The 144,179-nt window shown below is 37.5% G+C and overlaps 1 protein-coding gene across 3 annotated transcripts; it reads right to left on the reverse strand.

Moving 5' to 3' along the window:
- Positions 1 to 2,009: 2,009 nt before the first annotated feature.
- DDHD1 (DDHD domain containing 1) lies at positions 2,010 to 83,510 on the reverse strand. 3 transcript variants are annotated; one of them, XM_069464927.1, is made up of 13 exons: positions 82,670 to 83,510; positions 55,259 to 55,432; positions 45,651 to 45,779; positions 44,430 to 44,577; positions 35,557 to 35,663; positions 30,349 to 30,455; positions 20,397 to 20,659; positions 18,860 to 18,935; positions 14,352 to 14,501; positions 11,546 to 11,798; positions 10,338 to 10,529; positions 7,762 to 7,845; positions 2,010 to 2,279 (listed from the first exon to the last, which is right to left on the reverse strand). In XM_069464927.1, exons 1-13 carry the CDS (start codon positions 83,508 to 83,510, stop codon positions 2,098 to 2,100), a joined length of 2,706 nt encoding a protein of 901 aa, XP_069321028.1. In that variant the 3' UTR covers positions 2,010 to 2,097. The 3 variants fall into 3 exon arrangements, with proteins under 3 accessions (XP_069321028.1, XP_069321030.1, XP_069321029.1); XM_069464929.1 differs by lacking the exon at positions 7,762 to 7,845 and adding an exon at positions 54,603 to 54,623; XM_069464928.1 differs by lacking the exon at positions 7,762 to 7,845.
- Positions 83,511 to 144,179: the final 60,669 nt, after the last annotated feature.

Here is a 144,179-nt window from a genome sequence, read left to right on the forward strand (position 1 = left end):
AAAAGTTTGACGTGAATTTCACTCTTCTCAGGTAAAAAGGGCTCTTCACAATCCGGTGGTTAAGAATGAATCCCTTAAAGTTCTTACGTTATTTGAGCGTCACACCACCTACAGCAACATGTGCTCAAGTACCTTTAATGATATAGTCATATAACATGAGTTTAAATTTCCTGAGAACCAAATCAGACCTACAAAATAAACAGGCTATGAAAATGACCTGAGTTCATAGGAATCTCTAAATTCAAGAGATTGCTTCAGCTTTGCTGAGATTGCATCAAAAGCCTTTTATAGCAAGGGTTTCTTAGTGAGTCATATACTTGGTCATGGAGTCTTGGGATTTTTTTTAAACACTAAAAAGAAGTACTTTATGTTGTGCAAATTCAATGAGGCCAAAATAGCCAACAGTACTAATGGTGCTCAGTAAAACCTACAAGTAAGCCACTGACCCCACTATCTTACAAAGAAAGGAGTAGGTGAGATACACAACTGGCCAATTTTGCTCCCAGTTTGACAGTAATTACTGGGAAGCTAAGAAATTCCTTGCAGGATAAGCAAAGAACAGCACCTTAAGTGGAGCCTAGTGGAAACCACTCAGAAGTGAGGGCTGGGTGTGGCAGAGATGGCTACTGATCACCTCTATGTAACTCTTCTTTTGTGTGTGCAAATCCAAGAATGTAGAAGTCAAGCAGGGTAACAAACTGGTTTCACGGTCATTTTTCCAAATTATGAATTGCAACTTCTGTTATTATTGTTTGCAAAGTACTAGGAGGTCATATGTGAATAAATTCACTGAATAGCATATAAAAGAGTAGTTTGGATTCAATCCAAACTTTTCTGATTTGCGATGTAATCTAATGCAAGGCACTTTAAATGCTTTGGTGCCTTGTGCATTAACATGTAACATGAGAATAACACTAATTTACTTACTACCTCAAGGAGCTACTACATAGATTATTGAATGTACCCCTCTTATACTTTGAGCCCCTCAGATGAAAAGCACTGTGGAAACAATTCCAGTTAAAGAAAACCTTTCCAGTGCCTCAGAATCTGGACTTATTGTGCCTTGTATCTCAATGGTTTTTCAAGCACTTTAAAAATAAAATTTGTTAGTGGCATTCCATCCCTTCATATATGTTAATTGTTTGGCACACAAATGTTCATACATTTAAAATAGTTGTCATACTCCCTAAAGATATTTAGTAATTTTCTAATAAAGTTAATGAAATGTACCCATTATGGAAGTACTCTGTTGTCAAGTTTAGGAAAACTTTAGCTTTCTCTGAGGTACATGTGACAATAAAAACTTCATTAAAAAAATTGAACTAGCGTTATTTGTGTGAAACCTCAAGTTTTTAATGAAAAAAAAAATACTGTAAGTATGCCACAGTGTCTATATATTCATCTGAAGAGTACAAAGATGGAGTTCTGAGAAAAAAGGGTTGTAACAGTATAGAAAATAAATGTGGTTCTTAAATTATAATATTAAAAATGTAATGTTTCATACACTGAAATAAAGTAATTAGTCAGAGGCAATAAATTATAAATACAGTAGTTCAAATATTCTTTCTTCTTCAGCATTAGTTTTTCTAAACAAGTTAAATTCAAAACATTTTAAATCTGTTCTAGTCTTCTTTCAAAAGGATGTGGATATGGAAGCTTTTATAGAAATCTAAAACAATGATACCACCTTGTGATCTTTACATAGAATATACTGGACCTTGACCATTTTCAATTTATAACGTATTTTGGTTAATACATTAGATTCAACTCATTAACATGTTTTTATATTTGGGAGAAATTAGATTGTGATTTATAGCCTTTACATGCAGTTCACCTAAACCTTCCTTACTTCCAGGTTTGCTTGATTCTCTGCAGGGGGCTGTCAGACTCATAATCAAAATGATGGAAACTATAAATAACTTCTTTAGGATTGAAAACATGTTTTTTTAAAAAAATAAAATAAAGTGCTTTTAAATTCAAAATATTTCTTGCCCCAAACAAAACTGAAACATACTTAACCCCGAAATCTCTGTAACTTGACACAAATATTTTAACAGAAAAAAAATCAGTTTTGCGCCATTAATGTCTGTCATGAGTTCAGATTGGATCTAAATTGGGTTTTGCATCGTTATCGTGCTCATGTTTGTACATGAAGGTTAAAAGAAAGAGGGCAACATCCAAGGATGACCAGTAGGCAGTGTGCGACGTGACAGCTGACCAATAGCGGCTCTCCACGAGGCCTTCTCTGAGTTCAAAATCAATCCTGTGATCCAACTCCACTAAAAAGAAAAGAAGTTAAACAAATGAATACAGATTACAATAAGACATGTTCTATATAGACTCACTAGCGTTGAGAGTAAAAATTTAGCTAGTAGAAGTGATTCTCTAATTGTCTTTTTTTAAAAGTAACTTTCCACTATCTTAAGGGAAAAACACTCAAAAGAGCCTCAGTAGCTCAGGATTCTATTTGGTTCCTTTCCTTTGTATGGTGAAGTCAATATGGAATAATAAAGGAAGAAAACAAAAGTTCATTTGGTATCATAGAGTATTTTTGGAGTAAAACAAACTGGGCTCAAAACCTGGAATTATCACATAATCTTTGTGTCCAATCTGTAAAATAAGGAAAACATCCCTCTCTGAAGAATTACAGGCAAGGCTTGCATGCAATAATGCCTGTGGGAGTGCAACGGATCACTCAGTGGCTCCGAGACTACAGAGGCGCCATATATCAACTGGTCCTTTGGGGGACATTTCAGAAGATAACCATCTTTTTACAGTCCTACAATGTTTTCTTCCTCACTAGGTTGAATTCCTCAAAGGCAACCCCCACAAACCCTAATCTCCTTCCAGTCAGCAGGGTCTAACATGCACCTGGGACACACAAGTGCTCATTAAAGTGTTTGTTCAACAAAAGAAGAACCTACTGGGTGGCTGGGAAAGTTAAACTGGGAGGAAGAGTGGTGATTCTTGGGAGGAAAGACTTTGCTTACAATAGTGCTGTCCTCAAACAATTTTGTGAATTCAATCAAGTCTTTTCTAAAACCCACAGAAAGTCTTGTAATAGCTATTAGAGAAAAATCACCTTAAGAAATCAAGGCTCTAAGAGAATTTCAATGGACTCATTTAAAAAATCCTTAGAGATAAACACTTAAAGAATGACATTTTGATCTTCAGGAACTCCTTTAAAACCCGTCAATGAACTCTACAGTACTTTGAAAGTTTTATATTACAAACAAAACAAAGCCACCCAAATCACTACCACTCAGACACTTAAAGTCTGCTTTTTGTTCAGAGTACCAAAGGATGTTAATAGTAAAGTTGGCAAAAATTAAGGAGGTTAGAGAAAAAGTTGGCTTTTGCTTTACACTGGGAATTGGTAATCACACATAGGAAATCATAACACTCTAGGGAGAGATTTCATATAAATGCTTAGTTAATGCTTATTTTAAATAGGTATTTTGTGACAATATCATTTGGTAATTTAAAAATGCTTATACAGTTGTTATTTTTCTATTCAATCATGCTTTTCTAACAAGGAATGTTTAGAAATCTCTACATTTTCAGAGAAGGTCTATACTTAAGAGGTATAAATACCAATTAGGATAAAAAATACTTGCAAAATACACTGACACAGGCTTTTTAGTAAGTTTTTTGTAGTTGCTTTTTTTTTTCATTTAAATTACAATAGGCTAATCCATAACAAATCAGAAATAGGTGAAATCCATGGGTGGACCTGTGAGGTAGTAATGTCCTGATCTTTCATCTTTTGTATTCGATGAGGCATTTGTGTTAGATTTATAGGTACATTACATTCTGGCACAACAGGTGGGAAGATGAAAAAAGAAGAGGAAACTGGAATTCCCAAGCACAATGAAGAGAGGTCAAGGTGAAGTTAATTACAAAGAAAAAAGAAGATGAAAAATAGAAGAGATGGGAAACATACGTGTTAACATTGGTGAAGACCACAAAGTTGTAATTTTTAAGAACTTAATTTCAAATGCTACAGCATAATGTCTTCCTAGTCCAACAATCTTCAGCTATAATTGTTTTAAAGTCAAAGAAAGGGAGATTTTTTTCCTGTTATAACAGGTGTTATTTGGCTCCCCTTTGATTTTATGTCCCTGAAATTATTCTTAATATGCTGTTACTATCTTACAATGCCATCTTTCAGGTAGTAGACACTCAAATGTTAAATTTAATTACTGTCCTATCACGTTATGTGCCCCTGTTCTCAACTGCAGGGACTTTAATCAGTGCCACTAACTAGACTGGCGCCCCCTATCCTTTTCTATTTATCTTCAGGTTGTCTCCATCAAAATGGGAATTAAGTAGTCAGCTTACACTCCTGTTTTAGTCTCTCATCCTCCTCAGATGGTTTATCCCAGCGTGGCTGTTGGTGCAGCTGATCTCACATTTATGTTGATTATGTAGGTAGATGGATGGGACTAGGTGGGCCTGTGTCCCATCTTTTCTATCCCTTTCAAGTAGATCACGGAACTTCCAAGGGAGTGAAGTTCTACATGGCAGCACTATTCTGTATGTGCTGTGAGATCTGCTCTTGGCCAAAGTAGGCTCAAATCTACGTGGAGTTGCCTTGGACGTACTCTCTCATTATTACTGTATCAAGAATGGGTGGTACCACAGAGGATGGTAGTTTTTTCCTAGTTTCTTTAGCTGAGTTAAGTCAAAGAAAAAGAAGAACATAAAATCATCACTTTTTCTTCCTTCCCTCTCTTGAATGACACAGTGCTAGAATTCCTCTATCCACAAAGAAAAGAAATCAGGTTCCTGAACAGTTGAAGAGAAGTAAAAATGAGAAAAGAAACTGTGGTTTTAAATATTAATAATCACCAGCTCTTTGCCTACACTGTTTAAAAACATGGATTATCTTCTTTCTGGGGAGTCACATATGGGCATATTTCCTTCCCAATTCCCCAAAGTAGAATGTCTGCTATGCTACATTTCATGCAGTTAAGTGTCTGACATTCAAGGAACCTCCACAGTATAAAGGTACAGTGTCAAGGTACAGTGTCATCAGTACTATGCTTTCATCGAAGAATTCTTTTGTGCACAAGGCTTGTCAACATGGATATAATATTGAAAAAAATATATGAATAGAAAGTAAGCATCTTTGAATTACAATGTGTACCAATTGGACAGATTTCTTTCTCTATCTCTCTCTTTTTTTTTTTTTTTTGAAACAGAGTCTCACTCTGTTGCCCGGGCTAGAGTGCTGTGGCGTCAGCTTAGCTCACAGCAACCTCAAACTTCTGGGCTTAAGCGATCCTCCTGCCTTAGCCTCCCGAGTAGCTGGGATTATAGGCATGTGCCACCATGCCCGGCTAATTTTTTCTATACATTTTTAATTGTTCAGCTAATTTCTTTCTATTTTTAGTAGAGATGGGGTCTTGCTTTTGCTCAGACTGGTCTCGAACTCCTGAGCTCAAACGATCCATCCACCTCGGCCTCCCAGAGTGCTAGGATTACAGGCGTGAAGACAGATTTCTCTTATTTAATGGAAATATTTCAACTTCCCTGGAGAGGAATTTTCAAAAATTTAATAAATGCTATCTTATTTGTAAATAATAAACTGTGGTCATAATTGCATGTTTGGCTCCAGGTGGACAACAAGAAAAATACTTAAAGTACTAGCAAAGATACCATGCTTCCAAATGACTGGTGAAAGATTCACTCACAATAAGAAAGATTATGTTTAAAGTTCTTGTTGGCAGGTTATATCTTGCTGCCTCAGAGCACTGTACATTTCATGTCGGTGTTTGACATTCAAGGAATATTTACATTTTGTGAATTATCATAGTTTCAAATATATTTGAGAATATTCTCAAACCATCCTTTATGTTTAAAAAGTAACAACAAAAATTCTAAAACAAGTTTTATAATCAGTTGTCATATTTGCTAAAAACATTTTCCCAACTAACTTATCCTGAAAGACATTCAAATACCTAACATTTGACAACAAACAGGCTATATGAGTAACTCTTGAATACCAAAAACTCCAAGAAATGAATGGCCAGATTTGTTGATTTGCTGGACCATTTATAATCTGGTTTAACAAATTTTTCCAATTATATTCAGAACTTCTCCCTTCTAATCATCCTTGGTTCTTCTCAAGAAAACTAAACTATGGTTCTCTACATACCCCATGCTTCCCACCTCTGTGCTTTTGCTCATGCTGTCTCTTCTCCCTGCAATGTCCTAATCCTGCATGCCCTACTTCTTCAACAAAGTCTTTTATGATTTATCCAGGTGAAAGCAATTTCTCATTCCTTAAAACTGACAGAGCCCTTTACCGTACTTCTGTTAAGTAGCTCATCACGTTCTACCATATATTATTATAATTATTTATGCAGTTATCTACCTTCCCTACTAGAATGTAAGCTCTCTAGAAAATACTTAATTTTCATACTAACATCTTTATAGGCAGTACTGAAGTCTGTTTCATCTTGGTATCTTTTCTAGTGACTACCATGGCTCATGATAAACATTTAATAAATAATTGCTGAATGAATGCAAACAGGAGAAGAGAAAATAAAAGCCATATAGATATTACCGTCTAAATCAGTTTGGTGTGGTTATGATCAGTGGTCTAACTGATTCAATGTTAGGATGGTTCTAAGATAGGGGTTATACGTGCTACTTGATTGCATGACAAATATATGAGCAAATTAATTTTCCTTCCTCCAACTAAAAATGAAAAAAACATAAATCAAATTATTTCTTTATGAAAGTAATTTGCTATTAACATGGGCAGGGACCAGAAAGAGAACTTACATAATTTCTTAAGCAGAATTCACTGAGTTAAATCAACACAAACTGTTGCTATGGACCAAAGAAAAAAAACAAAAAAACCCCAAAACAAAACAAAACAAAACAAAAAAATGCCCAGCTTGTTATACTAAAACATTGTTTTGGAACGTGTATCAAGTAATGTAAGAGTTTTTTTTTTTTTTTAATTGAAAAAGTTTATGAAAATTGGTAATCAAATAAAGAAACTGTAAAATTAAATGTGGTTATAATATTCAAAGAAAATCGTAACATGTTTTTTGTCAAAGGCAAAAATTTAGTGTGTGTACATATACACACGTATATATGTTAAAAAAAAAAGAAAACAGAAGCTGTGGAAAAGGGAATGAGTAGTTATAAAAATAATATTAAACTGATAAAATTAATCCTTAGTGATACATTTAAAATATGCTAAAAGAGACTGAAAATATCTCTTGCAACCAATAATACTATTTTTTAAAAAAGTGAATCTACCTTCTCCAAAGTAAATTAAATATATGTGTTGAAACTAGATATCCATTATGGCATATCTAGTGGTGAAGTTACTGATACCTGAAATAACTGAGAATGATTAAGTTCTTTGTACTATGAAACCCTTTTATATCTAAGTGTGTTACATGAAAAGAACAGTGAAAGTCTTTGAAGCCTTTACGACAATAAAGAAAAAAGAAAATAGCCTAATGCTTTTCTCTTCTCTCTAAAAGGTTCCTTCTTTATAGGAATGTGCAGGAATATCATATATTTTAGCACAGTAAGTAGCTAATCAATACTAAGGTTTCAGGACCACTAACATTTAAGATTACAAAATAAGGGAAGAAAATACATATAAAATAGTCTGTAATAGTAACACTGAAGCTGATCTCATAGCAGAACTGATCCAATTTTTCAATGAGCAGAAGAACTCTAAGCAGATCATTTTCATCGTATTCTGAGTGCTATTCCTGACATATACCATACCGAGGACATTATCTTTATTCTGCATTACATTTTCCGGAAAAAGAAGTTGTGGGAGATTAAAGAACGATTCCTGAAGTCTGAAATCTGTGGAAAAAAAAACACAAGATGCTGTAAAGAACTGGCTGATGGTTAAAAATGGCCTTCAATGATGTAGTGGCCAAAAGTTAGAACAATATTCCCAAGTAAGCTGTTAGCATACATGAAGTACACACCTTGTTTTTTGCGAGGAGCTCTTTCTCATAATGTTAACACCCAGATAGCCCCAAATTTATAGCTAATTTAGGTGCTAACCTAGGGGCAAAAAAATGCTAAAAGAAACAGATCTTTTCATAATATGTTACAAATATGGGGGGAGGAGACAGAAATGAAACAGTAAGACCACAGAAAAGAAGCCTAGGCTTTTCAAAAGAAATGAAGAATAGCTATATAAGATGCTTCAACTTGATGAAAATAAAGATTTCAACTGACAACACTTATTTGTCAAAGAAAGAAACCCTGACTGATTGATCATGATTTCAAAGTCTGTGTCCCATTTAACCCTCAAATAGCAAGAGAATCCAAGTTGGTAGCTTTAGAGAAAAGGTTATCCAGAAGGACTGAGGCAATTAGCGTGAGTAGAAGGAAGGAAGGAAGCCAGAATCACCGAATCACAACGACCAGATTCCACAACAAAGGTTTAATGAAGAAAAGTTTTATGATCTGCAAGATATAGGCAAGAGAGCAATTATGACATAAGAAATTTGTCTAAATCAGGATTACACAGAAGAGTATATTATTGAAGTAAGTCAAATAATTAGTAAAGCAAATCTTGGAGATCAGATTTAAAAGGCAGAATCCTATTGTAGTAATAGTCCAATTTTAATAGTTACATCTATACCTACAGATGAATATGTGTAACTAAGACTCATGATAACCTCAAATTTAGTTGAGCCTAGTTGATAAGAAATTTATTTGGACCATCAAAGAATTTATATGCAAGAATGATATTATATGTATTTTGTTAAGCTATCAAAATATAATGATTCAATATAGCCATATCCTCTACTAACTGCTGTTCTCGAAGAAGAAATTGGAAATTTTTCTATTATTATTTTGAAATTACTGTGTTAAGTAGTATAATAAACGTTTTCTTCTCTCTGATCCTATAGAATTATTTGTGTCTTCTTTATCCTTTTTCTGAGGCTTCAATCCCACCCATTTCTTCCTGCTCCCTTATTCACTCTAATGTTTACTAACATCACTGTTGTGCATGAACAACATTACAATGAACAGTGACTTTTTACTTGCCACCTTACGAAACTCTTTTGAAATTAATTTTCCTCAGAAGTTAGTTTTCTTCTGAAATCTGCATGTCACGACAGAATTTTGTATTTTCACAATCACAGTTTTGATATTAAGTAGAAAGGAAAATTTAGGTCAAAAAAAGTATAGGAACTAGTAATGTAGTAACTCATAGGAAAACTAAAGTATGAGTTTTACACAAATATCAAAGTCTAGTGTTCAAAAGACTTGCAATTATAAAATTTTCAGTACTCAAAGAGTCTGGCACAATTAAATTAAAAATGCTGTTGGCCCAAATAGGAACGTTCCCTACTGACACTCATCCTGAAGTGGAGTTGACTGCGGGGGAAACAACCAGCCTCTAGGAGTGTCATATCTGAACTTACCTCATTTTTTACTTTTATGGATGACAATGAATGCCAGACATTTTAAAATTTAGAGTAGCACAGTTAATAACACAATGCTACAAGTAACAAAATCTGCTTAAAAATTTTCAGAGAAACAAAGCAAAATTTTCCTCCTGTAGTTACAGAAAGGAAGAAGCTAGTTTCAGAATCTTTATTTCCTTATAGGACTTATTAGTTTTATTTTACTGGACACTTAAAAATAATGTTCAAGTTCAGACCCTTGGAAGGTGTCATAATGTTTCACAACTATTCAAGATTTTAAACTTTATAAATCCACTGGAAAAAGTTAAACAAAGGTCTGTTATAATGTTAAGTACAACATAACTATCCATTCAGTTACTCATTTCTTGAATACCTGCTTTACACTAGGTAGCTGCAATAGGATTGGAAGCCATACAGCAGATCCAATAACATTTCTAAGCTTTGAAGGTCTCATAATTAGGCTGGGTGAAGGCAACTGTGGAATCAGAAGTAGGAAGGCTTTGGCACAGCAGTTTTTAAAAAGTCTCAAGACCACACACAGCATAGATTTGAAGCAATTACACGAATTTTTAAGACGAGAAGACTGTATTAATAAAAATCTACTTTATAAAAATCAGGGGGTACTTACCCCAAAGAGATTTGTTTTATGCTTGATGTTTAAGACCCCTGTGCCACAATGCTTTGATTATTAATGTTCTAACTATTAATTCACCAATTCAGAGAATAAAACTGCATTTACCTGGAAATTATTCTTAAAAATGTAAACAGAAGTATTTTTTCTTTAAAAGCTAAGCATACTTTAGATCTTGGAGTTAACTGCTAGTGTTAGTATCTTAGATCTCCCTGCCCTCCCCAAGTTTTAAAAAGGCACAATATAAAATTAAGGAAAGAACTGTAAGCACTAACATGCAGAATCGAGAAAGCCGGAACTGCTATGTGGAAGGGTCTGTGCTGCTATGGTGGTAGTAGGAGGTGAGGCGACTAGCTTCTTCTCCTCTTCCATCGAATCTTTGGATGTCTCAGATGGCTGTGACGTAGATGAACGTCCAAATCTTGAGAACAACATTCCTCCAAGTCCCTTTCCAATGCTAGCAGCCCCTGTATTTCACAAAACAGGGTAGTCATTCTGTTGAATTACACCACACGTCAAGCTAAGGAGCACCACCCATAATTACAGCCAATTGGCAGAGGGACCATGCCATAGCCGTGTTTTTCCAGGGTGGGAACATAAGAAAATTACAATTTATATTGTAGGTTTCTGAATAAAAATGGTGAATAGAAGAATATAACTTATAGGAATATACAAAGGAATAAAGACTCTATTTTACTCAAGTGATCATTGTTTATTAAAATATTTGGTAAGATTAAAATCTTTAATAAAAGAACCATTCCATTGACATGGGTATATATTTACTATTAATATACTTACTACTGAAGTTAAGTGGGTATGTTATAAAAAACCATCAATAAACAATTCGTGAGTATGACCAAGAAGAAAAATATAATAGCAACTGAGTCCAGCAGATAAAGCCTATTTATAGTGCCATCTTGTGGCATTTCATATTAAGGCAACTTGTAACCAAAAGCAATGGACAAATTCAAGTGGCACATAATTTCTAGTGATACACCAAACGTGCTAGTGCTGGAGACCATTCAAAGAGAAATTAAATATCCATTTTGCCCTCAGGAAACACACAGTTTGAGAGACTTTTAGAACAGACTGGAGAACTGGTTGGGGGAGAGGGCACACTCAGAACACAAGTACTTTCTCATTTGACAGATGAGCAAGTAGAGCATTAAAATCTAAGTGATTTGCTCGAGATCTCTAGGTAAGTGGTAGGACCAAGATTAAAATGAGGGACTTTATTCTCAGAATAATGCCTTTTTCTGGTTCATCTAGCTATCTCATACTTTAAAACTATATGATCTGATCTAATCAGAGAACTTTAGCACTTTTTGGTCCTTGAGTATAAACAGTGAGAGAGTAAATTCTAAATACAGGGATTAACTGCTGGAAGTTTTGTAATACATAGAATATTTCCAAGTCTCCCAAACGTAATGTCTATACAAAGAGTACTTATATTCATAGATAAGGAATACTTAAGAGACATTACCTAATATGCTTGCTTTGCCTATATTCGTTATAGATTCTCCATAGTGTCGGCGGGACAAGACTGGTGAGGTCAAGGGGCTTGGTATGGTTGAAATGCCTTCATTCTCTGAAACTGAGGTAGGTTCTTTTGCTGGGTTGAGAAAGCTTGGTTTCATATGTTCATAAGGTAGAGGATTTGAAGTATTGTACCAGTGGATCTGGACAGGTGAAATGTTGCTGTAGTGTTTAAGTATTAACGGTTCTAATCTATAAGCCTTGATTAAAAAAAAAATTCAAAGAAACACAACATTAAGGCACAATGCATAGATTTTAGTAAACTGTTCTTGTTCTGTTGCATGTTAAGTAGGCCTTAGAGAAGAAATTTAATAAATAACAACAGATAATTCAACCATGTATTTCTGTTTGTTCACCGTTAACAATATGTGGTTGATGAGATGATGAAAAAAGAGTCTAGGCTAATACTGTCTATTAATTAGGTTTTCAGAGAAATAGATTAATTTTTATTATGTTCTGATATCATGTAACAATTAGATTTATGTTGGTCTCACAAGCAAAGCTGAAGTATTAATAATAGATGGTAATCTAGAAAACAGCAAATAAGGTCAATTTTTAATATTTTAGGAGTTCATATTAAAAACTCTATTTTCAAATAGATTCATATAGTAACAGCGTAAATTAGATGCCAACATTACGACCATTTGTCTAATGTGAAGTAGGGATGATATAGCAGAAAAGGCAATGAATGCGGTGTGAGAATTCTCCAAATTCATATTATGGCTTCTGTCACTTATTAACCATATGATGCTTGTCAGGTCACACGGTCAGGTCTTAAAGCCTGTTTCCTGAGCTGTAGAAAGGAGGTAACACTTTCTCCCATACAAACATGTGAGGAAGAACAGATAACATTTGTAAAAATTGTTTTGCAGAGTTCTGACATAAACCATTAAAAAAAAAAATCACAGAAAAACTATGAAATGAATAATAAAAATTTTTGAGTTTAGAATCTTCCTTTACAACAAAGTTGAACATGTACAAAGGACACGGCTCAGAGTTCACCTATGAACTCAAATTTACTTTCAAGTTATGAGAGAACAAATACCATGAGTGTATATTAATTAAATGCTAATTGTCTTGCTGGGTGTTTTCACACATATTATACTTAATCCTAACAACCCTAGGATGTAAAATTTTATCGACACCATACAGACAAGAGTCAGTCTCAGAAGTGTTTTGGCCAGGATTGTGCAGTCTGTATTTGAATCCAATATTAGACTTCCAGTTCAGTGGTTTATTTCTTTTTTTTTTCTTTTTTTTGAGACAGACTCTTGCTCTGTTTCCCGGGCTGGAGTGAGTGCCATGGCATCAGCCTAGCTCACAGCAACCTCAAACTCCTGGGCTTAAGTGATCCTCCTGCCTCAGCCTCCCGAGTAGCTGGGACTACAGACATGCGCCACCATGCCCGGCTAATTTTTTCTATATATATTTTTAGTTGGCCAGATAATTTCTTTCTATTTTTTTTTTTTTTTTTTTAGTAGAGACAAGGTCTCACTCTTGCTCAGGCTGGTCTCGAACTCCTGACCTCGAGCAATCCACCTGCCTCGGCCTCCCAGAGTGCTAGGATTACAGGTGTGAGCCACCTCGCCCGGCCTGGTTTATTTCTTAAATATAGCAGTTGTGAGTCTTTAACATGTGGGAGATTTCCTAAAATTGTAATCGTTAGTAAATGTTGTATTTATTTGGTATTAGCTAAAATCCTTCAAAAGACTTTACACAATTATATAAAGCTATTTTTTCAGAACTATTTACAATAGTTCATCTTAATATTTAGTTCAACCTAGCCTTGTCCCAAAAAGAATTTAAGGGAGCATTTTTCTTTTTTTTTTTTTTTTTTTTTTGAGACAGAGTCTCACTCTGTTGCCCAGGCTAGAGTGAGTGCCGTGGCGTCAGCCTAGCTCACAGCAACCTCAAACTCCTGAGCTCAAGCGATCCTCCTGTCTCAGCCTCCCGAGTAGCTGGGACTACAGGCATGCGCCACCATGCCCGGCTAATTTTTTCTATATATATTTTTAGCTGTCCATATAATTTCTTTGTATTTTTAGTAGAGGTGGGGTCTCGCTCTTGCTCAGGCTGGTCTCGAACTCCTGAGCTCAAACAATCCGCCCACCTCGGCCTCCCAGAGTGCTAGGATTACAGGCGTGAGCCACCGCGCCCGGCCTCGGGAGCATTTTTCTTATCTAAAAATCTTACTTGGTATTGCACTATTTGTCTGGATGCAAAATCCTTGGAGTGCTTACATTAAAAAAGTATTTACAGCACAAACATGATAGACTATGGAAAAATCCAACATTTTACAATTCTACTAGGCTAAAATAAACAGTTTTACCCTTTCTATTATGTTTAATATATATTTGAGTATTTTCATTTTTAAGAGGATCTATAAAACATATTTCAATATTATAGCAGCTTTAGAGAAAAATATATTTAAAGTGGGATTTTTAAGATTTATGGTTGCTAGGTTATTGGTACTATAAATGGTTAAGGTTTGAAAGTCCAATAGACTCCTGTCTCTTGTATTAATTGTCCAGGGATAATACATTTACATTATGTTCTTATATTTATTACAAGTAACATAAACAGATCCTCTCTAAGGTATTTTATTTTATGAGCCTTTAAATTAACCAAAACATAAGTGTTCTAATAATCAGATAAATGAATTCTTTCTCATTAATTCAATGGCACCTTGCAAGGTTTCTTACAGATTCTTTTATGAACAATATTGAGAAAATAAAGTTTATATTGCAACTCACCACTGGATCTGTAGGGTGAAAAATATTTAGTAACCGGTTACAAATCTCTCTAGGCAAAATATGGTCTTGACTTCCAGTGTTTCCAGGGCGGATGCCACGCAATGCCAAAAAAACTGCTAGTGGGGATCCCATACAGAAGAAATTCTCAACCTAAAATGATAACAAAGTCATCCTAAATTTTAAAAATGGTGAAGTGTTAATTTTTCAACTGAATTTGGGCATAACATAATAGTGACATACAAATAATAAAATTATTTTTAAGTATATTTGTCTTTTTTAAATGAGCTTTGTCCAGATGGTATCTGCATTATTTGTTAATTATTTGCTCAACCATTAACCATTCTAGAATAATCTATTTCCAGGAATAATTTCATTATCTTTATATCTAATGGAAGTTGAAGAATGACAAGAGGAGGAGGATAAGGATCATTTCATTGTGTGTTTCCATACACTAACCAAAGATTTACTGAGCTACTCTCCTGTGTGAAGTAACATGCTGGGTGCTGTGACGGACACACAGACCGAGAAGGCAGAGCTTCTTTCTGCTCGCAGTTCACAATCCTGTGGGGAGGCAGAATGAAATGAGTACACAACAGAGGGAAAGAGTGCTAGAAGAGAGTGAAGACAAGAATAACTAATTCCAACTCTGAGGGCTTTACAGAGGAGGTAGTATTTGCATTGGCCAGTAAAAAAAGAAAAAGATTTTCACAGTTGAGGTTAGGACACTGAGGCTAGAAAGAATGACATGCCAGACTGACAGAACCACGTGAATTAAAGTCAAGGCAGAAAAGAAGCTGGTTTATTTTTGAGAATAGAAATAGTCTGATATGGCTGAAAAACTGGATGTGGAGAAAAGGTAGCTTAGAATGATAATATTCAGAACCTTTATTGTTTGACTAAGAAAGCTGGACTTACCTCACAGGCAGTGAAGGAGGACAGGATTTGCCCCATAGTTTAGAAGTTAAACCTGGTAATAGTGTGTGGATGAACTAGAAAATTAACAGACTGGTAACGTGGAGACAAGTTAGGAATCTACTGAAAGAATTTAGGCAAGAAATAATCTGAACTATGCAGGACAAACAAATTCAGAAATGGAAATGTGAGAGGATAGGGTGGAATCAACGTGACTGGATGGAGATGGGGATGAGGAATGTGTCAGAGACAATTCACAGGATTAGTCTGGCTGACTAGGAGGGTAGTTGGTGGTTCCATTAATTATAACACTCTGTTTTTTGTTCATCGTAAGTGTGAGGTATCTGTAACATGTAATATGTAGCTGAGAATTTAGGGCAAGAGATACAGAATTGGATATGTCAACATCTAAATCTATATGTTACCATCATAGAAGTGACATGTAAAACCAAGAGAGTAAGTAAGTTTGCCTAGGAAGTGCACAGAATAAAAGGAGGGGTTTATATAGAATTATGAGGAAGGTCTACATTTAATTAGCAGGTAAAACAGGCAAGGCTACAGAAAGGAGAGTGAAAGGAGAAACAAAACCCAGATAAAGGAATATCATGGAAATCAAGGGAGGAGGAGGGCTTCAAAATGGAAAAATAGGGTGGTCAACAGCATTGGATTATATACAGAACACCCTGTCCTCCTAAATCTACCCTACCTCTCATATGTCCCATCTTGATGAGTGAGATCCCAAATTCATCTTCCCCCCTATCCCCAACATCCAATAAGTCAATCTAACAAATGCTAACATTTCATCACCTGTCCCCTGGACTATATTGTACGAGTGTCCCTGCCTCCAATTTTATATACCTTTAATCCCTTCCCCACGGTGCCTCTAGAATGATTTCTCTTTCTTTTTCAAAATGAAAAAATATATGTGAATGAACATACATTTTGAAAGGGTACCTTTATGTTAAAGAAGGTTTGAAAAAAAATTTTTTAAAAGGTTGGGTGACTTACATGCATGAAGGCTGAGGAAAATGAACTTGTATCAATAAAAATTAAAAATAAAAGAAAGCATCTTAAATAATAAAGAGGGACACATGAAAATACTGATTTCTGAAAGGAGTAAGGTCATTTCTTCTGTAAAGTGAGAAAAGAAAACGGAATAGAGGAAGATACAAAAATAACTGAGATAGAGGAGAAATCTATGTAAATTCTTTCTGCTTGAAACACAAGCATGTGTGCGTGCAGGTGTGCACACACACCCTACTGAGAATAATGCTTTCTGCATTTGTCAGGCACTCTATAAACGTTTGCTAAATCGTCATGTTCATGGAATAAACAACTTTTTCTTATGATGAAATTGTAGTTTGATAGAAAAACACACAAAGGAATTATTCTGTTTCAGAAAAGGGTAATGACTACTTTAATGATATCTATATCTATCAAAGAATTTTATTTATTACTTTTTTGTTTTAGAGATGGGGTCTTGCTCTGTTGCCCAGGCCCAACATTGGTCACTGTAACCTTGAAATCCTGGGCTCAAGCCACCCTCCTGCCACCTCAGCCTCTGAGTAGCATAGCTGGGACTACAGGAGTGCACCACCAGGCCTGGTTAATCTTTTAAAAAATTTTTTGTGGTGACAGGGGCTTTCTATATTACCCATGCTTCCATTAAAGAACTTTAAAGGTTAAAAAGAGTATTTTAGATATTTAGGCTAATCTTCTTGTCCACAGATGAGTAAACAGATGAATTCAGATATGTTAAATGACTTGGCAAATGTTACATCATAAGTAGTTACTGGCAAAGCCTCACAATCAGGACAAAAATTTCCCATACTCCACACCAATATTTGTCAATATTCTTCTTTTTCTTAAGTTTAATGGCCAACTGTGATAGATCTAACCCCTATATTCTGAAAAGATACATAATTATAGTGTAAGAAGTTCTAGTAATGTAATATTAAATTTTGAGATCCTAATATACTTAGTTGATCATACCCAACTCTCCAATAAAAAACCCAGAATGTGAACTAGAAGAGTTTATTTTTTTCTACCAGATCAATTCTGTACATTTAGCATTAATTATATGATAATGATGGTAGCAATGGAACTCAAATTCCAGGGTGGGATGACTCCAAAGACCATGCTCTTATGGATTTTAAATGTTGTTATAGCTTACCATATGGTTATTAATGTATAAGTTTTTTGGAAAAAACTTTGTAAGTCATATAGATTCAATTAAAAAAAAAACTTCCTGTTTTAAAAAAATTTCTGCATCATTCCACATCTTAACCTGTGTGTTAAGTTCTTATGATAAAAGAAACACATTTCAAGAAGAGGTTATATAGTAGACATGAACATATATATATTCAACAGGAAATGGGTATTAGGAAACTTATGACACCCCCAATTTAACACTGCAAACACGTCAATTGTTATTCAGCTAAAGGGTGTGTCTTTCCACAGTCTAGTCAACACTGACATCTCTCTGCCACCTTACATTTTCCTAAACCAGTACTTCAACAGGTCATTCTGATACTCAAAAACACTGGAAAGTTTCCTATTGCCCGTATCAAATATATTCCAGCTATTCCTACTCTCCCATGGCCCCCTTGCCCTGAGTCCATTTAGCCAAACTGGTTTGTTCTCCCCACTCCAAACCAATGCTGTGTACCCCTGTCTTGTGTTCTTGTCATACACTTTTCATTGAAATGCCAGCTTTCCATCCCTGGAATCATTGCTGATATATACTTCCTCTTATTTTTTCTCACCACTAACCAACTAGGTGATCAGGAAGGTTTGTTAATTCCAAATAGTAACTATTTCCCAGATCTGTTTCTATTTTTCTTTTCTACTACTCCAGATTATTTGGTGTTTTTTGAGGGCCTAAGAAGTTACACCCCTCCATGACTTTGTTTATGTTGTGCCTTTTACACAGAATAGCATTTCCCCTTTCTTCCACTTGGCAATATCTAATTTACTGAGATCAAGTACAAATACCATTCCTTCATAACCTTTAACAGGCAAAAGTAAAACCTCCTTCTCTTGTGCATATGTCATCTATATACTGCTATAGCACCAATAATACTGTGTATTCCTGAGGGCTGGGGAACTGTCATTTTCATTCTTTTCTTTGTAGAATCCAGACTAGCAGTGTCCAACACATAGTATATGTTAAATAAATACTCATTTGAAAGAACAATAAACTTTATTTCAATCCTAAAGGCATGTTTCAAATGATGTTTAAAAAGAATACTGAGATAAATAATGAAAAACTCATTGCTCTTTTCTTACCTTAAATTTTTTTTTTTTTAGACGGAGTCTTGCTCTGTCACCCTGGCTATAGTGCAGTGGCATCATTACAGCTCACTGAAGCCTCAAATTCCTAGGCTTAAGCCTAGGATTCTTCTGCTTCAGCCTCTCGAGTAGCTGGGACTACAGGTGCGCACCACCACACCTGGATAATTTTTCTATTTTTAATAGAGATAGGGTCTTGTTCTTGCTCAGGCTGGTCTTGAACTCCTGGCCTCAAGCAATCTTCCCGCTTTGGCCTCCCAGGGTGCTAGGATTACAGGCCTGAGCCACTGCGCCTGGCCTCTTACCTTAAATTTTAAGGCAGGTGCTTGTGTCATTGATGATGCTTTCAATCCCTGTAGCCGTTCTTCTATTTCCTTCAACCTAAGAAGGGATATGAGATTATAGACACGTATTTATAACATCATAGATATTAGCTGCTTATTAGTTTACTGAAGCGTCAAGAAACAGTGAGCCATTATCCATCCCTCACATTAATCTCTGTTGACACTATTTAAACAAATGCATTTGCTATAGTACAGAAAGTCTATAAAAATTTATAAAACAATTAGTAAAAGTATCCCTATTCCTCATGATACCTGCTATTAATAGCTTTTTTTAGAAGTAAAAGGTGAGGTATATACAAGCATATATACACCTTTAAAAAATTTACACCAAATAATTAATACCATATACATTATTCTATGTCTCTTTCTATAGTTAGTAAAGAATCTTAGAGATCTTTTCATTTCATTGCCTCCTGACCTACTTCAATTTTTGTAACAACTGTATAACTGACTATCATACAAACGAACCACAGTTTAACCCTTCTCTGCTGATGAATATTTGGGTTATTTCATCTTTTTCCATTACAATGTTCCATATGTACTTACATTTTAATAAACTATTCAGTTATGTTTTTTAAAAAAGTTACAGTTCATTTTCTAAGACTACTTTTAAAAAAGTTTTACTAGATTTATTCATCTAAAATGCTTCTCCAAGGCTTGCCAAACATGACATTTTCTTTCAAAACCATCAATTATTTTGACACTATAATATTTAGTTAACTAGTCTATGGTACTTAGTAAAATTCTAAATGAAATCCTTAGACGAGTTCTATTAGATTAAAACAAAACCAAGGCTTCCTGAGTAAAAATTTTAATCAATTAACTTGTTTATCTTTATATAATGCTAAACTATCAAAATGAGTGATTTTTCACTGTTCTATCGGAATGGATCAGATGAACAAGTATCATTAAAGAGGACAACGAAGAGAAAGCATGTAACTATAGATGAAGATAGGAAGGTAGCAAAGAATTAAGAGATGGTATCAGGAAGTCCATAAATAATCAAGTGATTATAAAATCTGTTTATAATTATATAACACATAATTATTTTCATATATAACATGTAAAAAATACATTTGCCAAGAAAAACAAAGAAAGTTTTAAAATTATTTTCAGAATAATAAGAAAGGTAGAGACCCAGTTTTAAAGATCAGTAAAACCAGAAAGGATTATAAACTGGTAAACATTTTGAATAAGAATTCTATACACTGACTCAGCTTGGAATACATTTTAGATTTCAATCCTAACAAATTGTGAAGAGAAGACAGAATAAAAAAATGAGAATACAAAACAATTTATTTAATACAGGAAAAATGCATGTAATTAGCATGAAAATTAACAAATAGTCTCTAGCTTCATTAGGCATTGCTATCTAGTAACTTTCTACCCCAAACAATGTATTTTTTCTTTATCATGAAAATCTTAAGATCTTTTTTCCTAAAAGATCCAATAATTCCATATAGACATTAAAATTCTCTCAAAAGATTAGATATTTTACCGTCGTTTTGTTATGTAGAGTTCATCCAGAAGATGTCGTTCTTCATAGCTCATCCACCGTTCATCAGGCAACTCTTCTTCCTTCTGCAGCAACTGTTCATAGAGTCGAACTGGATTCCAGCCAGTCATTATGTCATAAGTAATTACACATCCCAAGGAATGTGACACTATTGAGACTTTACCCCCATTTTCTTCAAAGTTTGGATTCCGAGAACAGAAAAGGGAATATAATCGATTCAGCTCTTGCTGAAGGCCTTTAACTAGCTGTTTGAAATAAGAAAATGTTATCATATTAGAGTTATCATTGACTGCTATAAACTTCATTTCTAAACTCCAATATATTAAGGAAAAAAACATACACTATTGACCAAATATACCTGTTATTAAAATTAACTCAAGTACTTCAAAACCTTGCAAGAATGAAGTGTATATATTTTAATGCATATCATCACTAAAGAATACAGGCAGATATTACCCACATAGATCCTTACCTAGTCCTTAAACCAACTGTATGAGCTAGCAGTTCCACAGTTTAAAAAAAAAAAGTTCCATGCTGATTCCAGTAAGATATCCAAAGACCCCTGGAATTTCTTCACTGTAACTTAGCCATATGCAATTCTAAATTTTTGTTCCTTGTGGTTTTTAGTCATAGTAAATTTTAAAAAAAGGATATCAGAGTTTATAATAGGTATACTAACATATTATATATTATTATGCATTTAGATAGAGTAATAAAATGAAAGGCTATTTATTGTATGACTGAGGAAAAAGCTAATGTTGATCTACTTGATATTTCTAAATTCCCATTAAGTTAGTGATATAGATATGAGTAAAAAGTTATTTTCTATGACTGGAAAGCAGGGCCTTTTTAAGTTTAGAGGTTAATATGTAGGAAGTGTCTTGGTAATTTTTCTTTATAAAGCTGCTTTCTTTGAAATTAAGCTTTAGCAAATATTACTGAAATATCCCACAATGTCAGAAGTATAAGGTTCTTTTGTTACTCAAAGCCATACTAGTCCCTCACCGGAGTTCTAAGGCAGTCCTCTCTTGTTCCTACCATTGCCTATTTGATTATAAGTTTCCCCCTTGATCAATTTCTCATTTCAGTACTTCTTAATATGCCAGCTGCTAATGTGACATACAAATATTAGTTATTTGCTGCTTCAGTTTTCAATCTTGTTATATATCAAGAGAAAAACTAGCTTCCATCAACTTTTATTAAACATTCTTTACCTGCTGACATAAACTGAAAATCATTTGAGCACTTTATGATTGGCAGGGTCAGTAGTAACATAAAAGAGGGCATAAGATTCTCTTTGTTGACATCTCAGAGCTCTATAATGCAACACTGAGGTCTAGTTAAAGCTTTGAAACTGTGTATCATGTCCGATGAAATACATTCAGCCAAGGAAGGAAGGAAAGGAAGACCAGCTCATAACAGGAAAGATAATAAACTGCCTTTTCTCTGCGGTGGAATACAAAAGTTTTATTTTAATTAGACATTTTATTTTTTTCCCCCAGAAAATAAAAAAAATTCCATGTATTAGTGCAATAGTGCTCCAACTTTCAACATGCACCAGAATCACCTGGAGGGCTTGTTAAATACAGACTGCTAGGCACCACCTCAGAGTTTCTGATTCAGAAATTCTGACGGGGCCTGTGAATTTGCATTTCTAATAAGTGCCTAGAAGATGCTAATGCTGCTGGCCTGGGGACCACACCTTAGGAACTACTGATTTAGTGGCAAATGTACATAAAAACCTTCCAAGAAATGAGTTATAGGTAAAACTCTAGTTAATATAGTTTAAAGAATATGCAATGTGATATGGTATTCCAAGGCTTTGTTCAAAGGGAACTATAATGTAATGTTTTGAATTTGGCTTTGATAAGAATATCAACTAATCTTTAAAACTTATAATTTTCCTGGTTTATTTACATGAAGAGTTGCAGGAAAAGTTAATACTTAGATAAATTAAATTCCTTTAAGAACAACACTTCTTAACAGTTTTTACTTTTGAAGGCCTTGATTTTAAGACTCATACCATGTAAATCTAGCACTAAAAGGTATACTTCAGTACTCTGACAGAAAGTACCCAATCTTTTTGTTTTAAAAAATACCAGCCCATCCCCCAAATTAAAATTAAAAAAAGGAAAGCACACTACCCGTGATTAACCTATTTCATATTCAATATTTTTCTTTCTTTTTTGAGACAGAGTCTCACTCTGCTACCCAGGCTAGAGTGCAGCGGCAATCATCATAGCTCACAGCAACCTCAAACTCCTGGGCTCAAGCCATTCTCCTGCCTCAGCCTCCTGAGTGGCTGGGACTATAGGTGTGTAACACCATGCCCAGATAATTTTTCTATTTTTAGTAGAGGTGGGGTCCTGCTCTTGCTCAGGCTGGTCTCAAACTTCAGAGCTCAAGCAATCCTTCCACCTCAGCCTCCCAGAGTGCTAGGATTATAGGCATGAGCCACAGCACCCAACCATATTCAAAAATTTAAAGCATTTCTCACTATACCAAATACTTCATTAGTCTGGCAATCATACATGTGTAACAAAACAAGGGTAAATGTCCAAGGCAAGAAAGTCGACTTGATTCTAAAATATTTCACCATGGAATGGAGCATAGCGTTGATAGTTTCTGAACACGTGATGATTTTGTCTGTTTTAATAATTATACACGTAACTAGAAATGGCCTTTGTATTTCCTTATTAGAACATATCTACATATGGCAGCATTTTCTATCTTTGCCTATTTCTTATACATATATACAGGAACATTTGGCATAGGACATTATGAGTTTTGAAAGCCAACTTTTTAAATAGCTTTGCACTACCTTTAAATGCTTCTATAACTCACTCAGCAGGAAAAGGACAAATTCACCTCTATGTTATATCCAAAAAGTTTACCCTAATTAGGATTTTTCTTCCCCTTTTCCTTCTCCTTTCTGATCCAGTTATATTCTCCCAGCTAGGATCTCTTTGTGACCAAGGATATTCATTTGGGACATCTGAGCCAAGATTAATAACACATGCTATGATATTAACTTTATTAGCTCTATGATATTATCTAATCAAGTCAGTAAACCTCTTACAGAGTAAGCATTGGATGGCTTTCAAGAGCTTAAAATAGTTTCTAATTCTCATAACCACTGCTCAAGAGTTAAAATTTATGACAAAAATGAACTCAAGGAGAAAAATCTCAGCAATTTCAAGAGTGAATCCAAACACACAAAATATGGCTGAGGAATATAATTAGACCTTTGTCCTTCCTGCTTCAAGAAATTTTAATGAGAAAAAATAATTTCAGAGAGTTTTAGCCATATACGTCAATTAAATAATTTTCAAACAGCAATGACAAGACACGGCCATGACAGCTCTCTTTATAATTCATTTTTCAAAAGCCATTGAAAAGAGAGTTCAGATGTATACAAGATGCACAGGTCTCTCTGGATTTCCTGTTACTTTATTTAGGGTTGGAGTAAGAGCAAAAGGCTCTCTAATGATCTCTTGATACTCTGGAATTAATTTTTTCTGGTTGATTTTTTTTAATTGGTCCTCAGGAAGTATGACCTGGGAAGTACTGACTGATGCACACAACTTTTTCCTTAACCATGGTTTTTCAGTGATTATTATCAAATCACTAATTAGTGTCCTCCCATGAGCATGTCAGAATCTCAGAGTTAAAAGGGACCTCAGAGACGATCTAATCAACTGCGGTGAAGCTGGCAGTCCCTTCAGCAGCATTCCCATAAGTGGTCACTCAGCGTCTACTTCAGTGAGTATCTCCATTTTGAAGTGTTCACTTCTATTTTTTTAAGACAACTTTGTTATTACAAAGTTCTTCATTATAGTAAATATACATGTTCCCTCCCATATTTTCTATTCACTGATATTTACTTTCTAGAGTTAACAAAGTCAGTCTGTTTTTTTAAAAACATGGAAGCACTTGAAATACATAAAAACAAATATATACATAATCACAACTTGAATGTCTAAGCACCACAAATTGTACTGGGAACTTTATACACATTACATCTTTAACCCTCATGACAACCTTTATTAGGTATTTTATCATCATTTTATAAGAGAAAAAGCTAAGAAAGTGAGAAATTTGATCTATGGTCACATAGCTGGTTAAGCAGCAGGTTTTGAAACTGCATATGTGACTCCAAAGGCTCAGAGGGGAAGAGAAAAAAAGGGTCTTTCAAATACCTGTCAAATAAACCAAACGAAGTTCATTCACCAGGCAAGACTTACACCTAATCACTACTTATCCAAGGAAAGATATACTTTTAAATAATTTATTCTAGAATATTGCCTAATACCAAACTCATGTTATATGGATTTTAATTTGCAGAATCAACTTTCTTTTTTAAAAAATAAGAAAAATTTTTGTCCACCTCTCACTTAGGAAGCACCCCTTTTGTTCTTCACAAGCAGTGTTTCCCAAAATTCCCCAATGGTGTGGCCTGGGAGAACTGTTAAAAATACAAACTCACAGGCTCCATCTCAGACCCACTGAATCAGAATCTCCAGGAGGACAGACCTGGGAAACTTATTTTTCTCATTTCCTTTTCTTAACTTTCTATTTGAAAAAAAATTTCAAATTTATAAAATGTTGTAAAATAAAAATAGTACAAAGATCAACCATATATCCTTCATTCAGATCCACCTATTGTTAGCATTTTATCCCATTTGCTTTATTATTTGTTCTCTCTGCTCCTGTATAACACACACACACACACACACACACACACACACGCATGCGCACTCCCCCCCCATGAACCTTTTGGGGAATCATTTAAGGATTTATTACATATACCATGGTCTTTTATTCCTAAATACCTCGTTGTATCTTTTCTAAAACTAGGAATATTCTCTTCTATAATCATAGTTATCAACTTCATAAATTTACTTTGATACAGTATTTCATCTAATATACCATCCATGTTCCCACTCATGTCAGCTGACTCAATAATGTCCTTTTTACTGTAGTTTCTTCCATTCAGTACAGGACACAGTCTAGGATGAGATACATTTAGCTATCAGGTCTCTTTAGCTTCCTTTAATCTGGAACATTTTCCACAGCCATTCTTATTTTTAAAGAATATGGTCCCATTCCTACTTTTTTATTACAGTGTTTTCATTTTGTGTCTCACGTTTCCTTATAATTAGAATACTGCATAAGCGATTCTGTGTCCTCCTCTGGGTGTCCCATCTGGAAGCACCTAATGCCCATCTGTCTCTCAGGAACACCCAGTTTAGGTATTGCCTGATTTCTCCAGTGTACAATTACTGTTTCTCCTTTTAAAACTAATACGCAGTCTGCGGGGATATACTTTAAGACTATGCTAATATCCTGCTCAACAAAACATTGCCTTCAACTTCGTATCCATTGATGATTGGTGCCCAGTCTTCTCTCATCTGATCCTACCATGACAGCTGCAAAATGATGATTTTCCAACTCCAGCATTCCTTCTACCATTCAGCCTTCAGCATTCCACTACAAGCAAGGGACCTCCCTTCTCCCACATGTATTTATTTGTATATTTATAATGAATGTGGGCTTATGATTTTTTAATGATTTATTTCCTTGTTAATATCCTTAATATAATTCCATATTAAAAGTACTAATAATTCCTTACAATAAGTGGTAATAATTACTTATTTTGATGCCCAAATTGTTCCAGATTTGGCCAGTGGAAGCTGCTTCATTAATTTGGCTCCTGTGTTGTGACCTGCCCCATGATTCTTTTGAACATTTTCCTACCTTCTATCATAATAACTTGTCTAACCCCAGAGTCAGCCATTTCCCTAAGGAACCCTAGTTTTTCTTAGTGGGAAATAATAACACTAGAGGCAAAGATATGGGTGCTAGGCGTGCTCCCTGTGACTGGGGTGTCTTTGCTTCTTGGCCATTTCAGTGGACAAAGTCAGGGAATGTACGCATGTTTGGGCACACCGTGCTTCACTATGTTGAGCTTCACAGATAATGCGAATTATCATTATTTTTTTTACAAATTAAAGGTTGTGGTAACCCTGTGTTGAACAAGTCTATTGGCATCATTTTTCCAACAGCATGTGTTTACTTTGTATCTCCGTGTCAGCATTTTTTAGCAATAAAGTACTTTTTAATTAAAGTATATACTTTTTTTTAGACATGATGCTATTGCACACTTAATAGTCTACAGTATAGTGTAAACACAACTTTTACATGCACTGAGAAACCAAAAAATTTGCATGACTTGCTTATTGTGGTACTTTATTGTGATGATCTGGAACCAAACCCAAAGTACACCTATGTATACACATATTCACCTACATATATACATAATACCCACACACACACATTTTAGAAATTCTGAGTTCACAATGGTATTCTCAATTCCCGTCCTCCCCATAGGGTTCCTTTTTGCCTGTATTTTTAATGAGTACTCCAAGTCATCATTCTAACAAGGGATGCCTGGGAAACACTGCTAAAATCTACTGATAAATCTCAGTCACAAGTCTCAGTGCTTTCCAGACAAACTAATTCAAAGGGCTGCGTGTTCTCTTTGCATCTCATTTGTCCTAGCCACGGATTCCCTCTTCCTATTGAGTATCTGTTTTATTCAACTGCATTTTTAGGATAATTATCTTTACAGATATATAGAGCAAAACAGAAAGTGACTCCTCTCTGACTCATCGATGACCAGAGCTTTGAGTTATGCTCTTAGGGATACCACTGACCATATATGAGAGAGAGAGAGAGAGAGAGTGTGCGTGTGTGTGTGTGTGTGCGCACATGTGTGTGCGCATGTATGGTAACATGCTCTCAGCCATCCTCCCTCCACTGGTTTCACTGCCAATATTATTGTATACTCTGTGCTATACAACTCTAGAAGGAAATCTTAGACATGCCTAAAATTTAGTAAGTGTAATTCATTATTTTTTTATGTTCTATTGTCCTTCCTCACAAGATATTCTGGTTCCACTTCCTCCATTTCTAGTTATTATTGGAACCGTCTACAAGTTGCCTAAGCTAGAAACAGTAAGAGTCATCTTTGTCTCTTCCCTTACTGTATCACTCATAAAAAATCACTTTAAGGCCTTTTAATTTGACCCCATACTTATGTTTTGAATCCATTCCTTCCCTTCATTCTTATAGACACTATTTTGGGTTAGACCATTGTTATCTCTTGCCTGAATTTATGAAGATAGAAATGGGGTGTGTGATAAAGCTATTTTTTCCTATTTCTCTCCCTTTAGGAAAATTAAAAATATTTGGGAAGAATACTATCTGCCTTTGGTAAATCCAAGTCAATTTATTAGCTTATAAAAATGAAAATTTGTCAAAAAGTGCTCAGAAAATATTTAGCAAATTAAACTTAAAAGTTAATTTAGGCCGGACGCGGTGGCTCACGCCTGAAATCCTAGCACTCTGGGAGGCCGAGGTGGGCGGATCGTTGGAGCTCAGGAGTTCGAGACCAGCCTGAGCAAGAGCGAGACCCCATCTCTACTAAAAATAGAAAGAAATTATATGGACAGCTAAAAATATATATAGAAAAAATTAGCCGGGCATGGTGGTGCATGCCTGTAGTCCCAGCTACTTGGGAGGCTGAGACAGGAGGATCGCTTGAGCTCAGGAGTTTGAGGTTGCTGTGAGCTAGGCTGACGCCACGGCACTCACTCTAGCCTGGGCAACAGAGTGAGACTCTGTCTCAAAAAAAAAAAAAAAAAAAAAAGTTAATTTAATACATATAAAAACAATAAACTTGCTAACTTTGAAATGTTTTACATATTTATTATAAAGATAGCTATAGGTTATTGAACCTCAAGAAATCTATGATCTTTACTTAGAAAGCATATACTTTAAAGCCTATTGCTAGGCTCTATTCCATACTTAGTTTTCAAAGCTTAGTCAGCAATATTTTTAGATTTAAAAAAATTGATGAAAGAAAGCTCCCACAGAAAACATCAAATCCTTCCTCCTCTTATGAAAGCAGAGGTGTCTACAGGCAGCAATGCACCTGCTTCATCATTGGAGAATTTTACTCAGGATTCAGAAACTAAAATGATTGGCTATTATGGTACCTGTAATAACAGTTAATAATTCTTGACTGCTATGTGCCACATGTTAGTATGAGCATTATCTCAACTCATCTTTCAAGAACCCTACAAAGTAGCTACTGTCAGAATACACACTTTGCAGATGGAGAAGCCATATAAAAATTAAGTGTCACAGTGGGATTGGAATTAGGCTGTCTGTCTCTAAAGCCCATATACAATTTGCAAAAAACAACTTCGGAATGATTTTTAGAAAAAAAAATTGGGGCCATATATGATTATGGAGAAATGTAAAAATATAATTTATTTAAATATTTTAGTAATAAGCCTAAACACTTTTTTTTCCAGGGGAAAAAATAATTTCAAAAATTTCCATGGACTTCTTTTCCTTAGACACCACATTTCACAAATGTGTGCCTATGCACTGTAATGTTTTAAACTTTCTGGAAGGCAGGGACTCATATCCTTGTACAGTATCTTATACATAGTAAGTTCTCAATAAACAAATTTTCAATAAACATGTAGATAATCTCCTTAGTTCAAAACACCCTTAACCAGCTGATTCAGGATACACATATTATCAAATCTTACCTGGCATTCCTGATAAAGAAATTTTACCAAAGCAACTGATTTTACTTTCAAACACCTGTACTGATTTTCCCTGTCCTCCTACTAACAAGGGGGTAACAGTTTACAGCAAACTGACCCCATGTTAGCCAGTGTTTGGTGCAGAGTAGGCAGGTGCTCACTAAATGTTTACTGATTAAATTAAAAGCCCGGGAAAGTAAAAATACTCAGCCAATAAATAAAAGACAGACTGATTATACTGTGAACACGGAAGAAAGGAGTGGTAAACAGTGCAAGCTATGAAGCTATAACAGTTGGGTTCAAATCCTGGCTCTGCCACTTACTTGGGTGGGATATTTTGGGCAAGTCCCTTAATCTCTCTACATCAGTTTCCTCATCCTTCAAAGGAGGATACTAATCATATCTACTTCATAGGGTTTTTATAAATATTAAACAAGTTAATACATGTTAGGCAATTAACAAATGTTAGTTATTCCTATGAAACAGAATTCCTTTCCCTCTTACCAATAAAGTGACAAAATGCATTTGGTGGAGATTCTCTCATTCCACTGAATAAACCTTCACCTCTCACCCCTTCAGTGTTATCTTTGTGATGCATCAGCAACACTACCATTTGAGAACTATATGACTCCATTATAGAAGTGAGGCAATAAAAGTAAGTCTACTATATACAAAAAATGTAAAGGAAATTTTGTGTCTAAAACTCTTTTGTGAGGGCAACAATCAAAGGTGTATTTAATCAGATTTATGAAAACTGATGTTTCTTAAAGAGCTATTTTCTAACCAATCCCCCATCCCTGAGACCGTCCATTTTATTAAGGGTCCCACCATCTAGTTTGAAGACTATCAAATTCACTATTAAATGCAGGCTATTTACAGATTAATGAATTCTTGTCATTTCTCATTTGCTTTTATTTTATTTTATTGAGACAGGGTCTTGCAGTCACCCTAGGCTGGAGTGCAGTGGCAAGATCATAGTTCACTGCAGCCTCAAACTTCTGGGCCCAAGATCCTCCTGCCTCAGCCTCCTGAGTAGCTGGAACTAGAGATGCATGCCACCATGCCCAGCTAATTTTTTAAAAAAATTATTTTATAGAGACAAGGTCTCACTATGTTGCCCAGGATAGCCTTGAACTGGCCTCAAGTGATCCTCCTGTCTTGGCCTCCCAAAGTGCTGGGATTACAGGGTGAGTAACCACGCCTGGCTTTCATTTGCTTTTTAGAAAAGAGCATAAAATGTTAAAATTCAGGACATTTATATTGTTATCACTGTAAAAAATACCCAACAGCAATAAGATAATCAAGAAACTTACTTCATCTCTATAAAGTGGGCTAGTATAATACATTATGTCCATTGCACTGCTGTTCAACATATCCCTTAAACCTCGTACTTTGTCAGGAGTAATGGAATCAACAGTGTCTACAAAACAAAAAAAGCAAAACAACAACAAAATTAAAATCATAATAAAAGATCTGTTTTAGGGAAAAAATAAATGTGAAAAAAATTACATTGCCTGAAATAACAGCTCTTTAACTTAACATTTAAATATTCAAGACCAGGTTTGGCTCTTATGGCCCTTCCCTTCTTGCAAAATATTGCAAGAAGAAAACAGTACAAAAGGGGACATGAAAAGAAAAGAACACTAAAGGAAGAAAGCCATTACCGAATCCATAAAGCCTCATCCTTTTTTATATGTACTAGCTTTTGCATGACATTCAGGGATACCCAGAACAAAACTAGGCCATATACTGGAACAAGTTATCAAAGGACACAATTGAACTCTTTCTGTACCTCCTTTTCTGTTTCCTTTCAATTCTTTTTTTTTTTTTTTTAAATCTATGAAGCTTGGGCTTGGCAATACCCATGTGGAATGCCTGGAGCCACTGGTGGCAAACCAGCAACAATAACAAAAAAGTTCCCCACACTTTACACGTATGTATCTTTAGTGCACCAAGATTCTATGGGTAAGAACTGTCAATCAGAAATATGCACAAAGGCAAATAAATTTGCAATGGACCTCGTCACTAAACAAGATAAAGTTGTTGTAATTTATTGCACTGAAAGAAAACTTACATAAACTGTGCTACAAACCTGTACAGTCTTTGATGAGTTGTACCTAACCTATGGAATTTCTACCTTGGAAAGATTATTCTATTAGATACTGAATAAAATTATTAGAGATGCAAAAAATTTTGCATTTCTTATAGAAGCACAAAGAAATACTATATTTGGAGGAATATTATTTGCAATTACAAGGTGGGCTAGAGAAAGCTTATGATTTTAGTTAAGCACAATTTCTATTACCCTCTAGTTTTTCGCTGTACTGGGGCTCTAGGTTATTGTATTTTTATTTATTCCCTACTTTAATATGATGTAGCAATAACTGGAAGGCAATGACAAACAAAGGCTAAAAGTCTTTTCAAAGATGTAAAGGGAAATATTGTGGCTTTTCATGGATGCACAATATATTTATACCCTATGTCTATTTTTAAGTTGTAAAAGTGAAAAGTGTGACTTACATGTCAATTTAATGTATTTGGAAAAAAAGGTTTTACTGTGAAATACATGGACATATAGAAGAGGGTATATAATATATATAGGCAGTTGAAAAATAATTTATATAAAAAAAAATGTTCCTACCAGTTAGCATAAGAATACTGCCAGTATCTTATATCTCTAAGTAATCAGAGACCTCTCCCTCTCTGCTGGAAGTAACCAGCAATAAGAGTGTTTTTATTAATCGTGCTTTCCTTTTCTTTATTGATTTTATTATGTGTTCAATAGTATTAATAATTGCCAATTACTTCTACAACATTTATTATGTGCCAGAGCCAAAATATTTTATTTCATTTTGTCTGATTCTGAACATTGTGTGAATTGAGGTACTGTCTATGGTTTGCATCCCCCTCCAAATATGCTTCTGAGATTCGTCCATGTTGACGCATATAGCTGTAATTCACTCATTTTTCACTCCTGTATAGTATTTCACTCTATACATATATTATAATTTATCCATTCTCCTTTGAGGGACATTGGGTTGTTTCTAGTTTTTTGCTATTATAAACTGTGATCCTGACATTGTTTTACATGTGTCCTTGCTGCACATGTGTAAGAATTTCTTTAGAGTATATCTGTAGGAGTGCAATTGCTGTCATAGGGCACATGCACATTCAGCTTTACAAGATTATGTCAAATCATCTTCCAAAGTGATTGTACCAATTTACATCCCCATCAATAGGGACTAAAAATCCTCACTGCTATATACCCTCAAGAACACTTGGTATTGTCACTTTCTTAATCATCTGCCTGAAGGGTGTGAATGGTATTTCACTGTGGTTTTAATTTACATCTCCTTGACTACTAGGGTGGTGCATATATGTGTGTGTGTGTGTATATATATATATATATATATATTTTTTTTCCTTTTTCCTTCCCATTTAAATTTCCTGCTCTTTATCCTGGATATTAAAGCTTTCGTGGTTATACCTGATGCTCTGTTATAACATCTTTTCCCAGTGTGTGGCTTATCTTTTATTCTTTATGGTTTATGGTCTATTGATAAATAGAAGTTCTTAATTTTAATCTACTCAAATTTATCCCTGTTACTTTAGAATTATGTTTTTGTGTATAAAGATTCCTTCCCTACCTTGAGGTTATAAAGATAAGATACTCTCTTGTACTTTTTTCTAAAAAAATTTCTTTTTTGAAACAGAGTCTCACTCTGTTGCCCAGGCTAGAGTGCCGTGGTGTCAGCCTCGCTCACAGCAACCTCAAACTCCTGGGCTCAAGCAATCCTCCTGCCTGAGCCTCCCAAGTAGCTGGGGCTATAGGCATGTGCCACCATGCCCGGCTAATTTTTTCCATATATATTTTTAGTTATCCATATAATTTCTTTCTATTTTTAGTAGAGATGGGGTCTCGTTCTTGCTCAGGTTGGTCTTGAACTCCTGAGCTCAAACGATCCACCTGCCTCGGCCTCCCAGAGTGCTAGGATTATAGGCGTGAGCCACCGTGCCTGGCCTTTTTCTAAAATTTTTAAAGTTCTTGGCTTTCATATATAAATTATGCCTTTGATTCATTTGAAATGTGAAGCAGGGATCATTTTTCACTCCCCCTGCCCCAGGACAACCAGCTTACCAAGCACCACTTATGGAATAGGCCATCCTTTCAGCAATGATCTGTAATGCCAGCTCTGACATATACCAGATTTCCAAATTAAGCGCAGGTCTGCTTAGGGAATCTCTAATCTAGGGCATGGGTCTATTCGCCGATCCTTGTGCTAATACCAGTAAACAGTCTTAATTACAAAAGTTAAATAGAGTAATAAGTCTAGTTATCCAGTAGGACATGATACCCTCCTCCACTCTCTTGTTCTGTGTCTTGGTTATTTTTGTCATTTTGTCCTTTTATAATCATTTTAGAATCAGCTTGTCAAGTTTCATGAAAAACTATCAGATTTAGATTGGAACTGCAAAGACTCTATAGATCAGTATGGTTCCATGAAGTGGGAAGTGTGAAAAAAATATATAAAAATATAGATCAGTTTGGGAGAATCAACATCTCTGGGATAATGAATGATCCAATCTAAGAAAATTATCTATCTTTGTATTTAAGTCGTATTTATTGCCTTAATAGTTTTAAGATTAAATATATATCTTTTGTTAGATTTCTTGGAACTCTGTATTTTTGATACGATTTCTGCTTGTTGCTGGTATACAAAAATGCAATTATTTTATATATGGACCATCTCTTTCACAGCCTTGATAAACTATCTTATTAATTCTAATAATTTTTCTGTATATTCTGAGTATACAACTATATGACCTGTAAATCAAAACAGATGTTTGACTCCTCATAACTATTACTGCCTTTTTTTATCTTATTATACTGCTCAGACTTCAAGTATAACGTTTAAGTTATAGGAGAAAAAATCCTTAGCTTATTCCTCATTTAAACAAAATGTTTTTAGCCTTTCACTACCAATGAGCACAATAATGTTTGCTATAGGCAGATACACTTTTATTATTATTTTTAAATTTATACACAGTAAGATTGACTGTGAGTTTTAATGCATGTATAGTTTTACATAACCACCACCATCATCAGGATATAGAACTGTTCCATCACCCTAAAAAACTTCCACATGCTGCTCCAATAAATTCAAACCCTCCCCTCAACTCCCCTCAACCCTGGCAACTAATGATTTGTTCTCTGTCCCTGAAGTTTTGCCTTTTCCAGAATGTCATATAAATGGAAGTATAAAGTATGTAATCTTGCAAGACTGCCTTCGAAAACTCATCATAATGCCTTTGCAACTACCACAGTTTAAAGCTAACAAAAATTACAAAACCAGGGGTTTTACTAAAGCTAATTCATCCATATTGTGTACATTCCCAAGCAGCCTAAGAAATTTACCTGCATGAATGGGAAAAGCCCAAAGAATAGCATTGTTATTACGCTAGAACTTTACATATGAACTGTTGCTGCTGAGATCTCTTCTTCGGTCACTTTTTTTTTTGTTTTACTCATCACTATTTTTGATGGCATTTTGGTTTGATAAGCTATACCTGACATTCCTAACTGTCCATGGGACAGAATTATAAACCTGGAAGAATCCTCAGAAATCATCCAGGGAGGCAGTTTAGCACTGTGATGAACATGGGCTCTGGCTGGCATCATACACACCTGGATTCTGCCTGACATTCTTAAATTTACTTTTTACTAAGTTTCAGTTTCCTTATCAGTAAAATGGAGAAAATAAAGTAGGTATTTCATAGATTTTTGAGAAAATTAAATGATACTCCATGTAAAATGCACAGCACAGTGCCAGGCACATAGTAAAGGCTCCATGAGGGCAACTGCTATTATGTCTAATATAACTCTCTCAATTTTCAGATTATATAAATAATTAACCTTAACATTGTTTTAGTGGTTTTAATATTTAGAGGACATGTAAAGAAAGATATACATTTTGGCTGATAACAGCTCTTTAAGGAAAAAAATCTAAAATGATTTTATTCAAACAAATGTACAAATTCTGTGTCAGATTATAATTCACCAGCTCAGGGAATGCATGAATAACAACAATGAAAACAAACAAACAAAAAACAAAACAAAACAACCCTGAGATTTTTATCTTCCAAGTATAGGGGAGGAAAAGTATTAGGTAGAAAATGTAAGCTCATATGGAATTATAGACAACAAATGATTTAAAAGTACTGACAAATCATGTTAGTGTTAAAAACTTTAGAAAACATTTTGCTCCCTCCACATCGCACCTTCCCTCCCAATACACAGAGGACATGCATGGAAACAGTGCTAGCTATGAAATTTATTATATATGGTGGTCCAAATAATATAATTATTTTACAAATCAATGGATTTGTAAACAGAACAGAGAGTAACTAAACTGAAGATACTTTGTTCCCAATGAGCAAAAAGTGTTTTCTAAAATTTTCTATTATATATTTGGTAAAAGTTTGCCATTGGATAAACTATTCAATTTTTAAACAAAATATACCTCCATCAAGAGTAAGCTTTGACCGCCACTCAACAGGGAGAAATTCAACATGTGTTGCATGGTTAGAAAAATGCCTTTCTTCTATTTTTCTTGCAGCTTCTCTCATCCTAAAAAAAATAAAATAAAATAAATGCAAACAAACTTTATGAGAATAACTTCACATATGTATTTATATAAAATGTCTTTAATCATAACACTTCCATTTGCTTATAACTTCATGCAATTATACAGGGTGTCCCAAAAGTTGCCATACATAGGGAAAAATAGGAAATTGTAGCTAAATATACCTTTATTTACAAAATATTCATTACAAAATTTTTGCTACAATCCCACTAGCAACATGTGAGGGTTCCAATTTTTCTGCATGATTGTTAACACTTGTTAATTTCCTTCTTTTTGATGAGAGTCATCCTAGTGGGTGTAAAGTGGTATCTCTTTGCTGTTCTGAATTGCAACTCTCCAATAACTAACGATGCTGAGCATCTTTTCATATGCTTATTGGCTATTTGTATATGCTATTTCACAAATGTCTACTCAAATCCTTTACATTTTAAAAATTGGGTTATTTCTTTTTCTCAACTTTTGAGTTCTAAGAATATTTTATATATCCTGGATACTAGACCTTTAACAGATACATGGTTTCTCCCATGCTGAATGAAGATTATCTTCATTTTCTTCGTAGTGGCCTCTGAAGAACAAAAGTTTTCAAATTTTGACAAAATCCACTTTCTATTTTTTTCTTTTGTGCCTTCTACTTTTGATATCTTATCTACAAAACAATTGCCTAATCCAAGGTCATGAAGATTTACTCCTGTGTTTTCTCTTAAGAGTTTTATAGTTTTAGGTCTTACATTTAGGTCTTTGAATCATCTTGAATTAACGAATTAATTCATTAATTTTTGTATACAGTATGAGATAGGGGGTCAACTTCATTCTTTTGCATGTGGATATCCAGTTGTTGCAGCTCCATTTGTTGGAAAGACTATTCTTTCCACAATGAATTGCCTTGGCATTGTTGTCAAAGATCACTGAACTCTGAATTCTATCCCATTGATCTATGTCTATCCCTATGCCAGCCAGAACCACAATGTCTTGATTACTAGAGTTTTGTAGCAAGTTACAAAATCAGGAAGTGTCAGTCCTCCACATTTTCGTTCTTTTACAAGATTGTTTTGGCTATTCTGGGTCTCTTCTATTTCCATGTAAAATTTTAGGATCAGCCTATCAATTTCTGCAAAAAAGACAGGTGAGATTTTTTGGGGGGACAGGTGATATTTTAATAGGGATTGTGCTCAATGTGTACATCAATTGGGGAAATATTGCCACATTAACAACATTAAGTTTTCTAACCCACAAATACAGGATGTCTTTTCAATTTATTTAGGTCTTCAATTTCTTTCAATGGTGTACTGTATTTTTCAGTGCACAAATCTTGCTCTTTTTTTGTTAAACTTACTCCTAAGTCTTTTATTATTTTTGATGCTAAAGTAAAATAAATAGCTTTCTTAATTTCATTTTCAGATTATTCACTGCTAGTATGTAAATACAACTGTTTTTTGTATATTAACTCTGTAACCTGAAACTCTGCTGAGTTCATTTATCAGCCTTCATGTTTTCTGTGTGTGTGTGTGTGTGTGTGTGTGTGTGTTCCCCAGGATCTTATATATATATAATATGTCATCTGCAAACAGAGATAGTTTTACTTTTCCTTACTAATCTGGATGGCTTTTGTTTCTTTTTCTTAATTGTTCTGGCTGATATGTACAGTACAATGCTGAATAGAAGTAGGAGGGGAAACCATTAAAGTATAATTTTAGCCATGGGCTTTTTGTAGCTGTCCTTTACCAGGTTGAGAAAGTTCCCTTCTGTTTCTAATTGCCTGAGTGTTTTTATTATGAAAGGGTGTTGGATTTTTTCAAATGCCATTTCTGCATCCAAAATCCATATGAGGTGTTTTTTTCCCCTTTCATTCTACTTGTGTGGTGTATAACCTTGATTGATTTTTTTAAATGTTGAACCAACCTTGCATTCCTCGGATGTATCCCACTTAATCGTCATGTATGACCCATTTATAAATATTGCTGGATTCACTTTGCTGGTATTTTGTTGAGAATTTTTGTGGTCTGTATTCACAAGGAATATTGGTCTATAGTTTTCTTTTCCTTAAATGCTTTTATCTGTTTGGGGGATCAGGGTCAGACTCATAGAATGAGTTGAAAAATCTTCCTCTTCTATTTTTTGGAGTTTGAGAAGAATTGGTACTAATTCTTCCTCTTTTTCTGTTTTTGTAAGAGATGGTCTACGTTGTCAGACTAGAGTGCAGTGGCTGTCCACAGGTGCAATAATTACACACGATAGCCTCTAACTGATGAGCTCAAGCAATCTTCCTCCCTTACTCTCCTGAGTGGTTGGGACTACAGGTACATGCCACTGCTCCTGGCTTAATTCTTTTAATGTTTGGTAGAATTCACCAGTGAGGCCTCTGGTCTAGGGCTTTTCTTTTTTGTTTTGGTGTGAAGTTGTTTTTGTTTTTAAATTTGAGATAGTGTTTCACTCTGTCATCCAGGTTAGAGTGTATCAGTGTCATCATTAGCTCACCTCAACCTCCAACTCCTAGGCTCAAGCGATCCTCTCCATCAACCTCTCGAGTAGCTGGGACTACAGGCATGTACCCAATGCCTGGATAACGTTAACATTTTTTTTTTTTTTTTAGAGAGGGGGCGTCTTGCTTTGTTGCTCAGGTTGGTCTCAAACTCCTGGCCTCAAGTGATCCTCCTGCCTCGGCCTCCCAAAGTCCTAGGATTACAGGCATGAGCCATTGTGCTTGGCCTGTTGGGAAGTTTTTTGATTATTAATTCAAATGCTTTACTTGTTACAGGTTTATTCAGATATTCTATTTCTTCTTACTCATTACCCAATCAGTTTTGGTAGTTTGTGTCTTTCTGGGAAACTGATTACTGAAACAGTTTCCATAGTTTGGGTCTTTCTAGGGATTTATCCATTTTATCTAGGTTATATAGTTTGTTGGCACAGAATCATGAACAGTATTTCCTTATAATCCTTTTTATTTCTATAAGACTGGTAGTAATGTCCCCTCTTTTATTCTTGATTTTAGTAAGTCTTCTTTTTTTCCCTTGGTCAGTAAAAGAGTTCTTAATTTTGTACATCTTTTCAAACAATAATGGTAATACATAGAGATCCTCCTCATTTTATTTTATAATTACATACCACTCCATCATATAAATAATAGCTGTAGTTTATCAGCCAGTCTCTTATTGGTGAACATTCAAGTATTTAATAGTTTGCATACAAGTAATGATGCAATGAATACCCTTGTGCATGTCTCCTTTTGTATTTTTGCTGACATTGTCTTCAGGATAGAGTCCTAGAAGTAGGTTTGCTGGGTTAAAGGATAAATACATATGTAATTATGATGGATATTGCCACATTCTGTCTTCTTCACTGCATTCCAATAGTGCTTTGAGAATATCTATTGCCTATACCCTGGCCAAAAGAGCATGTTTCAAATTCTGGACTTTTGGTAATCTAATAGTCAAGAAATGACATCTTAGTGAAGTTTACATTTTATGAGCAAGGTTAAGCACCTTTTTATATGTTTAAGAGCCATTTGCATTTCCTTTTTTGGGAACTGGCTGTTCTTATCTTTAGCCCATTTTTCTATAAGGTAGTTGGACATATTTTTGGAACTTTTTTATATATTAGGGATCCTTTGTCTGTGATATAAGTTGCAAATGTTTTCTCAGTTTGTCTTATTTATTTTTGCCACATGGTTTTTTGGATGATATACTATTTATAAGTATTTTTCTTTATTGCTTCTGGATCAAGTCAGTTAGGATAGTTTTCTCTATTCTTAAGTTCTAGAAGAATTCAAACTCCTTTTAAAAAATCCCTAGTACTTTTATGTTTCCATTTCTTTTTTTCTTCTTCTTCTTTTTCGTTTTTTAGAGACAGGGTCCCACTATGTTGCCCAGGCTGATTGTCCTACCTTAGTCTCCCAAGTAGCCAGGACTATAGGCACATGCCACTGTGCCCTGGTTTCATTTCTTCCATTTAAATGTGATCCAATTGAAATTTATCCTAATGTGAGAAATGGATCCGATTTATTAATGATTTTTTTCATATGCTGATCTAGTTAACCCACAATACTTGTTAAAAAGTCTTTCTTTGTTTCCAGCATATTTCAAAAGGCATTATTTACAATATAATAATATTTTATTGCTTGCATATCCCCAAAGTTGCCATTTGAAGAAGTCTAAATTGATTTTAGGTTGCAAAAATAAAAATCTTCCTCCCTTATCATCACTGAAAATAAAGATGTTAGCCAAAACTTCAGACTTGAAGGCAGGATCTCTTTATTATCCAGAGTCTAAAAGTTCCCTTTTTATAGCAGACACTCAAGTAATGGTCACAGAAATATTTTTAAATCTTCTTTGCCATCCATTCAAATGTTCAGCTTTAACAAATATGAGCGTATGCAAGAAAGAACATATTTTAAGATTTCCAATATTTTTCTACCCATTCATTCATTTTTGATGGTTGCGTAGTTCTTATGTATTTCATTATGATATAATAATTAGGAAGTAGTATGTGTGTTGCTGTCTGAATTCACAGAAGAAAAAAGTTCATTTAGACTACTAGTTCTCAAACATGGGCAATTTTGTACCCCAGGGGACGCTTGGCAATGTCTGGAGACATTTTGGGCTGTCATAACTAAGGGTTCTATTTACATCAAGTGAGAGGAGGCCAGAGATATTGCTATACATCTTACAATACACTAGCCAGGTTCCCCATAACAAAGAATTATCTGGTCAAAAATCTCAATAGTAATGAGTAATGAGGCTGAGAAACCTTAATTTTGAGTTACAAACTCAGAAACACTACATTTGCTTAAAATGCTGTTCTCTTTTGCAAGGAAATTTACACAATCCTCCACTCCACAGGATCACTGTTGTAATTCTTAAATGATCACATACTGATTAGTCAAGCATGTGTGTCTACTGAATCACTTGAAGTAACTAACTGAAGTGACTCTTAAAAAAAGGGAAAGAATGGCAAAAAAGTGAAAGAAAGATGAAAGAAGTAGGGAGGGGGAAGGGAAAAGATAAAAAGAGAAGGAGCGAGAAGAAGAGGAGAAGGGAGAAGGGAGAAGGGAGAAGTTTAATTCATATTTTGAAAAGGGAAGAAAGATTAATAGTATTTAAGAACTACTGTCCAATTAAGGATCATAAAATAGCTCTGAAAAAATAAATCTTATAATTCCTCTCAATTAAAATAAAACAATCGATAAATGAACTGGCTTTAAGAAAATATGTGATATATATATGTGTGTGTGTGTGTGTATGTGTGTGTGAAAGGAGGGAAATATAAATTCATAATGATCTCCAAAGAAACTTTTTTTTTTTTTTTTAAGGAAGGCGATCTTGCCATGTTGCCCAGGCTGGAGTGCACTGGTAAAGGAAAAATGCAGGTTCCCCATCACAAAACAGAAACACTGTGCTAGCCTGGAGTACTCAGCAAAATTGTTACAAAGAGACTAAACTAACTGCTAGGCCTAGGAAAAGTGTCCTGTGCTTTCTTGGGTGCCTCAGCACTTTGTTGCCCTGAAACGGCCAGCTCAAACTGGCCCTTACTGCTTTAGAGCTGCCTTGGTTGTCCTGTAGTGTCCTTTAGCTAACTGTAATGCTAAACTCCCCACCTAGTGGGAAACTGTAGTATCATTAACATAACATAGGTTACATGACAGCATATGATGGTGGCACTGTGCCTATGTGATATGTTTCACTTTGAACAAGCAAAGATAAGATGTAAAAACTTTGCATTACTCATTGGGAAGAGACTTAAGGCCAGGACACAGGGTGGGCAGATTAGGATTTTACAGGCAAGAAAGCTCCTGTGCCACCCAGGAGTAAGTGCCCTAGTAAGTAACCTCTAAATAAACACATCTAACTCATCAAGCTGGTCTTGTCTGAGTTATTCTTTGGTCTCTCATTTCCCTCTCAGTTTGGGGGTGGGGGGATGTTTTTTTCTATTCTGTCTCAGGATTTTCATTAAAAAAGTGGCTATTCAAAGGTGCAATCATAATGCTCTACAGCCTTGAACTTCTGGGCTCAAGTGATCCAAGATACATTTTAATATTTTGATTTGTGAGCCATGTGAATGTATTTCCCATTCAAAAGCATAAGTTTTGTTGACATTCTTGTCTGCTATTGTTTCTGCTCCCCTTTTTTCTATACTTATGTCTTTTTTCTTTTTCAAATTCCTTTGCTATCATTGTTCGTGAGGCTTCAGGAGGGAATTAAGATAAGTATGTGTTCAACCTATTGTGTTTAACTGAAAATCTCCTTATATTCTAAAAAATTATAGCTTTACAATTACTAATTTAGGTATTAGATATGTAACTTCAATGAAGATTTCCCTTGTAGTAAAACTCCACAAAGAATAAATCCAATTGTATTTAAAATACTGTACATTCATTCCTTTTATTAATAGTAAACCAATTCTGACATTCTCAGACATTGTCTATAAACTTTTTCTCAACCTATGTAAATAACAGACAAAGTCTGCTGAATAAAAGTGATTAAAACCAGTTTGAATTCATTAGCAAGTTCATTAAAATAAGGTAAAAGGTAAAAAACCTCTATTTCCAGGCATCTAGACATAATTTCAAGAGATCCTTAAAGAACAAAGGAATGGCGTGTGGTAACCCCTTAGTTTAACCTTGTTCATTTCCACTGTAGTCTCACAAATCAAATCCTAAGTACAAACCAGCTTCAGAATGGCACTGATACAGAGGAAGTTAATTTTACTTTCTTTCTAGGCCTGGACAACCAGCTTAGGAATAGTAGAAAGCAGGGAAAGGGTAAGAAATCCTGTGGATTTTCCCATCCATTACTAAGCAGAATTCCCTTTTGTGTGAATATTTTCTATCAATTACTAAGTTACGTGGAGACCTTCCCATTAAACTAACCTGTCTCTGAAAGGATGGCAATCCTTACCGTAGTAGTGGACACTTGTTTTTTGGAGCTACCTTGGATTCATTCATTTTACTTCCACTGGTATCCTCTTGGTTTTTTATCTGTGGCTCTACCTCTCCCTATAGTTAAGATGAAGTCAACTTCTATCTGATTCTCGGGTGGAAATATTACAAGTTTGGCCAATCAGACCCTGCATGGCCACACGTATGGGTTCAGGTAGTTGGATGCAACACCATTAGTTACTGAAATGCATAGAGTAGCTGGGACTTCTGGAAAAAAAGACTTATTCTTTTTTGGAGTCAGAGTCTTACTCTGTTGCTGAGGCTAGAATGCAGTGGTGGCATCATAACTCACTGTAACCTCAAATTCCTGGGCTCAAGTGATCCTCTTGCCTCAGCCTATCGACTACCTGGGACTATAGGCATTCATCACCATGTTTGGCTAATTTTTCTATTCTTTGCAGAGACAAGGTCTTGCTGTGTTGCTCAGGCTGGTTATTCTTTTTTCTTGAATTTGAATGCAAGATGATATAAACTACATTGGGAACCACAGAAGATGTTCGAGAATAGCTCCAAAATGAAGGAGGTAGTGCAGATAGAATCTGAATTTTGATGACTTGTTTGACAATATCACTCCCTAGACTCTTCACTTTTAAGAGTTACTAAATTCTCCTTTGGGCTTAAGCCTTTTGGGGTTAGGATTTCTCTCACTCTTACCAAAGAAATCAAACTAATAACCTTCTCATTTATCAATGGCTCCAGAGAGAATATTCCAGTAAACCTAGTTCTCAGGTTTCTAGATCTCCAAGCAAAATATCTACACACTGACTAAACATCATGGGAAGTAATGGACAACTCATCAGAAAATAAAAGCAGGGATCAGAGGAGAGAGATTTCTATAATACGCACTATGGAGACTGAAAAGGGTAAGGGGGGCCTGGCACTATCTGACAAGGTTTTTATTTTTAGGTTGAATTGTACTTTTGTTTTAATCCATCAGCTGGCATTAAGAGATGTTATGATAAAAAGTATTAATAAAACAAAACTCAACACTGCATTATTATAGAGATGTTGCTCTAGGACATAGTTTCTGGTATCACACATTATTCGCTTTATAAGGACTCAAGAAACACATTTACTTGAAGCCTCAGAATCAGATAAAATGTGCTTCTCAATAGCAACTGATTTGTTCTCATTGTAAATGTGTAACTGATCAGAGTTTTCTTTAGTTGTTCGTTCAGACTCAAATTTGTGGTGGAACCCCTGACCCTAACATTTTCTTTAACACAGTCCTGAACATTTTTTAAACATACACATATATACACATTCCCCATTAGTGTCTTAAAGAGTTTCTAGAATAAAGCTGAGAATAAACAAATTTATGACGTAAATAGCCTGCCTGGTGTATTGGTAAAGCATCCACTGTTTTCTGTGTAAAATTTAGTTTGGTTTCCTCTGGTAGCAATTAATTGGATAGGTAAAGCTGCTAACTTAGCCTTTTCAGAGTTGTGCAACTTTGTAGTATTCTCAGTTTCTGAAGTTCAGAGAGTAAGATATAAACTTAAAGCCTAGATCTTTTTCTTGCTTTCAACCTTAGATTAATGTAAATTTAACTTAATATAATAGGTTAAAAAAGGCTTTCTTATCCCTTCTCTTCTCCATACTGGGGTGGTGGTGGTGGTTGTGGTGGGAATCAAACATCTAAGTAGACGCACCCTCAAAATTTGGTCTGGACACTTGATCTATAACTTTAGAGATATCAGAATAGTTGGCACTCAAGACACGTGTAGTGAAATGAGTAAACTCTGTTAATATCTCTTATACCTTGGACAAAAGTTTGCATTACAGACTGGATATAGAATGTATTCAAAGAACTTACATGGCTGTATTTTTGATAATTCTTCCTTGGTCCATTTTCTGCCCGATGCCATGCACAACAAATACAATATGGGTAGTCTGTGATGGCTTGTCTTCTAATGTGGCTTCTTCTACATAACCTCTATGAAGTCTTGTTCCACTACTTGATGCTGTAGAAAAATTATGATCCTAAGCTTACTATTTACTCTGAGAAATAGTATTTTCACAATATGTTTAAAGAAAAAAAAGAAGTAAAAGGAATATTAAGAAAAAATTTCACTGGGTAGGAGGAGGAAATAAAATTTGTAAGATGATATATATTGATCAGCTCTGATATAAAGTAAATTGGATAGGACACCAAAGCAAGAAACTATAGGAAAAAGAAAAGGAAGGATAAACTGAATACCTAAAAATTTAAAACTTCTATATTAAAAAAATACCAGGAAGCAAAGACAAAAGAAGAATGACAAACTGGAAAAAATTATGCAAAATATGATACATTATGAGTTAATTACCTAAGCATACAAAGAGAGCTTACTAATCAGGAAGTAAAAAGACAACCATTCAAATAGCAAAATGGGCTAGAGATAAGACAAGGTAATTCATGAATTAAATATAATTAGCTAACAAACATATAAAAAGACATTCAAGCACATTCATTATCAAAGAAATTAAAATAAAAAATAGGACAGTAAAATTTTATTAGACTTAAAATTTTTTTTTTAATTTATTTTTTGATAATGCCCTCACATCATCCCCGGGTTGTTCCCTGTTGTTTTTTTCCTTTTAGTTAAACTCCTTTAAAGAATTCTCTATTTTCACTGCCTCCATTTCCTTACCTTCTATTTCAGCTTCAGCCCACACCAACCTGGCTTCTGCTCCATCAATCTATCTAAGTCACCAATGCCCTCCATGTCACTAGATCCAATGAAAAAATTTTCAGTCCTCATCTACCTTGACACCATATTTCAATTGTAATGTGTTATTTTCACTGCCTCAGGTTTGACTGCTTTTGTGCTTTTATAAGCATAAAATATATTAATCTTATTGGATCACTCTAAATATATAATTATTCATTGATGAATACATGTCAATCCAACCACCTTAAAAGTTTCATTTCAACAAGGAACCCATCACTAAATTTAATACACTAAAAATAGAATATGAATTGTCTATTTTGGATATAAGAGAAAAGGTCAGATTCCCAAAATTTTGACAGCCTACAGTAAAACTGAACAATTACCTTTCGAAAATCCCAGTTTCTGGGTAACCGTTCTTGCAATTTTAGATGTTGTTGCATCACTATAGAGATATACTTCATCCACACTGTGCCAGTCCACGTGGTTTCGACTCAACTTGAAACTATGAATAGCTGTTGCAAAAAGGAAAAACTTCTTTGAAGGTCTCCAAGGCAAACTTCATTTGTGTGAAAAATTGTAATACTCATATTTTGGAATCAATATTATCTAATAACACAGATATATAACTCAGTTCAATAAAAAATATTGTATTAAAAAGTTTTATGTGAAGCAAGTAATAGGTAGGGACTTTATTTTATAAATGGTTAACCAGGCTACAGGGAATGACAACTTATTAAAAGAACACGGAGTAACTGTTTTAACTGCCATAATTTTAACCTCTAATATGTAGTTAATATGTGTTTTCATGATTGAAGAATTGCTTTCTGAGGTGATGTGACTGACTTTTCCTCCTACTTGAAGAAAGACCTCAACAGCTTTGACACAGAAACTTAAGTTCCATTTCTTCTGTTGATTTTATTAATACTAAAAATATCAAAAGATCTGTAAAATTTCACTCAGTGCAAGACAAAAGTAGACTCAGAGGCAGAAAATTTACTTTTAAACTGGCAAGAGAATAATCTATTAGAATATAAGGAATTTTTGGAAGGGATAGTAAAGCCAATTATCACTAGATATTACTCATCATAGCAAAAATCCAAAGTTGAAACATATTTTATTATAATAAAAAATTAAGGAAATATTTTTCTATTATGTTCAAATCAGTATGGTCATTGCATTTCTGTATCTGGGGGTATGCTTGGTGAAAATGAGGTCTTAAAAAAAAAAATCCAAACCTATATCTTCAGGAATTCATAAGCTCTGTGAGCCGGGGACTGCTATCTTGATCATTTTTGTAACCTAGCACCAAATATAGTGTCCTGGCACAGTGCCTGGCACATATCACAAATTCAGTAATGTTTGTGGAAGCAATGAATTGAAAAAATTTATATAACATATTCACCATTTCATAAGTTAATAATTTTATATTCTGAAGGCCTTAAATTTTCCTCTATATCTCTAGTATATAAATAGAAAAAATTCACATACCCATCCTCAGAAAACCAGGCACCTTCAAATCACTATGCCTGATTTTTTCCTTAAAATCCTTTTAAGGCAAAATATTATCCCCCATTTTATGTATAAAGACACAGAGGTACAAAGAGATTAAGTGACTTTGCGACAAAGCCTGTTTTGGCAGAGTCTAACTCTTTTGAGGATGGGTTGAAAATAACTTCAAGTTAAATATAAAAAGATATATGCCCTGGTCAAGATCTAAGATCATAAGACATTTTTATGAAAACGTATTCCCTACTAGAATACAAAGTACATTATGAGAAAATGTACTTCTTAGTTATGTTACAAATGTAATTTCAAAAATGTATGAAAAACTAATTTAGATTTTACTTACCTGCCAGGACACATTACTTAACATTATATACAAGACCAAGATTCAATTAATATAATAAACATGTATAATATCTTCAGTTCCAAACAAAATAATGTACAAGGTTAGCTTTTTAAATAAAAGAACTTTTCATAAATTAAAAAAAAAATCTTTTGCAAAGAATTAACAATTACTTACTTTTCTATTAATAATTTCATATCTGATCCAAGTCACTACTTCAATCTTTTTAATCTAACGTTTCTAAATTACATTTTTGTTAAAACAGTTTCGAGCAACATTTGCTTAAAACATTGAAACTACAAGACTGAGATATTTAGAGAATAGCATTAAGCCAGCAAAATTTTGTTTCTCCTTAAATCATCCACATGTTGTCTTAAAGTAAAATACTGGTGAACATCCCAGTAGTACTGGAGTATACACATATTCTACAAACATTTACACACATTTATAATAAAGGAACACTAAGCAAAACAGCACAATGGACACAGTTTTTATAAAACTAATGATTTCTATGTTTTAAACACAACTGAATGCTATAAGCCAGAAATATAACTACATGGAGAAATAAAACTACAATTACTGTACCTTGGGAACGCTTTCGTTTAAGACCTGCCGCATCTGTACTCTCCTTATTTCCTCTCCATTTGAACAGAGAAGGGAGGGAGAAGGGAGGGAGGTGGTAGACAACTAAGAAAGCAAAAACACTGAGCTTCAAAGTAAATTTTAAATGAGGTTTGCCATTTTGCCTTTTTGTTGTATTAACTTTAAAACATGAGTTGTATTTGACAAACATTATTCTAAATGCTTTATTTATATAATTTCTAATTGAAAGTCAGTAAAGCAAAACATTAGCTTAATGTTTACCAAATACATGCTCTACTTTTACTGAATGAAAAAAGGCAAATGATATCTAAATTTATTAAAGACAACTGTGTGATTATCACATTTAACGCCTTTGTATAAATAGAATCAAAAATAGAACACAGCATATTTGAATGCTCAAGAGATTTATAAATTCCATCTTTACAATACTAAGGTTATTTACTCTCACCAAATTTGTGACTCTGACATAGCCAACAGCTGATATACAAATTGAGAAAGCAATAAATAAACATTTTAAATATCTAAGGCAGCTTTCCTAAGATATCACGGTATACATTCCACTAGATACTTTTCATTACTGAAGTATAAGGGAGCCTTCCCTCTGAAACGAAATAATCTTTTCACAACTCTGTTCAAGTTGTTAAAAGACTTTAAAGAATAAAACTTTTAGGAACAAAAAAATTAAAAATTTTAAAAAGAATTAAACTTGTACTGAAAAAAATCAAATTCAAAGGTCTACTTTTATTTATCCTTTGGGAAAGATTTATTGGTGATGAAATAATAACAAAAAAAATCATTAGTAAGAATGTATGCTGTGATATCTTGTAAGCATGAAACAGACTACAGAGCAAAGCCAGGCACAGACTTGATATTTGGCAAATCAGTAGATAACCTTAAAGTCAACATTTTCCCTATCCAATCTTGCTAGTTATATATCAATAAATTTCTTTTCATTTTAAGGAAGCAATTATTTAAAAGTCCACTTGAACCTTACAAATCAGTTTCTTAACAGTTTTGTTAATAAATTACAGAACCTTTATGATTTAGTTCAAATTTATGTTCTGAAACATTTGATTTTCATCCTCACTCCCTTCTACATTAATGTGACATTCAAAGGTTAAATACTGCTCAAATATAAAAATATTTAATTCCTGTTGTATAGTACTAAAAATATAACAAATCTGTTGTATATACAGATGAAGTATATGCAAAGATTTGTACAATAAAAATAGCTGAGAAGTGCTTACAACGCACTTAATACCTATACCTACATGTAACTAGATGGCTATAAAAACTATAGACTAGGACTAAAAGCTGGGTTGTTACATCCAGATTATAACAACATTTCATTGTCACAGAGAGACGGAAAACGACAACAGAAGCAATTTTCTTCACTGAAAATGTTTCTTCTTTCATGTGCCTCTGGTCAGTTACTGAGGAATAGATATACCTCTTAGACAAGGGAACAGTTTTAAACAAAAAATTCATTAGAAAAAACTGCTAACATGTCAAAGTGGATCAAAGATTTTGTAACTCTAGTAGTAAAATTAACATGAACCAATTCCATATTTGCTAAATGGGAAATGTATGGACTATACGACCACATTTTAAAATTATACAAACACTTTCAGAAGCTAGTCAAGATACACAAATGAAGGCTTTCTTTTCTAAAAGAATGGTACAATTTAAGGATTAAAAAAAACACCCCAACATATAGATAAACAACAAAAAACATTTTCTCACCCCCTAAACAGAGAAACATATTCACATTTTCACAAAAATTAAATAGACATAAATGGTTCTTTAGTTTCTTCTCAAACTTAATTTTAATTTTCACTTGAGAGTCATTTTATTTGTTACACATCCTATAGCACAGTTAGAGAGCTTAATTTTTTCAGCCCAAAGCATAGAGTTAGGGTTACTACCATAAATATAGCAGAGGAAAAAAGAATTTACTATCAATTCAAATAGAGATCACTGTTAAAGGAAATTCATGTGCTGGAAAGCACTATTTAACTTTTTCTTTTTTTAAAAATAAAGTTTTAGTTAGAAATTATTATGTAGTATTAGCAAAAGTATGCATAAACTCAACATACAACTGCAAATGTTAATTTATTAAATGCTAACATTATTAATAAAAATGTTCTTTTATATATTAAAGTCTTATACAGCAATGAAAAAGATCTAAAATACTATTTTCAATAAATTTTCTTACTAGTTCACCTCTTAAGGAAATTTTCTTCATTATATAATTATGAAAGCAAGAGAGTATCACAAAAGGGGGTTGCAGATGACAATGACATACTATTCTCTAGAATAGAAAAACTTAATAACCTTTCCTTTTATAAAAGCTGGCAACTTGAAAAATTCCAACCACAGGGAAGCAGCCTTGTATGTCTCAAACCTGCCAACTATAATGAGAAAATTCCAGGCAATCTTCCTTGGACCTCAAAGAAATAAAGTTAGATAAATTTATAAAAATTAAATAGTAACTAAAAGCTAGAAGCTGGGAATCTTCTTAGTTACCAAAGAGAGAAGAAAAGAAAAGCTGGTTAGAAAGGTTATTAGCAAACCCTTTCCCCTGTAATTGCCCCATCTTTTTAATTGACTTTTGAAATGCTATATTCACAGTATGGGATTTTTCTTATTCAGCAACAGTGACAGGAATACATACTTTACCCACCAAATTGTTAAGTGTCATAAATCCTTACAGTGCCACCAACACCTGTGCTACCACCCCAAATTAGCTTGAACAGTAAAAAATTCCATTCTTTTACTTTCAACCTATCTATGACTTTATACTGACAGTGTGACTCTTACAGACAGTATATAGTCAGGTTTTGCATTCTTATCAAATCTGACAATCTCTGCCTTTTAATCAGAGTATTAATTGACTTATACTTACAAATATATTTGTAGTTATTGATACAGGTCAATTTAGGTCTACCATGTTTCTATTTGTTTTTCTCTTTGTCCCATCTGTTTTTTGTTTCTCCATTTCTTTTCCTGGTTTCTTTTAGTTAGGTTAATTATTTTTTAGTATTTCATTTTAATCCCTCTATTGGCCTTTTTTAAAAAAAAATCTTTTTATCTTGGAATAATTTTAAACTCAACAGAAAGTAGCAAAAATAGTACACGGAGTATACTATAGGTACAAGTATCAAACAGCAGTAAGGGCAGTGTTGATATTATGAACACCAGACTGCCCAGGCCCTCAAAGTCACTGTGATTTGTTCATAATTCCAAAGAAAGGGGCCTGTGGGCAGCAACAAGATAGATGGGACTGGGAAAGGGGAAGATGGATCAGGCTGAGCCTCCCCTAATGTTAGCATCTTGCACAGGTATACTTATCAAAATTAAGAAATTAATGTTGGTATAATACTATCAACTAATATATAGGCTTTATTCATATTTCTCTAGTTTTTCCACTCATAACTTTTTCTGTTCTGGGGTCCAATTCAGGATACCATATTCCATTTTGTTGTCATGTCTTCTTAGTTCCCACTAATCTTTGGCAAATTCCTCAGTCTTTTCTTGTCTTTCATGACCTTGACGTTTTGAAGACTACTGGTAACTTATTTTGTAGAATGGCCCTCAATATGAGTTTGTTTTTTCACAATTGAATTGAGGTTATACATGTTTTGACCAGAGTGACGCGCAGCACTAATCCATTCAGTTCAACCTTTTTTTTACTGATTATTGCATGTGCTTGGATAAATTGTAAAATGAGTGAAATAGCGATCTAGTACTGGATTTAAGTATTTACCAAATCACTTATTTGAAGGCCTGATTTTATTTGTATCATTCATCCCAAATTAAACAATAGGCTTTCATTTGTTAAACTGCTAGATAAACATTTCCTGGCCTAGTGGGTGAGGTGAATAGAGAATCAATTTTCATTTTAACTCTGAGAGAGAACTAAATTTAGATTAAAGTATATAAGTCACAAGAAATAATTATCTTTTGGTGGGTCATCTTTATTTGCATGCTAAAGAGTTGTACAGTGTCCTAAACTTCCTTTAGTCTCTTTAACTCAATGCTCACTCTGAGATTAATAGGAAAATTGATGAGGAAAATACTGAATACAGTCAGCACTCCTTATTTGTGGATTCAACTAACCATGAATCAAAAATATTCAGGCAAAAAACTAACAAAAAACAATAAAAAATAATACAAATTAAAAAAATACAGTATACAACTATTTGCATAGTATTTACATCAAATTAGGTATTACAAGTAATCTAGAGATGATTTAAAGTATATGGGAGGATGTGCATAAGTTATATGTAAATATTACACCATATATAAAAGGAATTTGAGCATCCTCAGATTTTGGGATCCATGGGGCATCCTGGAACCAATTCCACATTGGATACCAAAGGATGACTATACATCCAATCTATTTGTGTCAACAGCTATCCTAACCAAACAAGGTCAGAAGAAAAAAGGAATTATTATTCATTTTAATGTGCCTGAAGGCAAGAACTCTTTAATTTCTTTGAAATCCCCCAGAGAACTTAATAAGTCTTTGAATATAGTATTTTAAAATGTTTTTAGTCACTAAATGGGATTTTTCTGGAAAGCCATATTTGAATAACTCCACTGTACTGTGATCACCTACTCTCTCCAAATATCCAAAGGATATTCCAAATATCTTTTCAAAATGTATAATATTCACTGTCTACTATGTTGTGCTGTACTTATCATTCCAAATCTCCTGACAATATAAAGCAAGGCTTTATCATATATACATGAGAAAATTTAGGTGAAAAAGGTATTTTCCCTCCTTCAAACTAAAGAAATATAAAATTTCACAAACTTAGAAGAGCAAAATTAATCAAAATATTATATTTTTAAATCTTTGAGGATATAAGTTTGAGGTTATTTTCCCAATAATGGTAGCTTTTTGAATGTAAATATTCTTTCCTTAAAACTAGTTATAATTTTCAAATGTACCACAAAATTTCTCATAATCTTCAAGGTCAAATGTCACATCTTGACATATAAATGTATTTTGATATAATACTAAATAACAAATAAAATGATTGCAAATTGTGACAAAAGTATATATGCTCAATTGAATTTATCTTTGTCAATAACAAACATGCTAAATATTTACCTATGCCACAATACATTATAAAAAATCAATTTTTTCTTCTAATGAACCTCAAAGAATCATTTTTGACAGAATACAGCATAAAAGTATTTTAACAGTTGAACAATTTTCCATTATTACAAATTAAAATTTTACCAGTGTATTTCCTTAAAGATAACAAAATATATCACCATAATATCCCAGTTTGATACTCTAGAATTGACATACACACATACTCACAGACATTCTAAAAAAATCTACCACACAAACCATGTTCTTATATCAGTCTTAGTTAAATTTGGGCACTGAGATTGGGACAACGAAGGAGAAAAAATGCGTTGTCTAGGGGGTTTCCACTGAGAAATAGATGGCACTAAGAGATGCTCTGTCTGCAAGAGAAGGAACAAATTGACCAGAAGGGTGGCTTCCAAGAAAGAACCGATGACATGTCAAGGGGGCTTCCAAGGACTGAACAGATGCTTGGTCTGTGATACGAGAGCTCCAAGGACTGACCAACCAAAAAGAGGTAGAAAGGCCACAAAGTGGAGATATGACCAAGGCCACAAAAGAGGCTCTTTGGAACATGTGTACAAATAGGGTGACAGTATCCTCAAGTGACCTACCCTCATTAACATAGTAAAAATCACATCCACCCACGCCATGACAGTTTACAAATACCATGGTAACCCCCAGAAATTGCCTTACAAGGTTAAAAATGGGGAGTGTTCCCAGTTCCAGGAATTCTCCAATCCATTCCAAGAAAAGTCATGAATATTGCACCCTCCACTTAACATTAAATTAGGGAATCAGCATAAAAGGGGAAATCTTGTTAAACTCAGGGTCTCTTCCACTCACGGCGGTTGACCCATTCCTTCTTCTGAATGTACAGTGCTTTAATAAACTTTGGCACTTTGCTTGCTTCCATCTGCTTGGTCTGTTCATTTGCTCTGTTGACTTGGTATCAGCAACTGTTCTTTAGTATTGGGAACCAAGAACTAGAGAACATGGACCTGACAGCTGGTCCCCACACCTGACAAGCACTTTGAGGAAAACTGAAATATCCTGATTCTATGGCAATCTGTAGGAATGTAGCTACAGCTCTTATACTGAACTGCTCTTCATACATTGACATATAAGAACTTTGATCCTGAACTTCTCAGTGAAATAAGGACATACTTGACTCTACATGAGATAGTATTTTTAAAACTCCTAGAGTATGGTATTTAGCACATAACAGACAACTATTATTATATAAATTTCTTAGATTTAACTGCCAATTTATTCAGAAGTCCCAAGTCTCTTCAGTTATATAGACTTTTAAACAACCAGATACAAAAGATATTTTAATTTGATATAAGCTAACCTATACAGTTTCCTTGCTTGTGATAAATGGGTATATACATATGTTGAGAGAGAGATTAAGAGAGCAAAAAGTAGACGAGAGGAAAAAATGTGGGATGTTACTGAGAAGACAAAATCCCCTATTTAAAGCTTACTGTTTTGCCATTAATTATGTTATAACAATTACTTATAAACATGTAATTCATTTTTTTTTCCAGCTGCATTCTGTGAATTACCTGCTCAATACTGAGGTTTTTCTGCTTTAGAGCTGTTTTATGAGGGGAAGGGGAAAAAAATTACTTCATTCTTATTTTAATTCTCTGGATTCGGTAGGGCTTGCCAAGAAACCTCCCAAATAAAGGCAAGCATGGATGAAGAAACGCTTTTATTAATAGAAAAAAACTGTAGAGAAATCTACAAATTCTAATCTGCCTATACAGTTATACTCACAAGAATAGTTGATCCCACTGCCTGCAGTAAATGGAACAATAGAAGTATTTTTAACTTCACTGCATTATTTTGAAGTTTACTCAAGATTCAGACACGTAATGAAAACATGGCAATCTTGGCTATTATACAATATTTTTAACTATTGCAAGCATATCCAAATGCTGAATAAGGAAATCTAAGGAGTAGATTATTTCAAATTAAAAATTGATATGGTTATCAATAGGGAGACAGCTAAGAGATATACATAGGTAATTAAAGTTTTTTGTTTTTTGACTTCAGGAAAAGAACCAACATTAAAATATTACAAAACTGTCCTTTTGATATAATGACAAGGAACTTTTTGGTAAGTTCAACTTTCTTTGATAACTAAAAAACTACCAAAAAGGACTAATTCAGGGAACACATTACAACAATGTGTACATTTATAGTAAATTGTGTTAGTGTCATGCCATTGAACATACATATTAAGTAAAATAAAAATTGAGATAGTTCAGAAATTCATAGCAGTTTTTAATTCTAGAACAGTATTTTTTAAAAAGCAAATTTTATAAATTCTAACCCTCCTGAATTATTATGTCAAACTTATGAATTACTCTAAATTTTATCGATAATTTATTTGGTTTATAGAATATATTAAATATGTTGATTGGTCTTACCATCTTTTCCATCTATGGATTTTGACACTTCAATATCAAAATTTTCCTGCATCTGCTGACCCCTAAAACAACTGAGATGTTCTTGCTCAATTAAATTACTTTCTTCTTCTTCTAGAGGCTGCCAAGTACCATCAATAAACCACTGTCCGCGCATTACTGGTATTTTATCAGCTTCTGAAAAGAGAAATCACAGAGTCACACATTTTAGGATTCAACCTCCTAAAAAGACATAGTACCTACAATTTCGTATTAGGTTAATAAGTATGAAATGTCCAATTTCCTTAAGTACTAAATTTGACAGTTGATATCTCTGACATTTCATTTTCACTTGGATACTTATTGTTTTATTTTTATTGTGAAGGTACATCCTCAGTCTTTCAAATGCATGTTTTGGCTTGTTATTATCTTTCAAATTTTTTTTAGAGCAATTTTTGTGAAACCATGGATAAGTCAAAAATTCGTGTTATTTTCAAATATGAGTTTCTTTGTGGAACCAGTACAGCACAGACAGCTCGAAATATCAATGAAGGGTTTGGGAAGGACGTGGCTAACGAACGCATGGTATGTCGATGGTTTGAGAAGTTCCGTTCTAGTGATTTTAATTTTGAAAATGAGCCACGTGGGCAACCTGAAACCACGGTGGATAATGATGAGATGAAAGCTGTAGTGGAAGCAAATCCATCTCAACCTATGGGTCAATTAGCAGTAGGTCTGACATTACTATTCCAACAATATTGGACCATTTCAAACAAATTGGTGAGGTAAAGAAGCTGGATAGATGGGTTCCACATAAACAATCGTCAGAAGAGGAATCGTCTCAAAGCTTGCCTTTCTTTGCTGTCACGACATAAAGGCAAACCATTTCGACACCCTATTGTTATGTGATGAAAAACGGATTTTTTTGACAATCACAAGCATTTGGCACAATGCTTGGATAAAGATGAAGTGCTGAAACACAGTCCAAAACCAAATATTCATCCAAAAAAGTTAATGGTGTCTGTTTGGTGGTCCACTGCTGGTATTATCCACTACAGCTTCATGAAATCTGTTCTATCGATTACAGTGGATGTCTACTGCAACCAATTGGATGAAATGAGGATGCTTATGATTAAGCAGCTGAGATTGGTCAATAGAGACAGGCTAATACTCTTGTAAGACAGCGCTTGACCACATGGCGCACAATCAACGTTGCTCAAACTAAAGAAGCTGCACTTGGAAACTCTCTGTCATCCACCACATTCACCAGAAGAAGTGACTACCACTTCTTCCAGGCTTTGGATCACTTCTTGCCAGGAAAAATATTCAATTCTCAACAAGCTGTGGAAAATGCCTTTTGCAATTTCATCACCACTGGCTCTCCAGGGTTCTTCACTGTTGGCATAAACAAGCTACCATTATGATGGCAAAACTGTGTCGATAGTTTAGGCACATACTTTAATTGTACTGCTTCTTCGAGATATAATAAACTATACTTTTGATTTGAAATCAGACATTTCACATTTAATGACCTAATATTTAGCTGTTGCAAAAACAGATTTTCATGACCTAATACAATCATTTAAAGTTTTAAAATCCAAATTTCAAGGCAGAGTACATCATTTTCTACAGCATATAATTTTACTTATATTAAATATTATGCCTAAATTTACTTTAGCATTAGAAAGGTAGATGAGTAGCTATCTATAAAATTGAGATCCTGAGTAACCAAAATTAGTAGGCTAAGGCGTTAAGACAAGTTTCATGCAAGGTTCTGGTGATTTCCAATGTCTTAGAAAATACTGATATAATATCCCAAAAATAGTATTTAAAAACACTGAGTGTGGTAGTGGTGTGTTGTACTTTTTATGGCTGCCTTGGAGGTTATGGGCTACTAGTTAGTATACAGGAATAAATGAAACTGTTAATTATGGTAATATTATAATATTAATATTTTCACATATTTTAGAAAAAATTCAAGAAAAATTTTCTTGAATAACTTAACATTTCTCTAATAATGTTCCTAGAAACAGACTTTTAGTTGTTATTTATTTAAAATAAACCACAATGGTTAGCTATCTTAAATCCTTTAAAATTTTTTTTTAAATAAAGCAAAAATAAATAAAAATAAAAATAACAAAACCCTAAAAGTAAAAAACAAAATGAAATAAGTGAATCTAATTATGTAGCGTGCTGGTGGTTTAACCACATAAAGAGAAATTATTTCAAATGAATTTATAACAGTCATTTGTACATACATATTAGGAAATATCCTATGGATAAAAAGAACCGCAAACATATCTTAAACCTTTTGCAATAAGCACAGTGTTAATAATATTTTATTAATTTGAAACTGTGGGTTAAGATGAATGTATTAATTTTGTTAATATCATTAGGAAACCAGATTTTTAGCAAAAGACAGAAGAGATACAAATACAAAAATCAAAGATATAAAATCCTTATGATTGTAAATTTTAATTAGAAATGTCAGCATGAATTAATGATGTATTTCCTCTTTTAAAAATGTCCTAGCTAGAAAAGGCCTAAAAACAGAGACCAACCCAAGTATAAGTGAGGATTCCTAATATGAAGATTGTGATTTTTAAATATCATTTCCCACTAGAAGAAAACATCATTTCCCACTTTGAAAAAATGGCTAACTCCAGGTTTAGGACAGAAAATGTACTAGATGATCTTGAAACATCTTGTCATATCAGATTTATACTGTGATGTATTAAGAATTTCCTATTCTGTGTTTCTATTGCTTCTTGCATTCTCCTATATTCTGCTATAGCAATTCTGATATATTTAGATGAATAGCTATCTAAATAATTGAGATCCTAACCAAAATTAGTAGGCTAGGAGTTAAGGTAAGTTTGATGCAAGGCTCTGGTTACTTCCAATGTCATACAAAATACTGATATAAAATCCCAGAAATAGTGTATTTCTGGTAAATTTAGGTGCTGTTATTTGGTACACAGACACAAAAAAATATTATAACATCACTGTGAATTACAGCTTTTAACATTGTAAGTGTACTCTATCATGTTTAATGGTTTTTTGCCTGGATTCTACTTTGTCTAGCAAGATTGCAACCCTGATTTCATATTATTTCTATTTGCCTGTGTTATCTTTGCACAATCCTTTATTTTTAACCTTTTGAACCACTGTATTTTAGATATTTCTGTTGTATTAATGCAGGTAATAACTACCATAAAGTGTTATTTCAATAAATATGTGTTGAATGATGCCGAACAAGGCATACCTTATTCAGCATTACCCCCCTGGTTGGTAAGTTTGGTTTCCTGAGTACTTTTCATTAGTGCTCCAAACAGGGTCCTTCCTCAGTTTGAGTGGTGCTTGCCAATCTGCTTAGTTGGTTTATGCTACAGCAGTCTCTCCAGCCACTAACAGTCTATTTTCTGATAATTATCCTTTGATTCAGAAGAAAGAGCTTGACTATTTTCTAGAGATGAAACAACAGGGGATTTTTTGAGGGGTCAACTTTTTCACTGAATAACACAGGTTCAGAGAAACACACAAATCATAAGCAGCCAGCCAAATGGCTTTTACAAGCGTAACTACAGCCAGACCAATAAAGCACCACAGAATCCCCACTTTGCCTCTCCCTTCCAGACACAACCCTTCCCTCCTTACTAAGGGTAAACACAATCCTAACCTCTAGCACTACAGGTAAGTTTTACTTTTTAAAAGTTTATGTAATGGAATCACAATGTAGTATGATTTTATTTGGTTTCTTTGGCTCAACATTATGTTTGTTAGAGCCACTTAGAAACACAGGATTATTTTAATGGTTAAAGTACTTTCCAGGTGTTAGCAGGTTAAACATCAGAAACCTGTGAGCTATGTTCTTGGTCTACATACTTCTACCATTAATAAAATGATTCTAAATAATGTAGAGCCATCAGCCAATAAATTCCTAATTCCTATGCTGTAATAGATATTAAATCATCAAGTTGGGACTGGATCTCCATCTCTAATGCTGGGAAACCACCCTAAATGGTACTTTAGTCATATACATGTAGAACCTGCTTTTTTGGACTGGATCATCCTCACCTCTCCAACATGGATATCTTCTTTTGCCTAGCTCAAGCTTAGAACACCCCAAGCCAGGCTGCCCCCATATCTGGATACTCTCCTATGACCAGCCTAGGCTCTGATACTTCACACTAAGCCATCAACCCACTTGGCCTCCAATATCCCATGCTCGGCTCTCCTTGTGAGAACACGTTGCCTTCACCCAACTTGGGCTCTCCCACCCCAGGACAGGCTGGTCCTGCCTGCCAGGCAGGGTAGGAGGAAAAGAGAGAAGGGCTAGTGTGGTGGTTCTCAACTAAATGATTTTGGTCCCTAAGGGACATTTGGCCAGTTTGAAGACATTTTTGATTGTCACAACTGGTATTTAGCGGGTAGAGGCCAAAAATGCTGCTAAACATCCTACAATACACAAGATAGCTCCTCCCTCCCCCCATTCTCCCCAACAAAGACCTACAAGGCCCCAAGTGTCAACAATGTTGATGTTGAGAAACCCTGAGCTACCTTTAAAACCTAAAACACTGATACCTTTTTACAGAGCAATTGCACTTCCAGAATGTATTTTATAGAAACTCTTACTAAAATGTTCAGAGACAGTATAAAGATGTTTACTCCAGCACTGTTATAATAGAAACAAAAGAATAGCAAAATATGGGCTAAATTTCTATCAACAGAGGAATGTTGCTTGTTACATAGGTCATAAAAAATATTCATCATATAAATAAAAATATCAATAAATGGACAAAACATCCATAGTGGAGTAACATTAAGAAGTCAGTCTATTTTTATTGACATAGATCATCTAGAATAAAAATGAAAAAATAAATTACAGTACTACATGTATATGTGTGTATATGTACATATAGTGTAATTCTATTTTTGTGCAAAACATACATTGACATATGTATTAAAAAGTGAAGGAATGTATGCTAAGCTGTTACTAAGTTATCTATGAGAGACAGGAATACAAGGAACTTTCAGTTTCTATACTATAAATTTCTATAGTACTTGACATTTTTATAATACATATGTATTAGTTTTATATTCAGGAAAAAGAAATATCACATATTTTAGAAGAACTGCTAGATGACCATCCTTTATCATTCTCCCCTATTCCTTCTAACAGAATACTAATTCAAATAGCTAAAAGACTATTTCTAATCTCCTAATCTCCTTTACAGCTAGGTTTGGCCATGTGATTGGGTTTGGGTAATAGAATAAACCAGAAATTCCTGGGTCACACAGCTTTTTGACCTTTTCATCTTTCTTCCCTGCCACCTATATGTCTTGAGCTCTTGAAGCTCTTTTGGACCAAGTCACTTACAAAGGATGGTTATTCCTTCTGTGAATAACATAGATTATTACAGTGGAGCTGCTACATAGCTCTTGCATACTTTCTTCAATGTGGAGAGAAATATACCCATTTGTGGTTAAGCCACTGTCACTTTGGCTTTTTTTATTATGTATAAAAGTATCTAATACTATCTGATATACACCTGTATGTATACAGTTTTTAAATACATCTCACTTTGTAGTTATAGAATGACAAGATCTGGACGCATCTGCATAGTTCTTTAACTATGTAGAATGGGACCAGAGGAAAACTTTTCACAGGGTTAATATAAAGAATATGTTGGAACTAAATTAACAAAATATTGTTTTTAATTTATAACAATATTCATTAAAGTCAATTTAAACTTAATGTAAAGACTAGCACTTATCATTGCTAACTGCCTATCAGAAAATAACTAAGTCATTACCCTAATTATAACTATTAGGCAAACCATGAACAAAGAATGGCCTTCATTAGAATCAAAAGGAGAGCATGGGTTCTTCTTGACTGGAAAATAATTCCAAGGTCCATTTTCCACTATGAACATTTCACTTCTGCAAATGCTTGAACAGATCTCTTAGGTGTGGGTAGGGAAAAATTTACAATACAGATATTTATGCATAAAAAGTTACACTTACAGGAGGCAAAGGGAGCAACTATGTATAAGATTTCTAAAGGTCTGTTTTTGAGAACTATTTATATCCACATTATACTTTGCAACATATATACATACAGAGGAAGCCTTAAGGGCCTTTTCCCTCCAGCTTAGCCATGCCCCTACAGCCTTACCTACTTAGCGTCCAAGGCATGCCTACACTTCACTGCTGTGGAAACTTACAGGGCAAACCAGACCATACTTGACTTAAAGAGGAAGGAAGTCACAGAGCAAGGGAAAATAGGAATGGTGGGGTATTGGTATTTAAGAGAAGAAATCAGACCTGGCGTGGTGGCTCATGCCTGTAATCCTAACACTCTGGGAGGCCGAGGTGGGCGGATCGTTTGAGCTCAGGATTCGAGACCAGCCTGAGCAAGAGTAAGACCCCATCTCTACTAAAAATACAGAAAGAAATTAGCCAGACAACTACAAATATACAGAAAAAATTTGCCAGGCATGGTGGCACATGCCTGTAGTCCCAGCTACTACTCGGGAGGCTGAGGCAGGAGGATCGCTTGAGCCCAGGAGTTTGAGGTTGCTGTGAGCTAGGCTGATGCCACGGCACTCTAATCAGGGCAAAAAGAGCAAGACTCTGTTTCAAGGAAAAAAAAAAAAAAAAAAAGAGAGAAGAAATCAGCAAGGATTAGAAATAAGGAAAGTAGAAGACACAAGAAAAGGGGAAGGAGGTATGAGAGACAAAGAGGATAGAAAAGAAAGAGGTGGAAAATTAAGGAAATGCTGTTGTTCATTCTTAAGGTTTGTTGTAAACTTAACTATCTGGGAACTCTGAATATATTTCTCATGGAATTAATGCTATAAATGGTGGCTAAGGTCTGAGCGCCATTTAAACTATTAAATACCTAACATATTAATGTGCTATTTCCACCAAACCATACTTCATAATGTTTTCTTATAGAAAAACACATTCTAAGTTATAATTCAGGCCAACAGCCGTGTATTTCTCCAACAGGGCAAAAACTATATCCCATAAATATGTGTATCTTTTTAACAGTAGCTAGGCTTGGGTAGGTAATGGTGATAATGACTCTCCTTTCTTCCTCATAGTTAGGTGCTGCAGCAAAGGCATCCGGGCTCTTTCTGAATTAGAAAGCCAAGAAGCAGCTGATTCTCTTGGGACTTGTGCACTACGGACTTTGACTTTCCCATATAGGTCATGCAAAAGCTGTTAAGCATTACCAAGGAGAGACTAGGGATCTTGGTATTTTGGTAATTATTTTTAAATATATTACCAAAAAAAAGCACATTAGACAGCCAATCTAAGAATTTTTCACTTTGATGCTTAATATACACTGAATGAAAATCCATTTTATAGTAAAACAAAGTTTCAGTTATTCAGATATAATTTCTTGACACCCTAATTAAAATTAATCTAACGCAATAATACCTTAGTTATTGAAATGTAGTATTGTGATAATTAAGCTAACTCTACAACCTAAAAACACAGAAAACTTTCTAAAGCATTTAACATTTTCCTTAGTAAGCTGAATGGGCTAAATATAATTTTACTTTTCTAGTTGACACTTTAATTTATTACGAAAGGGAGCTTTGTTGGGGAAGCTACAGATGTCCCAGTGGGAGCACAGGACTGAATGGGTTTTGACCACAGAGGATATACTAAACATTGTCTATGTCTCTACTGTTAACTTTGTTTACTGGTAATCTGTATCACTCTCAGATGAGAAGTTATACAGGTTAGTACAACACAGAGCTATGTAAAATTCATTGCTATGTCAAAATCTGTTAAAACATCTCTTTTCTCAAGTGATTTCTTTACCATAAATAAAACCATCATCTATGGTGACTATGCTTTTCAATGTCTATGATATTCAATACATTTATCTTTTATTTTATATTACTAATAATTTACCTATCAATCTGCTTATCAAAACATCTACCTCATCTACTATTAAGGTTTTCTATTCTCATTTGTATAAGTAACATGTGAAATAGTCTTTACAGTATCTGTCATCTGTACTAGTATAATTTGTGGAACCTTCAAATTTTTTATTATTTTAAGATGATAGCAGACCTTCTTTATGCCTATCACTAAGCCCTGCTTGACTTTAACAGAATGGTTTGTATGCTATTCGTGATACTGAAAATCCTGAATAGTGCCTGAATATAAAAATGATAGGCCAGGTGAGGTGGCTCATGCTTGTAGTCCCAGCTACTCAGGAGGCTGAGGCAGGAGGATTGCTTGTGGCCAGGAGTTTGAGACCAGCCTGGCCAACATTAGTGAGACCTGTCTCCAAAAAAATTAAAAAAGAAAATAGTTGGGTGTGGTGACACGCACCTATAGTCCCAACTACTCGGGAGACTGAGGCAGGAGGACTGCTTGAGCCTAGGAGTTCAAGGGTGCAGTGAGCTAGTGAGCTACGATCATGCCACTGCACTCAAATTTAGAATGGTGGGCCAGGCACTGTAGCTCACACCTGTAATCCTAGCACTTTGGGAGGCCGAGGTGAGAGGATCACTTGAGGCCAGGAGTTTGAGGCTGCAGTGAGCTATGATGACACCAGTGCACTCCAGTCTGGGCAACCAAGTGAGACCCTATCTCAAAAAAGAAAAAAAATTTAGAATGGTAGTTACTTCTGGATTGAAGAAGGGGAATGGGAGGAGATTTTGATTATATTCATAAAGTTTAATTTCTTGAGCTAGGTGAAAGAGGTACTAATTGTTGGTTATGTTATTTATACTTTTTTATATGTTTTAAATATTTCATAATAAAATAAATAATTAAAAATAATAAACTGACAGTACTCAGATAGGTGATAAATAAAAATATATTAAGTAAAAAAATGAATAAATGTTTAATTAACAAATGGAATGAAAGGTAGTAAATTAGGAAGTAGTATCAAAATGTTCCCTTGCATTAGAATACCTGAATACTTGCTCATTCACTAGATAAGAACTGTAACCTGAAGGAATAATGTAGGACAAAGATAATTAATCATTATCCTAATCATCATTTAGCTTGGCTGCAATGTTGTAACTGTAAAGTTGGACTAGTAGTTAGCAATTATACAGAATTCTACCTTATGAAAAAAATACCTATACTTCAAAATATACCTGGGATCATATTTGAAAGTAACAGTCACATGAGGAATACTAAATTATGTTTAGACAAGAGATAATGTCAATAATATCTACCACTGACCCAGTTTAAAACTAGTTTCATAGAAATAAGAAATTCTGGACAATTATATCCTAAATATTATCTGCTTTTTTCAAGAAACAAGGCTGTAAGCATTTTTAAAACCAGCATACACGTCTTAGTGCTTCAGCAGTGTCGCTGTAAAATTAATTAAATGGTTTACTGTTCCTGTATTAGCTTGCTAGGGCTGCCATAACAAAATCGTACAGACTGGGTGGCTTAAACAACAGAAATTTATTATCTCACAGTTCTGGAGGCTAGAAGTCCAAGATCAAGGTGTCAGCAGGTTTGGTTTCTTCTGAGGCCTCTCTCCTTGGCTTGCAGATGTTCACCTTCTTGCTGTGTCCTCATGGCCTTTCCTCTGTGTATGCATGCCCCTGGTGTCTCTGTGTGTGTCCAAATTTCCTCCTCTTGTAAAGACACCAGTCAGATTGTATTAGAGCATATTAGAGCCTACCCTAACAGTCCCATTTTAATGTCATCACCTCTTTAAAGGTCTTAGGCTTTAAATACAGTCACATTCTGAGGTACTGGGGGCTAGGACTTTAACATATGAATCTTAGGGGAGACACAATCCAGCCCACAACAGTACTCAAAAGTTTTTACTACATGATTCTTTCAGGCATATCACATTATGTCCTCCTCATTTTCGCAAATTTCAATTCACAGAAGGCAGATTTTAGATGTTCTTAGCAATCTCTTCTATTCCAATTTGGAGAACAGACTTTAAATTGTAGGCCATTTTATACTAAGTCTTTGAAGTTTAATATTTTGGTGGATCTAGGCAATGCAGAACTTTCCGTGCTTAGGCAAAAAATTCTCTCTTGGTACTTGGCAAAGTCAAAAAAATATTTGATCTAATCTGCATAGATATGGGAGAGAAACCTGTGCCAAAAAATGGAATATACACATTAAAACAGATATCTGAATTTTCAAAGTTAATTTTAGCTTAGTGGAGATCATCAATTCCATATTGACTAAAGACATTCTATCAGATTATTAAAATCAAAAGAATATGTATTAACATAGTTGGAACTTTCATTATCAGCAGAGTGTCATTCATATTTGTTGTCTGTCTTCTCTTTCTCCTCTACATTTTCCCCATGCTTTTAACCTGGGGTTTCCAAACCTGGCCAATTATCAGAATCACTTGAAGAATTAAATTAAAAGATAGGTTTTTCATATTCCTTCCTAAACAACTTAATAAATCAGTCTATGGAGATAGGGTCCAGAAATATGTATTTTTTAAAAAAGTTCTCCAAGCTATATATTACAAAACAAAATGCTCACAAGTGACCACTGGGTCCCAACCAGTTTAAATCAGTTAAATCTCCAAATCTGATTGTTTGCCAAAGGAAAAAACATTTTGAACACATTCTCATGTATACATATTTATAAATTATGTATGTGTATTTCTGTTCTAAAATGTTTTATTCATTATAAGACATACAAAAATAGAAACATCGAAAGGATGAAACAGAAAGTAAATATAAATTCAAACATTTTCATTGTAACACCCCCAAATGCAGTGTTTGCACACCCTATTTTGGAGACCACTAATTTAAATTACTGAGGATCTTTGCATCTTTGATTCCAGCACTGTCTTCTTCTGAACTCCAGACCTATATATCCAACTGCCCACTGGATGTTTCTACCTGGGTATGTAGCAGGCACCTTAAATGCAATATGTCAAAATAAACTATTATTTAGCTTCCCTCTGCCACCCCAAGGTGGGGTTGGGTAAGAAATCTGTTTTTCTCCCACAATCCAACCAAGTCAAAACATTAAAGATAACCTGGACTATACTTCCTCTTACTCATAATGCATTGATATTGCATTAAGACATCCTACTTCCTTAACATTCTCCTCTCTCCTCCAATAACCATTCACAGAGTGCCACCCTAGATCATCACTGTCTCTCACTTGGAATACTGCAGTAACTCTCTAAAGTGTATCCTGATTATGATCTCACTTTTCCAGCTTTCTATTTTTCTTTCACACTGCTGCCAGAGTGATAATCTAAAAATGCAAATCTGATCCAAATTATTTCCCCATTTTATGTCTTCCAGTGCTTCATTCTCACATGATAAAATTCAAATCTTCAGTATGAAAAGGCCCACCTCAATCTAGTCCCTGCTTGCCTACCCAGTTTTCTTCTTCTACCTTATTCCCAATGCTCCTGTCAAACAGAACCTCTTTAGTAATTTGAACGCATTATCTTCCTTTGTGACTCCTTGCTTTTATACATGCCATTCCTTCTGCCTAAAACACCCCTTTTCTTTAAAAACTCAAGTCAAGCATAAATTTCTCTGGAAAGCTTTTTACATGAGGTAGAGGTGATCAGTTCCTTCTTTTACCTAGTAATACTAGATGAATATTTGTTGAATTAAAGTAATTAAAGTTTTTAAAAAATGTATTGAAAGAAAATAATCGGCATTATAAAAGAGAAGCACAACATTTAGGAAGATGGCAAACAGATGTGAGACTCTCAAGGTAGTTATTCCTCAGGAAGATTAGCTATAATTGAGACATAATCATATCAGAATTTAAGCTCTAAATTGGGTTGAAATCAAAAGAAAAAGTAAAATCTTTTTTAAAAAAAAGAACGGGAGAAAAAAGGAGAAAAGATAGATTTGTGTGGTCAAAATTCACAATACTAACAAGCACACATGCAAAAGCTTGAAAATATGCAAAAAGCAGCAGAGGAAAACATTTATGAATGTATGTGAAAGTACTCTGTAACCTATAAAATCCCATTCCAAATTAAGGTATTATTCTAATTCATGGAATATCTTTTGAAGTTTCTAAAACCTACATGCAGTAATTAAACCTGCTTACATCAAGACTAGCCTTCTGGAATCTTCAGCCCCCATTTTCTCCTTCATCTCTTCCAAAATGAAAACCTTATGCCATGACAACCAGAGAAGCAGGTCCAGAGAACCAAACAACAAATGTATGCTAGAACTGAAGACGAGATTACTGCAGGCACACTGTGACTCGGCAAATTAATCCCATGTTCTGATTTACTTCCTGGTGATATCAGTAAAAGGTGGGTCTACTGATGTGAAAACAGATCCTTAAGAATCTGTTTTCACATTGAGTTGTAAGAAACAAGACAGAAAAAGAAAGGTGGAGACTAGGGATCTGTCTTAGTCCACCCAGGTTGCTATACCAAAATACCATACACTGCATGGCTTATGCATAATGGAAATTTATTTCTCACAGTTCTGGAGACAGAAAAGTCCAAGACCAAGATGCCAGCAGATTCAGTGTCTGGTGAGGGTCCGTTTCTGGTTTATAGACAGTGCCTTCTCACTGAACCCTCCCATGGCAGAAGGGGCAAATAAGCTCCCACAAGCCTCTTTTATATGGGCACTAATGTCATTCATAGGACACTGGCCCATGCCCTAATCACTTCTCAAGGGCTAGAGCCTTTGATGGCCAATATCATCAACCTAGAGGGTTAGGATTTCAATATACGAATTTCAGGGAGATATAAACATTCACTCTATTGTAGGAGCAAAGGAATTAAATGCAGCAATTGGTTCAGTTAGGCCACAGGCATTATGACAGCAAAAAAGAGGCAGCAATAAACAGTTTGATATACAAATCTAACAATCACTTCTCCCCCATAGCCCATAAAAACTGCTGCAGAAGACATCTTAATTCTACTCTGTGGGGCACACAGCCACTTGATCTGTATTAGCTCACTAAAGATATTATTGTTATCCATTCCAATAATGCTGGGCAGGAAGACAAGTAGGATATGAGAGTACTGGGTTGTGCTTAATAAAGAGAGAAAGAAAGAAAGAAGATAAAGAATGAGAAAGTAAATTAGCTAAATTGGAAGAACAGGCGCCTACAATACTTCAGCAATGATGGAAGAACATATACTGGATTTACTGTCCCACCTTAAACAACTAGAAAATCAGACAAAACATATGGAACAATGATTTTCAGGTGTGCACAACAGGCAGAAGAGGGCAGCGATCACTGAGAGAATTCCTCCTACCGTCCAAGCTTAGCGCTGGAGTTTCCAGGCTACAGTGCAGGAAGAGGAACAAAGCCTAGCAATCTTGCTGAGTTCCGGAAGGCTAAGGTAGGTAGAATTTGTGGGGAAAAATACTGGAAAGCAGAGGGTTATACAGAAAGACAGTGTCAAAGAGTTTCCTGGAGTCTTTGGTTGAGCACTGACCTATGCACACACAGGAGAAAACTACCTGAAGCCAGAGAAAAGCAGCACTGGAAAAGAGTAGGTGAACAATCTCCGAAGCCCATATAGGGCTGGGAACAGTTCATGTTCTAATCAGCCAGAATATAAAGACTTAACCCAAGAGGCATTGAGCAATGTCCTCAGAAAGGACACTGCCTTAATAATGGAGATAAAGTATCCCTACACTAGAAGTTGTTTGACTACACTCACAAAGCTCAAAAGAAAGCCTTAGGATCAAATTACTCTGAAGTAACTTAACTGTGCACTAGAATAAAGCCCAACAACATTAAAGTAATCCTACAAAATCCAAGGAATACACCTAACAGGTAATTCAAAGAAGCATGAAAATACAACACACACCCAGGAGAAAAGTCAATCAATAGAAACAGACCCAGAAACAATACAGATGGCAAAACCAGCAGAAAAAGATGTTAACCATTGTACACTCCCCAGACTCAAAAAGGTAGAAGAAAATAGGAACATGATGAGGAAGAAAATGGAAGATACAAAAAATACCTAAACTGGTTTCCTAAAGATGGAAAATATCAGAAATAAAAAATATAACAAGCGAAATCAATAGTAAATTAGACATTGCAGCAGAAAAGATCAGTGAAATTCTTCAAGGTCATAATATACTATAGCAATAGGACATATTTATTCTAGAATACCCCAATAGCAACATAACAGTGGAAACTGTCTAAAATAAAACACACACAAAAAAAAAAAAATGAAAAGAAAATCACACAGCTGTGGGACAGTATCAAAATACACAGAGTTGTGGGGCACTATCAAGCAGACTAACATAAAGGTAGTAGGAATCCAAGAAAAGGGAAAGGACACGCAGAAAAATAAATTTGGAAAAATAATAGCCCAACATTTAAAAAAAATCTGATAAATATAAACTCATAGTTCCCAGAATCTAAAAAAGGAAAAAAAAAAAAACCCATGCAGGTGAAATATGAAGAAAACCACAACAAGATGCATCATAATCAAATTTTTGTAAGTAAACAACAAAGGGGCGAGGAGGGTGCTACCAGGAAAAAAAAAGATGACATCTAGAAGAACAAAAATAAAATTAACAGCAAACTTCTCATCAGAAATTATACAAGACAATAGAGTGACATGTTCAAAGTTCTGAAGCAAACAAAAATGTCAATTTAGGACTCTGTAGCCAGCAAAAATATCTTTCAAAAATGAAGGAGGGGCCGACAAGGTGGCTCACATCTGTAATCTCCTCAGCACTGTGGGAAGCTGAGGCAGGAGGATTGCTTGAGGCCAGGAATTTGAGACTAGCCTAGTCAACATAGCAAGACCCCATAGCTACAAAAAATAGAAAAATTAGCTGGGCATGATAGCATGCACCTGTAGTCTCAGCTACTCGGGAGGCTGAGGTGGGAGGATCTCTTCAGCCCAGGAATTTGAGGTTATAGTGAGTTATGATCATGCTCCTGCACTCAGGCCTGGGTAGGAGTGAGACCTTGTCTGGAAAAAAAAAAAAAAAAAAAAAAAAAAGAGGGAGAAATAGAGTTTAAAGAAATCTTTTTAAAAATTGCTTAAAGCAAAAATAAGAATGCATTCTGGGGCTTATAACATAAATACAAGTAAAATGTATGACAACAATGGCAAAAAGGCTGTGAGGACGTACATGAAAGTACACTAATAAGGTTTTTCTACTCTATACAAAGTGATACAATAATTTTTGAAGTTGACTATGATAAGCTAAAGATGTATACTAAAAACCCTAAAGCAACCACTACAAAAATAATAAACAAAAAGGTATACCAATACCAGCTTTTGCTTAGGCCCATGATGTAGAAAGGTGAAAGAGCATTGCTCCTATCCTTAAACAAACAAAAACCCTCACATTTGATTTGTAAAATCACAATTTTTCTTGAACCCTTCAGAAAGCTCAGGTCACAGGGCAGCTAACACAATATCTGAGGCAGACAGGGAGAAACAAGATGTGAGCACTTGCACTTACGTACTGGGGGGAAGACAGTGGATGCCATACAAGCCAGTAAAAAGACTTCAGCTAAAATATTGAACAAATTGCTAAAGGTCAAGCATGGGCTACACTGAAAGCGCAGAAATTCTAGGGCTTCAGACACAAGCGGAAATCATACCCTCTTGCAGTTTCTTCTCCACAAATCTTACCAGGAGATCATAAGAAGGACTGGGGAAAGGGTGAGAAACCTGAAAAAGTATCTCCTTCATGGTGCATGGTTGGGGGAGGGGAACATCGGCAGGTGTGAAGCCTTGCCTGGATCCTTCCTTCCCATCCCACTTAAGGAACAAAAGCCTTAAGCTGCTTCAAGTAGAAAAGCAACAGATGAAGATCCATAGTAGCTGGAAAAAGGCAATAGAGAAAAAACCAAAACAAAACAAAACCACCCTTGGTGTAAAAGCAGGAAGCTGTCCTGGGCCTAGACCATGAGGTTTTTCATAGCTGGGGTAGGGGCAGAATCACTAAGAGACACTGTGCGTGAGAATGAAGCTGAATCAGAACAACAGAGAACGTCCCTTCCCTACTGGCACCCACACCATCATCACTAAGATAGTATTTAATCTATTGCTGGGGGAGGACAAAAGCACGAAGAAAGACCTTCTCTGAGATAGAGGTAGTAAGAGAAGACCTAAAGCTAAGGGTAAAGCAGACAAGGAGAAAAACCCTTGCCAAATCAGTCCTCACTCTAAACACAAGGTAATGCTATGGAAATCTGAAGCCTATGATGCACTGATTGTAACTATTACAATAATGAAACCCAAATTCAGCTCAACTCCCAACTAGATTGTCAATTCCCCATATGAAAGGCCTAGCAAAAAACTATGAAACATACAAAGAAGAAGGAAAAAACCATACTTTCAAGAGACAGCAACAACAATAACAAAACAGACCTAGACCAGAGATGCCCAGATGCTAGAACTATTAGAAAGAGAATTTAAAATAAATATGATTAATATGCTAAAGGCTCTAGTGGAAAAGATGGGCAACATGTATAATCAGATGAGTAATTTCAGCATGCAAATAGAAATTACAAGAGAGTTTCAAATAAAAATGTTAGAAATTAACAACATGGTAAGAAAGATAAATAATACCTTTGATAAGTTCATCAGTAGAATCAACACAGCTGAGCAAAGAATCAGTGAACTTGAAAATAAGTTAATAGAAATTACCTAAACTGGCCGGGCGCGGTGGCTCACTCCTGTAATCCTAGCACTCTGGGAGGCCGAGGTGGGCGGATCGTTTGAGCTCAGGAGTTCGAGACCAGCCTGAGCAAGAGCGAGACCCCATCTCTACTAAAAAAATAGAAAGAGGCCGGGCGCAGTGGCTCACGCCTGTAATCCTAGCACTCTGGGAGGCCGAGGCGGGTGGATCGCTCAAGGTCGGGAGTTCGAGACCAGCCTGAGCAAGAGTGAGACCCTGTCTCTACTAAAAATAGAAAGAAATTATCTGGCCAACTAAAATATATATAGAAAAAATTAGCCGGGCATGGTGGCGCATACCTGTAGTCCCAGCTACTCGGGAGGCTGAGGCAGGAGGACTGCTTGAGCCCAGGAGTTTGAGGTTGCTGTGAGCTAGGCTGACGCCACGGCACTCACTCTAGCCCGGGCAACAAAGCGAGACTCTGTCTCAAAAACAAAAAAAAAAAAAAAAAATAGAAAGAAATGATATGGACAGCTAAAAATATATATATAGAAAAAATTAGCCGGGCATGGTGGTGCATGCCTGTAGTGCCAGCTACTCGGGAGGCTGAGACAGGAGGATCGCTTGAGCTCAGGAGTTTGAGGTTGCTATGAGCTAGGCTGACACGCCACGGCACTCATTCTAGCCTGGGCAACAGAGTGAGACTCTGTCTCCAAAAAAAAAAAAAGCTAATAATAAAGATAAAAGAGAATCATAAAAAAAATCCAAAAGAAGACAAGAAGGAAAAAAGAACTAAGAACAAATGGGACAAATAGAAAATAACTAGAAAGACATTCATTTAAAAAAACTAAACACCATTAATCATGCTAAATGTAAATGGTCTAAAATGCCAACTAAAAAGCAGAGACTGTCATGATGAATCTTAAAATGCTAGACCCAACAGATAGGTAAAGATATATACAGGTTTAAAAGTAAAAGGACAGGAAAAGGTATAAATTGCAAATACTAATCAAAAGGAAGCTAGAGTGGCTTCTTAGTATCAAACAAAGTAGATTTCAATACAAGGAATATTACCAGAAATAAAGGGGGATATTTCAAAGTGATAAACGCATTATTTCCTCAAAAGGATACTATAATCCTAAATGTATACACATCTAGTAACAGAGCTTCAAAATACATGAAGCAAAAATCAATAGAACTTTTATTGAAAGGATAAATAAAGGAACCCATAATCATAGTTGGAGATCTCATTCTAATAATTGATAGAAGACAGAATATCAATAGGATATAGAAGTTTTAAATTGGAAGGACAGAGCAGCAATAGGTAGGTAGAAAGAACAACAAAGATGAAACAAAGATACCAATTCGTGGGTTCAAGGATATTCTCCTAGAATCCCTTGAAAGGTAACCTTGAACTGGCTGAACTGGTAATTTATTTATTTATTTATTTATTTTTTGAGACAGTTTCACTCTGTTGCCCGGGCTAGAGTGAGTGCCGTGGCATCAGCCTAGCTCACAGCAACCTCAAACTCCTGGGCTCAAGCGATCCTCCTGCCTCAGCCTCCCAAGTAGCTGGGACTACAGGCACGTGCCTCCATGTCTTGCTAATATTTTCTAAATATATTTTTAGTTGTCCATATAATTTCTTTCTATTTTTAGTAGAGATGGGGGTCTCGCTCTTGTTCAGGCTGGTTTTGAACTCCTGAGCTCAAAGGATCCGCCCGCCTCGGCCTCCCAGAGTGCTAGGATTATAGGCGTGAGCCGCCGTGCCTGGCCTGAACTGGTAATTGAGTGTAAGTGAAGACAACTAAGAGCAGGCAGCTTCCCTCCATTCAGACTAGTAGATTTATGAACTAATAGCATTACCAAAGCGAGACCTACAAACCCCTGCCATCAGATTTTCTTGGGATACCTATTACAGAGGAAGATTCTCTGTCACCAGCACAGATCTCATAAGTTAAATCTCCAGGGATAAGATATGAGAATCTGCATTTTTAATAATCTTCCCAGCAACTGTTAGGTTCAATGAAATCTGCAAACTACTGGTCTAGTGTAGGATGCCACTCCAGAGACAAAGGAATCTAGCAGAGGTGATCAGTGGCTGAAGAGTATTCCACTGTCCTCATCTCACCTGGAAAGGTCTTCATTTTGTTCAACCTCAGAGCCCAGAGAAGGAATAAGGTCCTGAAACTTCACTGTGATTCCCAGAACCCTCAGGGTAATTAAACAGGTTTAAGATGAGCACATGGAAATACATATAGTACATGTACATATATGTGGTCATCATGTTTAGGCTGAAGTAATGTTGGTGGAGCCATAGCTTTCCACCCTTTTTTTCTCCCAAATAAAACATGTCTACCACACACATTTTAATTTCCAAAAGATAGGCTTCTAGTTCAAGAGCAAATATAACAGCCTGGCTTAGATATGATAGCTAATATTAATACATACTGAACCAGGTACTCAGCTAAGCATTCTACATATATGTATGTCAACTAAATCTTAACAATAATCATCGTGATAATAATCCTGTGAAGCAGGAATGATAGGAGAAACTTGACCATAGAGAGTCTATAACTTACCCCAAGTCATACAGCTATGGTAAATGAAGAATTCAAACTAAGGGAATTTGATGACAAATACCTGTTCTCTGAGCCCATGTGGCTTTTACTGACAATGCTGGATAAGGGATGGCTGCCTCAAATCCCTTGACTAAGGGGAGATTCAAGATTATTTCAAGTCAGAGCTTACACTAGGTGCCAGGACCTAGCTGCCATCCCTACCACTGCTGGTACAACTGTAGATCAATTAAGGGGAATCTCTCAGTTTTTATGCTGAGGTCTCCTCCACCATAAGAATAACTGTGGGCCTTTTTTTCTTGCCAACATGGCAGAAAACCAAGAACACTACTGGCTCTGCACCAACTGAAAACTGAGCCGTCTTTTAGAAAACTGTAAGGTTCTCTATTGTTTCAAAAACCCTGGTAGTTGGTAGAAATGTTCTAAATGAGCTTGGGGGGCAAAGTCAGTATCTCCCACATTTAGTGACAGGAGATGCATACTGAAAAAGAAGGAGATGCTCAAGAATTTGGCATGGTGTTTGTTTGTTTGTTTGTTTGTTTGTTTTTTAAGACAAGGTCTTACTCTGCTGGCCTAAAGTGCAGTGGCATCATCATAGCTCACTGCAACTTCATACTCCTGGGCTCAAGTGATCCTCCTATCTCAGCCTCTCAAGTAGCTGGAACTACAGGCACACACCACCAAGCCTGGTTAATTTTTCTATTTTTTGTAGAGATGGGGTCTCACTCGTGCTCAGGCTGGTCTCGAACTCATGACCTCAAACAATCCTCCTGCCTCAACCTCCCAAAGTGCTAGGATTACAGGCCTTAGCCACCATACGTTGCCTAGAATGCTTTTATGGGAAAGAATTCCTCCTTTCCCACTGAAGTAGATTTGTAAGAGAATGACTGGTACATTTCTCTGAGGTCCAAGCCAGGAAGACTCAAGACAGCACAGATCTTTCTGAGGCCAAGAGACCAGGCAAACATCATGGCTTCTTATGAGGGCAGGCAACAGTTAAGGGGGTCTTGAGTTGTGCCTATTTTAGAGTTTTTTACCAAGATAACAGGCCAAGAAAATGCCATGTCAAGAAAGAGACTACAAATTGAAACAGGAGAGCCAAGAATGTCAAGTGGACTGTAAATCTGGAAGGATAAAAGAGGCAGGAAAATGGAGAAATAATAGCAGCTAACAGTTTTATAGAACTGACTATTCATCCTAAGATATTTCAAGATCTTTAAATATTTTAACTCATTTGTTAAAATAATCCTAAGAGGTACATACTGTTATCCACATTTTACAAAAGAAACTAAGGCACAGAGAATTTAAGTTGCCACACAGCTAGTATACGGCAGAGCTAGGATTTGGCCCCAGTCTGGCTCCAGTGGTCCTTGACATTCTTAAACACGAGGCAGTGTTGCCTCCCTAGAAAAACCAGTAAGCACTGAAAGAGAGGTGGCAGAGATGAAACTGATGAGCTGTGGTAGGGTGAGAGGTGATTTGTAAATAAATATTGTAAACCAGGTACACTCTTTATGTGTGGCCCATCATACTCCTTGACAGGATGTAGGTCTTTCCATAAGAGACTAAATCCTGCCAGGTAATCAGAATTCTGAATAAGTCAATCCAGTATTCCAGGATTAGGGGCATTCACTATATATGAAGAATAGTTACAGCTTTCTCTTCCACCAAAAAAAAAAAAAAAATGTGTAATAGATAACGTAGTTTACACAAAATAGTATAACAGGCTAAACAGTAAACAGGTTAAAGAATAAACAGCAACTATATCCAAAAAGACATTCTAAAACATAAGGTCCCAATTTTTTTCCAGTGAAAGGCAAGGAGCAGAACAATGGGTAACTTGTGCTAATCTTAAATAAGTATAATAGTGGATGGCTGTACAATGACAATGTTGAGCAAAAGCAAGTATCTGTTCATAAACCTACAGACATGTACACTTGTCTCATTTAGTGCTAGCCAGATACTAGTGAGAGTAGTAAGGGTTCATTTCAGCAGCGGATAGCCACATTGGAAGAGTAAGTGCCCTTGTAAGTGCTTGAGCAGTCACACTGGGCTCTGCTCAGTTTGAGTGGTGGTGTTCAACAATTTCTGGTTTACTATGAAGTACACTTTTTCCTATGAATGTCTTATGTTTCATAGCAAAGTTGTTGTTTTACAAATCATAAACAAACTTGGGGGTACGTAATGTTAAAATACACATCAGATGTTAAAACTCAAATTTTACTGTAGGTCTAAGTGGGTGAATTAGGTAGACACCGGATGCTGTGGGCCTATAGAATGAGAAGAAATAGTGGATTTGGTCAATAAAATATGAACCAAAAATTGATAATTTTGGTAAAAGGGAAGAATGGGATTGCATTTGTCTATATTAAGGCTCACAAGTAATTCCAACTCTGTTCCCTGTGCATCATCTAAAGTTATTGAGCAGAATAGTCCATGGAATATGATTTAGAAATCTTTTAGTTTTGGCACAGTTCATCTAGTTCTTTGTCCCACATCATGTTTCTCAAGGGCTATCAGGCATCAATGTTCAGAGTGACAGTCCACTGAGAAGCAGTCAAAGGGAAAATCAGTAGTATCAGGGAGATCTCTAGTCATATAGTTAAAACTATATTCTAGCGTATAAAAGCTTAACTTTAAACTATTTGGAAAAGCCATCCACTCAGATGGAATTTATACTTCTCTAAGATCTCCAGATATCTGAGGCCTTGGGATACAGAAGTACCAATAACAATGTCATTTCTAAAGCCTGGCCTGACCCCCAACAGTTAATCAACAGAGCTTATTTAAACATAAAAGAGCAATGATTATAAAGATTATCTAGATATAGCTTAATGTAATAAGATATTAGAATAAACATTAATGAATATATAAGTCATTCTCATGGATAATCTAGTAAAACTGGAAAGCAATATATAAAACTACTTTTATACACTCATATCTATTTTGCTACTGTTTTTCCTTAGTTCTCTGACAAGCAATTCTTATTTTTTACTACCTTGAATTTCACTTGTCTCCTAACCCAGGGTATCAGAAAGTATCTGTATTATGCTTTTCATCCCATTAATCCACTCATTTGACAGTGATTCAACATTTTTTTGTGTGCACAATTTCCCTTTACCAACGCAGTCTCAAAAGAGTAGAACTGTAGGTTATGTACAGCAGCTATAAAAAATGTTTTTCCTTGTTCTACTTTTTAACTGAGCTTTTAGGAATCTCTTGTGGCAAAAAAGAAGGGACTGTGTACATTTACACCTTTTATTAGTGTTGACAGTTTTTCTTGATGACATGCACAGTTTAAATTCTACCACATTCATGAAAAGATAAAGGTCCTAATCAGATTCCCCAGTTATCAGGAATTCCAGAAGCACTTACTTCCCAATCTCTTCTGCCAATAATCTTCATCTTAGGTTTCCTGTAAACACATTCCCCATTTCCCTCTCTCTTCCCTAACTCACACCCTCCCCCGGTGTCCATAATTCTCAGAGGATTCCTTGACCAGCATCCAGCTTTTTCTTGCTTTCTACAAAAAAAGATCAACTACAGGTTCCAGACATCAAAGATCTCAGCAAAATGTAAACTATAAAGAGTGATGTGGTGATAAAAGACTCAGGAAATAAAATTTGAAAGAGAGAAGAGTACAAAAGGCCTCTTTTATAACAAAATAGTAAAGAAAAGAAAAGGGGTTGACAGATGGAAAGAAAAACACCACTGATTATCCTAAACATTTATATAAAGCACAACATGCATTATTACATTTGAGCCATGCACAAACAAGGGGAATCAATAATTGATACTAGATGGTTTTTAAACTAATGGCACACTGCAAAGGGAAAGAAAAGCCCCAAATGCCTTGGTTGGGTCGTGCTAAGTCCTGCCCTCCATAGGCGTCACCAGCCATTCCCATCCTTGTGCTGCTTAGTAGGTCACTGAAAAATGTACCCTAAAGCAGACTTGATCTGGGCTGGGTGGGTTTCCAGAAGACTGCCATGGTTCTGTAAACCTGAGCAGTCAGGGTTCCAGTGCAGCCCAAGGCTGCTTTCCAGTCTGGGCTAGTGGGGGATAATGCAGTTAAAGAGTAAAAGATGAAAGTATCCAGTACTTTTTCAGGGTCAGGCATCTCTACTCGCTGTCCTCCTGCTTTACTGAAGGCAGAAACTGATCAAGAAACAGTGCCTTCTACTCCCTTGGGCTCCATTATTTTCCCATGATGTCCTATTCCACATAAAGTACTGTTATTATGAATAACATGGTTTACATCTATGGCAAGTTAATAAACATTATATAATTAAGGGAAAAGTTCTAATTTTTCAATATCATTTTATTGGGAATATAATTTTCCCTTCATTTCAATATACCATGAAAACAACTAGCTAATTTCTGAAGTATTTGAAACTGAAAATGGTTTAAAATTATAATAATGTTAAGTAAGCCTTATAAGTACACCAGAAGATAGGGTGAGAGGAGGGGAAATCTGTGATTTATAGTTAACAACCACTTCCAGAAATTACATATTCACATAAAAGTTTGGTCAATTAAATAACTTTATTAATTTAGTCAATGAAGGGAAATCGCATACTTCCTAGTGCATACTGCACACATCACTGCCAACAGAATTGTTATAAGACTATTCTAAGCTCATGAAATATCTCTAGAAGGTTCCATATGCCTTCCTATCAGCTATTACTAAATTCTTTGGCCACTTTCTTGTCAATATTCTTTACAAACATTCTTTCCTCTCTGATGAGGTACAAGCCAATAACAACAAATTGTGGGCACTCAATTTTGCACTGTTTAACCTTATTCACTTTTATGTGAGCTTTTAAATATCAGATGTATAGTTTTTTGAGATCCACATAGACATAGTTAACAGGTACCTTACCTAGTACAATGTGTCAACCACTGGTATGAGCAACTTACATGTAATAAGCCTCAAAACAAGCCTATGAAGTAAATACAAACAGCTTAGGAAGAACACTGGGAACGAGTTCACTTAGTAATGATCAATTTTTATCTAAAATGTCCACATTTAGCCAGAATAATATCTAAACATATATTAAAACAAAAATAAATATCCTACAATATTTTCATATGTAATATTTACTTTCTAGCTGTAGAACATAAATTCTGTTCCCTCTCTGATTCATGTACCCCAAACTCATTCAAATTTTGTCTGCTAGTAAAGTTTAAAAAGAAGAGTAAAATAATACCTTTCCTTTAAACTAGGCATAGCTAACTTGTTGGCCTTGACACCCAGATGCAATGGATAAATTAGGCAACAAAAATCCAAAGGACCAATGGAATCCTACTACCATGCTATGCAGGAATTTATTAGACTTTTTTTTTTTTTTTTTAAACCTTTCATTACCACCATTTAGAAAGTTTCCAAAAAGGTTTAAAAGTTAATGTTAAAATGGGGGAAAGGCCAAAAGCTACACAGTCTTGTATGAGTTTTTACCATTTGGAAAAACGCTGAAGAAACCATATTAGAAACCTCCCAAGGTGTGAAAACTTGTATAATACACAGAGAACTTAAAGAACCAATTAGAATAAAATCACACAAGATTTTGTAAGAAACGGTAAATTACAGGATGCCACAAGAAACACCACTATGTTTTCACTGTAGTTCAAACGAAGACTGTGGACATCCAAAGGATTGTATCTTGTAGAGAACTATTTAGAAAATGCTAAAATAGAGATAAAAATAGGCATTACTCTTATGCTAGTTAATAAAAATTAATTTTCAAACTATAAGTGGCCTAATGGCTATCTGCTTTAGGAAAGATTTAAGAAGAATATGTTCACATTACCTTCATGTCAACTTTTGTAGGCCCTCACCATTTCTCACTTAATTTGTGACACTAGCATTCTAATGATACTCTGTTTCTAACCCTCCAATTCAACCTTTGCATTGTCACTAACCACACCTAAGTAACAGAGAACCTTCAACTGTTTGGTTCCCTGTTACAGGATAAAATCCAAACTCCTTAGCACTGCACATTCACCCTGTTTCTTTTCCAGCTGTTCTCCCAAATGTACCATTCATGTGCAGGTGTCTCTTTCACATCTTCATCCTGTTCCTGACCAAACACCAGCCTTCGTGTACCTCCATCTCTGTGGAGGTCAAAGCCCAAACCCACCCTGTGTGTCTCAGTGCCTGTGAGTGCAGGCCTCATTTCCTCAAAATGCCATGTAGTTTCATGCCTCTGTATATATGTTACTCCTCCTGGCTGGAATGCCTTTTCCTCTAGTCCCTGCTTCCTCTGTCTGATTCATCCTTTAGGACTCAGTCTTACACCTTCTGGGAAGCTTTCCTGACACTGTCACTCTTAGATGGGTTAGAAGCTCTTTGGACATGGCACTGGATTCCCCACTAGACTAATAAACTGCTTGATCACTTTCTGAGTGATTGGACAAGTCCATTAATTTCACTGAGCCCATTTCTTCACACACATATTAGCATTAATTTACTATCACAGTGAAATAATGGATATCAAAATCACTTTGTAAACAATGAAGCACCATGCAAGCATTAGCAATTTTGTCATAAACCAAAAGAGTGCACAGTATTCTAGGCAAATATCCTTCAGTTTTAATCTAAGGGTACGAGTCATCTCTTGGTTTCCAGTGCCCTCTCCAAGAACGCCCTGCATTTTTATCCAACTTTCTGGCTCCACTAAGTCCTTGTGTTTCTATCCTCAGTTAAAAAAAAAAAAAAAATTCTATAGTGATGTTTAAGTCATTTGAACAATACACTAAGTAGGAAGCTCCTGAAAAGTAAGGATTTTCCTTTTTCTCACCATTCCTCATGCCTTCACAAGAGCACTGTATCATGAACATACAACTACTGAGTAAATATGAAAGAACTAAATGAATACAAACATTACCCTGTCCTTTGTGAGTTTATAATCAAAAAGAGTGATTTAACAGATCCCACCTGAATCTGACCTTATAAAAATGGTAACAGATGCCTTTAGTGTCATCTTAAAGTGCAGTAAGAAATTAAATTACCTGCTATGCTTATTTTATTTGGTGATTTGACCCATACTGGAATTGTTACCTTAATAATTCATCCTTAACATATGAATGTTTTAACATTATCAGAATCACTGATGTAATTCAATACCTAGTTATTGCATGTCTACTGCACTATGCCCTAAAAGTACAAAGGTGATGGACTCTGCCTATAGGCCTCTAAACAAATAGAAAGGAAGCTAAGTCATCCATACCCGTAATTAATACAAGGCAGAGTGCTATAAGATGTATAGAGAACCTAGGGGGAGTGACAATCAATAAAGACATTTGAGTTAGGGCATTGGGCCCATAAAAATTAAACTGATATTACAAATTACCAGTGGCCAATAGCTTCTGTTACTATTGAATGTCTACTATATATTACATATGTAATATTTGCCGCATGTAATGGGAGATATTTCTGATTGTCCTCCTGCTTATTCTAATTTAATTATAAACCTAATTGTGCATTGTTGTCTAATAAATATTAACACTCATATCACCATTAAGTGCCCAAGCACACACAGTTCCAAGCCCTTTAGGTATATTTTCTCATTTACTTTCCACAACAACCCTATGAGGTAAGTACAATTATCCTCATTTAAAGATGAGGAAGATGAGGAATAGGGCTGGTAATTTTTCAAGGTTAAGAGGCAAAAACAAAAATATGTAAATGAGGACCTAAGAGACAAAAAATCGAGTATTCCATAGAGTATGAGCAGACCCACTTGCCAGAACTGCTTCATGCAGAGCTTTCCATCTCTCTGGAACACACCCAGTGGGAGTAACCTATCTCCTTTCTCTTCCCGCCAGGGATTAATTTTCTTTTCCTGGGTCCATAACTGAACTGTTGATTCTCGAGCAGATCCTCTCAAACCTTACCACTCCAGGGGATGTGCTGCTATTTAAATCATAGGCAGTTCACGGTAAATGAGACCGAATCAGATCCCCAGGTGGACAAGGCTTGGTAGGATCACGAAATTAAACCTTCATGCTGGGGATCCGTTCCTGGATCAGCTCCAGGGGATAGGAGCAGCGCCGGCTCACCCAGGAGGCGCTACCCCAGCGGTATCCACTCCTCCTGACCCCAAGCAGCTCGGGTTTTGCCATCTGCTCCTTCACCCTTCACCTGCCGGCGCTCCCTGCACAATCTCCACCCTGCCCCACCAAAACCCAGGCCTCACGCGCCTCCCTCTCCGCGGAGGCTAGGTCCCAAACCCACCCCGGTGCGTTTCGTCCCGCCCAAACCCAGGCCTGCTACTCACGGTTCCAGTACACTGGGTAGCACTCTCCTTGGGTCACATCCACCTCGTAGAGGCCGCCCCGCACGCACACTGGCTCGATAGTCACCAGCTCCACCATCTCGGGCTCGTGCCCGGCCGTGCGCGGGCAGAAGCCGCAGGCGCGGTCCTCGTCGTCGTCCTCCCCGAAACTGGAGGCCGGACCCGTGGGAGAGGCCGTGCCGCACACATGGTCGCTGTCCCGGTCCTCGGCCTGGGGCCGGGCACCCGTGGCCTGCAGCAGGGTCCGGAAAGCGAGCTCGATGCGGAGCGAATCGTAGCCGATGAAGGGCTTCCAGGTCTTCTTGTCCTCCTTGTAGAACCAGCGCACTTCCTCCGGGCCCAGCTCCGTCACTACCTCGTAGCGGTGCCGGGCCGCCTGGCCGCCCGGCCGAGTGCGCTTCCTCTCCGCTGTCCCCCGACCCGCCGCCCCGCCACCCCCGGAGTTCGTCGCGACCAGCGGCGGCTGCTGCGGCGGGTGTAGCGACAAGGAGCTGCCGCCGCCGCCGCTCTCACCCTCGCTGTAGTAGCGCAGCGAGGAGCCCGACTCCGCCGAGCTGAAGTCATAGTTCTCGTCACTGAGGCAAGAGTCCAGCGCCAGGTGGTGGTTGTGGTCCTCGGCGCCCGGCGCCAAGTGCAGCCCCGGCTCCCCGCGCAGCAGGGCCAGGGGCACGTCGCCGTTGCCCGGGTCCCCGCCGGGCAGGTGCTCGAAACAGCAGACGCTGCCGCCGAACGCCGGCCCTGCATCCGAGCCCAGCTCCCAAGCGCCGCCGCCTCGGCCGTTATGTTCCGGGCTGCGCGGGGACCCGCGGCCCGGGTAATTCATGGTGTAGAGACCCCGCCAGCTGCCCAGCCGCGCGCCAACCCGTGACCCCCAGCGCTTCTGCCACACATTGAACGCCGCCGCTCTCTCCACCCGGAGTTTTTAATCTTTCAAATCCGGACAGGTGATGCGGCGGCGGCGGCTGCAGCTCCACCACCCCCAGAAGCCGGCAGCCGCGGCCCGCGGCCCGCCCCATTGTCACGCAGCCCGACGTAGGCGGCGCTTGGTCCCGGCCCCGCCCCTCCGGCCGTGCGCACCACCCCGGAAGCCAGAGATGGGTCGACTCAGGTCGCCCTCCACTCTTGGGCCCCTCAACCCCTTTCCGCTGTCCCTCTGGTGTTCCGGCACGGCTGCCTCAGCCCCGGGCCCTTCTGGGTTTCAGAACCCGGCTGTGAAGAGGCTTTACTTCATTCATCCTTACAATTTTAAGTCATAAGCCCAGAAGCTTAAACTACACGTCGAGAGGGCCTCATGGAAGTTGGGTTCTCCTGACATTGCTTTTTTGAGCCTTAGGCCCTCCTGCGTTCTGCCACCTGGTTCTGGTCCCTCCAGAATTGTCGCCCACATGAGGACACTCCACCCAAAATACACTCACCTTGGCGTCACTACTCCCACTCGGAAACTCGAGTCTAAACCTCCCTTCATAAGCCATCTCATATTGTTGCTTATCTTTCCATACTTACAGTTCCTGTTTTCTCAACTTCATTGGAAGGCCCTTGGTGGAAACCAAGTCTGTAAGTCAGCCTCTCCTGCCCAATCAGTGTTTGGCAATTATAATGACGGCAAATCCAGCCACTCAGCTGTGGTAGAAAGATGATTATTAGATGGAAAGCCAGAAAACAAACTAGGTTCTGGATTTAGCTTTAATAACCAGGGGCAGATCTCCCTGATCTTTTTGGTTTCCTCTTCTGTAAAATTAATATTATTGGACCAGATGATCTCTAAAGTTCCTGCTAGCAATGGAATTCTGTGACCTTTAAGGTTTCTTCCAGTTTTTATACATCGCTGATTCTATAACTTACTTTCTGTGATCGAATTGAATACTGAGGCTCCCTTATGTGGTTTAAAAAAAAAAAAAGTTTTTATTTTATAAGTTCATCCCCCAACGTTGAGAATCTAGAGAAAAATAATCTCCAACCTCCGTGTTCTCAATTTAAGAATAATCATTCTTTTACCCCCTTGTGGTGGAATCAGATTGGTAGGGCAATTTTTCTTGCTCCTGGGATCTAACCTGTCAGAGATTACTCTAAATCATTATTTAAATTAGGACCATCTCAAGTTTTTACAGCACCTTTATAGAAATTTGAAAAAAGGTATTGCTTCCTGTAGGCAGATACAGAGTGGTTTTGGGCTTCATGGCTTGGCAGGTGGAGCATGGGCTGGATTTTCTGCTCCAGTGTTGTACCCTCAGCTGGATAATCTTGTGCAGTGAACAACCTGTCCAATTGTATAATACTTGCAGTCCTGACTCAGAGCATCTAAGATCAGAACCCTCTTTTCTGTAATGCTTTCTGAGTACCTACTTCCCGATTTCTCCTCCAATATTTCTATTGACAATATCCAAAATATGAAATTGGGTATGAGCTTTGATCTATTTACTACCTATGAAAGCATTCATTCTACAGTGTTTTCATAGCCACCTATGTGCCAGGCACATCTATGCTAACTTCTAATACAAAAAGAGAATGCGAGAGACAGTTGCTTCTTCAAGGAACTCACAGCCTAGTGGGGGGATACAGACAAGTGTTGCGGCTGCTTTTCGTTCCTGAGCTTGGTAGCGAAGTAAAGAATAATTACTCGAAATACATAATGTTTCCAGGAAACGGGAGAGACCAAAGTCTGAAGGAAAAAATGGTGTCCTCAGTTAAGTTCTTCCCCGCATTTATTTCCAAGGACACATGCAAAAGGTTAGGGCCTTTTGGTAATTTCTTTAACAACTTCCATACAAGTCAGCTGTTTTCAGCTGACCGTTGCATTCAGCAAACAAGCAGCTTCAGACAGGCGTTTTGGCCTGACCCTTTATTCACTCTGCTCACGTTCTTTCCATCCATCCATCCATCCTTTCTTTTAGGCCCAGCCCCCACAGACAAGTAAACAGATACTTTATAGTACAGTGTGATAAATATTGTAAAGGGAGTTAAAAATAAGAAATATCATAACATCTAAAATATCCTTATTCCTTTATGTTTTTTTTATGGAACATATCCTGACCATATAGCTATCCAGTTAGATTATTTTGACCAAATTTTAACTCTTAAAGACAATACAAGTCCCATTAATGAATATTATTAAAAAATACTCCCTGCCTTCTATTAAATGTTTCTATAATTTAATTGTTGTGGTTATTTGGTTATGTTGAGAGGATTTACCTCTTGTGGTTCATTGGGTAAGGCCACACTCTTTTATTTTGTTTTATTTTATTTTTTCAGATAGAGTCTCACTCTGTTGCCCAGGTACTACAGTGGTGTCATCATGACTCCCTGCAGCCTCAAACTGCTGGGCTCAAGTGATCCTCCTGCCCCAGCCTCCCAAGTAGCTGGGACTACAGGTGCGTGCCACCACAACCAGCTAATTTCTTTCTATTTTTATTTATTTATTTATTTAGTTATTTATTTTTGAGACAGACTCTCGCTCTGTTGCCCATGCTTGAGTGCCATGGCGTCAGCCTAGCTCACAGGAACCTCAAACTCCTGGACTCAAGCAATCCTACTGCCTCAGCCTCCCGAGTAGCTGGGACTACATGCATGCACTACCATGCCTGGCTCATTTTTTCTATATATTTTTAGTTATTTGGCTAATTTCTTTCTATTTTTAGTAGAGATGGGGGGGGTCTCACTCTTGCTCAGGCTGGTCTTGAACTCCTGACCTTGAGCGATCCTCCCACCTTAGCCTCCCAGAGTGCTAGGATTACAGGCATGAGTCACCACGCTCAGCCCCACACTCTTTTAGATAGCATGAATTTTATTGAAGGAAACGTTGATTCTCAGCATAATCCAGGTATCAGGAGAAGGGAGTCCTAGATTCTCTCCTGACCTCATTATCTTGGTCTAGACCTTCGTGAGTGGTGATATCAGTCAGCATTTCTGGGAGTTGACATTGCTTTTATCCTTTAGAAGTGAGCTGGGGCTAGAAGGGCAGACTCATGTAGTGGGTCCCAGGCCGAGTCCATAAAAGACATTTGAAAGCATAATATCTAATTTCACATGACTGCATTTTTTTTATTCCCTAGCCATATCAAGGCAAGTTGATGAAGTTGCTCTTTTTAACGTTCTTTTTTGCTTTGAAAAGTCTTGCTTTATCTGATGCTTCCTGCTATTACTCTCCTTTTGTTTTCTAGAGCATCTTTTCAGGCCATATGATCCTGACAAGAGGGGGAATGGTTGAGGGCCATTATTCCAATCCCCACCTGCTGGAACAGGTATCAGGTGGCTCCCCACCACTCTACATCATTAGCGTGTACAACGGACACAGCAGTATCTGAACTGCTGTGGCTGTGTGTAAAACATTCTATTGTATTTTAATAATCCCCCAAGACCAAGCCTCTTTCACGTCAGAAAAATAAATATGGTTGATTCAGATTTCCGGTGTTACTGGGCGGTATTGCTGCAACAACCAGGTGCATGTGGATCCAAGCCTGAGGGAGTTCTTGGCATGAGGAAAAAAAGAGGCCAAGCCAGCTGATTTGAACTACAAAAGACTGAAACAACTTGTCTGCATGTCCTACCACCCTCCCTTCCCCATTAGACATATGGCAAGGGCTACCTGGTAACAGTGGACATCTTCCCCTCCATGCCTCTCAGAAGTTACACCGGTGAATTTCATGCCATCTTTCCCTTTGCTTTGTCCTTCAAGCTTGTCCCTGTTATTCATTTTAACCTGTTTTCACCTGTGAAAAATTATTAGGGATAGCTTTATGCCATGTAATTTATTCTGAGCCAACACCCCACACCTGCACTTGAAATAGCTTCATCCAAGTGTATAATGGAATACATATATTTAGAATGAAAAAAGAGGGCAGGATAACCATACCCCCATCTGCTTCATCTCCCATTTGATAAGCCATCCACTACATTTTATATTTTATTTTCCTTATTAGTTTTGGGATTACTATTTGGCCCGTTTTCTTAAAAATGAGAGTGTGTTCTTTGGTGTACGGACTAAATGGGACAACAACGTAGAGTGAAGCAGGGACAGCCATTGGACATATATATCTAAGGTGTCTGCTAAGTTTCAGGCACTATGCTAGGCTCTACAGAGAAGCATTCACAGCCTGGTGGTATCTTTAAATAAAACTGTAATACAAACTTCGAAATTCCTATGAGGAATATAATCGTAACGCCAGTATAGCTGTGTCACCACCACAGGCGTCATTCTTTCCCTAAAGACAGATCAATGGAGACATCAAATTACAATCCAAAGGAAGCTAGGTGAGCAGAAATAATATAGGAATACATGATGAATAAAGTCATTCATCATTCCGTTTATTCATTCAACAAATATTTATTGTCCGGTGCTATTTTAAAGGTGGTTTAGTTTTACCTGAAATCACACTTAATTTAGAATTATCAAATACATTGACTTAAAGATTTATAAGAGGCCTATTTACGAAACCATACTAATCAAAACTCCATAAATTTTTTTTTGTATTCCTTTTGGAAGTAAAGGTCAATGGTGTTGAAGGTACATAGTCAAATGAAAGAAAATGCAAATCAATACAATATTGATGCTATACTCTATGGAGGCAGCCACAAAATCCTCGTCAGCTTGTTTATATCAGAAAGAGAAGATTTGGCTATATTCCTGCCCTTTCATTATAGAAAAGTGAGTTAGGCCTTAGCCATAGGCTGCGTGAGGTCCACATTACACATCCGTTGTAGATGTATTTGATGACTTCTGTGCTCTAGGATTTTTTCCTACCTCACCCCAGAGGTAAATTGAAAGTATGTATTTGTTCATAAAGTGTATGATATATAACTCAAATGAGCCTTCAATAAAAGCAATTGATAATCATAATATTGTTCTGAGAGATTTAGAGGTAGCATCTTGTATATGTGTATTTTATTCTGATTTTCATATAACAAGTTAAAAAGGAAAGAAAAGAGAAGCTGTATTCCAATAAGGATTTCCACTTGTGCAACTCTGGGTAATTTGCTGAGTGTTTAAATGACTGAACAGCAGAATCGATTTCTGTTTTTGCAACTGCTGCTTAAGAAAGTGTGTTTATTCTTGCATCATAAGTCAGCATTTCAAATTTAAGGTTTCAGCTTGAACAAAATATGACTCTAGACTCACAAGTCCACAAATCTCTTCCATAGTTTTCCCATGGGGTTTTTGAACCACACTTGACAGCTGTTAGGATAGTATCATTAATAAATTCAAATGGGATGGTGAAAAAACAAAGTTCTTCAGAAATTTAATCTTCAAGATTAAGCAATCTGTGTTTAAATATCAGAAATGAGTAACAATGGCCCTGCATTTGGAACTCATTCTTTCTGTACTGAGAGTTCACAGTCCTTCATTTGATTATTTATATTACTCTACTCAAGTTAAAAATCATAAACTTTGATCATTCATGGTACTATACTTCTCAGGTTAGAAATTGTAAACCTCGGGCCGGGCGAGGTGGCTCACGCCTGTAATCCTAGCACTCTGGGAGGCCGAGGTGGGCGGATCGTTTGAGCTCAGGAGTTCGAGACCAGCCTGAGCAAGAGCGAGACCCCATCTCTACTAAAAATAGAAAGAAATTATATGGACAGCTAAAAATATACATAGAAAAAAATTAGCCGGGCATGGTGGTGCATGCCTGTAGTCCCAGCTACTCGGGAGGCTGAGACAGGAGGATCCCTTGAGCTCAGGAGTTTGAGGTTGCTGTGAGCTAGGCTGACGCCACGGCACTCACTCTAGCCTGGGCAACAGAGTGAGACTCTGTCTCAAAAAAAAAAAAAATAAATAAAAAAAAAAGAAATTGTAAACCTCAAGTGCTCTTGAAATAATTTTAAGGAAGATATAGAGCAACAGTGTATTAGTTTCCTGGGGCTGCCATAACAAATTTATCATAAACCGCATGGTGTAAAACAATAGAAACTTATTCTCTCACAGGTCTGGAAGCTAGAAGTCTGAAATCAAGGTTTCAGCAGGATTGGGTCTTCCTGAAAGTAATGAGGGAAAAGCTGTTCCATGCTTCTCTCCTAGCTTCTGGTGGCTGCCAGCACTTACAAGTGTTTGTGTTCCTTGGCTTGTAGCTGCTTTAGTCCAATCTCTGCCTCTGTCATCACATGGCCTTTTCTCCTGTGTCTCTGTGTCCTCGCCTCTTCTTATAACACCAGTCATTAGATTTAGGACCCACTCTAGGTAGCACCACATCTTAAGTAATTATATCTGCAAAGACTCTATTCCAAATAAGATAAAATTCTGAAGTTCTAGGTGGACATGAATTTTGGGGAGATGCTGTTCAACCCATTACAGAGAATGTGAATATGCAAGCATAGGTGTTTAAATTACTTTGTTGAACATATAAAAAGTCACCGAGTGAGTTTTTACTTGTAGAACTTTTGTATATTTAAATGAAAACAGTGAATGTAAAGATCATAAATACATATATAATAGTTCAATATTCCAAATACAGAAAAGGATATGGTATAAAGGAATTTTTGTAATAGGTTTACTACAGTAAAGGCAGTGATTTATCACCAAACAAAAAATAATATTTGATAAGACATTTCAAGAAAAGGGTACCTTTTGACTCATTCAACCCTTTCCATTTATTCACCCATTCATCAAATTATCTGTTCATCTTCTCACTTATTCAAATAGAATTTAAAGTGATTTCTAAAAAGACATTCAAAACAACAAATATAAGTGAGAAAATTGGAGAAAAGGGGAAATTGAGATTAGAAGTCCCATATATTGCAGAGATGGGCCATGATTAGGTTCTGAGCTTTCCAGCAGATTAGTTATGTGAGTCATAGTCTCAATCAGATGAAACAGTTGGTTATTAATATTTGTTCTTTATTTGTAAACAAGGAAATAAAGCATTATTCAGTAAAGGGAATTATTTATTTTCATCTTTAGAATTTTAAATGATAAATATGTTATTGTGATACTTTGCTGTAGATATTCTTTTCTGAAATTTCTCAAATAAGTCCCAGGTTTTTCTATAAAACATTTTTTGGGGGGAGCAATGGAAGAGAGATTATCATTCCTAAACCCTTACTGACAAAGATATAAGTAATAGACAATATAATCCAAAGTGTATTATCTCTGTTTTGAAAAAAAAAAGAGAAAACTACCCTATCATAGAAAATATCTTGACAAAAAAAGAAAATAGAATGGTTAAATAACCTATTGTACATCTATGACTATGAAACACTGTACAAAGAGCTGTTAAAAAGAATGTACTGGCACAGAAAGATCTTTTAGACATATTTATTATTAAGTGAAAACAGCAAGCTACAGAATTATAATCTATGATTTGCTCTTATTTTTACATTAAAAACACAAACCGACCCTATACATGTGTATATATAAACATATTTGTATATATTTGAGTATGTTTACCTACATGTAAATTGTTGGTAAAAGTCTGAAAGGATAAGTTCCAAACTGCCTACATAGTTACTTCTGGGTAGTGGGGAGGTAGACCTAAAGTTCTGTATCTGAAATTTATATGGTGAGCATACATTTGTATATTACTTATGTATTTAAAAATAACTTTAAAAATAGTAAAATAAAATGGAAAATATTATTTAATATTGACCACACCTACCTGCTCTAGGGGATTCTCTTCTTCAAGTAGCCTTCTCCTTGTGTGACCACATCTATTTAGCTAATTAGCATATTTGAATAAAATCATTACGTACAGGTGCCATAGAAATCTCATGTAGATTGCACACAGAGCTAGGTTCAGTTCTCAGTCCTGTCAAAGACCGGCTGTGTGAGCTTTGAGCCTCAGATTCGCCAGCAGTTTCATGGGAATAATAACCATACTTGCCTCACTTTGTTGTGGTGAAGATTATTTAACTTGAAATGAGATAATGTGTATGAAAGCCCTTGTGGTACCACCCACGATTGTCGCTTGTCACAGCTGGCAGCAAACACGTTATGCAAGAAAAGACTTTCCTATATTTTAAAAGGTTTTTCTCTGTCTCTCTCTTTTTCTTTCTTTCTTTCTTTTTTTTTTTTTTTTTGAGACAGAGTCTCGCTCTGTTGCCCAGGCTAGAGTGAGTGCCGTGGCGTCAGCCTAGCTCACAGCAACCTCAAACTCCTGAGCTTAAGTGATCCTACTGCCTCAGCCTCCCAGGTAGCTGGGACTACAGGCATGCGCCACCATGCCCGGCTAATTTTTTCTATATATATTTTAGTTGGCCAGATAATTTCTTTCTATTTATAGTAGAGACGGGGTCTCGCTCTTGCTCAGGCTGGTCTCGAACTCCTGACCTTGAGCGATCCACCCGCCTCGGCCTCCCAGAGTGCTAGGATTACAGGCGTGAGCCACCGCCCCCGGCCTCTTTCTTTCTTTTTATCTATAAGTCTTACAAACTAGAATCAATGGGATTCAGCATCTAAAGTATCTTATTTATTTGCATTTCTTTCTAGCCCTATGATTCCTTAGTTACTTAATCTTGTTCTCTCAGAACTCTTGGCTAATACACACAGAAGTCTGGGAAAGGGACTCACACTCTTAGTCCTCAAAGGGCCTGTAATTATCAATATTCTCTTCTCCAGAGCTGTTCATAAACACTTTTTGACCCCATCTTAACGCTACTTCTTGGAGAGTCCACACACCTGCATTTTAGGTCACGCGCAGTCCTTGTTGCAACCCTGCTCTTCCCTACTCAATACTGCAGGCCTTCTTAATAACCATGGCACCACCCGTAGGGTTTTAAAGACTACAATCTAACACACTCTTCAATGTACTTTGAAATCTTGTTTAGAGGAGTCTGGGAACCCATGAGATTCTTCGGTGCCTACGAATTTCTGATCTCCTTCAAAGATTGTGAAAACTATGAGAATCCCATTAGAGCTAAATGAGTTGTAAGGAAGATGAAACTTTCTTGGAGTTTTCTGATTTGATGACTTAGTAGTCTAAATCAGAGGTGAAAGCATAGAATTCATTACATAATTCTTTGGGAGGAAAAAGACACAAATACAATTTTATTCCCAGTAGAATCTTTCAGCTCTTATAAGTAATGGTCAGGCAATATTTTCCTACTTGTCAAATGAGGGACAACTGAAATGACCTCTCTCTCAAGAGTCATGAATTATTAGGGGTAACTGGAAAAAGATCAACTCAAATGAACAAATATGTATTGAATACCTACTATGTATGAGCTAAGTACAGTAGTCTCTCAGTACCCATGGGGCATAGGTTCCAGGATCCTTTGCAGATACCAAAATCCATGAATGCGGATATACAAGTCCCTTACATAATATGGCACAGTGTTTGCATATAACCTATGCATATCCTCCTGTATACTTTAAATCATCTCTAGATTACTTGTAAAACCTAATACAATATAAAAAGCTATATAAACAGTTGTTATATTTTTATGCAATAATGACAAGAAAAAAAGTATACATGTTCAGTACAGACCATCATAGATCTAACTATATTTTTGATCTGCAGTTGGTTAACTCTGCAGATGCAGAACTCATGGATAGAGAGGGCTGACTGTACTCTATTAGGGACAGTAATAGACTGACCCTAACAGAACTTACAGTCTAGTAGGAAAGGTAGACAATTAAATATGCAGTTGTAAAGTGTTAAAGGAGCCAAGAGAAAGGGCCTTGAAGGGTGCTGGTATAGCAGTTAGGTGGATGTCCAGCTCATCTGTTGGTGGGTGGGAATGGGGACTTTCAGTTACAGAAGCCTTTCCAGAAAAAGAGACTGTGTCTTCATCTGTTTTCTTTTGCTATAACTGAATACCACAGACTGGGTCATTTATAAAGAAAAATTTATTTAGTTCATGGTTCTGGAGGCCAGGAAGTTCAAGAACATGGTGCTGGCATCTGGTGAGGGTCTTTTTGTTGCATCATAACATAGTGGAAGGCATCACATGGCAAAAGGGTAGGAGCATGCATGTCAGCTCAGGTCTCTGTAACTCTTCTTATAGAGCTACCAGTCCTATCATGGGGCCCCACCCTGATGACCTTCTCTAATCTTAATTATCTCCCAAAGGCCCCACCTCCAATCAACATATGAACTTGGGAATTGTTTCCAACACATGAAATCTGGGGGACATATTCAAACAATAGCAGATTCCTAAGCCAGGATCTGAAAGATGGATAGAAGGTAACTGAAAAGGGGGTGGGGGTGGAGAGCAGAAGAATGTTTCAGGCAGAAAGAATTGTGTACCTACTCACCCACAGGCATGAAGGAGTTTGAAAAACTGGAAAATAGAGAATGAGGAGGGAGGGAGCAAATGTAGATTACTAAAAAAGCCAAACAACATAAAGCAATAATCATTTAGAGCCTGGCTTGGTGGTGTGCCTTAGTCCCAGCTACTTGGGTCGCTGAGGTGAGAGAATTGCTTGAGCCGAGGAGTTCCACACTAGCCTGGGCAACGTAGTGGAAACCCCATCTAAAACAAAACAAAACAAAAAAATCAGGGACTCACCCAAGGGCGTAGCATCCAAACAAGGAGCGTCCTTGGGCTGTCAGTGCTGGGTCTTGGGCTGGGGTGGAGGATCACCGGTGCACTGGGACCCAGGCCCTGGCAGGCTGGGCCGCCAGTTGCCTCTGGTTTGCAGCAGTGACTGCAGGCTCTGGGAGAGGCCAACAGGGAGAGGAGGTGCAGCCCCATGGGCGACATGCTCAGCCAGGTCAGCCTGCGCTCAACCGGGGTGATGTTCTTCTCACCCTGGGGAGTTGGTGCAGCGGCTGGGCTTCGTCACCTTAGAGATCTTCATGGATCTGATGGCCCTGCGTGTGGACAGCCTGGCCCAGGGCCTCTCCTGGTGGAACATGTTCGTGCCCTTTCTCATCGCTTGCTGGCTCAGCACCTACTTCATCGCCATCCTGTCCATGTGACTCTTAAACAGGACAGATAGAAGCAGCTGGTGGTGCTGCGCCTCTTCTGGGTCCTCAGGGTCCTTAGCCTCAAATTCATCTTGGAGATACTGTTGTGCCAGAAGCTGGTGGAGCAGACTTGGAGGCTCCGACCTGAGAGGGAGCGCTGGATAGCTAGAGTGCTGGCCTTCAAGCCCAGGCCCTGCTAGTGCTACACCAGAGGAGAGGTCTTGGTCTGAAGGCAACGCCTGCTTTTGCTCAGTGGAGTCCCCAGTTTTCTCTGTACCAAAGTATCTGAAACTGTTTCCTCAGCAGGGCTAAAAAGAGCAGCCTTAATCCTTAAAATATATTTCCTGTTATTTCATGCTTTGAGTAGGTCATCCTGAATTGAGATCCTAAGAAGGGCCCCAGGCCAAATAGTCCTGAACTCTCTGAGAGTTGGAAACTGAATGTAAGTAAAATATCCTGATGGGCTCTGAGTATTTTCCATGGATACCTGGAAAATGCTCCTGTACAAAGGCTGCAAAGGACTTTCTACAGGACCCAATGATTTCCTCCAGCCAGCAGGGCTGATCTAAGAGCTCGCTGCTCATTGATCCACACCAGACTTCATTTAGATGTCTTTGTTAGAGATACAAGTGTCAATGAGCTTATATCTCCTCCCCTGGCCATGGGAGAGAATGGCCCTTTCTTCACTCCAGCCTAGGCAGGGACAGAAGAATGTTGAATAAGAGCACAATTAGGGCCCTATCATCTGCCACCTGAGAAAAGAACCCTACTCGCCAGGTGCTGCTTGGCTTTCTATCCCAGCAAAGATTGCAGTTTCACCACCTTATGGCTGACACTATTAGCACACCTGAGACATATTTAGGCCTTCCTAAGGGACAGAAGAGAGGAACAGGTGCTCTGAAACTCACAGGCATTGAGAACTACAAATGGGAAGCTTGTGAGTGGTCCAGCTTTGTTGGCCTGAGGCTTTGGTTTAATGCCAGTCAGGTGCCAAATGAGAACATTTGCTGAGGTGAAAATAAAGTAAGAGAATGTTTTCCTTAAAAAAAAACTGTCATCTAGATACTACAGATGCATAATGTATTTTGAAAAAAAATTGTAAGTTATTTTACATGAGCTTCCTTGAGAGGATCATATCATAACATATTTAAAGAAGTCCCTTTTCATAATCAGAGATGTGACCTTCCTTAAATCAATTCCACTGTAAGCGCTTCGATAGCTTCTGCAGCATGCAGCACAGGGCCTTGCACACAGTTGCCACTCATATTGCTGAACCGGGGCACATTTAGGTGTTTGTTTCACTCCATGGCCTGTACTTATTTTATCATCATTCTCATATGGTCCCACCAAGGGCTTACTTGTCCTCTGTCATTGTTCTCATTTTGATGGAAAGGATATCACAAAGCTCAACCTGCTTTAAAATATTTCCTCCATAGCGTACTTCCTTCCTACCTGGTTTGACGTATACCCATAACAAAGATAGGAATTGTCTTCATATGTGTATTGTTGCAATGTGTGCAACTGGTATGGTCAGGCTTTTCACTAAATATAAATGAGGTCATATTAACTTTATAATGCTCCAGTTATAACTTGAGCCCTCACAGGCTTGATTGCTAGTCAAATATTTCTCAAATATGCCCTGTAATCCCCAAAAGGGTGGCTTACATCTGCTCACAATCTGGTCTGTCTACTACAATAATCATCCAAACCCACAATGCTCCTTTTCTTCTGGTCTAGCAACACTGTTTCTACCCATATGACCTTCCTGGCCTCCAAGTATTGAAGGAAACTCTTTGTTGCCTTGCTAATGGTGTGGTTCCCTCCAGATATTGGAGGTGGCCTTGCCATGGGTGCTGTCTTCTGATTCCTGCAAAGTTTCTACCATCCAGGTGCCAAAGTAGTGCTAAGCTGAGCATCGAGGAGGGAAGACCATTCCTCTTCCCAACCCTGAGCCACATCTATCAACTGAAACTTAGAGCGTCACTGCTCTGCCTACAGTCACAAAGATTCCTCTTTAGCCTTTCAGTTCAATTTCCAATCTCCAGGAGCAGCTCTCTGCTTTCCTTCCTCTTCTCCCTGTCCTTTTTCCCTTCCAAAAGTAAAACCACAGAACACCTCAGAGGTAAAGATCAAGGTCAACAAGCACAGAGCAGTACATGATTGATTGGAATATGTAACATCTATGGTCACGTTAATGCCCTAACAAGGTCAGGCACCTTAATAGTTTTCCCCCAGAACAAAGGAATAGTCTCCTCCAAAGGTGAAAAAAGAAGTCTCCACTTCTGGGTACAAAAGAACCTGCAACTCATAAATGACACCTTCCTCACTTCTACTCACCCAAGTTTCAGAAATCGTAAGTCCCAGGCCCAGCTAAGTCATCTTGAGCACAAGGGAAACTGCTCCCCAGAAGGAAAAAGGTAGCTCTTTTGCCATTAACCCAATAAACTTCCAATAATGTATCAGATTGGTAAAGGCACAACTCTTAAGGCCAATGAATGTCAATGTATGAAATACCTGGAATTGGAAAACTCTGGGTAGTTTCATACAAATCTGGTAGAAAATCAGAAGGACAGAGGATGAGAGAGAGAGCCTTCAAAAAGAGATTCTAGACAGAAATTGTACAAAAGACAAACTCTGGCCTATCAGTGAAACTGTAAACTTTTTTGTCTTTCTGAAATCACCCATAAGTTAATATCATCAATGAACTCTGACAACATTTTCATAAATATAACTGACACAAGATTACAAACCTTAATAAATAAAGAGTTCCTATTCACAGACTGGAAAAAGTAATAAGCTCCCATCAGAAAACCAGGCAGAAGTTATAAACATAAATTAGCAAAAGAGGAAATGAAAACTTGAAAAATTGTTAAAAGAATAGGATAAAAATTTCATCTGGCACATTAGCAAAAAAAAAAAAAAATGTAGAGTAAAACAATAATTGCATGCCACTTTGTGCCAAGTGAAGTTTGTTTGTGATCACAGAGGCCCCCAAATGACATGCTCAGTAGACTAGAATTTATTCTGTGCGTAACATGAAGACATTGAAAGATATTTTAGCAGGAGAGTGACATCATCTCGGTCAGCCTCACTCCCTCTTTTTTTTTTTTTTTTTAAAGAAAATGAAGATTAATTAGTCAATGGGTTATAGGATGAATTAAAGAGGATGACATTGTCTACCTTAATTGTAAAGATAAGGGAACATTTCCAGAAATGGTCTGTGTAGGTATCCTGTTAGAGATCTAGCTTTGGAAAGGACTGAATTATGCACTGATTTCTTCCATCTATTATACTGTCTCTCTCTAGAACTTGCTGCCTGATAAGCAATGCTATTGTGCCATGAGACTCTATGTAAAATGGTATCACACAAGAACAGGCATTAACTCATTTTCAAATTGAATAGAGGTGTCCTTTTAAAGAAATTTTGTCTTTGTACAAATATGAGGAAGCATCAGGCTCAAGAATTAGAGGACTTCCATTTTCAAAAAGTGCTCTTTTTTTCTCATTGCCTGTGAAATATGAAGAACAATTTTATCAGCCTCCGTAAAATGACTATGCCATCCATTTTTAATGGTCCTGCTTTATTGAAAAGATAGCCTACCAGAATGAGACTTCCTTAAGTTTGGCCTTACTCCAAGGACAAAGGGTTTTCTGATACATATTTTTAAGAATATTGCAACCTTCTTAGAAGAAGCCTTTCACTAAGTGAACATAAATATTGTTTTCTTCTTTCAAAGAAATAACTAAATAGCAATTCTGTTTAATTTGCAATAACATTGAACAAAAAACCTTTTTTCCTGCCCAGATTTCCTTCTGTTTACTTCCTATGTTTTAACGATGTTCCCCAGAACTCACTGAGGACATAGTGATGCAATGATGGTTTATCCTTTCCCCAACTAAGGCATGCTGTCATCCCGGCCATCAGTGTACTCAAGTGACTATAGAGTTAATTAATTGTTTTTTCTTACTTATTACTATTGCATGGAGGTATTTTTCAGAGCCCTTCCAGGCAGAGCTCTAGGTACCGGGAAACAATATTTGGGTTAGAGTAACTTTCTCTTTCTCATTGTGGGTAGGTGCTTTGGGCCTTGATGCTTCCAGCTATCCTTAGCAGCAACCTTCACAGAAATGGAAGGAAAAAACATTCAGAGATCAGGGAAAGCTTGTGTGTTTCAAGATGTGTAGATAATAGCAGCATGTGGGAATGAAGGAATGGAGTAAGTATGGGACAGGAAATTTGGAAACCTAGATTCTAAACTCAGCTCTGCCACTAATTAGACATGTGACCTCTGGCAACACTTCCACTCTCACAGAGTCTGACTTTTCTCATTTGTAATACGAGGAAATTGAACTAAGGTCATTTCTAGCTATGACCTTTTATGATTGTTTTTCCTACCCCAATGTAGGATGATGCCACTGCACTCCAGCCTGGGTGACAGAGCAAGACCCTGTCTCAAAAACAAAACAAACAAACAAACAAACAAAAAGAACCCAAGTGTGTCCTAAAATAACACCTTTCCGATGTAACTTCTTATCACCTGTATTCTCAGTGCAAAAGTTGTAAACAGTGTTAACTCTAAGATCTTCCAACGTGGTTGTATCCTTTCATTTCACCTTTAACCCAGCAAAGTGGGCCAGGCTAAGTGCATAAGGAATTACCCGGAATATTTTCAGGCTCCCATTGCCCTGCCTGACTTTCCTGACTGGTTTAATGTCTCCTTACTCAGCCATCTCATTGCATCTGTAGCTGCTTAGCCAGCTTTCAGCTGATTGGCAGGCTATGATTCTGGACTTTGGCACCATTCTCCTGCCTTCCTAATTGTAGGTCTTCACCATTGGCTGGATACTGGATGCATGTACCAAGCCTTAGGACTTCCCCTTGGTATGTTATCACCCAGACATGAGGTCCCTGGTTTAGGGCTAATTAGGGTAATGGTGGTCAGGAGTGGGCGTAGAACCCAAACAAAGACATTTGAACTATGTTCTAAGTTTCCCTACTTGTCTTCATTTGTTGAAAAAGATACTATGTTTTGGATACAAATGTAAATCTACAAAAGTTTCTTTTCAATTAGCTTGTTAGTAGTCCTACCACCATTGATGGCTAGTTAATTGAAATATAATAAATAACAATTTCCTATGCTTCTATTTTTCTAGGTGACAAGCCAGCAGAACATATCATCAGAATCTTAAGCATTAGTAGCCAAAAGGGATTATTGGCTGATGGTTAACAAAGCTTGCTTGGGAGACTTTTCTGAGGTGAAGGAAGGGTTAACATGAGTCACCTTCAGATCTGGGAGAAATAGATCCACTGAAACAAATGCACGCTTAGATTTGGATTTTGGGGGAAAAAAAAATGATAGGAACAAGCAAACTAGCCAAACACTCAAGAATCCCTGATGGAGTGGTCTTTTCTGAGAAACACATCAGAACGAAGGTTAATTGGAAAGACAGTTTGACAAACACAGCCCAGGCTTGCAGAGAATAGTCTTACCTTGTGCACAGCAAGGCACCGATTGGCACAACGGCCAGAGCCTGGGCTTTGGAGCCAGACAGCCCTGAGTTGGAATCCTGGCTCCTGCACTTACCTGCTGTGTGTACAAATCCTGGCTCCTGCACTTACCCGCTGTGTGTACAAATGACAAAATCTTTCTCAGTTTCAATTTTCTTCAAATGTAAAATAGAGATTATCTTAGAGGTTATTCTAATGATTAAAGGCAATGCATATAAATCTCTTGCTCAATAAATGATTGCTCTTCAGTGAAAGAAGGTCAAATTCTAGTGACTCTCACAGTTGGCAGGCTCATTATCTGGTTGCAACAGATAACATACATAAACGCCTGGATTTGAAAGCGCAGTTCAGGATGGTTTGTGATTGCCAACGTGTTCCACAGAGGCCTATTTCCAAACTTCCCTTCATTTTGCCAAGTAGAGATAAATGCTGATGGAAACTGTCACTTGTCACATTTCCAGCACCCAGGCATCCCCCTAATCTCTCTGTTCCTCTCCTAGCAGAGCTGCCAGGGAAGGCGAATGGAGAGTTCAGACAACAAAGGACCGCAGCTTTGGCGTCACTCCTCTGCCCATTCAAAGAACTGTGCCAGGCGCTCAGAGCCAGCTTGGAAGAACAGGCTAGAGGAGCCCAGATAGGATAATAGTAAAAGATCTCTCTACACATCAGCTTGAAGTAAAGGCTGTATGCTTGTGTGATAAAATATTACCACTTCAGTGTGGTCATGGTCATAATGAATCACAGTTTTTGTCTGTAATGCTGCAGTGTTGGCGAGAAGGGGTCCTGGGAAAATGCTCCGAGCTTCTCAAATTCATCTCGATGGAAGGCGCAGAAAAACTGTTACTGCTGACATGGGTTCTCCCTTCCTTACCACATGGGCTCTCATTTCCTTATTTAATCCCCAACTTTTTCCAAAATATGAGTTTGCCTCCCACGAGTGACCCTCAGAGTGACAGCAATTTCGTAAGATCAGGTGGGAAATAGGAAGCAGTTCCGTTTTCACTCTGATTCTTCTTTCAGTCAGTCTCTTACGAACAGTCTGCTCATTCAGTGCCTCAGCTGCCTCAAGTCAAGGGACAGAGAGAATTAGAATCACTGTCTACAGACATTATCATCATTCAGTAGTATTGATCATAAATTCACCACTGCATGATGCCAAATCAAGGAAAACAGGTGGAATAATTGCCTGTGAGCAAAGTCTGTTTAACCCATGGACAATTTCACAGATTCCTCCAGACTCCTGTGCAAATCCCTGAACAGAAGCTTGGTAGGTTATTAATTTGCAACAAAGGCAAATTATATGGATCAAAGTGCAAGAAAGTTGATAGCATTCTAAAAGTTAAGTACAGAATATATATGTCTATCTCCTTACCTTTCAGGTCTTCAGAAAAGGAAATCGGGAGGCACTCTACCATATAGTTCAGTGGTATGGGATAATGTGAAATATTAATACATACAATAAGGGGGGCATGGGCAATATATATAACCTGAACTTTTGTACCCCCATAATAAGGTGAAATAAAAAAAAAATACATACAGTATATTTGACCTTTGTCCCCAGTTCCTGTCACACTTGGAATTTCTGGAGTGACAGGAATGTCTTTTGTTATTCATAATGAGCCCCTTTGATCACACCTGAGTTTATGCTAATGAGGTAGGGTGGGGTCCCTAAATTGCCTCAAGGAGGATTAGAGGGTTGGCACTTTCAGCCCTTCAGCCCGGACCTCCAGGAAAGGGGATGGGGGCTGGACGTTAAACTCAGTAAGAAGTCTTGAACAAGAGTTGAGCTTCCAGATAGCTGAACAAGTAAGGGGTTCCTGGAGGGAGATGCCCCAGAGAGGATATGCAAGCTCCACCCCCACCCCCAATACCTTGCTCTATGCATTTCTTCACTTGGTGTTCATCTGTATCCTTTGTAGTATCCTTTGTTAATAAAATGGCAAACATAAGTAAAATGTTTCCCTGAATTCTGTGAGCTACTCTAGCAAATTAATCAAACCTGAGGAGGGAATAGTGGGAGCCCTATTTGTGGCCAGTCGGTCAGAAGTACAGTTGTCAACGTACTGCTTGCAATCGGCGTCTGCAGTGGAAGGCAGTTGTGTGGGATTGAGCCCTTAACCTATGGGATCCGGTGCTATCTCCAGGTAGACAGTTTCAGACACCTAGCTGGAGAATTCTTGAAAATTGCTTGGTGTGTGTGGAAGAGCCACCACACATCCGGTCACAGAAGTCTTCTGTATGTGAATAGAAAGAGAAAAATTGTTTTTTCCTTTTACAAGTGATTTCTAGATAAATCATAAATCAATTAAATTTAAAAACAAAAATTGGAGGGACCTTTAGAAGGTTGCCAGCATTTAATTTTTCAAATAAGAAAATCAATAAAGGGATTTACTAGAAACTATTGAAGTCATTTCATGAAGAAAGACAGTTGAACACCAAAATGATAGAGTGAATATAATTCCAGAATAAAGAATGATTTTTCAGGCCAGGTGAAGTGGCTCAGGCCTGTAATCCTGGGAGGCTGAGGTGGGAGGATCACTTAAGGCCAGGAGTTGGAGACCAGCCTGAGCTAGAGCAAGACCCTATCTCTATCTAAAAAAAAAAAAAAAGTTCTTTCAATTTAATAATAGTAGCTAACATTTACTGAACACTTAATATACGCAGGGTGCTGTTCTAAGTTATTTGAATGTGCTATTTTACTCATACAACATTGTGAGATGGATACTGTTATTCTTCCCATTTTACAGATGAGGACATTGAGGTACAAAGAGGTGAAGTTCAAAGTAATACAGTAATGGCAGAGTTTACATTTATTTATCCACAGTCCGTGGTTTTAGAAACTATGTGATAAACCGTAATAAAGCCTTACATATAATACATTTAGCTTCACTAAATAAAATGGTTACTGTTTTAGGATGTTCAGACTGCTATAACAAACTACCACAGACTGGGTGGCATATAAACAATAGAAATTTATTTCTCACAGGTCCAGAGGCTGTGAAGGCCAAGGTCAAGTTGCCAGCGGATTCTGGGTCTGGTGAGGACCCATTTCTTGGCTCATGGAGTATTGTCTTCTCGCCGTGTCCTCACATGGTGAAAGGGGCGAGGGGCCTCCCAGGCTTCTTTTATAAGTCACTAATCCCATTCTTGAGGGTTCTGGCCCCCTGATTTAATCACCCCCTAATACTGTCACCTTGGGGGTTAGAATTTTAACTTACGAATTTGGTGGGGGAAACAAACATTCAGATCGCAGCAGTTACATAACTTATTTTTTTCATTTTGACCCATCACCCAGTGAAAAAGTGGTCACAGACCTGCACCAGTCCAAAAACCAGGGTCCCTCCTGAAGAAGAGGCAAGATGTAGGCAGTGACCCTGGGAGGCCAGAGTAGGCAGGCCTGGACCTCAAATTTAGACTCTTGATGTTATCTTCAAATATTGTTATACATATAGACATTGAGATAAACCACCTGGTTTAAAAGACAAAAGAAGTCACTCATCAGGCTGCTTCTGGCATCCTATTATCAGACATACCACCCATAGTGCACTGTGAATTGATTTTTTCAAAGTTTGTAATTATCTTGCAGAAAACACCACTCTACTGGCACTGAAACCACACTGTGAGGGAAAGAGTACTTCTTTCCCATTCTTAACTTGGCCATATACTTCTTTCCCTAGAAGAGAAAAGCATGCCAGGACTCATTTTATCTTCGGCCCCCTCACTCTCCCGTCTTCCCGTCTTCCCGGGAGATGGGATAACTCACCTCACTGGGGAAATGGCTTGGCTCAGTGCCCTTTGGGTTTATCTTTCAGAGTCAGTCTGTCCCCAGGACGCCTACATCTTCTGCTCTTCCCTGTGGCTTGCCTTCTGAGGCAGGTGTGGCCATAAGAGAGGCAAATGCAATTTGGGGAGAGATGTTAGTAAGCCCCTTTCACTTCATGTCTAAAGTCACATTATCCAATCAGTTTTATCTGTAATAAAGTTAACATGTTGGTATTTATTTTTCTGTCTCCTGCATTTTATTTCTGATTTGGTTGCAAATTTTGGAAAGGGAGAAAGGAGCTGTTATTTATTTAATCTCTAAACTCCAAAACTGTGGCACCCTGCAGTTGTGAGATGGACCTTGGAAGGGACCTTAGGAGGTCATCTGGAACCATGTCTAAGCTACACCTCTTCAGAATAATCATCCTTTACATTTTTCTTAACAATTACTATGTGATGGGCACCGGACCACAAGCCTTCTGCATGAATGAACTCACGTAATTCCAATAGCAATCCTATGAGATAGGTACTACTGTGTCACCATTTTACTAATTAGAAACTTGAAGCTTGGCGAGGTTAAATAACATGCTCAACATTACAGAATGATTCAGTAGCAGAGCCTCATTGAGGGGTCAACAAGATAAATCCAATCCCAGCCCTGTATGGACAAGACAGACGTTAAACAATTAACCAAATCAGTAATTGATGATAGCTGTAATGAGTGACAGATGCGTGCAGAGCCAATACATAATCTCTATTCTGAGGGGTCAAGGAAAACATTCTTCCCTGACATAGTGACATTCAATCGTGGACTTTCACAGTGCATAGGGGTTGGCAAGGCAAAGGGTTGGGTGGGATGAGAGTAAGGTGAGGAGTGGGCAGCATTCCAGGAAGAGGGTACAACACCTGCGAGGGTCCAAGGTGGGAAGGGGCATGGCAGTCCATGCAACTGAAAGAAAGCCCAGCAGGCAGGCTACAAAGAAGGTGAGGGAGGAGGTGGCACCAGGTGAGACTGGAAAGCCAGGCTGGGGTCATGATAGAGGCTTTGTAGGCCAAGCTAAGAATTTTGGACCTTATCATAGGAGCCATGCAATGCCATTGAATGGTTTAATAAAAGGAATGGCAATCATGCCCATTTCTCTCTGTAGTCTCCCCTGTTTTCTGAGCTCCGAATTCTGACTACATTAGAGAGAAATTTTCTCTTAAGTTGCTAATCTCTCTTTAATACCTTGTGGATTTTTAGGAACTACTAATCTTCCTCTTAATAAGGGATGGGCCATGTGAAGACTATTCAATAGTTGTCCCCTGAAAAACTTTTAAACACTTTGATACAAGGCCACACTCCAGACCAATTAAATCAGAATCTCTAGGTATGGGAGCAAAGAATCAGTATTTTTTAGACATAGCAACCTCTGCAATTCTATTTAACAAATATTTATTGAATCCTTACTGATCTCAAATCCAGGCACTGTATTAGATGCTACATATACAAACATGAATAAGTGTGAACAGCTGCTACAGCTACTATAAAAGGCAAGCAAGACTGAGGCAGCCCCAGGAACCAGCAGATAATTAAAAGAATCTTTGAAGTTAAAGTCAATGAAAATAATAAATCATAGGGTTGCATATCCACAGTGTGTCACCTGGTGTATTCGCAGCATCACCACTTGTCTATTCTGGACATTTCCCATAAATAGAATCATACAATGTGTGGCCTTTTGTGTCTTGGTCCTTTCACTTAGCATAATGTTTTCAAGGTTCATCCATGTGGCATATATCAGTACTTCATTCCTTTTTTTGGCTGAATGGTATCTTACTGCATGAGTGTAGCAAATTTTGTTTATCCATTCATCAGTTGTTGGACATTTGAGTTGTTTACACTTCTTGTTATCATAAATAATGTTGCTATGACCATTTCTGCACAAGTTTTTGTGTGGACATTTTCATTTCTCTTGGGTACATACCTAGATGTGGAATTCCTGGTTCATATGATAACTCTATTTTGAGGAGCTGCCAAACTGTTTTTCTAAGTGGCTGTATCATTTTTTTGAATCCCACCGGTAATGTAGGAGAGTTCTAATTTCTATGCATCCTTGCCAACACTTGTTATTGTCTTTTAGATTATAGCCATCCAGGCAGGTGTGAAATGGTGCCTCACTGTGGTTTTATCTTTTTATTTATTTATTTTTTTAATTTTATTAGGCCTTTTCGTGACTTGAGACTCACTGTGGTTTTGATTTGCATTGCCCTAATGACTAATGATGTTGAGCATCTTTTCATGTGCTTCCTGGCCACTTGTATGTCTTCTTTGGAGAAATATTTATTCAAATCCTTTTCCCCATTTTAACAATTGAGACATTTGTCTATTTTTTGTCAAGTGTAAGAGTTCTTTACATATTTTGGATACAAGTACCTTATCAGATATATGATTTGCAAATATTTTCTTCCATTCTGGGGGTTGTATTTTTATTTTTTTATGGCTGAATATATTTTTGATCCTGATGCCAAAGTCTCACTGGTTCAGCTTGCACAGGGGTCCACTTTTCAGATGATGGGGTGACACTGGCAGTTGTTCCCTGTGTAACCACGTGAAATAGGGGGAAGGAAAATTCTCAGAAAGGGGGCTGGGCCTGCAGACAATTAATTAGGGACTCACTACATTATATATCATTATATCATTTCCTCTCATTATAGAACAGTATACACAACTACTCTAGAGGTTATAGATCATTAATGCTAAGAGGGCCAGAGTTACTCACTGACATTGACTTTTTAAAAGACAACATACTTCTTAAATAAGAAAAGGAATTTAACAATGCCTGACTTCTTATGAAAGTGTGTAAACCCAGAAAAGATATTGATAAATCTTTTGAAAATCATCCATTTTCTTTATTTTTAATATATTAAAAAAATGGATGGCATTTACAAAACACATTATCTTCCTCAAGTAATAGTCCCTTCTTCAAAATTTCAGAGGCTACTCAAATAATGATCCTAAAAAGTAACATTGCTTAGGTACAATGTACAATTAGAGGCAAAAAATATTGACGAAATTTCAAATTTGTTCCATCTAAGGTATGTACCAACTGGTGTGCTGCCATGCAATTCAATTCTGATGCTAACCACTCAGAGTTAACATCAGATTCCACAGGTTAAGGGGCACAGGTCCCAACGAGACTTCCTCACTTGACACACCAGCTGCCAGTGAGGTCCCCAGGCCACCTACACTTCTGATCAATTGGCTACAAATTCAGGGGTTCCCACAACCCCCTTTAGATTTGATAATTTGTTTAGGATGACTTGCAGAATTCAGGAAAGTGTTATGATTACAGTTTTATTATAAAGGATACAAATTAGGACCACCAATTAAAGAGACACATAGGGTGAGATCTGGAAGGGACCCAAATGCAGAGATTTTGTGTCCTCTCCCCATGGAATTAGGGTGTGTCACCCTCCTGGCACATTGATGTGTTTGTTCACCATCCAGGAAGCTCCACTGAGCTTTGTGGTGTCTAGAGTTTTTATTGGGGATTCATTACATAGGCATGATTGATCGAATCATTGGCCACATGATTGAACTTAGTCTCTCATCTTCCTTCCCCTCCCCAGAGGTCAGGCTGGCTCAAATCTCAATCCTCTAATCACATGGTGACCAGCCCCCATCCTCAGTTATCTCATCTCTTAGCATAAACTCAGGTGTGGTCCAAGGGGCTCATGAATAACAAAGAAACTTTTTATCACTCAGCAAATTTCAAAGATTTGCAGTATCCCTCCTAGGAACTAGGAATAAAGACCAGTGAAAAATTTTATTATACAATAGGTCACCCATTGGCCCTTGGCCATCATTCTTTTTATATGCGTAATATTTGGAGTAGCCAGTATAGGAGAGGGAAAGGAGGACTTTAACTCAATTTCCTGGTATACTTGACTATCAGTATCAGTATTATAATCAGTATTATCATCTTACCAACAATGCCAGTGTTCAACATGATAGATGTAACTTGAAAAATAAAAGTGAAAAGATACTGGCATATTACTAGAGTCCCATTTAGTCATTAGTAATTAGTCCAGTTCACCGTCATATGATATATGACCAAAATGTCTCCCAGGGTTCGGCCACTGGGTTTGTGGGATTCCATTCAATTTCATCAAATTTCAAAAGCAGGAATGGTTTCAGCAACATATGGCTTCACTTTCAGGCATCTGGCATAATTGAGCTAAGAGAATATCATCTCTTGCTCTGAGCCTCTTTCAAAGCATTAATGTAGTATTGGATTTTCTTCACTGCATAACCCATTTATTTATTCCTTTACCCTCAGCTACGATTCCTCCTTTTCTCTATTTATAGCCAAACATTTCCACCTTTGGAAGAGATGGTTAGGTTAGGCTCTGCTGTTCTGGATTATGGGCAGCAATATCAGTTTAGGAAGTTCTTCCTTCTCAGTTCACTCCCACTCACTAGAGTATGGTTACATAGGTATGGAACTAGTGGGCTATTGCTACCACCAGGCAATACAGCTGCATTCAAAGGCCAAATTCTTCATCATACACCACCTGTAATAGCAAACCCAGATACTATTTCATCTTTGGTACCTCTGGGATTGTATGTTTTACAGTTGTAAATCTATTTGTGTTCTGCTCTCTTAGTGTCCCTTTGGATCAAAATAGTCAATACTTGTTTGCTTTCTCCTGGGAAAATCAATACCATACCTGATCTTTTAGGCACCAGGGGTTTATCGAGATATCCTCCTAGTTTCAGAAGCCCTCCCCCAGGACTTGCCATTCTGCTCTCATGCAATACATGGATGACTTTTTTTTTTTTTTTTGTCATTTTCTAAAGATGAGGTGAGCTTTAAAACTAGTCTTTCTATCAGCTCAGCTCAGAAAGGCATATGATTTCCAAAGACAAGTTACAATTGTATTATTAGCTAGGATACGGTTTATCCAAAGGAAACAAATCCTTACTCTTCACAGACTACAAACTATTTGAAAATTTCCTAAACTAGTATTAATAATAGGAGACAATTAAGAAGATTCCTGGATCTCACTGGCTACTGTAGGTAACAGGCTCCCCATTTCTCAGAAATTACCGTGCCATCACATGACTTAACCAAGTCATGGGTAATAAAACCACTTCCCTGCAAACCTAAACATTGATAGGCCTGGGCTGTGCCCAATTATCATACATCTTTTTACCTTTTTCACTTGAGAGATCTGGACAAGGCTTTGGTGTTCTGAATTCAACTTCTTAGAATTCATTAAAGAGCAATTACTTGCTATAGTCTCTTGACCTAGTGGCAAAACTTGCTAGCCTTATCTAAAGGCAACAGCTGCAGCAGTTAAACTACTGGAGGTTTCTGTTGACTTGGTTTTAGGGTCTCTTTTACACTTAACGGTCCATCATGCTGTATATTCTTTGTTGCTCGCCAAAAATATACAACATTCTCAGAAAGTAGGGTTACCTCTTATGAAATCCTATTATGTTCTCCCATTTTTCATTATGGGACTTTAAATCCTGCTATTCTTCCATTATCTGAAGGAGAAACTCATGACTGTTCAACCTTTATTCATGAACTATGTGTGCCCTGAATTGATTGATTGAAACTCCTTAGAAAATCCAGACTTAATTTTGTTTGTTGACAGGTCATACTTTAAACCGAAGCAGGAAAATATCAGGTGGGATACACTGTAACAGATCTCACTTCACCTCCCAGGAAATGACCTCTTGCCAGATCAAAATTTGTGCAAGTGGCAGAACTTGTTGTACTCATCAGAGCTTGTCGATTCACTAGGGATAAGAGAGAGAATATATATATTGACAGTAGATATGATTTTGAGTAAGTCTATAGTTTTGGAATGCTTTGGATACAGCAAGATTTTTAACTTATGAAAAATGGTCAGCAGTTTAAGGAACTTTTGAGTGCTCCAGTGCTTCCTAAAGAGGGAGTTATTATACAGGCAGGAGCTCATGCAGAGGGTGATAACATGGAAGCTAAAAGAAATGCTCTGGCTGATCATTATGCCTGATAGGCAGCCCTTGCTAAGATCCTGGCACCCCTGAAACCCCAAGAAACCAAATCTTTGGAGAGATTCAAAGAGGCTAGTTGAATGACCATGCTTTGAGTTGAGTTTGTTGTTGCTTTGTGGTTACCTCTAAAGCACCACAAACTTCAACTTCCTTTTGAGTTACCACGTGCTCAGGGAGAGAGCTTGGTATTGATGGATTTTTCTTAATGTTACAGCTCTACTCTCAGCTTTCAGTCTTCCCTGTGCTCCTGTGTCGCAGAAGAGATCTCTCTCTGTGCCCTTACCCCTCCCTCAGTGGCAGACTGCTGTTGCTTAGTGAGAGCCTGGGATGGAGGACAGAGGGGATTCTTTGTTTTCTGGTGCAGCTCCAGTGTCTTAGACAGGTCCTGTATAACTAGATCTTTGGGGTTAGAGTAAAGATTTCTCAGTGATCCTGCCTGCTCTCCCTTGGCATTAAAACTCTGCCTTGTATCTTGGTGCTGCTAGAGGTTTTATCCTCTCACAGTAGTCCACACCCCAGCTATAGCAATTGGTTATAAATGTTAGCTGGATTCTTGGATTCTTCCTACTGGCTTCAATGGTGCCTGATGCCTTTTTGCTCCAGGGCTCTGCCACATGTAAGTCAGTGCTCACACCCCATCTCTCCTTGGATGGGTATGTCTTTCCTTGGATTTCAGGCTTCTCGGCTGCATTGTAACCTCAGGTCTAGGATAGGTTTAAGAAAACTTATTATTAATATTTTGTACATTATCTAGCACTTCCTTGTTGTTGGGGTGGGAGTGACACTCTTTCCTGCTTTATACATTCTAGACAGTAGTAAACTCCTGCTTCCTGATCACTGTGGAGTGAAGCTTTTCCTTGCCAGAGAAATAGGGCTTCAACGGTAGCAAAAAAAGTATTTGATTTTGTGTTCCTAATTTGGAGAATTCCAACCTTTGACTCTAATCTTAATCCCCTTCCTGAGACTGTTATTATAGAGCTTTGCAAAGTCCTGCAACTTAAATAGAAACTTCACTGTCCATATTACATACAATCTTCAGGACTTACAGAATATTCAAATTCAAATGACACTCAAGTTAGCAAAGTTACTAGAGATTCTTGAACATCTGTGTCTTAAGATATTGTTAATGACTTTAATGAAAATAAGATCAGTTTCTTCTGGATTTCATTGACTCTCCCTCATGGTTAGTAACGGGCCAGCTTGTAGAACTAAAGTTAATCATTAGAAATATTATCTCTAATTCTGTAGTCCATCTGATCACAAGTAGATATAACCAAATATTGCAGGGGACTCACACAGTATACCCAGTTTTATCATCAACAACTACAAGCTGCCTTTCCTAAACATTTAATATCCTTTGTTTGACCTAAAACCCAGAGACCTGATCTTTTGGAAAAAACATAAATGAAAGATAGACCTTGCCGGGCTCGGTGGCTCACGCCTGTAATCCTAGCACTCTGGGAGGCCGAGGTGGGCGGATCGTTTGAGCTCAGGAGTTCGAGACCAGCCTGAGCAAGAGCGAGACCCCATCTCTACTAAAAATAGAAAGAAATTATATGGACAGCTAAAAATATATATAGAAAAAATTAGCCGGGCATGGTGGTGCATGCCTGTAGTCCCAGCTACTCGGGAGGCTGAGACAGGAGGATCGCTTGAGCTCAGGAGTTTGAGGTTGCTGTGAGCTAGACTGACGCCATGGCACTCACTCTAGCCTGGGCAACAGAGTGAGACTCTGTCTCAAAAAAAAAAAAAAAAAAAAAAAAAAGATAGACCTTGAGCCCTAATGGAAAGGACCTTCAGGTACTATTAATAACTAGCCCACTAGTGATATCCCAAAGGGTTGTTCCTTGGATTCATGCCTCTCAATTAAAGGGGCATAAACCATCCTTGAATTACTTGAATACAGTCCCTGTAAGAGATCTCAAGCTGATGGTCCTTAGGAACCCTCCAAAAGCCATACAAAATACAAGACCCAAAGAAAGGCCAGATGACTGAAGTTTTTATACCTTACAGAAAAGGGTAGAAGTTTGGAGCTCCTGGGGTGTTGTGGTGACAGGTTATGGGGGGGCGGTGAAGGGAGGAAACACAGGGTGAGCAAAGGCTGCCTTGTTATGCAGATGAAGTCTCTTAGGTACAGCCATCAGAAGAATAAGTGACTGCCTGTGGAAATCTCAATTCTGGGGAGGTGTCAGACCTTCATCTGTCCTTAGGCAGATAAAGGGGTCTCAGACAAAAACCTCTGCTTGCATCTGCTGTTTATTTTACTAAGGTAGATATATATAAATTTCCTTTACAGAGGACAGCTTTTCAGATCCATTCTTGTCTGCATTTCTCTGAATAACGGATTCAAAAAATGCCTAAGAATATATTTTGGGGTGACATATTCTGGGCTCCTACCCTATAAAATATTATCTATCCAAGAATATTATTATGAAAAAACCCCAATCATGTTCTATTACTTTCATGGTCCCTTTTTTATGTTTGAATCTTTGATATATTTGAAAGTCATTTTGATGTAATATATGTGGTAGGGATTCAGTTTTATTTTTCGTAAGGTTCTTCTCACTTTCTACTTGTCCAATACTGAGTGTGCTGGCATTGGTTAATTATTTCTTTGGAATCTATAATGACATTTTCCCAAGTCCATGTCAATGAGAGTACTTAAATTTCATGTTAGCAGTAGTCTTTAGCCATTCACTCTACATTTGTTTTCCCACAAATGCTGGCTGAGTGCAATGAGAAAAAAAAAATTCTGTTGAAACTAGAACAGACTGCAGCTGTTTTCACAGCATAGGGGAGTGGCATGATTCCCAATAGGCAAGATGGCTCTTTGTTTTAAAAAATATCTTGGCAGACTTTTTGGGTGGGAAAGGTGAAACACTCTCTCTCCATCCATCTCGACCCAGGGCATAGTCGGGAAGCTGTGGGGTGAATTACTTTGCATGAGAAAAGTAAAAGGAAATTGAGGGTCAGAGGCTGGCAGCTAGGAAAACCAGGGGCTGGGAAAAGGATCTTGGGAGAGAAATAGGGAAGATGGCAAGGAGCCAGAGCCCAGAGCCAAGGAGAATAGAAACCACCCACCAGGGAGAATGGGTAGTGGCTTTTCAGATCAGCCATTCTTAATATTTCATTTTAAGTTGTTGCTTGCACTTCATTATGCTATGATCTCCTTCTGCTACCCTTCCTCTCCTACAAATCCTGTCATAAGGCCGGGCGAGGTGGCTCACGCCTGTAATCCTAGCACTCTGGGAGGCCGAGGCAGGAGGATTGCTCGAGGTCAGAAGTTCGAGACCAGCCTGAGCAAGAGTGAGACCCCCCCATCTCTACTAAAAAATAGAAATTAGCTGGACAACTAAAAATATATAGAAAAAAAATTAGCCGGGCATGGTGGCACATGCCTGTAGTCCCAGCTACTCTGGAGGCTGAGGCAGGAGGATTGCTTGAGCCCAGGAGTTTGAGGTTGCTGTGAGCTAGGCTGATGCCACAGCACTCTAGCCCGGGCAACAGAGTGAGACTCTGTCTCAAAAAAAAAAAAAAAAGTCTGTCATACACACCAGCTTGTATCACTGGTGCTCCACGGGGAGTGGAGAAAGCGGGGGTGGTGTTTGCCACCAGGGCAGAGAGAGGTGGCAGCAGCTAGCAGGGTCCAGGGGACTAGAAGGAAGCAGACTGCACAGTGGACCCACCAGAACAGCCTACCCCATCCTTAATTCTCCTATCCCAAGCACATACAGAGAATGTGAGCTCTAAGAGAGCAGGACTTCTTTTTTGTTAACCTGATTTTCATGCTCTTTAGTGTCTAGAATAGAGCTAGATACGCAATAGTTACTCAATAAAAAGTTGTTGGAATGAATGAATGAAAATCCCACCAAAGGTCCTGGATTTCCTACAATGCTTGGGATGGGGGTTTCAGCCAGAGCATTTGGATGTTAAAGCAAAAAGCGAACCCAGAAGGCTGGATATTTGGGAATCTGTCTTTCATTTATCAGTCTAGAATCTTGGCTGCTTTAGCTCTGGTCTCTCATGTGAGATGTCTGTGTGTATATTTGACTTCACTCTCTTTGGATAAGCAATTTGTGATACTACAGTGATGGAGAGGTCTTTAAAATCTCTAATTACTTCCTAAATGGAATCCCAGCTGCAAATGGATCTTCCACTGCATATTACCATGACATTTCCTATGTAAGTCCATTAACTCAATCTCTCAGGGGTGTTACACCTGCAATGAGATGGGTTTGGGGGCTCCAGGGCAGCCTTTTAGCCAGAACTTTATTTCCCCATATGGGGCTCATTTAATTTTGGGGAGTGAGAAGTTGCAGAAAGAGAGGGCCTTTGTTCAGGAGTCCTGTTGTGACCATGGTGAAAATCAATCAGTCTCAGCAAGAAATGGCCTTTGTGAGTCCAGTGAGATGAGAATTGGAGCTTTGTTGAAGAATTTGTCTAGAATCCGGGATGCCCTTACCAAGGCTGTGATTCAGGTGTTCCTCAGTGATCATGTAAATCTATAACTGTTCTGCATGGAGGTGACAAAGTGTGAAATGCATCTGTGGAAGTATTCTGAGGTTAGGAAATGCTGGGGAACTTGGTGGTTTGGTGCTTGGCGTGGGGGCTACCATTTTAAGGTGGCTATTAATAAAATATTTGGGGACTTCTGGCTTCACAGAGGAGAAAGGTGACTGGCCTCTGATTGTTTGAGCACACAAATTTCCAGATCCTCTGAGCTTCCAGGAGAACACACATAAAATGAAAGTAATAATGCCTATTCCCCTGAATTCTGGTGAGTTTTAGAGATAATCTATCTGTAAATACCTAGCTGAGTGCTAGATACACAAGAAACACTGAAAAATGGTAGCTATTAAGGTCATAAAGGTTTTTAAGATTTGCTTAGAAATAACTATACAGCAGGCAGTTCAAGGAAGTCCAAATAAAGGGCCTGTGGGAAGCCAGATTATTAACATATCAATATAGATAGAAAGTACATAATTGGTACTTTCTCCTCCTCCATTGTTGGAAGCTAGACTGGAGGCCATACATTTTTATATTCACTAGAGCTGAAATGTGGCACAGAACAAAAGACATAACTTCATTTTGCAATTGTCTGAAACTCGTTTCAGGAGGTAGATTTATTTTCTTGGGAAAGCCTCATGAGGTAAAGGAAATAGTAATGAATAATGAGAGTAATAATAATTAGCATTTTTGAGCATTTACTATGTGCCTGGCCCTATACTGATCACCCTCCTGGCATTTTCTCCCATCCCGTGGCCCTAAGAGATCCAGGCTTTCTAGTGCTGGTAGAAGAGGTAAGAGATAAGCTGGATCAAGGAACTTTGTGTTTATTTTGTTAAATTCAATGTGGTTACATTTGGCCTGTTGGTGCATACTGCTGTGAGGTTTTTGTGATCTAATTCAGCCTTTACCATTACTGTTCTTTCCTATCTTCAAGTTGTCTGAAAATTTGATCATTGGGCCACAAATAACCTAAGTCAAGCTGTCAATAAGACCTTGAACTAGTTAGGGACACGGACAAAGCTCTGGAGAAGGCTTTTGGAAATCTCTCTCTGGGATAACTTGCACTTACAACTCAGCATTCTTTGGGTTCTGTTTTACCTATACTTTTGAGCAGTCCATATTTATTCAGCTGGTCCACAAGGGTATCATGATGTTGAAATGCAGATTTATAATATCTATAGCAGTTTTGTGATTCCTATCACATTACTAATCTTCGAAAAAAATGTTTTTCATGAGTGTTCTTAAATTCAAGGTAATTCCTTTGATCACAATTTTCTCTTTAAGTGCTTAATATATTTTAAATAAGTCATTTTAGAATTTTTCCTAGCATCCATGGCAGACTTACCTGTCATGCACTTTGGTTTTATAAAATTTATATCCTTCCCTTTGTTGAAAATCAGCGGGAAAAGTATTCTCCAGATTTCTGGCAACTCTTCTCTTTTCTGTGGGGTGCCCTTGATGATCTTAGAAAAGTTTCAGAAAAGGGAGAAAACTGGAAACCAGATCTCAAGGTGCTGAATGAATTAGAGGGGAATAAAAGTCAGATTTTAGATTTAATAATACTTTTCCTTAACATGCTCAAAGTATCTTTCTGTTTTGAGTTCCACCGTAAGAAGAAGTCTTTCAGTCCATTAGGAAATGCATGTGTAGAGAGCCCTTCGCCTCATTTCTGGCACTTTTCCTTTCTGTCAGATGGCTATTTCATCATAGCACAATTTATTGCACTTGGCACCATTCTTATCCTTTCATATTTGCAATTATTGCTGTATCAAATATCTCTTTGATAATCACAATTGCCTAGAAATTTAAGGTTATCAAAAAGGAACATCATAAGAGTGGTACCTAATAAAGAGTTTCAACTATTAATTAGTCTTCTAAAGCTTTTCATTGCAATCATTTATTCTTAATGGATAAGAGGCTTGAGAGAGGCTTAACTCCCTGCACTCTGCTTTGGTTTGACCAAATACATAACTGAGTTTTTCTCTGTCATCCCGAGAATCAGCTGCAGCAACACTAGAGTCTGCAGCATTGGCCAAGCACCTTTTCCCAGTGCCGAGGTTGTCACACACATTCTAGCAAGAGGAGACTCCAGAATCTGCTGTGCAGGGCACAGGGGTCAGGGACTTGGAATGCATTATGCAGCCTATTTCTAGAACAATGTTAAAGCAGATCACCCCAGGTCTGGAAGGTTTAATATTAACTGGGCTGCTTTTTAAACACCAAGATCAAAGTTAGCCACATAAACATTCCTTACATTGGAGCACAGATGTGTTTGTGAACAGTCGGTAGAAATTGAGTTGTAGATTGGCTTATATTTTACAGGAACTCTGGTGACTTAATAGTTGAAGGTATGCTATTAAGGTCTTTCTTTTGAAATGTAAAAGAACATTCTCTGAAATATCTTCTGTGTACATGCAGAGTTTTATTGGATAATTTTTCTTAAAATAGATTTTTTTCAAAAGCTTGACTCTGCTTCTTTAAGACAGACTGAAAACAGTGGAGCACTCTGGAAGCCAGCATTTCAGGACCATATGCTGTGACATCTGACTTTTGGCATCTTTAATGTTGACTGCACTTTCTTTGGGAGGTACATTGCCCCAGTCCTAAGAAAAATATATATCATAATTATAATTGTCTAAAACAGTTACTGATACTGATATTTTTTAACATGGTAGTTTGAGAAACCTTAAGTAAATATTAAGTAAACTTTAAGTAAACAATAAGTAAAGCTTTGTTTTAAATCATAACTTGTTTATATCATAACTTTCTTTTCTGGCTGGTTTAGATAATGATATCCTCGGGCTAAAGACATGACTTTACGTTAAGTAAGTGATTTAAAGAAAATAAAATATATATTTGGTATTATCAACATCAATATGATCATAAAATTCCAATAATTTGGATCACATAATTTGGATCTTAAGGTCATTTGAATATATCATGTGAGATTACTTCGAGAGCAACTGTTCTCAACCCTTGCTGTGCATTAGAATTACTGAGGAATTTTTAAAAAATACTTATGATTGGGCCCCACACCCAGAGATTCTGACTTAATTGGCCCGGGAAGTGTACTAGACACTATATTGCCAAAAATCCACGGGTGATTCTAATGTACAGTCAAGGCTGGGAACTAGTATTATATAAAGCCTTGCAGCTCAAAATGTGGTCCATGGACAGAATTAGTCTCACCTGGAGCTTGTTAAACATACAGACGCCTCTGCCTCACCCCAGGCTTTCTGAATCACAATCTGCATTTTAATTAGATCTCTAGGAGATTCATTTGTAGCACATTTTTTTTTATTTTTAGTAGCACTTCGACTTTAAAAGTGTTTTCATAGTCATTCATCTATTCATTTGTGCATTTTGCAGGGGTCCATTTATCTGTCCCCATCTGGTGGGGACAGACACTTATGTAGATGCTGAGAAACATAAAACTAGCATAAGATCTGGGCCTTCTTGTCAAGGAAATTGCAAAGGAGAGCCGTGGAGGTAGGGTGGAGACAGACCTGGTGAGCAGTTTCAGGACTAGAGCTCCGATATAGCCGCACTATAGAGCTGTCTGTAGCCTTTAGGGAGGAGAAAGAACAGGTGAAACCCCTCCCTTCTCCACTCCATCTTCACCCAGGGAGTGGGATTTGAGCCAAGTTTTTAAAATGAAAGCAGGTGTAGGCCAGTGGTTCTTAAAGTGTGGTTCCTGGGCCAGCAGCGTTTGCATCGCCTGGGAACTTGTTCGAAACGCCAACTCTTAGGCCCCTTCCAGACGTAATGAATCACAAACTCTGAGGGTAAGGACTAGCCAACTGTTTTTAACATGCCCGCCATGGGATACACACTCAAGTTTGAGAACACCGGGTGTGAGCATTTTCCATACAGAAGAGAGGGGAAAGAGCATTGCCGACTGTTGGAAAAGAACGCCCCAAATCAGAGGGAAGCTCATTTGCAGCATTCTGCGAAGTTTACCGTGGCTTGAACATAGTGGGCTGACTGTACTGGGAATTTCCCAACAATTTTGCTCAAATCTACGTATCTTTATTGTTCCAGGAAGCTTAATCTTTCCCATTTAGATCATTTGGTTATTCATTACATTTAAAGAGAAAGCTTTGTGTTTAGTTGTATGTTTGTTTTCTTTTTTGAAAACTAAACTCTGCAGTTGGCTAAAAACTTCTGTTATAATTGGAAGATTTCTATAAAAACGCATGGAAAGACCAAAGCATAAGGATATTCTCATTTACCCTTAAATAAGACTAATTTAAATGGTCTTTCTTGGAGTGGAGTTGAATTTATCCTGTCTATGACCTTTTGGATAGGGTGAGTCTATATAAACCAAAACCTCCAGGTCCAAAAATCAATTCTAGTAATGTCAGTTTTTTCCGTTTTAATATTTTCTTGTTATAATAACCAGCAAAGAGCAAACGTTTTTAACCTTCCTTTCTCTCCAAGTTGAGATGCTAATTAGTAACATGGAGGTTGAGTGGAAGTCACTGAAGAGAGGAAAAGGGCCTGGATAATGAACCAGGAAATAGAGCTCACAGAGAATTCCCATTCCAAAGTCGGAAGGGACCTTTGAGATAAAAATGATCCAGCTTTCTCAGGAATCAGAGGCCTCTGAGAGCTTAAATGAGTTGCTCAGGGTCGCGTTGCTAATGGGGAGCTGGAACCACAAATCACGTTTCCTCATTTTGTGTTCTTTCTACTACTCCACGGACACATGGCAGACTGTATCCTCAAGGGGGAAGAACACATACTATGTGTGAGTTGCTGTAGAACATAATGATTGATTTTTGCCTTTGTAATCTGTAAGGAGCTGGTAGTCCACCTGGTCTTATCCAATTTGATGGCTTTAATTTTATATTTGTTATTATCTCCCAAATCTTTGGAGCCAGTTAGAGTGTGTGTAGATGATAAAAAGCAAATAAGATAATCTATCAATGCAATGCTGACCTTCCTACTGAGGCCAAAGTTATATTATACATTCAACAGCCCCCTGAATGGGTCCACCCTGACATTCCATATAAGCATTATAAAATAAATATTTCCCCAATTGTTCTCTCCTAACGCTTGCCTCCCCCACCTTTATATTCTACCATTGTTCACTCACATGCTGAGGATGATCCTCAACTCTTCCTTTTTCTTCTACTCCACACGTCCACTCAGTCACTGATTCTGTCAATTCTATTTCCTGCCAATCTTAGCTCTTCAACAGTTTTCATATCCCTTGTCTCTTCACCACCTGCACTTCCATGGCCTTGATTCAGACCAGTGGTACCCTTACCTGGTCTATTGCAGCAGCCTCCATCCCAGTTCCTCTGTCTCCAGGCTTGCTGTTGGAAATTTCTCTTGCTCTTACTGTTTCCAGAGTTATCTCTTTAACTCTCCATTCCCCCAACCTCTGAGGGCCTGGCAACACCATTCTACTTTCTGTCCTCATAAATTTGACTTCTTTAGGTACCTCATGTAAGTGGAATCCTACAGTATTTGTCCTTTTGTGTCTGGTTTGTTTCATTTAACATAATGTCTTCAAGGTTGACTCATGTTGTTACATATGTGAGAATTTGCTTCCTTTTTAAGGCTGCATAATATCCCATTGTATGCACAAAGCACATTTTGTTTGTCCATCCATACGTTGATGTTGTGTCACTTTTTGGCTATTGTGAATAATGTTGCTATGAATATGTGTGTACAAATATCTGTTGGAGTCCCTGGTTTCAATTCTTTTGGGTATATAACCAGAAGCAAAATGTCTGGGTCACATGGTAATTCTTTTTTTTTTTTTTGAGACAGAGTCTCACTTTGTTGCCCGGGCTAGAGTGCTGTGGCGTCAGCCTAGCTCACAGCAACCTCAAACTCCTGGGCTCAAGCGATCCTCCTGCCTCAGCCTCCCGAGTAGCTGGGACTATAGGCATGTGCCACCATGCCCGGCTAATTTTTTCTATATATATTTTTAGATGTCCATATTATTTCTTTCCATCTTTAGTAGAGACGGGGTCTCGCTCTTGCTCAAGCTGGTCTTGAACTCCTGAGCTCAAACGATCCACCTGCCTCGGCCTCCCAGAGTGCTAGGATTACAGGTATGAGCCACTGCGTCCAGCCCTATTTTTCATTTTTTTTTTTTCAAATAATGAGAATAATTTTCTATTATGGTAATTTAAATAGGCATTATTTTAAAAATAAGTCATTTGGTACGAAAGGCAAAATGAGAGACAGGACAAAAGCTAAGATTGATTTCCTGAGTTGAGCAAGTGTTTTATTGGGAGAGTTTGTTGTAGGTTTTGTTTTAGTTTATGATTACTTTTTGCTAGATGGGAGATCATTGAACATATTTATAAGTACAGGAGAAGGAACTAACAGAGAAACAAGTTGAAGAAGTGTGAGAGATAAGACTATGGTGACTAACTGCTGGAGCCGGGTCCTTTAGGAGACAGAAGACAAGAATCTAGAGAATTCACAAGGGAATTGGCACCAATTAAGAGGAAAAAATAGTATAAATCTAGGCGAGTGTGTAAGTAAATCAATCTGTAGGCTGGGAGGCCTTGAAGCTGAGAGATGGCTCCTACTTTGTCCAAGTAGTAGGAGCGTCTTTTGTCAGAGAGTGTGTGGGAGGGCGAGTAGGAGTGGGGAGATTATTTTGGCAGTCAGAGTGTGATCAGGAAAGTGAGCTGACCAGGGCAGGCAAAACGCATTTCTGAGCAGCATTCAAGTGGCTAAAGTGGGAGGTTGGTCATTCGTTGATTCTGGCAGCAACTCACCTGATTGCCACGTGTAGGAGTATACCGTGTCTATACAGCAGATAAATGAATTGATCTATTGGTGAAGAAAAAGGGATCTGAGAATTCTTTCAGGCCCATGGTCAAACTGATGAGCCATTAGGTCTCTCTCAGCTGAATATGGAAGGAAAAAGCTAATCAATTAGATCAAGACAGCGGGATTGTGGGATTGGCGCTGTCTGTGGGAAGTAGGGAGGGATGAGGTCTGAATAAAGGAGTGAAAAATTGGAAAATAGGAAGCTATGGTCAGAGAGAGGAATTTAGAGAGATTTTTATCAGACTTGGCTAAGAATTCTTAAATACTAAATCTTTTCAAAGTAATAATCAGAAACATTCATGTTCCATTAGATTTTATATAAGAATTACTTTCTTTTTTCACTTCTGCTTCTGTAGAAAAACATGTTAGTTCATTTCTCCCCCCAAAAATGTTTGTGTTATGAATGGACAAAATCAAGAAGTAGCTACTTATTTTCTAAGTCTGGTAATGAAAATTTGAAGAAACTAAATTGTACATTACTGAATTGAAAATGTGAAATAGATCTTCACAGTAAATTGCTAACCCTGATTACAGCAAATGTTCTATTTGACATTTCATTATTAATACTTTATTTTTCTTCTCATTTATAGCATTCTGGTAATTAGAATGACCTATAGCATCTTGTATTATGATCAGCATTCTGACAATTATTACCATCATAATTATTTGAGACAGAATCTTGCTCTGTTGCCCGGGCTAAAGTGCCGTGGCGTCAGCCTAGCTCACAGCAACCTCAAACTCCTGGGCTTAAGCAATCCTTCTGCCTCAGCCTCCTGAGTAGCTGGGACTACAGGTATGTGCCACCATGCCCGGCTAATTTTTTTCTATATATACTTTTAGCTGTCCAGATCATTTCTTTCTATTTTTAGTAGAGACTGGGTCTCGCTCTTGCTCAGGCTGGTCTCGAACTCCTGACCTCGAGCAATCCTCCTGCCTGGGCCTCCCAGAGTGCTAGGATTACAGGCATGAGCCACTGCGCCCAGCCTGGTAATTATTAATAGAATGACTTAAACCACTTATTTTCATGAAGTGATTTGAAATAGGCTAATATACATGTATAGAGGAAAATTTTGGCAAATATTTGGTTACCACTAAATTATCTGAATTTGGTTGTTGTAGGGTAGGGAAAAACCCTTTTCCTCTACCCTATTAGGTTCAGTAACTGGAGCCCCGCAAATTAAACTGATAAAAGACAGATTAACAGGAGACAGGAAAACAGAGTTTATTTATGTGTGCAATGTGCAGACATGTGGAAGAAACTCAGTGATGAGAACTCAAAGGAGTAGTTACACCTCAGGGGTTATGTATTTTTTAAGAAAGAGCAATACATTTATGGAGAAGTGACAAGACCAAGAAAAAGGGGATTTAGGCTTTTCAAGGCAGCAAACTATGGGAAAGTAAATATATGGGGAAACTAATGAAATATAAGGGTTGTTTAGTAATTGATACCATCTCTGAGAATGCCCAGCTTTTACGCAAAGGCGGGTAGGGAGGTTTTGTTTTCTACCTGCTGTTTCTTAATTGTCTTCAGCTCAAAACAATCCTTATGCCAAAGTGGCATATTTCGGAGTGGTATTTTCTGATCCCCTTCATTGTCTGTCTTGATCAAATTACTATGTTTGCTCTGTCTTCCCTTTCACCTCAAGCTTTGTATATATGGACAGGGTCCCATTTCTGCAGAAAAGTCATCTGGGCTAAGGCTCCTGATGTTTTTTGGTAGGTAGACTTTCCATGGTGACTCCCTGTTTTCTCTCTCTTCCAGCACAGAGAAGACAATTAGTCCACTGGCTGCTAACCAATGCTAGACTGGCTGTTGGACTAGTTTAACCACTGCCACCTTTGAATCTTCTCCTAAGCAGTGCCATTGAGTAAACACTTTCTATGCTACAACTACTTAGTCATTCCTTTCCCCTTATTTAAAAAGCTCCTGAAAACAAGGCTTATCCATGAAGGCTTCCCTTGTGACCATGTAAGAGATACTCTCATCCTATTTGATTTATCCTAAGTAACTTGCTGTCCATTTAAAGGTTGGTTTAATGTTCCTGTTCTGCTTCCAGTGAGACATTTTAAGTTCCATGAGAACAGCGACCAGTTTTATTCCACCTATTTAAAAACTATAATCCTTAAGTATGTTGACTTCTGTAATTAGGCACGTAACACTTTTTCATAAAGTTGATGACAACAATGATGATATTGGAGAAACTAAGTCCTTATTTGCTTTCTAAACTGCTAACCTCATTCAATTATACCAGTAGACTGTTAGTAAAACTAGTAATAAATTTCTGGGGATTTAACATTGTATTTAGGATACGATATATGTTCTTCTTTGCTTTTGAAAGTGAGACACCATTACTCTAATCTTCTCTTGAAAATGAATAAGATGGAGAGAAAAATAAAGGCTGTTTTTATTTCAATTTTAGTGGCTGAATTATGTATATCTTTTACTCTAATCTGCCTCAAATTCATTTTAGAAAATGTACACACATATATAAAAAGATTAAATAAATTCACAGAGGAAATAACATAATCCCTCCCCCCATCTCTGAGATTTCTGATGCCTCATCCTCTAACTCTCAGAAATCTTGTAAACTGGTTCTTTCTCTTTCTCAGAATGAGTAACAAATTAGACCAGGGGTATAATAAAGCATGCTAACTTATTTCATTTTATTACCTTTGTGTTTCCCGAGAGGATGATGACTGAAGGAGAAAAACATACTCGTAATAGTGGCTGATTATGCTGCACAGTTCAATTCACTGTGATTTTCTTTTGAGATGAAAAAAATGTGTGTAATGAAATCATGGATGAAAAAATTAAACCAAAACATCCTTTAATCAAATTGCTTAAGATAGCTTTCATATGGGAGAAAAAGGAGAATGATTTACTGGAATCAAAATAATTCTTTGGCTCAAAAAATTCTTACTGGTATAGCATTTGGCAGCTTCTTCCACAGTGTCTCAACTTGTCATTTCTCTCTCTTCTCTTTCTTCTTTCTCTGTCATTATGACATAGCTCCTTCTTCTAGCTCTGAAGTGCACCTTATTTTCACTTTACTTCTATGAGCTTTGTCCTAAGAATGAAATAGTTAAGAATAAGAAAATGAAAATTGAGGACTTAGTTTCCGTGGATATACAGAAATACTTCAGTCTTACTTTCCTGGAATTTTGATCGTAGCTCCTTAGGGTTTGAATCCTGTTGGGGACTTTTCTGCTCATTAGGGCTTAGCAGAAAGGCCACTGATTTTAGACTTAAAAGACTTACATTTGAATATCACCATATAGCTTAGCAGTTGTATGAACTTCAGTCAAGTCACTTAAACTTTCTAAGTTTCATTTCCTCATTTCTATATATATATGTATACATATATATGTGTGTGTGTGTGTGTGTGTATATATATTTGAGACAGATCTCACTCTGTTGCCTAGGCGAGTGCTGTGGCATCAGCGTAGATCACAGCATTCTCAAACTCCTGGGATCAAGCAATCCTCCTGCCTCAGCCTCCCGAGTAGCTGGGACTACAGGCATGCGCCACCATGCCCAGCTAATTTTTTCTATTTTAGTAGAGACAGGGTCTCCCTCTTGCTCAGGCTGGTGTTGAACTCTTGACCTCAAGCTATCCTCCTGCCTCGGCCTCCCAGAGTGCTAGGATTACAGGAGTGAGCCACTGTGCCCGGCCTAGTTCCTCATTTCTAAAACGGGGATAATAATAATTGTCTAATCTGCCTCATGGATTGTTGTATCAAAGGACCTTATAACCATGAAGTACAGTTTGACTATATTATCATCATCCTTTTACACATGAGAAAGCTGAGACTAGTCAGAAAGCTTAAGCATTTTCTTAAAGGATACACAGTTTGTAACAGAGCAGGAATTAAAAGCTGAGTGTCTGAATGCTTAGTTTGAATTCTTTCCCTTTGACTCTTTCTAAAGTGCTTTATCTCAACCTGTGGGAGGCTTGTTTATCTCTCCCATTCTGTGTGAGTAGGTTTTATTGACCAGTAAATAAGGTAAACATTTAAATTGTGTCTTTCTTCTTTACAATTTTCGACTTGAACTTGAGGGATGCATCAACTCCCTGGATTTAGAGGACCGAGAAGGCAAATTCATAGGTGCCCCTGCCCTTTTGCAGACCCATTTGTTTGGTGGCAGGAACTTGATTTCACTTCTCTGGGGTGGGACATGTTTTTGTACCTGGGAAAGTGACATTTATTGTGGCTTCTCTGCTACAATAGATGGCAGCAGAAGACGTGTAGAATCTCACCACACAGTGTCTGATCGCAGAACTGCAAAATACCCAACACAATTCTAAATCAGAAAGAACATCATAGATAGGGGCCTCTCGGGCATCGCCTGAGGTCAAGACTTTGGATTTTAACAACAGAGTGTCCTTTTTCTATGAGTAAGATAGTGTTCTCTCTGCATAGTGTTCTGACCTTTTGTGTTCTGGTTAAGTGGGAGTAGAAATTAAATGGGGACAAAAGAGGCTTGTGCCAAAAGGCACTGTAACCAGAGGGAGTGAGTTCATTTTATGTGGTCATAAATTTAAAAAAGTGAAAAACATGTTATATAGACACATTTGGTAGGAATGTGTCTGAAGGTGACTTTGGTAATACAGTTAGTATTTCAGCTATGTACTTGTTACCATTTTAGATTTGCATCGGATTGTTTCCATTTTAAAGGAAACAGCTAACAGCAAACAGCTAGAGGAGGATGTCAAGTGGGAAATTTAGAACTGCACTGAGAAAGTGCAGTTTCAAAACCAAAGGCTATAGTGATTTAATACATTGAATAAAGTGGAGATGGTGGATAAAATTCTTACCTTTCTTGTCCTCTGGTGGGATATTTGAGGCATGTTTCACATGGTTTCTCAGAGGGTCCCAGGCTCCTTCCAATATTGAGGCTGAGCCCCAGTTGCCCAGAGCAGTAACCCTTCTCTGTTTTCCCTGTTCTCACCCTTGAGTTTCTTGGGTCACCTCCCAAATACATATGTGCACCCCAGTCCTTGTCTCATGGTCTGGTTCGGGGGAAACCAAACTAAACCAACAGCTACTCTGTTTCTTGCGCTGTTCTTTCCCGATTTCTGTGTGGGGAGAAAGATTTAATATAAATTAAAATATAAGTCAGATCATGTCACGTCACTGCTATAACCCTTAAAGAGATTGCCACATCTCTTGAAATCAAACCCAGAGCCCTTTCCATGGCACACGAGCCCCCTCCAACAGGATCTGAGCCGACCTCCCCCTCACTCACTGCTATGGTCTGAATGTTTGTGTCCCCTCCCCTCCACTTCATATGTTGAAATCTTAACTCCTAAGGTGATGGTATTAGGAGGTGGGGCCTTTTGGGGAGTAATCAGGTCACGGGCGCACAGCCTTCATTTATGGAATTAGTGCCCTTATGGAAGAGCTAAGAGAGACTCCTTGTCCTTTCCACCATGTGAGTACACAGCAAGAAGGTGCTGTCTGTGAACCAGGATATGGGCCTTTACGGGGCACTGAATCTGCTGGTGCCCTGCTCTTGGACTTCCCAGCCTCCAGAACTGTGCGAAATAAATTTCTTTTGTTTTATATGCCACCTGGTTTATGATATTTTGTTTGAATGGACTAAAACTCACTTCAGGTAGGGTGTGGGCTTCCATCAGTGCTTTACACATGTCGTGCTCAGACCCCTTGGCAATTCCAGATCCATCCTCCATACACAAAGATGATCATGCTTCCCTCCTGCTCACATCTTTCTGGTGGTTCCTAGATCTCCATGGCAAAGCAAAACTGCTTCCGTGATCTGCCCTTTTCTCCCTCTGCATCTTCCCCTGTTGTGAGTCTTTTCATCCCTTTGAGTGCCAGTTTCTCTGTCCACCATGCTGCTTCTCCTGTTGATGCCCTTCCTCATGTTCTCCCTTTGACACCCTTTAACACTGAATACTCAGCTTCTCCTGAAAGCCATTTCCTAAACCCTGGATCGAGCCAAGGTCCCCTCCTCTGGGCTCCCACACTGTGAATACCTTTTTATTTGGCCACTAACCACCCTGAGTTGAAGTTATCTCTAGATTTGTGTCTTTCCTTTTAACTGTAAAATCCTTGAGGGCGAGGTTCATGCTTCTTCACCTTTGCATCCCTGGTGTTTAGTGGAATCTGGTGCATTGTAGTTATCAATAAATAAATGTTAAGTGGAATTAAGCAGAACAAAGTTGATATTGGGAAGTCATGAGAGAAGGAAGGAGAACACAGCAGAATGCTACTTTCTGAAAGGCTGAGTATTCCCTGGCCTAGGGAGAATCATGGATGACCCCCGGGGAGGGTCCTTTCTGAGTAATCCTGGGGATGGTGATGCATTTGGTGCCAGGTGGTGTTCCGCCCAGGTCCTCAGCTGCAGTACTCACAAACACTATCAGCAGGCTCCAGCTGTGACCTTTGCCCATGAGCAGCTGGGTTTCCTGGGCAGCTCCTACCCTCACTCACAGACTCTGGGAATCAACTGGTAGAGAAAGGAGGAGGAAGCGCCTAGCTGCAGAGTGGACAGTATGTGCAAAAGCTTGGAGGCCTAGAACAACTGGGAAAAGACTTGTAGTTTTATTTGACTGGGGAAGAGGATTCAAGATGAGGAGTGGGAAATGAAGCTGGAAAATGCAAGCTAATAATTTTCATAATAACTACAGTTTGTTGAGTATTTACTATGCATAGGTACTGGGCCAAGGGCTTTAGGGGTGATTGCATTTTGTCCTCCCAACCACACTGCTGGTAACTTGCTTTTTGCTCTTAAATTCATTCTTCCCCTCCCCTCTCCCCAGACCCTGCTCAATATCACAGAAGATTACAGTTTCCAGGCTTTGTTACCAACTGGTTTCCAATGGGCATGGTCAAAAGAAGATTCTGGAGAGGGCCTAGAAAGCAGGAAGAGAGAAGAAGTGAGAGTGTTTCTCCCTTTCCTTCCTTCCCAGGTGAGGTCTCTGACAGCAGCTGCATCTCCTCTCTGGCCCCGGCTCCTGCCTGCTAACCTGCTCCTCTGTGCCACCTGCTGGCCCAGCTCCTGCCAGGTAGGCTCACCTTGCTCCTGCCAGGCGGGGATGGATCCAATGCTCCGGAACTGTGTTCCTCTAGTCCTAGGAATGGTAGTAGCTTTCTGTTTTTGTAAACCTCCGGGTTTCCTGACCATCCCCTGTTTGACTTCTCAGCTCCTCTATCGCCTGTTTAACCTGTGTGTTGTATTAAATTTCCTCTCTTTGAATTACTAGAGTGGTTTCAATTTTCCCTACTGAACTCTGACTGACACAACATCCAAGGGAGGCAGGCAGTATGTATAATCCAGTTAGGGGTGAGGGAGCCGAGGCTTGGGAAGGTCAGGTGACAGGCAAGTAGGGGAGGGCAGGCTGTGACAGCTGGGAAATGGCCTTGGATCCCAGGAATTGGGTTTGATCCTGCAGGAAGTGGAGCTCAGCAAAGGCTTTGTTAGAAGTAACGTAATCAGAGCTGTGTTTTAGAAAGGGCTCTCTCACAGAATCATCTTCCATCTCCAATGTGGTAGCTTATCTTGACAGAACTACCCAGTTTCCACACAGATCTAAGTTGTAAAGAGGCACAAAATGCCTTTACTGATACTCTTTCTGTTCTTTTTGTTTTCTTAGCTGTGTGCTATATTTTCCTGCAGATTTAGCTCAGAATTACTTGACTAATGAAAAATCTTTTGTGCATCAAACCCAACTTATTACCACATGCCCAACTAAATCCCTTTTAACAGACTGTTTTCAAGGCCCTGTGTGTTCTGTGATAATTTGTGAACATTTCTTTCCTCAAGATTCTTTGGGCCAAAGAGTGTACCAAATGTACAAAATGAATCTATAAGGTGTAGCTTATGTATGATAATAGAAGATTTATTGTATACATTTACACAAATAAGTGAGGCAACATTATGTTTTAATACCTACTTAATTATGTCTTACAAGTATGCCAGAGTTACCAGTAAGTTCAATTCTAAAAATATAGGCTATATCTGCCAATCCTAAAGTATTTCTTCATGGAAACATTGTTTTTTGATGTGTTTAGGGTCAGCCAGTTCAGAATGTCTCTTGATCTTATAAACTGCCTAAGTATTACTATTCCTTAGGTTTTTATTTATTCAGATAAAAACTAGACTCATATGACTTATAGAATGCCATTTAAATTCCAGCCCTTTCTTTAGTGTTTCTTACCTTTTCCTAGCTTTCTACCTTTCCAACCTGGCATGCGATTATACAAAATGCAGGTACTAACCAATTTGCAAAATTGTAAAAAATGAAAAATAATGGTTATAATTTTTCAATGCCTGTTGGTATGAAAAATTTTCTTTGCATTTTACATTTTTGGTGTTCAGTCTTGTGAGCCCATGAGAACCTGCATGTATGGTGATTAAGAGCATGGATTCTGGAGCCCAGGTATGAATCCAGAATACCTACCTACTAGCAATTTGTAATTTGACCTTGCACAAATTATTTAACTTCTCTATGCCCCAGTTCCTTTTTTTTTTTTTTTTTTTTTTTTGAGACAGAGTCTCACTCTGTTGCCTGGGCAAGAGTGAGTGCTGTGGCGTCAGCCTAGCTCACAGCAACCTCAATCTCCTGGGCTCAAGCGATCCTACTGCCTCAGCCTCCCGAGTAGCTGGGACTACAGGCATGCGCCACCATGCCCGGCTAATTTTTTCTATATATATATTTTAGTTGGCCAGATAATTTCTTTCTTTTTTTTTTTATTATTTTAAAGATTTATTAAAGTGATAATTTTTACAGTAGTCATTAACTTCAATTCCTTACAATGAAATTTCTTTAGTAGAGCACATCAAAATTACATTGAAAAAAATCATGGGACCCTACTGAAGCTGTAAAAAAAAGATATTGGTGGCAGTTCTGGTGTATACAAACATACAGTATGACTCCCCTAACAGCTTCCACCACGTGCACACCACCCAGTTTGGGGCTTAGCAATGAGCATGGTGTTGCGGTCTTATGTCCAGCAGTTGTTTTTCTGTCCTAGTCTCTCTTTGGACTCCACTGGAGTTCTACTTCTCTTCCTTTTTTTTTTTTTTTATTTCATCTTATTGTTATGAGGGATACAGAATTGCAGGTTACATACGTTGCCCATGTACCGCCTTTCCCCCCAAGTCAGAGCTCCAGGCGTGTCCGTTCCCCAGGTAGTGCGCGTTGCACCCATCATGTAGGTATATGTCCCTCCCCCCACCCCCCCTTCCCGAGTCAGCACCTTCAAGTGTTACCATTCCCCAAACGGCCACTCATTATGTAGGCATACCCCCATCCCCTCCCCCACCCCCCACCTCAGTCTGATATCCAATTGGTGTCATTCCTAGATGTGTATTTAGGTGATGTTCAGGGAAACCAATTTTCTGGTGAGTACATGTGATGCTTGTTTTTCCATTCTTGGGATACTTCACTTAATATAATGGGTTCCAACTTTCTCCAGGAGGACCATAGAGATGTCGTATCTTCGTTATTTCTTATAGCTGAGTAATATTCCATGGTATACACATACCACAGCTTACTAATCCAATCATATATTGATGGGCATTTGGGTTGTTTCCACTCTTTCTATTTTTAGTAGAGACGGGGTTTCGCTCTTGCTCAGGCTAGTCTTGAACTCCTGACCTCTAGCGATCCGCCCGCCTCGGCCTCCCAGAGTGCTAGGATTACAGGCGTGAGCCACCGCGCCCGGCCCCCAGTTCCTTCATGTTTAAAATGAGTATAAGACTAATATCTACATCACAGCCTTGTTATGAACATGAAATGAGTTAACGTGTATGAAGCAGAGTCAATATTAGTCATTACTATTTTGAACTACAACATGAACCAGCCCATGGTTTGGCATTGGAAATTTTTATTCCCAACATACAAATCAACAAAAGTGGAAGCATTTAATATATATATGAGAGGGGGAAAGGTAATAATATGTAGTACATTTCCCAACCCCGAATGGTAATATTAAGCTATTTAAGCTTCATATTAGTGGATGCCAGCATCGTTTATTCTTCCCTGCAGTTCGAATGGGAGTCCTTGTACTCCCAGCCACTGGTGGTTGTTAGTGCCGTTGTTATTGGCTGCACCCGAATCCCTCAGTTCTTGTGTTCTTGCAATGGAAGAATGAATGCAAGTGACAAAGAACGTGTTGCAAACAGAGAGAGAGGTGGGGGGGGGGGGGGATGTTTGCTGAAGGGAAAGTACACTCTTCAGGGCTAAGAGTGGGCACATGTCCAAGCGGATCATGGCCCTTGGGTTTTCTATGTCATCTCTTTTTCTCCCATCTGGCATTTCCTCCTTCCTGATGTTGTCTCTTCCCCTTTTTCTTGACCAATAGGGATGTTGTCTCTTCCCTCCTGACTTAATGGTTAGGCCTGGATGTGTCCTGGTGCCACTGGTGGGGAGGAGGCTGGGAACGGCAACGTTCGATAACGTGTCCAGTGTTGTTTCTGTTATGTTTCTTGTGACACTTGCAGTTACCTTTATCTTGTTATTGTTACAGTATGTTCTCGTACTCAGCATCCCTTATGTTCACGCTGTTGGTTTTCATATTTTCCTACTCATGTCTCGCATTCCTACCTGTGCTAACTTTCTGTGACACTGCGGTCACCCTTATCTTGCAGTGTGTTTCTTACTCAGCCTCCTGTTTGTTCAAACGGTCTGTTCCGTATTTCCTCTGCTCAGGTCTTACTTTCCTACCTACACTAACACCATGAAGGCAAGGCTCCAAAATTTGGGGTAAAAGAGAGGGCGAGGAAGGGGTTGGAGACCCTGAGTGCCGGGGATGTGGGAGTTGTGGGGAGGGCACTAGGACCGCCTGTGAGTTGTGCGCTCCTGGGCTGAGTCCCTGCTGGTCCTCTTTCCTTTCTCCCAGTGGGCCAGATACAGGACTGCCTACCTCTGTTCCCTCTGGTACTACCTACTACTTCGGATTGGATTCTCGTCCCAGTCCCAAACAGAACACAATTCAGTCTACAGGTTGCCTCCATTCCTCTGAGCAAGCCCACATTCAATTCTGGGATTCTTAAGCTTGGGAATACACTAGCAGAGAAAGCAGAATGTGGGGCTGTCCCTTGCTTCGGCCTCCCCTTCTCTTCACGGCTGCTGTGGTTGCTCCAAATTATGTCCTCTGGCTTCTCACACCAGAAAGACGACGGGTTTTCTATTGGAGTTTTAGCCACCCCAAAGGGATCTGACTGGCGCCTTTCCAATAGCCAGACATTATAAAACATGGAAGGCTGGGTGCCAGCGCCTTCTTCCAAGTGTTGACCCCCTTTCAGGATCTGCCTACTTTTGGTCATTCTCCAGGGCCTGCAGGTGGTTGTTTTTCATAATTTGTTTGCAGTTTAGAGCTGTTACCTCTGAAATGGTTGGTATAATAGAAATTCACTTGGCCATGAACCGAAATGGAACCCCTGCATTTGATCTAAAGTTGAAAATCTATTCACTGCATTCTTAATTTCATTTATTGTACTTTTTCAGTTGTAAAATTTCCTAGTTCTTTCAAAATCATTGGATTTAGCTGCTGAAATTCTCAATCTTGTGTTTTAATTCCTTCAATATATTAATTGTAATTATTTTAAGCTTTGTATCTGATCCTTCCCTTATCTGGATCCATGGTGGGTCTGTTTTGGTTTGTTTTTTAATGAAATTATAATTTCAAACTGTCAATTAAAATTTTAAGACCAGACATGGAAGAGGGGATACAGTCCACTTCTTGATCCTCCTCATCCTGCTAACGGTAGCCCCATTTATTTGCATCCCTTTGCCACAATATCTTTGAAAGAGTTGTTTATTTTCAATCAGCAAGAAAAAAATCCAAATAACCCCATTAAAAAGTGGGCAAAAGACAGGAACATTTTTCAAAAGAAGATATATTAATACAAATGGCCAAGAAATATATAAAAAATATTCAATATCAATGATCATCAGAGAAACGCAAATTAAGACCACAATGAGACATCACCTGACCCCAGTCAGAATGGTCATTATGAAACAGTCAAAAAACAGTAGGTGTTGGTATGGATGCAGTGAAAAGGGGACACTTATTCACTGTTGGTGGGAATGTAAATTAGTACAACCTTTTTGGAAAACAGTATGGAGATTTCCCAGAGAACTAAAAGTAGACCTACCATTTGACCTAGCAATCTCACTACTGGGTATCTACCCAAAGGAAAATAAGTCATTTTATTAAAAAGATACCTGCATTCATATGTTTATTGGAGCACAGTTCACAATTGCAAAGATATGGAATCAATCTAAGTGCCCATCAACTCATGAGTGGATAAAGAAAATGTAGTACACACACACACACACACACACACACACACACGGAATATTACTCAGCCATGAAAAAGAGTGAAATAATGTCTTTTGTACCAACTTGGGTGGAACTGGAGGCCATTCTTCTAAGTGAAGTAACTCAGAACAGAAAACCAAATACTGCGCGTTCTCTCTTATAAGTAAAGGCTAAGCAGTGGGTATGCGTGGTTATACAGAATGATATAAGGGACACTGGAGACTCAGAGGGCAAGGTGGGGAGGGAAAGGCAGGATGAAAAATTACCTATTGGGTACAATGCATACTATTTAAGCGACAGGTAAATTAAAAGCCTAGACTTCTGTACTATGCAATTCATCCATGTAACAATAATCCACTTGTACTCCCTAAATTTACTTACATAAAAAAATGATAAAAATGAGAATTGTTTATTCTCAATTTTTTCCTAATTGTCCTCATCCATTTCTTCCTTAAGTAGGTGTTCTCTCCTAGCCCTCCACAGAAACTGTTTTTATGTGTATTCGTGGCCTCCACATTGCAAAATCTAGTGGTTATTGGTCAGTCCTCATCTTCATTTGACCTGTCAGTTGAGTATTCCCTCCTCTGATTCACTTTCTTTACTTGGCTGCTGGAACTCTGAAACTGGTTGTTCCTTCTTGTTTCTTTTTTAACTGCTTTTTCATTGCCCTTCCTCCCTCCCTCCCCTCCCACCCTCCTTTCCTTCCTTCCTCCCTGTCTCCCTCCCTCCCTCCTTCCCTCTTTCCCCCACTCCTTCTCTTTTTCTTTCTTATCTTGGATTGACCCAGTTCTAAGTCCTTGATCCTCTTCTCTTCTGCAGCTGCACTTACTCTCTTGGTGATCTCAACCTGTTTCATAGTTTTAAATGCCATCTATATGTTGTAACTCCAAAATGTATATCTCTAGCCTATATATCTCTTCCAAACTCTAGACTCATGTATTCAACTCTCTACTTGATATTTACACTTGGATGTAAACTAGGCATCTCAAATTCAGTGTGTCCAAAGCTGAGCTCCTAGTCTTCTTCCCACCACACCAGCTCCATACACAGATTTCTCCCTCTCAGTGTATGACATTCTCAGTATTTCAGTGTCTTGGGCCAAAATTCTCATAGTCATTCTCTTTTTTTTCTCTTTAATTGGTTAATTCTTTTTTTTTTCTGAAGAATTTTTTTAAATTTCAAAATATTATGGGGGTACAAATGTTTTTGGTTACATGGATTGCTTTTGTAATGCTTTAGTTAATTCTTTTTTAAAACACCTTCACTGAGATATAATTTATGTGCCATGAGGTTCACCTGTTTAAAGTGTACAATTTAATGTTTTTTAGTATATTTACAGAGTTGTGTAGCCATCACCACAATCTAATTTTAGGACATTTTCATCATCCTGAAAAGAAATATTGTACCCATTGGCAGTCAGTCCCCATACCCTGCCCACCCCCATGCCACAGTCTGTTTCTTTTGTCTGTTTTCTTTTTCCTCTTGGCTTTTAATCCTGTTTCCTTTTTGTATGCTTTTTAAAATAGGAGTGTCAAACTGGCGAGTGTCTGTAGTCTCAGCCACTCAGGAGGTTGAGGCGGGAGGATCTCTTGAGCCCAGGAGTTCCAGGCTGCAGTGTGCTACGACTGTGCCTGTGAATAGCCACTGCGCTCCAGCCAAAATGGCAAGACTCCATCTCCCAAAAAATCTTTTTTAAAATTAAAAAATAAAATAGGACGCAAAACATTGTATATGAAAACTCAGTAAAGGCAATTTCAGATTCTACGTGATGATGTCTTACTCTAAAGAGGATTTCTGGCATGCAGCTAGCCATGGCACTAGCAATCAAAACCAGCTCAGCACACTGTAATCAGGACTGAATGATTCAAAACCGGTTTTTAGTAATCATGAGGACTGGTCTATTTATGGTTCATTCTTACTCTAGGATATAGCTCTTTGGTGTCAATCATGAAATTCTGTTGTACTTACCACTGTCTCTCTCCCTATGGACCCTTAATCCTCCCTGGCCCACTAGTTTATTGAAGTTGTAGGGGAGGAGAAAAACTTTTCTTCTACCCTCTTATGTTAAGCAACTGGGGGCCTGTGAATTAAACTGACAAGACGGATTAACAGGAGAAAAAATTTATTTACTTGTGCAATGTGGATACCCACAGGAGTTCTCGAGGACGAGTAACTCAAAGGGGAGATTAGAATTTGAGGCTAATTTACTAGGGGCAAGGGAGGGGGAGAAAAGGTTCATATGGGAAGAACAAATAGGTTTCTTTAAGAAAGACAAATAGATTTTTAGGAGAACAAATGGGAGATAAGAAAGCTTGTGATGTTTGTTTATGCAGATGTGAGTGGTCTTTCTGGCTTCTTGAAATTTTCTGGAGAAGAAGAGATTTGTGGAAGGTTTGCTCTTGGTCTCTGTCTTTGGAATGGACCACCTGAATTTATGCAAGTTCTCATTTCTCAGAAATATCTGTTTTTAGTCAGATTAGAAAAGTTCTGAGAAGTCTTCTTTCTGCGTGTGTTGAATCTCAAATGTCTTCAGCTTAAAATAATCTTTATATCAACTCTGCGGTTCTGAGTGGGTCTCCACAAAGTCTTTGTTCATCTAATCAGCTTCTCAGATGTTGCTTTTGGAATCAGAAAATTTGAAAAAGCATCCCCACATACTTCACTCATTTCACTAGACTCACAGGAAGAAATCTCCTGGATTTTGATTTTATAATCTTTTGTCTGGAGAGATCTCCCATACCTTTCAATGGATTAAAAAATTTCATCTAGCTTTTATAGTTCTCTGCAGAAGAGTTGGTTTAAAAATCACCTAGGCCTGGTGCAGTGGCTCCCGCCTGTAATCCTAGCACTTTGGGAGGTGAAGGCAGGAGGATTGCTTGAGGCTAGGAGTTCAAGACCAGCTTCCTGAGCAACCTAGCAAGACCCTGTCTTTACAAAAAAAAAAAAAAAAAATAGAAAAAAGAATTAGCCAGGTGTGGCGGCGTACACCTGTAGACCCAGCTACTCCGGTGGCTGCTATGATGACACCACTGCACTCACACTCTAGCAGGGGCAACAGAGTGAGACCTTGTTAAAAAAAAAAAAAAAAAAAAAAAAAGGCCTAATCTGCCCTTGCAAGAAGCAAAATATTCTTATTTGAAGGACTCCAGAAAGGGTAAATATACAAACAGTTCTTAGTCCTGCTGTGCCTCTCTCCACCTCCTGTTGTTAGCAATCCCTCAAAGTCTACAGTAAGGGTTAAATATGTTGTTTGAGTTTCCAGGAGAGGTAGTCCCAGACTCAGTCAACTGGAGGTAGTGTAAGTACAGCCTCAGATTCACGTAGGAACAGATCAGAATCTTCTTCTCTGGTTAACCACTCAGGGTTGGGTTACAGGACGAGAAATGGAACTTGTGAAACCACTTTGTCATGCCGGCTGCAGCTGATCAAGCCAGTCAGACAACGGAATGTGGGAGGTTTTCACGTGCACCTCTCCAGCCTCTCACAGCCTTTACTCCCCTCGCGTCTCTGCTTTCCTCTCCTTCCTGTTGACCTCTTGTGGCTACAAGGCTCTGGACACTTAATATACTTGGGGTTTAAACACTCCTTTAATTTAACTATTTTTTTCAAATCTGGTTTCCTCTTATATGTGGACTAATTCTCACGGACGTGTTTTGTATGTGATTAATAAATCATTTGGAAATTATTAAGTTTATCACAAGAAGATCTATGTTATGGCTTAGTTTCATTTGTTACTTTTTTATTTCTATTGGAAGCTGATTGCTTTGAAAAACAACTTTTTTCCCCTGCTACTTTGCTTTTTTTTTTTTAAATGGCATTTGTCCAGGCAACCTAATTCCATTTTAATTGCTCAGAAGCCTGCTTGTCTTTTCATATTGTCATCAAAATTGTTTGAAACTAAGTGGGACAATGTAATTAGCTAAGTAGGCCTGACTTTTTTCCGCATTTTCTCCATCAGATTTTGTTATCTGTATCTGGGCTGCCTCATTTTCTACACATTACACAAATAATTTCAGATTTCAAAGTTACAGATCTAACAATTGCTAAATGTTAAACAATTTACATTATAACATATTACCTTAAAAGAAAATAAAGTCTTCCAGTACACCCCCTCCATCAAATCCTTATCTCAATAGAAAAAAATAACAACTAATATTTATTACTTGCTGTGTTTCACCTCTTACTCTTGGTTATGCTTCTGGTTTCAACTCATTCCCTGTGGGTTGAGGGTGTCTTCAGCATCTGAAATGATCCTGTGTATGGGTTCGAAATACTCCTTTTGTTTAGTGATATGCTTCAAATACTGTTGTCTTCAATGTGTTCTCCTTATCAACAACCTTTTGTTTTCTTAAGTTTATGATGAATATATTTAAACTTGCCATGGTGTTAAATGTTTGACCTGCATTATCCTGTTTCATTCTAATTACAGTACTATTTATTTTACTAATAAAGAAACAGATTTAGAGATGTATCTTGTTTAAACAAGATAAAAGGTCATAACTGGAAAATGGTGGAAGAAGGATTAAAGCCCAGGTATTTTAAACTCTGGAGCATTAATATCTATGGTGTATTATAAATCTTTTTTTTTTTTTTAAATAGAGCTTTATCTTTGTGTTTTGTCTCCACCACCCTCATCTCACAGCCCTCCCCCTCAGTAAGTTGCAAAAACTGAGGGAATTTTTAACAAAAAGACAAATCCAAACCATGGGTATTAAAACATCAAAAGGGACAGGAGAGCTGGCAGAAAGATTGATAACATAACTACAATTTCAGAAAATCCAAAACCATCTGAAGATTTCCATAAGAGTAGTGCTAACTTCAAAAGAGAAAAACTAAGAAGCAGTTATTATAAGAAAGGTATCTACTATAATGCTTGAACACTGTTCAGATCCCCAAAGCACAGCAGGGGAAAGAAAATGTCATTGGAAGTGATAAATTGCATAATTTATTCAGAATAAAGAATAAGTTATAATAAAATATATCTCTAAAGGAACATCCAGTGACAGCTAAAGTGTACAAAGATAATGTAAAAGAAATTGATGTATTCCTATAACAATTCTTTATTGAGTACTTACTGCTAAGATCTGGATACCAGGGATACCACAGCAAGCAAAATAGCTAAAGCTGCTTCCCTTATGAAGCGTATATCCCAGAGAGAAAGGCAGAGGACAAACAATTTAAACATACATATATCAAATGTTAGGTGTATAAAAAGAAAACAAAAATCTCAGAGATCCTTATGCAAAAGGAAAGGTAAAGGCCTCAGTCACCTGTGAAGAACCGGCCCCACGGATGTTCATTAATGAAATTCCTTGCTGACCTCCCACAAGAAAAGACATGCAAGTTGTAACTTTAGGTCTACAGGCCATGTCCAGTTCCTAAAAGTAAAGTCTGTTCCAATTTCACATTAATAATGAATTATAAGCTTATCTTTACAGGTGTAAAATAGAGACAAGACAGGAACAGACATTCTTCCAGCTACCCAGGGACATCTACATAATTGATGCTTCTTTCACTCCCTTTTTTCTTCTCTAGCATTCACCTTATCTTATGTAAAATGTAGATTTTCCTGGGTCTCACAAGAATATAACCATGTTTTCTCACTACCCCCCTCACCCTTTTTTACAGTATACCTTTAAATGCTGAAACTTCCAAATTCCTCTTCAGAAAACAGCCACAGTTTGTCTGTGGTTTGTCTTTTTCCTGGTATGTCCTTAACTTTGACTTAATAAACCTCCACTGATTGAGATTTTTGCCTCAGTCATTTATTTTGGGTTGACAAATGGTGACCACATGTAGGGATGCCTTGGAGCAGAGCCTACCCTTTTGATTTGCTGTGGTTTCTCCCACTGGGGCTAAGGTACCAGCTAGCAATTTACTCTGATTGTGAATTTTGCTAAGGCCAAAAGGTGGCACTCTCCGGAGGTTCCCCCATCTCCCAAAATTTTTGGGTTGAGATCTCAGGTTTATTTTGATGGGAAACTCCCCTAAGGAGTTTTACTCACTTCTAATAAGGGAATTTGTGCGTTTCTCTGCTTTCATGACGACAGAGCAGGCTCAACTTGGGCCCCACCTCCAGGTAAGGAGCTGGTCTGGGATTTCATTTTAAAATTTGATAGCCAAAGGTTAAGGTTTATTGTCAGCTGGCTATAACTTCTCCTTATGCTTAGAGATCTTAACAATATGTTAATTGTGTGATCACTTCCGCTTTTGGTTTTGGTCTGTCTTACTGTTAGAACCAGTTCCCCTCGGCCCCAGGAACAGAGAGGCAGAGTCACGGAGGCTGCAAAAAGGCAAAGGAGTTTATTGGCTAGCTCGAGCTAGAGCAAGACCCAAAGCGCCAACGCAGTGACCTCTCCACGAACCAGGACCCCGCCCTGGGGTAAAAACTAAGCTTTTATACTTTTCAGTAGGTTACATAGGCTGGGCATCCCCCTCCCTCCCTTAGTTCATTTGCTCCTTCAAGAGTGGCTGATCATGTTGGCTCCTGATTGGTTGGCTCCAAGGTCGTGTTGGCTTCTGATTGGTTGGTTCCAAGTCCCGGGACCTTTTAGTTGTTATCAGCGGCATTTTGGGGAGGGGGAGGACCCGCATCAGAGAAACGGAAACTTAGGCCTATTCCAGGAGGTCCAGTCTGTCATGGAGTCACTCTTGCTCCCCTTCCTGTTCTACATTACATTAGATTGACTGACTCTTGGTCAAAACTAACAGAAACTCTACATTATAGGAAATGAGGCCTCTAAAATCAACTAAAGCCCCCACAGCTGCTGCACACGGGCCAGTTAAAAGAAATCAGAATATTTTACTCCAAAATATGTTTCTTTGACGTATTCTGAGATGGCTGCCACAGAAATAACACTATGAAGCTGTATTTTGTGGGGGGAAATTTACATCTGTAGACAGTCTCCATTACCATAGCCAGGACTTTTTTTTTTTTTTTTTTTTTTTTTTTTACCTGATCTAGGAAAGATTAACTGAGAGTACGACACCTTTAAAGCTTTGAAGAAAAACTTATCACGGGTTCTCTGAGGACTGTTACCTGTGAGGCTTTCTCAACATAACCAGACGACCTTTGCTAGCCTCCTCTTTTCTCCCTCCCAAACTGGTTTTGCTGCTTCCAAATCCCTATTCTTCAAAAACCTCTGTACCTCATTGAGGAGTGAAGTTTTCATTCTAGAGGCTCCCAGGTGTACATGTTTAAAATATTTTGAACTATCTTTTTTGCCAATTAATCAATCTGCCTCATGTCAGTGATTTTTCAGCAAACCTTTATGGGGGAAAGGGCCTTGCTCCCTACGGTTTGAAGCCACTCTGTTCTTCTGAAAAGCTGCAGCGGAGAAAACCCAAGAAGCTGATCAGCTGGCAAAAGGTGAGACTTTCTTACCAGCCAGGCTCCTGGCCTCTCTCTCTGCACAATCCGGTTGAAGGAAGGTTAAGATCACTGTTTGCAAGGCCTTGATTAATGCGAGAGAAAGGATTTGTGTGGCTAGTCTTGGTACGGCAAATCTGGTATACTTTGGTACTTTGTGATGTGATTTCATATTACTTGCCCACTTTCCTCTCAGAAATAGACAGGGGTATGGGGAATGATGACATTGGTCTTCATGTTCTCAGAACAAAGAGCAATGGTGAAGATTGAGCACTGAAGTAGAAAGAGGTAAAGCATACGACAGGGTTTTGTGGAGCTCTGGGCATATTTGGAAAGTTCGCTAGTAGAGCAATCTACACTTGGAGTTTGTTTGTTGGAAGGTTTTTAATTACAGATTCACTTTCTTTAATAGATCTAGAACTCTTCAGATTTTCTGTTTCTTCTTGTGTCAGTTTTGGTAACTTGTATTTTTCAAAGAATTTGTCCATTTTATCTAATTTTTCATATTTATTGGCATCAAGTTGTTCATAATAGCCTCGTTATTTTTCAATGTCTGTAGATGTAATCGTGCTCCCTCCCTTTTCATTTCTTTTATTGGTAATCCTTGTTTTTTTCTTTACTTAGTCTTGCTAGCAGTTTATCAATTTGATCAATCTTTTCAAAGAACCTAATTTTGTCTTTGTTGATTGTTTCTGTTATATGTATGTTTTCTCTTTCATTAAGTTTTGCTCTCATTTTATTATTTCCTTCTTTCTACTTTGTTTGGGTTTAATTTGTTATTCTTTTGCTTGATTACAGAGTTATATTACAAATTTTAAATGTTCCTTATTTTCTCATAAATTGTGTTTAGAGCTATAAAATTTCCAGCAAGCATTACTTAGGCTGTGTTCCACAAGAGTTTGTATGTCTTGTTTTCATTATTTTTCTGATCAAAATATTTTCTAATTTCCCCCATGATTTCTTATTTAACCCATGGGTTATTTAGAAATATGTTCCTTAATTTCTGAACGTTTGGAGATTTTCTACTTATTTATCTATTATTAAGTTTTGATTTAATTTCTCGTCAGAGAATATATGCTGTATGATGTCAATCCTTTGGTTATTTTGCATGATATCTCTTCACAAACTGATTGAAGATATATCTTATAAGCAGATTTAGATAAGATTTAGTAATGGATTATTGGGAGGAGGGTGAGGCAAACAAAGGGGTAAACTCTATACAGGTCATGTTTTCTATATTTTATGGTCCTTGACACTTTCAATCATATATCAGAATTACGTATGACTCTATGAATAAGAGTCAGTGTTTCTTAAACTTATTTGGCCATGGAATTTTCCAGATACTTTGGGAAATGCAATACTAGACTCTCTCTTTTACATATAGGGAAAATATCCTCTATTTAAAATAGTTCCTATGTTAAATTCCAGTTATAATAACCTCCCTTTAAAGCAATTTACTTTTTCCTTTAGGGCACAATTTATATCATTTTTTTTAACTCTTCACTTGTATATAGTATACACTCAGGAAGTATTTATTGAATGAACGTTGTCCACTAACACAAGGTCAGAAACTACTGGTTTGAACTGCCAGTAATAGAGTTTAATGGTTAGAATTTAGGTTTACCTTGTAAAATTGCTTAGATTTATAAAAAAGGAAACATGAAACAAAATATGGATTATAATTTCTAGTAAATATAATAGAATTTCTATTAATTAATATCTACTAATGTGTTTATATATTTCAGTTGTATAAAACAAATAGAGAAAAACCCCTTAGGGTTTGAGGATTAAAGATCTTTAAATGAAATTTTCAGAAAAAATTTTGGGAAATGCTGTCCTTGCATTTAGAGAGGGTATTGTACATTTAGAATTGTTTAAAAGTTAAATTCCACAGTTATGAAAACCTCCCTTTAAATCAATTTGTTGTTTCCTTCAGTTATTCTTTTTACATTTTATATAAATTAGTTTTCTGAAATCTTACATTTTAAAATAAAATTTCACAGAGTGGTTGGTCTCTTGCTGCCAAGTAACATTTCTTCTTCACACACAAGCTTAAACATTATAGGAATTATTATGGAATGGAATATTATATTAACGGAATATACAACGTATGTTTCTAATGCTCTAATTAAGGTGCTTGGTTTTGGGGAAAAGTCATTGATTTGGCAATAAAATTCTATAGCAATAACTATCTTTCACTAGATAGTGGACAAAACACTTGTTTTTGTGTTTCAAGATCAAAATGTCTCTGCTTTCCTGAAGTAAGTGTCCTCTTTCATTTTAATGGCACGATCCAATTATTTTGATATATTGATAGCAAAGTGCCTTTTGGTGTATATCCTATCAAATGTAATTCTCAATAGTTTGCATCCTAACAAATGTAATGCCACCATTAAATTTTTCCCTTAAGTCTCTCTAGTGCACTAGCTAATCAAAGGCATAATGGTTAATCTCATGGTAAAAGCAGTCACAGGTAGTTTGAGTTGGCAATCAGCTGTTTCTGTAAATTTGTTCTTTATCAAATATTTTCAGAGTTCTCATATATCCAGTAGAGAGAAGACACAGGAGGCACCCTGAGCTTTCCAAAAGACAGAAACTTTGAACTCTTCAGAGTAATAAGATACATGGTTCTGATTCTGAATTTCCTCAATTCTGAAAAAAAAAAAGATACATGGTTCTATATTATTATATAATGTATGATTTAATTTTTTAGCTCAATATATGGTGATGGTCCTATTGTGGTTTAACATCTTCTGGGCACTTAATTCAATTTTAGAAACTAATATTATGCAGGATTAGGTTCTAAAGGCAACATGAGGGCAAAAGTAAAAAGGTGTGAAAAAAAATCCCTGAAAACAGTTCTCAGAGTGTGAGCTGCAGATGGCAGTCACGAGGATCACCTGAGAGCTTATTTGAAATGCAAATTCTTGGGCCTGCTGAATCAGGATCTGTGGAGTTTGGGTCTAGGAATCTGCTTTTAACAAGCTCTCTGGGTGATTGTGGTGCACGCTCAAGTGTGAGAATCTCTGCAGTATTCTCTACCTCGTCCTTTGTCCTTCGTGTCTAGCAGAGGGGTTGGTGGCTGTCTATGGCAAACTGGTTTGCAGGTCCAGGTATCCAGGCATTTCTATTGTTTCTGAGTTTTAAACTTGAGCATAGAATTATGTAAGCATAAGATTTGTCCTAGACCATATTGTGCTGCTATAACAAAATACCTGAGACTGGGTAATTTATAAAGAACAGGAATTCATTTGTCACAGTTCTGGAGTCTGAGAAGTCCAAGATCAAGGTGCAGGAAGGTTTGGTGTCTGGCCAGAGCCACCTCTGCTTCCAAGATGGTGCCTTGATGCTTCATCCTCTGGAGAGAAAGAATATTGTGTCCT

This window comes from Eulemur rufifrons, chromosome 2 (genome assembly GCF_041146395.1).
Source record: "Eulemur rufifrons isolate Redbay chromosome 2, OSU_ERuf_1, whole genome shotgun sequence".
NCBI lineage: Eukaryota > Metazoa > Chordata > Mammalia > Primates > Lemuridae > Eulemur > Eulemur rufifrons.

What these genes read in the sequence shown, in the direction of transcription:
- DDHD1 (XM_069464927.1), bottom strand. Translation starts at nt 83,510, where the DNA reads ATGAATTACCCGGGCCGCGGGTCCCCGCGCAGCCCGGAACATAACGGC. An exon ending in CTCTACATAACAAAACGACG is followed by an intron (nt 18,936 to 20,396) that starts GTAAAATATCTA and finishes ATCCCTTCTTAG; the next exon opens with GTTGAAGGAAATAGAAGAAC. An exon ending in CACCTGCCTTAAAATTTAAG is followed by an intron (nt 14,502 to 18,859) that starts GTAAGAGGCCAG and finishes TTATCATTTTAG; the next exon opens with GTTGAGAATTTCTTCTGTAT.